This window comes from Pipistrellus kuhlii, unplaced genomic scaffold (genome assembly GCF_014108245.1).
Source record: "Pipistrellus kuhlii isolate mPipKuh1 unplaced genomic scaffold, mPipKuh1.p scaffold_m20_p_2, whole genome shotgun sequence".
In the NCBI taxonomy this organism is placed as follows: domain Eukaryota; kingdom Metazoa; phylum Chordata; class Mammalia; order Chiroptera; family Vespertilionidae; genus Pipistrellus; species Pipistrellus kuhlii.
Genome location: NW_023425515.1, coordinates 69,199,477 through 69,321,793, shown reverse-complemented (window position 1 = coordinate 69,321,793; position 122,317 = coordinate 69,199,477). Strand labels below are relative to the sequence as shown.

The window sequence follows — 122,317 nt, the reverse complement described above, 5'->3', positions numbered from 1 at the left end:
ATGTTTCTCTCATCCATGTTTCTAACTCTATCCCTCTCCCTTCCTCTCTGTAATAAAAATCAATTAAAAGTATTAAAAGAAAAACAACCATCAACAAATGGGCCTAATGTTCTCACATGGATCCTTATAACGGACAGAGAGAGATAGGAAAGTCAGAGAAGGAGATACAATGACAGAGGCAAGAGTCAGAATTTCTGGCTTTAGAGATGAAAAATGGCCAAGAAATGCAGACAACTCTAGAAGCTGGATAAACAAGGAATGGATTCTTCCTTAGTCCTCCAAAAGGAAGGCAGCCATGTTGACAACATGGTAATGAACCTAAGGGGAAGGTCAAATATTTTGGGCATGCCATTTGTGCAGCTTTGCTAGAATACTGCAATTTAGACACATGCCCAGTAAGGTCTGGGTGAAATAGGGACAATATTTGTCTTTCATTCACACCTGTGAACAGGTAATTGGCCATAGTAGGCATGACCATTACAAGTGTAGGGGGATTTGAGATCTACTTAATCTCAAAAAAAAAAAAAAAAAAAAAAAGGAGCTATCTCTATTGCCTCTTGCTCTCTTGGGATTCTTGTTGCAGAGGGGCACACTCTCTTGGCTCCCCTGCATTCACCCACATGGTTCATGGCCATTTTGACCCCACACCCAATGGACTAATAGACTACAATTAGCCTGATGCTACACTGGACCCAGCTACACCATGACATGGAGATTCTGGAGGTTGGCTTTGTTTCTAACTCTGCTGAATCCCCAGCTGTACCTCCTCCAGGACTGGATTAAGGAAAATGGGACTTTGGAATTTTAGAAATATAATTCCATGCAAATAAAGCTTTCAACAACATCTCATCCTCTCATGGGGGTCCCTGTAAATGCTTATTCCAATATTAATCCAAGAATTCTACCCCCACTAACAACAGAGAAATTGCACTCATGAATTTTTCTGATAACACTGCCCTTATAAGACCTAGTTTAGATTTCTGACACCCAGAACTATAAGACAATATATTTGTATTGTTTTAAGTCACTAATTTTGTAGTAATTTGTCACAATAGCAATAAGGAAACTAATGCACTTCTACACACTCATAATGATAACATCATATTACTTTGTCTCAAAGATGCTATTTATTGTAAGTTACAAAACTAATTTTATAAAAGATTTGGCAGTGAGTACAAAACACAAACATTTGTTTTATGAGTTAACAATAGCTTATCTTAATCAATGCAATTACATATTTTAATCTTTTTTTAATATGACAAGCAAACTTGGAACTCAAGTTTTCCTTGAAGTCAGAATCTAATGATACTTCTGATATTCTTTAGGTTATTGAGAGTTGTTTGATTTTAATATACTGTTTTAAATAACCATGTACAATTTCCTTAGAGATAGACATCATTTTGAGGTGTTTTGTTTGCATTTGCTTCTTGTGGATTTATAGTTACACACACACACACACACACACACACACACACACACCGAGTGGCCAGATTATTATGATCTCTGAATGCATAATAATCTGGCCACTCATTATATATTTTAGAGGCCTGGTGCATGAATTCGTGGATAGGTGGAGTCCAGCCAGCCTGGCCAGGGGGAGGGGACATGGGTGGTTGGCTGGCCTGCCTGCTTGTCGAACTCCTGATTGAGAGGACAATTTGCATATTAGCCCTTTATTATATATGATATACACTGAATAGCCAGATTATTATGCATTCAGAAATCATAATAATCTGGCCACTCAATGTATATATTTAATTGAATGAAATGTTGTTGGAAGTTCAATGGTTTCTCTTAAAATCTAGTAAAGTGTTTGTCAGGCAGATGTTAGTGCCCAGTGATAGTCCTTCACAATGCATGAATCGCCATGCTATGCTTCACTACCTTTAAAAGTCTTATGATTTATTCTGAAACACTGGTAATGTCTTCTGTCTCTAATTGCATTATCTGGATGTGACAGTCTTCTGAATACTCAAACTGCTTCATTGCCCTCATAGTGTAATCTTTTTTGAAGACATTTAAGTTACAATTAGAGATCTATAGTTTGGTGAAAATTGAGTTGCATGTGTTGCTTCCAATGCAAAAAACTGAAATGAGTTAATGAAAAAACTCTTTTAGGCCAAATAGTTTTCTCTGCTCAGGTCAAAAACAACTGGGCTGCATTTTACTCTAATGCTGTTCAGTTGAAAAGGTTATTTATATTGATTATATGACCTCTGGATATTTGGAAACATCAAACTAAAAATCTTGCCCTTTTTGGATCCAAGAAACATGGCAATGATATGAATAGTACCTAATATAGCACAGTCCAGATGAGGAAACTGAGGCTGGGAGAAGATACATCACTTCCCTAAGGTGTCAGAGTTAGCAGAGGCAGCTTTCAGAAGATGCTGGCTTTCTCTCTAAAGCTTGGTGTTAACTACTCTAGACCCTACCCCTTTTGCTGGTCCCACAATCTATACTAAACTTCTATGAAATTCATGAACAAGCTGTTCCCTTACCACACAGCCTCTGTGTGGTAAGCACATGGTCTCGACTTATCCATCTGGCAACCTTTCTCAGCAGTTTCTCAGGGAATGTGCTCTAGACCCACATGACTAGAATCTTGGCCCCACCACTGACTAACTAGGCTTCAGTGACCTCATTTCCAAATGACAGATTACTTAATTCATACCTTGTAGGTTTTCAGTGAGAGTTAAGTAAAATAATGCAGGTAAAATGTTTAGCAACAATGACAGGCAGATAGAAATTATACTTAATGGGAAGGAGAAGAGGAAGACAATAAGAATAAACTGTTTCTTACTTTCTTTCCAACACTTCTACCACTTCACAGTATATTTTTTCATACTCTTTATTTAAGTTACACTCAGAAAACTTTTTTGGCCATTGACCTTGTACATGCCCATTGCTAGTTTTACTATCATCAGGGAGAATTAATGATGTTACAAGAAATGTAGTGAGAACCCCTATCTAGAGTCAAAGAAAAAACAGATCCAGATGCTAGTTAAAAATGGTAAAAACAGAGTTTACTTTGTATTATCACAGTGGGAGGAAAAGAGACCTCAGTGCGGAACTGAGCTTAATTCACAATACAACAAGAACAAGTGGGGATTTATAGCCAACAGCAGAGTGAGGGCGTCACTGGGTGGAAAATTACTAAGAGGAGATAGCAAGGGCAGGATTAAAGAATAGCTAAACCAAGAAGCTAAACCAATTTAATAAAATGTTTTCTGGTGAAAGATGATCAGACATCAAAGTGGAAAATGAGAAACTTGATCAGATATAACAGGTGATCAAATATCAAGGATGCAGAGGTGACAAAGCATAATTTTTGATAAAAGTGGATTCAGCAGGGATGGGCATGAAAGGCCAAGGTCAAGGCCTAGTTGAGAAGTTTAGTCAAGGAGAGAGTCTTTGGCAGTGGGAATCAATGGCAGACTGAACAAGAAGGTCCTCTTCATTACCTCTTTCCTCTTACTGCTTTAGTTACTATAATAGTTATGGCAGACTCTCACTGGTTACACTTTAGTAAGATCCCTTATTTGTAAGTGAATGTTGCTTGTAGAAAGAGGGCTGACAGGAGACTCTTCAATCAATTGTATCAATCAGTCTTGTGCTGATACTCAAAAATAATCTAGGTACCTTCCTCAGTCATAATTTATAAATGAGTGAAGTCTGATAAGGTATTTTAAGGGTTGAAGTCTCAAATTTTCAAAAGCAGGGACATTTAGACTTCTTATATAGGTTCCTTCTACTCTGTCCCACATGGTGCATCACTAGGTCTGGTGAAGCCTAAATGCAGGACGTTTATGCCAGTGACTTCTCCTTATTGCTTGGTGAATCTAGAGGATGGCATTACACTCTCTGTCTGGATACTACCTCACTCAAATTCCCTTATTTGAATACACACTGGAACTCAATGAAATTACAGCAATATTTTACTAAAGCATCTTAAATGACTTGGTGTTTTGTTTCCAAAGGATAGACTGTACTCTTTGCTAATCACCATGGCTTTTAAGTTCTCCCATTTTGGGTTACAATACTTTCTCTTAGGTACTTGTAAAAACCTTTACTTTCTCTAAATACGTGGTAATCTAAATGATAGTCTCTCTTTAGAAGCATTTTCTGCAGCTTAGCTAATGCTGACAGATCATTTCCACCTTGGAGATAAATGTATATGTGAATGTACACATGCACTGCATAGACACATAGACATAGACATTCAGGAGGGCAAGGAGGAAAATTCTGATGCCATTTAAATAAAAACCTTTCATTTTAGAAAATTTTTAGAAATTAGAGACAACTCCCAAAGAAAGAAAAACATTTTAGAACTTGGGAGAAACCACAATTCTCATCTTTCTCTTATTATTGGTATATTATTTATCTAGTAGGTTGCATCAAACATCAATGTTTAGAAAAGGTCATATGAAGAGCCAGATTCATGTAGTGTATTTGAATAATGCAGGCAGCAGGGTAGAGAATCAGTGTACTTAGGCTAGGTAGCCTGATTTTTTTTCAGCCTCATCTCATTTCTGCCCCTGATTTGTTGTTTGAGCTGAAGGGAGCCATTATTTTCTTTGTTTGTAAATGGTGATAAAGAGTTCTCTTTTTTCGCTTTCTAATACAGATGTTGTGAAGAATGCAACAATCTCATAACTGGCCCCTCCCCCTTATATACAACCTCCTAGAACTTTCTATCTACTACTGCTTTGTAAAACACTGGTGGGCATCCTTGCCCACTTCTCATAAATCCCTAGATATCCCCCTAATTTCTGATATCCAAGATTTTACCCATTTTAATCCTAAGAAATTGATGACCATTCAATGTACTAGAAATTGTACTGTGCACTTTTAATATCAACTCTATCTTCACACCAATATATAGTTATGAATGCTCACAACCTGTTACGTAAAAGAAAATAATTATCTTTAAAGCACAAGTTTGAAGGCAGGTCTGCTGGATTTTTGGCTTTTTGATCCTTCCATAGGCATATGCGTATTCATGCTGTTGCTACTTAGCTTTTACCTTTATGCGTACACAGGCACACAGGTAGACTCTCTCTCTCTTTTACATAAAACTTCACACTTATATCTCACCTACTTTCAAAGGTGAGAGTAAAATACAGGTGTAAAAGGACACCATTACATTAGAAATAAAGGAGTATTGTGTAAATGAAATGAAATCAGCATTTTATCTCTAGAACGTTTCCCCAAGCAATCTACTCCACAGATTTGCACTGCCGGCTCACCAGGTCTCCTGCACAAACTGCTGCAGTGACCACCTATCTGTATCCCCACTCCACTGTCAGCCCTGTCCATACAGAGGGTAGAGTGACTATTTTATTTGTGTGTTTTATTATTATTATTATTATTATTATTATTATTATTATTTGTGTGTGTGTGTGTGTGTGTGTGTGTATGTGTGTGTTTTAGAGTGAATATTTTAAAACATAAACCATGGCAACTGCTTAAAATATTCTACTGGTTACCACTATAATTAGGATACAGTGCCACTCTCCACCATCACCTTCAGGGCTATACATCTTCAGACCTCTATCTTCATCTCTTCCCTTCCTCATCCATCCCACTTCAGTCCTTGGTGTCCTTTTTAACAGTGTATCCCATACAAGGTGTCTTGCTTTTGCTGTCACCTAATCTGGCACATTCTAACCTTTCAGGTGAATATCTCCTCCCCTGGTTCAGGTGTCAGCTCTTAGTTTGTTGGCTCCAGGCCAGTATTATATGGCATACACTGTCCTTCCTTATTACCTTCAGGGTACTCTCATTGGGATACAACTTAACTCACTCATCTTGTCTTCTGCCAATTGGCATTAAGGTTCTGCCCAGTGTTTTGCAGTTACAGAAAAAATAAATAAACTGCAATATGAATGATCATCTGTACATATATACATGCTTAAAGGAGGTTATTTATAGGAGTGATTGCCTGAATTGAAACAATCACATAAAAGAATACAAGATCGTTATTTTTGACAGATTTTTGCCAAGCCAGAGAGTTTAATTTTATTCTTTCTAGCTTTATTGTGGAAAAGTTAACAAATAAAAATTATATACATTTAAGGTATGCAACTTGATGGTTCCAAATATGTATGCATTGTGAAATAATTACCTCAATTAGGCTAATTAACAAAACCATCATCCTATCACGTCACATAATCTCACATTATTATTATAATACTAGAGGCCTGATGCACAAAATTCATGCCTGAAGGGGTCCTTTAGCCTGTCCTGCACCCTCTCCAATCTGGGACCCCTCAGGGGATGTCCCACGGTGGAATCATTCCTAAACCGGCAGTCAGACATCCCTCTCACAATCCAGGACCACTGTCTCCTAACCACTCACCTGCCTACTGGTCTGATCACCCCTAACCACCTCTGCCTCAGCCTGCCACCATGGCTTTGTCCTAAGGGATGTCTGGAGGACATCTGGTCCAATTAGCATATTACCCTTTTATTAGTATAGATTTGGGGTGTGTGTGAATGCTTAAGATCTATTATCTTAGCAAATTTAAAGTATGCAATATGTATTGTATCAACTATAGTCACCATGCAGTACCATAGATCCCAGAACTTATTTATCTTGTGAGTGAAAATTTATACCTTTGATTAACATCCCCGCATTTGTCCCATTCTTCAGCTATTGGTAACCATTGTTTTATTCAGGGAGCTTGATATTAAGGCATAATTCATGAAGGACATTTTAGAGGTGAAGCTAAGGTGTCATGAAATGAACTTTATGAAGCTCTAACTTGAGCCACGCTAGAGCTCAGAAAGCCTTCAGGAATGGATGGCTTTAATGATTTTCCTTGATTTGAACTTTCCTCAGCACATTTTTAGTTAGATTTTTTTTTTTTTTTCCTGAACACAACCTCCTGCATTCCCTTGTGAACTAACTGGTGAGCCACAGGCTCAGTGGTGCTGGGGCTAACACAAGAGTTTAGTGATTTCCTGCTTTGCCCACTGAGAAGTCTGAGCTGTACTTTTGCCTAGATGGAGGGTCCCAAGCTTCTCTGTGGAGATGAGCCTTTACTGAGTGCCCACCCTCTGCCTTCTCCATGCTTAGAAGGGCTAGCACCAAGGTTGCCTCTTCCACAATTTCCCCCTTGCTACAGCAAAAATGGTTATCTTTCTTTTTTCTTCACTCCTATGCTTACTGGCTGCACTATTTAATTGGTCTGAAAATATGTTGTACTTCATCACTTATTATTTATCTCTTTCATGAGTCTTCCTTCCCTCACTTGAGTTGTGTGGTGCTTGGAGGCAGAGATGTTGCCACACCACCATTCTCTTTTCCAAACCTAATTCAGGGACTCTCACATTTTAAAGAGAAAAGTTAAGAATGCTCATGTTACATTTCTGACTGTTCACTACAGCTGAGGGAAGATAGACCTCTTAAACCAGTGTGTCTTTGGCCTAGGATATTCCAGCAGGAGGCTACTGACCCTGAGCAGAGCTGATGCCAGATGTGGAATACTTTTCTTTCATATGGATTGTATATCAATGAGCCTATGACCTTGACTTCATTAGCTGTTTTCTAACCAACTGAACTCATGACTAAATGTTTTTAGGGCAAGATTTCCATTACAATTCACTGTTAATCTGACTTTAAGAAGAAAACAAACCATAGCCTAGAAGGAAAAACAGCATCAAAAAGTTGCCAGTGAGAGAAAATTGGGGTTATATGGTCAGTTTGCATGCCTTGTTAGCTACAGTATGCTTCCTCTGTAGTGAGCTATACTGAGATATATATATATATATATATATATATATATATATATATATATATATAGTCTCCAAACTGCTTAAATCAAATTCCTAGATGCAGGTATTATTGGAATTTTTATGTCCTGGCATAGCAACATTTCAGAGGTTTGTACATTTTTATGCTTTTGCTGCTCTGAAACTATTTTAACAGTTGCATATGAAGAACATACAATGCAAGGAAGCTTTTCTTGTGATCTTTTCTGAATGTTTTGCATATTATGGGCACTCAGTCACTTGATTGACAGGTTGTCTTCACAATATACTTTAAAAGGCTGGGTACTTTCTCCAGTTCCTAGAAAGACAGCATTGACTGGTGCTCTTTGAAATGAGAGATCAGGCACTACTTAGGCACCAGGAGTCATGACAGGACCCAAGCCAGCTAATTTTGCCTGAGTTTTAATTTGTTAAGGTTGGCCTTTGACACTGCTGATTATTGGATTGCCACTGTTTGTTATGAAAAGAAAACTACTGTGTAGAATGCCTAGTACAGGCTTGAGGTCACCCTTGTTTATGAATGTTTACAATTATCTAAGCTCTCTGTTGCAGTACATGGGAGATAAAAAGTGAAGGAGAGATGGAAATAATTATTCGGGAAATTTAGGCTCCACAACTCTTTTTGTCTCATTTTAGGTTTCAAAGGTAAGAATTTTTAAACCAATTTTAACAAAAATCAAACTTAAAGTTATCCCACAATAAATGCACTGTAGAAAAACACAAGTTTTTTCCTAGAGTTTTGACTACTTGTCTTAGCAGCTCTTCAACCTATGGTCCTTTTCAGAATTAAAGAGCATCATATGTAAATTTTTAAAGCGTCAGTACATTTGGCATTTCTTGGCCTACAATATCTCCATAAATGCTTTCCAATGACAATTTTAAATATTTTAAAATGCTCTTTTTTTCTCTCTTAAGTATTTTACTGGTTTTCTTTATTTCTGCCTCTGAAGTTAATTATAAAATACTTTCATTTATTTAAATATGTCTCTTCCACCATTCATTCATTTAATGAGCACCAACCCTTTCTTGTTTAATATGAAAACATGCCTGCTTATAAAGCAGTTTTATCTTTGCTTGGGATGGTACCAAAGCTTGAATATCAAGTGAACATTTATAGAAAGACTGTAGTATCAACATATTGGTACTTTAAGTGGGATACTGTGTAATGGTACAAAACCCGAGGATTCCTAATATGGAGACATTGGAAATAGTAGAATACATAAAAGCTAAGTCAGTAGTGAAAGGATGTATCGATAGATAAATATAGATATGTTCTGTCTATAGGGTGTAAAGAAATTATATACAATACTGCAGACAAAGAAAACCCTAACTGTGCAGAGTTGTTCACATGATGCCCTGGATTATCTGTTGATTATGAGAAAGCTTCTTTAATGCCCCATATTTATTCAAGCAAAGACCCAAACAAAAAATCCCAAGCTTTTTCCTTCAGGTTGGGTTGTGTGAAAGTGATATCTTTGGCCTGTCTTGTGAAATGTCAAGCATATGAGTGGATTTTAAACACAATTTTCATAGCAATAAAAGTTGTGGCTGGGGGTTTGTGATAAAAGTGAAACAATTAGTATTTTTTTAGCCTTCAGCTGTGGAAAATTTCAAACATATACAAAATAAATAGAATAGTATCATGAACTCCCATGTGCCATTGCCCAACTTAAAATATTTTCAATATTCAGCCATTCTTGTTTTATCTTTACTTCCACCTACTATCCACCCTTACTGATTATTATTATTATTATTATTATTACTTACATTTCTGCTTTTGAGATATAAATTAAAGACATTGGAATGCAATAATCTTTATCTGTAAAATTTTTATAAATAAGTACACTTAGCTCCATCTCTACTATGATTAGCTGGGGGATTTACATTTATTATTATGATGCTATAAATTCTGTATTATCCATATGGGAGAGAGGGAAATTCTCCTTTCCTCTACTCCCTGATGCTCAGACCTGGTAATTGAGTCTTATATAAAAGTTTAAATGACATTAAATAGAGGAGCTTTTGCTTCCAAACTTTTTCATATTCTCTTAATTATTGACTCTAAAATATCTTCTTCCACACCTCTTCCAGGTACAAGGAAGAGGAGGTAGTTATTGTGAATAGAGAATGGGGAAGTAGAGGAAGAATCCCAAAATTCCATGTTAATTTGTGAAGTTTTTCCTTTGTTGCAAAATGTTTGGAATTAAAGTCAAATGATCTATCTGAGGTTTTTATTTAAGCGAGGCTATATTTGCTGTCTCTTTGATCTCTAATAACTTGTTTTTGAGCTACTATAACTTAGTAGTTTGATCATACCCTTAGATTTCTAAAATCTCTTAATGAGTCAGGAATTGATATAATTCTAGTTCATCCTAGTATTTCTTAGTTGTGATTGTTGAAGTTGTATCATTGTGACTGAATGGAGGGTGGGACATAGAACCTTTTAGGCATATTAGGATCTGTGAGCAGCAGACAGTGTGGCTTGAAAAGGTTCTACTCTTCCTGTGTTTTCTCCTCCTGACTGTTCAAAACAGAGGCTCCTGCTGATGAATAAGCCCTTAATTCTATATAGCAGAAATCTTCACAATATTTGCTCTCTTGGCATTGAAAATTACAAACACAGGGATATTTTTTAAAATGAAGTAAAAATTCTTCACTTGTTTTTAAGATATTGTTATTTATTCATATTCAGTGGCTATTTGCAAGACTGATTGTTATAACTCTGCAGAAAACTGCCTGTATTCCTGTGTTACTCTTGAATAACCATAGTCCAGAGCTTCAATAAGGGTGCTTCTTATATACAAGGTTAATTCCTCCAATAATGATATCTATACCCTCACACACATTTCAGAGCTGATGATTTATTGCATGGGGCACACATTCATTGAATATACAGTGTAAATAACCTTTTCAAGAGTGCAGTGAGAGGGTATACATTACAGTTCTGTTGGGTCAGAAGGGTAAACACAACAAGAAAATGAGGGATTTACCACTAAGAAGTCTAAGTGATTTATTTTCCTGTATCTTTTTTATTGTGAGCCTTTGAAGCACAGATAGCCTGGGTACGCTGCCCTCATTGAGGCATTTGTTTAAAAATTCTAAATTCTACAGTGTTGGAACTGTCCCAGAGAACAGTGCCAGGGACTATGTGTTAACCAAAGTGAGAACTGTGACAATGCTTCAGGTAAGGGTGCATTGATAGTAAATCTGCTTTTGCTTTTGAGCTCCAGGTGTTTTTGTTAGGATTCATTATAACTTATGATGAAGAATTTAATTTCTCTCTGCCAGTGTTAATAAAACTCTCTTGATCTAGATCTAAGAGTTGACATGGTTCTAAGTAGAAACAAGAACCAAGATGAAGCACAATGTACTTTAGCTGCCTCCTACATGGTCTGTATTTCCAGTTCAACTCTAAATGCTTTGATAGAAGAAAGTTGCTCCTTCAGTCAAGTGGTCTTTTGAGACATGAAATTACATTTTATATAACAGAGAATCCCATATCAAAGCTATAATATCCTCAGGATCCTTTACCCAAGGGCCATTTCACTTAGTAGTATATATTTTTCCTAGTACTTGTAACAGAAAACTATTTTAAGTACATTAGGAAGACATCAGTGTCTTTCAAATTAGTAACAACTTCTCTAATATTTATTTATCTGACAATACTAATGATTATAGATTCTTATTTTCTGTATTATAAATGTCATAATCTGGAATGGACTCATCATAAAAGCATTTGGTATTATAATGATCCCAAAATAAGAGTTATAGTGAATGCATCTCATAATCCGTATGTTTCTCTAAATAAATAGAAAAAGCTTTTTCTTTACCTTTTGAACAAGGGGTCCATATTTTCATTTTGCACTAAGCCCTGTCAATTATGTGTCCAGCCCTTGTCTTAGGCCTTTATAAACTTTTTTTTTTTTTAGCAAGAATTAGGAAGTAGCAAGAGCATCACTCTTTCAATATTGTTTTATATACAGTATAACATATAAAATATGCAATGTAGTATAATTATATGTATAATGTAAAGTTATTTATGTTATTATAATCTCAAATCTTATTTCTTGTGGTTTTTTTTTTCTTCCTCTGTTGGTATTAGCAACTGGAAAACTAATTCATGTCTACCAACCTACAAGAATCTCATGTATTAGCTCATTTTGAATTGATAAATGGTTGAAAATACTGATATTGAGGGGTCAGTACCTTTTCTTCATCTGTTTGGGAAATCAGATGATTTTAAGAAAACCCAAACAGGATTTAGCTGATCTTTAATAATAATGTTAATGAATTGGTATGCACTGCTCTTCGCTGCGATGACATCATTGCTGAGAAGCTTAGAGGCCAATCTGGGTGTCCTGTTTTATGAGGTATTCCAGAGACACAGCTACACAATATTTTATGCTCAACTCTTATTTACCCAGACTTCACCCTTCTGAAGGCATTGGTTGTTGCAATCTTACAATGTCCTATAATACAGTTTTTCTGTCAGTAATATTTGGTGGATAGCATCCCAATCAGATTTTAGTCTATACCTCATTATCCACAGTTGTAAAACATTTGTAAATAATCTTCTAGGACGGATACCTTTTTAAATGCTTGGTTAAATATGTAGATATGTAGGTTCTGATTAGCTTCACTTTCTAAAGTACATTTGCTTGCTTCCTTCTCAAATTCTAGGTCATTTTGACTAGTTTTTTTTTTTATGATAGAACTAAAAATTTTCCCACATTTAGTATTTCTTAAAGAATAAATTATTTTTATTGTAAGAAATTGTTAACAGTGTTTAAAGTTGAAAGAGAATGGCTAAATCTAGCCATTTCCTAAGCACCACCATAATTCAGATCCTATTTTTCCCTTTTAGTGAATCATTAATTAATAATTAATTAATAAATACATGGTGTCAATATATTTATTTTATTTCTACAATAGGATGGTCAGCTTGAACAAATTATGCAAGTATTATGAGAAGTAAGTTCTCACTATTGACTCCACAAAGATGAAAATTATTATTTGAAGGTATTTTTCAATATTCAAGTAAATGGTACTTAACAAATCCATTCTGCATGTTCTGCAAAGACTATTTTGGGAATAACTCATCTTAGATATCATTAAGGTGTAGTTCTCTACAAATTTAAATTATTGTCTATAATAGAAATTGACAATTACTAGTGTATGCTCTTTTAAAGTTTTCCAGCTAATGTGTAATGCAGAATTCTGAGGATTTAATTGTGAAAAGGGGGACTTATGTAATACTTTCAACAATAAAGATTAAAGAAAAATTTTGGGAAGAACTAAAACTGCTCTTGAGAGGAGTCTTGTTTCTGCCAATTTAGTTTCTTGACAGCTGGGAATGAATACAGATAAATTATTCAATATTTACATAAAAATATAAATACAGTGGAACCTCATTTCTCAAACTTAATTTGTTTCAGAAGGCCACTCTTGAAGCCATTTGTTAAAAAAAAGAATCATCTTTTCAACTAGAAATAATGTAAAATGAATTAATCCATTCCAGGACCCCAAATTATTCTCTATTTTAACCTTTCTTATATACAGTACATGTTTAATGCTCTGTTTAATCTATAAATAAACACTTATTTTCCTAAATTTATTAAACCACTTCCTAATAGCCTTAAAGGGGTAACTTTTAGCACTTGGTCCAGTAGAGCCTTTCAGGTCAGTATGCAGCATCTTTGCTTGTTCATAAATCACTGCCTCTGAAATGGTTGTCATGGGCTAAGTGCTTTTTTCTTTTATTCAAATCAACAACGGTTATTGTACCCCTTCAATTGCCTGTGATCATTGTTTCTTTCACACCCTTAGCAACATTAGCACTCTTGATGGCCTCTTTATGTTTTAAAAGTGTGTTAATCATTGATTTTCTCAGCAACAAAAACATTCTCTTTTTTGTTTGTTGCCTGAGAGATGCTTTTTGTTATGCTGAGGTATCAGCTTGAAAGTGTTGCAAATAAGAAAATCAAGTCTGATCCACAATAGAGAATTTTTTTTCTGTGAACAATGTGGTCCGGAACTGAATTGTTTGACATGGGAGATGCTCAAGAACTGAGGTTTGACTGTATCATTAACTATACAACTAGTAGCAAAATCAAGGACATCAATTCATTAAAAAGACAAAATGTCTTCATTTCAGGCACTTATAAAACCTTAATTTTTAAAACACGTTATATACACTATTGTTTCAGAGGCCATATGAGATAAACAACATTTTTTCTAAAATTTATAAACTCCCCTCTGCTTTAAGCTAAATCAGTATAAAGCTATACAATCTCATTCTCAAAAAAAAAAAAATGTCTCTTAGGGATTTATTTATTTATTCATTCACCTGCTACTATAAGTTCTTTTTGGTACTAGTTATAAACATAGCAAAGACTCTGAACCCCTGGACCACCATAGTGTAATGTGCAATACCCAGTACCAGATGATGCCAAAATGATATTAAAAAATAAAGGAGATGTTAGGTTTTTAATACTATCTTTATTCATGTTATTCATGCGGTTTCTGGGGCAGAGCACAACTATTATTTTTTGTTTATAACCAATAATATGCTGGCTCCCTTGTGCTACAATGTCCTCCTTCTGGGGCCATGCAAGGAGAATAAGAGGTCACTTTACACATACTGTGTCTGTATGAAGGTGAGTAATCTCTCCCCCCAAAAATTCTAAACAATATCACTCTACACATACTGTGTCTGTATTGAAGGTGAGTAATCTCTCCCCCCAAAAATTCTAAACAATAAATTTGGGCATTTATACATGAGCAAGAGGCAGCTGTCTTCCCTCACCTTCTGAGTTTTTTTTTTTTTTTAAATATATTTTATTGATTTTTCTACAGAGAGGAAGGGAGAGAGATAGAGAGCTAGAAATGTCGATGAGAGAGAAACACCGACAAGCTGCCTCTTGCACACCTGGGGATGTGCCCGCAACCAAGGTACATGCCCTTGACCGGAATCGAACCCGGGACCTTTCAGTCCACAGACTGATGCTCTACCACTGAGCCAAACCGGTTTTGGCTGAGAGAGTTTTTTTGAAAAGTAATGGGAAGGATCTGGAGTTCTCACTGTTTGGAATGTCTCCATGGTCCTTGGTCTTATGCCTCCTTGAAATGTAAACATGTACATCTTGTGTTCACCTTATATATTCAGTCAGATATCATTTCCTAAGAATTGTGGTTCAGCCCAGGTTTCAAGGTTTAGTAAACAATTTCTCAGAAAGCTTTAATTATGCATAAACAGAAATATTTTCTCTTTAGTCTCACAGAAGAGTTATGAGGTAGACACTTGATTAGGTCCTTTAGATTGAGGCAAGAAGCTGTCAGCCATGTGAAAATCTGTGGAAATGGAACATCTGGCATAAAGATCATACATTGAAAATTAACTTGGAATGTTTTAATAACTGAGAGAAATCTAATGTGACTGGAGTGTAATGGAGAGAAGGAAAGGAACTATATTCAGAGAAGTAGAGAGTAACCAGATCATGCTACGCTTTACAGAACATCAAAATGATTTGGATTTTATTCTAAGTGCAATGGGAAGGTATGGAAATATTTTAAAAAGTAATTTGTTTCAGTTACAGTTGACATAAAATAGTATATAAATTTCAACTGTACCACATAATGATTATATGTGATCACTTACCAAGGGATCTACCAATAAATCTACCCATCTGACACCATAAATAGCTATTACAATATTATTGACTATATTCCCTATGCTGTACTTTATTTTCCCATAAGTGTTCTTATAACTGGAGTTTGCACATCTTAATCACAACCTTTCTTTCATCTATTCTCCCAAACCCCCTCCCACTGGCAATCATCAAAATGTTTTCTGTATCTATAAGTTTATTTTTGTTTTATTTGTTTGTTTATTTATTTTTTTGTTTTGTTTTGTATTCCACATATATGAGAAATCACATGGAATTGTCTCTCTTTGTCTGACCCATTTCACTTCGTACAAAACCCTGTAGGTTTATCCATGTTGTTGCAGATGGCAAGAGTTCATTCATTTTTATGGCTGAGAAATAGTCCATTGTATATATGTACCACCTCCTCTCTATCCAGTTGTCCATCTAAGGACACTTAGGTTGCTTTCATACCTTAGTCATTGTAAATAATGCTGCAGTAAAAACAACACCCATACATATGTTGCCTACAAGAGACCCACTTCAGATTGAAAGACACAGAATAAAAAAAAAAAGGTATAGGAAGAGATATTTCAGGCAAATGAAAGGGTTTTGAACCCGGGAAAAGGCAGGGATAGCCATGAGGAAGCTATCTCAGTAGTCTAGGTAGAAAAAAAAAAAGAGAGAAATGTTTGACTCTAGTGTTTGTATCGAGGTAGATAGAAGTGGGCTTTGTTCTTATTCAATAATTTCTTTATTATTCCCTCATTCAACAAATGTTTTGGGACCCTACTATGTGCTATGTAGACATGGACAAATTTCTGAGGACACGGTTGATTGAAAGGTTGATATGATATCTATCTTCCTGAAATTTATGATGTAGTGAGGGACAGAAAATATTATGTTTGGGATTATAGGAAATGCCATGGGAACAAGAAGGAGCACCTAAACCAGAGTGGAGCTGAGACACATAAAGGAAGTCTGAGTTACAGTTGCACTCCTCTGTATGTCATAGAAACTCTAAGTGCTTCATTTCACAGTATCTTTCATGAGTCTACAGGCAGACAGTAGTCCAGAATTGTGATGGTGACATGATGACATCGAGGTCCCAGACTCCTCTTCCTTTTCAGCAATATCTTCCTGAGGAAAGGGAAAGGGAAAAAGCATAAGATATATTTAGCAGTTTTGCCCATTTTTTTTCAGGAAAACAATAATGTTACTCTGAAAAGCCCAACCCATAACTCCTCCTTAGATCTCTTTGCTCAGAACTGAGTCATAGGACCATCTTTAGATTCATGGAAGTATGGAAAGCTGAGTATTTTTAAACAGAGGCATTACCCACTAATTTTTTAATTTGTGTTCAATTAGAAAGAGTGGAGTGAATCAATATTAGGAAGACAATTATAAATGATTGGTACAGTGATGATTTCTGAAGAAAATGAGAGCAAAAACTTGAAAGAAAAAAAAAAGAAAAATTCTCAGACTATTGAGAGATTAATAGGCAATACAAAGTTCCTATCACTTAACCTTTTTTCTCAAAAATATTTAAAGAGCAGTGATAAGAAACAATACAATAAGAATGTATGTGCTCTTTATTTTCTGTAAAGTTGCTATTGAAGATAATATTTAACTTTAGTCAATTCTTTTTTATACTATTAAGTTGAATTCCCCTTTTATTGCCCTTTACATTTTCATAATAGCTTTGTTATATCTATTCCTGATACTTATAATATTCCTTAAATCAGTTTAGAAGTAGCTAAAAACCTCCTGCTTCAGCCATGACTTTTAAGAAATAAACAAATATAATAATACTATAAACTTGATAGAAAAAAAATACCACATTTGAACATTATGATTTTCTTAACCAAATATTTAGTACAATGGACCTTGAGTTGGTCCTCAATAAACAGAATACATGACTATTAAAAACAGAGCCACATGTATATATAATTGGCCAAAGTATTACCCTTGTGATATAGGAATCATGCAAATTAAGACAAATTTAAAAACATACTATTGATAGTACTCAAATATAAAAGATATTCATCTTATCCATTAATTTCATATTATGTGAAATATTTGTTTTCTGATCCATCTTAATCTTTCTAGATTGCATTTCTTTAAACTTGAAGAGAAGGAAAATGACTTAAGAAAAATATCAATAAATAACTCTTGCCTATGGATTTCCACATCTTGCTGAAATAGTGATTATAAACTGATCCTCCCTGAGTTATTTGTTCCAGCAATGCTCTCCCTCCCCTTCCCCCCTTTTTTTGAGTTAAGAGCTCAACGGTAGATTTAAATCTAATGTATTTTTACACATGGTTTTGCATGATCACATGATTTAAATGTGGATATTTAACAACCACATGCCTCAGAGAGCACAGAAGATGCTGGACAATGCTTAGAACAAGAAATCACTATGAAGATGGTAACAGACAAGGCTTACACAAGCCTAACAGCATTGGTGGGACTTGGCAAAATTATTATTGGGGATTCATTATATCTGTATAAAACTTATTTTTTAAGTGACTGATTACATATTATAAAAGCAGTAGTTTTAGTGTTTTCTCTCCTGTTTAATTTCACATTTGATAACTTGAATTCCCCATTCAAGTGTGAGTTATGTTTCATTTTTATCTTGATTATATTTATCTAATTGAACATGAATATGTAGAAACATTCCCACAATCTGGACTTTGGAATTTATGGACTGGACATTCATTGGTGCATTCCCACCCTGAAGACCTTTTTCTTTTTCTACTCAGATAATAAGTAAATATTGAGAATCCATATTGGGCAAATACATGTATTTCATTACTTTTGCTTTCATGTTACTATACTGATTATTACTTAAAGTACCATAATTTTTATGTCACATTCTTTCTTTAAACTTGTAATTTAGAACATCCACAGAACTGTTTTCAAAAAGATGCTCAAAAGTGTGTATGTGCCTTTAACATAACAGATTGCTAGCTACTGCAATATTTCATACACACACACACTCACATACACACACAGACACACACACCAATACATCACTCACTCAATTTATAAAGCCTCTTAGGCTCATGATGGTACAAATGAAGTGAACATTCAGCAACCTAACACTGGACTTCAGAAATGGTGAAATTGGGGAGCCACTTTGAGTTTAATCCTCTCTCTATTAAGAATTCTTTTGAAGAAACCTAAGAATTGCTGTTTGGCACCAAACATGCATAGTAAACCTGTTGAGTGGAAATTGGCTCAAGTATCTGAGTCTTGAATGGATTTCTTGTTCCTAAAAGGCTTTCTACAAATACCTGTGTCCAGAAAGAGGGTAGGGGGATCAGATGGGTGGTTAAATAATAATACCCATGGATTTCTGTGACATTTCAAAATCTAACGTTCACCTTCCAAAATAGTAGTTGGGCAAAATGGAAAGAATCATTTGATCTAATAATTGTTTATATTAAAATTAATACATGTTTCAGGAAATAATTTTTAAAGGGCATCATATTATATGAGAGAACTGTGTCTGTTTCAACAATACCCTTCCAGCATTCTTAATATATCCATCTATGTTCATTGTGAGGAAGAAATACATTGGGTTCAAATAACACAAGGTGATTGCAAAAGTTTATCTTACACAGTCAAAGTAATTAACTGTGGGATGAAAAGATGGGAGCTGGAAGAAAATTGGATTCTACTTCTCCAGAGCTGAGAGATGTAGAAGCCTTTGCCCAGCAGAATGAGCAGATGGTCTAAATCCCCTTGGAGTACAAGGGCTCAATGCAGTACTTGGAATTATTTGAAATTATTCATTTAAAAGGTTTGGTCTCTTCTGAGAATGTAATAAGCCAAGAAAGAATAAACTGTGTCATTCAATTTTACCATTATAAGTTGTCTAATACAATTCAAAAGAATTATTAAGGGAGCTTTTTATGCTTAGGAAAAACAGTAACAACATTCAATACTCAACATTTGTTGTGGCTGGGGTATACCATATTTTTTAGAATGCCAAGTAACTTACATTGATTTGATTTAAAACCTAGCCTGGATGAAGCAAGTATGAGTCTATCCTCTGTATTTGAAATAAACCTAGGCAGACAATAAAGTTGTGGGAAACCAAAGAATCATTCAGCCAAGAATAATGAGTTGGCTCTACCAAAAAAAGTTTATTGTGAATAAATACAAATTCCTTCATTTCCAGTACAGATGAGTAAAAACTAAAAATAAAAAAGTGTGTTAAGTTATACGACAGGGGAGAAGGTATTTAGTAGCCATATGTATAAAATAAACTTGCTATATTAGTTCTGGGTCCTCCAAAGAAACAGAAGGAGCCTTTTCTCTCTCTTTCATTGTTATATTTAATGCTAACTATATGAAAAATGTTAGAAGGTAGACACATTTATTTTTATCCTCACCTGAGGGTATTTTGTGTGTGTGTGTGTGTTTGTGTTTAAATTGATCTTTAAAGAGATAGGAAGGGAGAGAGAACACTGATGAAAACATTATTTGTTTGCCTCCCATATGTGCCTTGGCCAGGACTGAACCCTCATTCTAGGTCTGTGCCCTGACTAGAAATTGATTCAGTAATCTTTTAGTGTATGGGACAATGCTGCAACCAACTGAGATCCTTGGCCAGGGTGAAGAAACATTTTTAAACTAGAGGCCTGGTGCATGAAATTTGTTCATGGAGAGGGGTGTTCCTCAGCTAGGCCTGGAATCTGTCCAATCTGGGAGCCCTTGGGGGATGTCCAACTGCCAGATTAGGGGCATTAACTCCAGCCATTAAGAAAACCACACAGAATGTTCTTGAAATATAAACAGTGTGGTTTTATGAGTTGTTTTTAATAATAATGTCTATTCCTTAAAATAATATCTACTTACATACAATATAGCTGGTACTATGTGAATTCAGAATGTTAATTTCACAAAATCATAGAAGGTTGTAGTGGAAATAACCTTGAATTGTCTAGTCCAAACTTTTATAAATATTGGATTTCCCTTTTCAAAGATTTTGAATGCTTTTTGTCCTAAGAAGCTTAACTAACTTTTGAGGAAACCCATTTTCTGGAAAAGGATTGGGGGACTCTGGTGGTAGGTGAACGGAGCAGCTGGGCGGGTCTGGCTGTGCCATGTGCCTGCCGCCCCCCAGCTGGGCTATAAGAACTGGGGACTTTGGCAGGGCTAAGAGGCCTGGGCATCACCATCTTGTGGCTATGGATGCTGCCATCTTTGTGATGGCATGGTAGTCAATTTGCTTATTCCCTCTCTATTAAATAGGATGATGATACAGAAAAAGTTATTAATATTATTCCATTCTTGAAGAAAAGTAAAGAGAATGAATACTTTTTCAATTGATACATTTCTATAGTTCAGAGCCATATGTTTAAAAATGTAGGAATCATTAATTTTGTTCTTTATCTCCTACCCTCTATTTTCTTAGAACGCCACCAAATACCTTTTTAATGTGCCAAAAAATTAACTAGGATGGTATGATCAATCTACTTTGAAGTGATTACAATAAAATTAATATCAAGAGTACATTTGGACTTAGCATTTTTTTCCTTCAATGTATTATACTTCTTGTTACAATAAAAATATATGCATAAACCTGTGATGTTGGGCCTCATAAACATTTAGTATAATCTATATATATAGTAGGGGCCCAGTGCATAAAACTCATACACAGGTGGGGTTCCTAGGCTTGGCTGGCAATCAGGGCCAATCAGGTTCTCTGCCTCCCCGCCTCCTCCTTCCCTCACTGCCCTTGTCTGCCACCACCCATCCCCAGTTCCCTATCCCAGCCTAGGGCCCAGTCCTGGTCAGGCAATCAGGACTTGCTGGCCAGGGGGAGGGACCAACCGTCACCACGGTGGGCAGGAAGTGTGTCAATAGGGGCCTGCTGGCCAGGGGTAGGGACAGGGGGAAGGACCTGGGAGGTTGGCCATTGGCCCTGAGGAAGGAGCTAGCCCTTGGTCCCCTGGGAAAGAGGCTATGTTCACAGCCAACCACTCCCAGTTCCCTGTCCCAGCCTGTGGTCTGGCCCAAATTGGGTGATTGGGCCTTCTGGCTGGGGGGAGAAACTGGGAGGCTGGCCAGCAGGCCCCATAAGTGATCAAGGTCTGCATGCTGGGGCAGCTCCTGCATTGAGCATCTTCCCCCTGGTGGTCACTGCATGTCATAGCAACCAGTCATTCTGGTCATTTCAGTTGTTCCATTGTAACAACTGTTCTATATAGAAAAAAGCCCAAGTGACCAAACGACTGAATGACCGGATGATCGAATGACCTGGCCGCTATGATGCACACTGACCACAAAGGGGCAGATGCCCAATGCAGGAGCTGCTCCTTGGTGGTCAGTACACTCCCACAGCCAACTTCCCATGGCCAGCCTCCTGTGGTCCCTCCCCCAGCCGGCCAGGTGATCAATACGCTCCCATAGCCAACCTCCTACAGCCAGCCAACCTCCCACAGTTCCTCCACCTGGCCAATCAGCCCCAATGAGCCCCCATCTCTGGCCAGGCCGAGGGACCCCACCTGTGCACAAATTTGTACACTGGATCTATAGTGAATGTATAAATGGGCATAAGAAATTCATTCTGTGACTCACAAAAATTCCACTACTGGCTAATTAGGGAGTACCACCCCAAAAGAACAAGATTTTAGCAGAAAACTAGCTTATTTTTCTTTAGTTATAAAATGCTTTTGACTTTTCAGACTTCTAGACAAGGTGGCAAACTGGTTTTTCAAAAGTTTAATTCAGTCCAATATGTGCCAATGATTTAACAACATGAAACAATATATGAAGTTAGAGTGGTTGCAAATAAAAAGCATAATCTCTTTTCTTAAAATACTGGAATTTCTGGCAATGTTGGGTAATGCACTTCTGTATGACAACAACCTCCTGCAAGAATGTAGTCATTGATGCCTTCAGGCAAGCTCTGTGTTCTCTAATTGGCCATGAGTCCAGCTATTCACTTGATGTGCCCACATGTCCATTCACCAGGTGGCTCCCATTACTTACATTGCCTTCCAGACCTTGTGATTCTTGAAGTTTGTTTTCTGTTCAAGAAAAAGGTGAGGCTCAATTTAAATAAGGAGTTCCAGGCAAATTTCTACCTTTCTAGAAAGTATAGTGAAACTATTGTGATAGCCTGAGTTTCTGTCTTCGACATTTCTTAGAATCCTTGGTTTTAAAAGGAATAGTCCTGGCACTAACCGGTTTGGCTCAGTAGATAGAGCATTGGCCTGCATACTGAAAGGTCCCAGGTTCAATTCCAGGCAAGTGCCATGTACCTTGGTTGCGGGCACATCCCCAGTGGGAGGTGTGCAGGAGGCAGCTGATCTATGTTTCTCTCTCATTGATGTTTCTAGCTCTCTATCCTTCTCCCTTCCTCTCTGTAAAAAAAATCAATAAAAAAAGGAATAGGCCTGTCTTACTATGACAACAGAGATATGATTAGAACAATTTTCCTTACCATTATCCAGTTTGTGGCTTTCAACAAAGATTTGCTGTAAATACAAACCACAATCTCAGTGCCTTTATTGGTAAATAGAGTTGTATTGGTGAACTGATACAGTAATTCCACTTTTATAACTATCAATACTCCAACTTACAATTACATTAAATTTAATGCTTTTGGCTAGGCATTTTTAGAAATGAGTGTGCTTATGTAATCTAAGAAATAAGGAAATGCCTTATAAATCTAGGGGTGATTTAAAAGCTTTCTTAAAGTTATTCAATATCAGATATCTAGTAAAGTTGGTTCCTGTAAATTAATAGCTACCAACTGTAAATTAATAGCTACCAACCAATTATGTACTATAAAAACTGTAATAACCATGAAGAGCATTTTGCATATATCAATAAACCTTGTATATAAGGAAAAGTTTCTAAAAATACCTGAAAAAACAAACAAAGGCTTAAGCATCACGTGATATATGAGCAGCAATATATCAGTATTTCCACTGGTGGTTGTAAGATAATAAATTCAGCATTCCTTTAATAACATTTTCCCCCTATGTGGTACAATAATACCTCAGTACAATAAAACTTTATCTTTATATCTGCTTGCTAACTTATTAACTAACAAGTTATGCTTATCAAGCTAATTTATCCTGTTTTGATGCTCTTGAGATTAGAAATATTTTGTTAAGTTACTTGCACTGGTGGGAAAGTGATTGAATTTATGTGTCAAGCTTGTTTGGGCCCTCTTTTGAGTGTGGCTGGATCTGTTTTTACAATTTATGTACAATGCTTTGTGGCCTGAAATTTCATTACAACATAAACTCAATCCATTTGTGTGTAAGAGTAGACGAGCTACAGCTGATCCTGTAAGAACCTGAAAAACCCACAGTTCTATAGTCTAGCTCTGCAGTCATAAAGCTGTATCTAAAATATGGCCACAGGCAATCTATACCAATAAAAGAGTAATATGCTAGTTAGATCGGGAGGCTTTCCAGATGTCCTTCTGGGCAAAACCATGGTGGCAAGGCCAAGGCAGAGGTGATTAGGGGCAATGAGGCCAGAATGGAGGGCAGTTGGGGACAATCAAGCCAGCAATGGGGGCAGTTGGGGGTGAGCAGGCTGCCGGAGGGGCAGTTGGGGGCAATCAGGCTGGCAAGGGGGGTAGTAGGGAATGAGAAGGCTGGTGAGGGGATAGTTGGGGGCTGGCAGGCCAGCAGGCAGAGTGGTTAGGGGCAATCAGGCAGGCAAGCAGGTGAGTGGTTAGAAGCCAGTGGTTCTGGATTGCAAGAGGGATGTCAACTGCCGGTTTAGGCCTGATCCCATATCGGGTCTAAACCAGCAGTCGGACATCCCCCGAGGGGTCCCAGATTGGAGAGGGTGCAGGCTGGGCTGAGGGGCACTCCCCCCAACACCGTGCACAAATTTTGTGCACTGAGCCACTAGTTAAGAATAAAAACATAAAGCAAGTTGGTGAGGGAAGATTTATGAGGACAAAACTATTTTCTGGCTGCTGGATTAATTGAATGATCAAAATTAAAATCAATGTCTACATATTTTCTGATTTTCTTTATATAATTGGGTTCAGGTCCATTTTAAAACAAAAAGGAACTCTGTGACTGAGGCTACACATGTGGATGATACAAACTTCATCAATCCTGAAGGTATAGAGATACAAAATTTTTATATTTTATAACATAATTTTTAGTGTGAAGCTAAATTTGTTTAAATAGAAAACTATGCTAAAACTGGTCTTGCCTACCTTTTCCTTTAACTTTGAGAAAAACATATTTTACCACTTTCAAATTGTATTGAAGCATTATATACATCTTCTGTAATCCTTTATTATCTTTCTCCATTAATGTATTTATTCAAATATTATTGAGGCCTCATATGCCAGGCAGTCTTGTGAGGACAAGGAAAGTATTAGGGACAAGGAGTTACATTTAGGTATGTGTTCAGAGGGAGAAGACCTATAAATAAGTGCATTATGGAATATGTGAGGAAATTGTACTACAAATATGCTGGGATAGAATCACTCTGGTAGTAATTTAATATCAGATACCTTGTGTATGGCAAGGTAGGTGAAGAGGGAAAAGACAGCTCTGAGCTCCATCGCCAAGAGGTAACATCGTGAGGCAGTGGTGAAAATCTGTCTTTATTCCTCACCCATGGTACCAGCTGCTGGTGAATGTCAATTTCATCATTCTAGGTGTAATTAAAAATAAAATCTCACTGTCTTGTCCCATATTGAAAATATACTTATGTTGAATGCTAGAAAAGATGTAACTTTCCTATAAGTAGGATCCTAAAATACTGACTCATTCACTATGCTTTTAATGGCTGCATCTGACCAAGAGGGCTTTTTACTTTCATTTTCTAGCTGGGGCAATTCAGTCATTGTGGTTTAGTTACATGATTTCTAAAGGAAGTTACGAATGAGCCTGCTAGTTTGAGTCAGGGTGCCTTCCTAGTCTAAATTTGTGTTTTTGTTTGTTTGTTTGTTTGCTTGTTTGTTTTATTTTATTTTAGGAACTGAAGGACATTGGTTACTTTCCTCCTATTATGAAACATTATGTCCTTTTCTGGACAGGATAACTGCTTAGATTTCCACTTCTGGTTGTATCAGGTACTAATGAATATTTTATATGGCTAAAATTATTTCCTGATATAAGCACATGCTCATGTAGCCCTAACCAAACACTCAGCCACGTCACATAGCCTGTAAGACAAAAAAAATCCTCTATTAAAGAACTCAGAGTTTTCAGAAAGCTGGTAAAATTTTCCCTTGAAAGTTTGTGGAATGTATGACATAGCTGTTCACCACATTTTAAAAATGAAATAGTAACAACAAATGTCAGTTACTTTATCTCATCTATTTGATCTTTTCCTTGCTGAAAGCCTCTAATGGAATTACTGTCTTTTTAGCTAACCAGCTTGTAGAATATGTGGGTAGAGGTATTCAATATTTATGAAATGTCTATTTTCTCAGAGGATAGAAGCGACTGATTTTTCCCACCCTCATAAATGAAAGAACATATTAATTGCTACTTGAACCCGTTACATTTTCATTTTAATTAAAACATAGTATAGGGCAAAACGGTCATGCTTTCAAAGTAAAAGCTGAGCATTTCTTGAAAACATCTTGCTCAAAAGTTTTGGAGTCAAACAGCCTCTGGAAGAGGGAGGAAAACTGCAGTTCCTGTCAACACAATTAGGAAGTGGCTTCCTAGAATTGTTTTTATGTTTTTAATAAGAGTGCTTAACCATAAAAATGCAAGGACAGTTTCATTAATGGTATTCGAAAAATTGGTAGGTTTCCATGTATCTCATATTTACTCATGAGTTAGAATGGCATCATAACTATGCCTGTTTATGGAGCTGACATGCCTCTGAAAAACATGAACCTGGGTTTGAGGTAGAAAGCACTGGAAATCTCTCTCAACACTAAACAGGAGCTCAAAGGCAATGTGAAGGCCTCTGGCTACTATTTTTTCAGTAGTTGCATCAGCTTTAAGTTCACCTACCCTTTAGGGAAAGAGTGTGGTTAAGGGGGATTGATTAGAAATCTTAAAAAGCTGAAAACTCTTGTATTTTAATCTCCATTCCCAGTAGCCATAGGCAACTTGCCTCTACCACAGAGGCAATTCAGAATGTAAATGTTGTTAGAGCATCCTAAACTGATTGAGCAAAAAACAATTTTATCAAGGTATATTCCCACGCCTTTTTAGGGCAGCTATTCTTATTAAACAGCAAGGGGAGTAATATAAGCCTACACAATGGGTGCCAGTCTTCCCCCACACTCATCCCTAAGAATTCTAGTGCATCAAATAAAGCCTTAAAAACTTTAATAAGTTTCTCAAAAAGCTTTCCCTGTGGCACAGGAATCCCAGCTTCCCACTTTTCTTCCCCATGAAAAGTTATAATAGCTATTGGAGTGGAATCCTTAGATGACATCCAAACTGGGCCCAAGGCTCCAAAGGCTGGTGGGTTGAGAGTTGTTCGGAGGCCTCTAAACAAAAGCCGAGTTTATGAGATAGGTTCAGTGCCTCGCTCATTCTTCACAATCGTGTCCTGTTGAGTTCTTTGCATTGACAGCCTCTTAGTCATTTTTTTCCCCCTCAATCAAAAACAGTTTCACGATGATATTCCATATCCCATTTTCATCGGTACTTGAAATGTAGTATTGAAAGGACCAGGCATCTTTCACAAAGCACAACGGGACATTGATAACTGTGCAGATTAACTCTTGGTTCAATCTCAGGCCTTATTTCTTACTTTATGATTTTTTTTTTTTTTTTTTAGACCAGCAGGCTTTCCCTCATCAGGCTGATGATGGCTCCCTTCACACATACCCCTCAAGACTTCTGTACAATATAAAGTAGAAGATCAAAAACAGATAGGAAAAAAAGAGTAAGGGAATGAAATGAAAACTGAAAGAAATGTAGTGGGAAGGAAACAAAGGTCCGTGAAAGATGAGCTCAAGTTTCATGTTGGTGATGATTAGTCTTGCAAACTCTTCTGAGACCTGTGGATTTTGCCTAAAATCCATTTTTTTCTTTCTTTTTTAAAAGACTTCTAATAATGAGCAATTATTCTCTCATCTGAAGGGTTGAAACTCTTCTGAAAACGTTTGCTAAGGCCAGGCACTTGGACACTCAGTCACATGCGGCAGAACCAGGCACATGGAGGACAGCTGACTCCACAGAACCAGGGACTTGGGTAAGTGCCCAGCACTGAAGCCACCTAAAGTGACTGCAAACGCTGTCTTTTTAGGCAGCACAGAAAAAACTCATTTTGACTTAATAATGTTTTTATAATACAAGGCAACTTCTGGTGGTGTGGTTCCAGGGATGGGTAAGGGTTGGGCCGGGAAGTACCTTAAATATAGCAAAAGGAAGAGAAAATCATCTTCCCATAGTTGGATATAGAAAGGTAGAAGTAAATTTTTACCATGTCAAATAGTTTGATTAGATTTGGAGAAAGGACTGACTCTTTTGGTAGCTTCTTCAATTTTTAGGTCAGAACTTGAGGTCAAAGTTGTGTAGGATTCATCACACCATTGCATTTCTGTCTTAAGTCCTATCTACAGTCCACCTCCAGTCAGCTACAGCTGACAGGTGCTCCATTAATGGAAGCAAACAGTTTATATTTGACATTTCTTATCAGGATTTCATCATACCAGAAAAGCTCGCTGAATGTGTAGAAAAACATCTCTAATTACCAAAATAATAGGATCATGAAATAATGGTTTGATTTTCTTTTAAATGAAAATTATTTTAATGATGAACCTAAAATTGTCAGAAGTGACATGGCGCTCACCTAACCTGGGAGAAGTCATCCATGACTCAAAGGAAACGTTGTGATTTCCATTTCTCAGGGGGTCTCTAAGGCTCCTTCCATTCCAAGATTGCCCTTGATAAAATCAGTTTTGGTTTTTTTTATATTAAGAAAGAAACTTCACTTCTTGAGTGAAGTAAATTTTTCATGTATTTAAGATAATATTTTTGGTTCTTAGGAGCATGACATTATTCATTTTGCTACTCTGAATTGGCCTTTTATAATTCATTTTAGGGACAAAGAAAAAAATCTAAGATGTCAGTTTAAGTAAAATTGGTAGCAACACAAAAGAGGCTTGAGTATAGTTAAAATCTAATAATTCTTTTAATACACAATAGAAAATACCTATTATTTTATTTTGTAGTCACTAGCTTTACAATTTGAGACACATATCAGAACTATTATTTGAGCCATTGCTTCTTGTTACACATTTTTAAAGTCCTTAAGTGATTTTTTAGTTTTCTTCGCTATTATAATACTTGGATAAATATAAAAATCTATACTTTCAGTTTAGAGATTTTTAGAAACAGCTTCAAAATAAAATATAGTAATCATTATTGTTAACAGCCACATAATATAGAATAGATATCACGGCAATTCTACACTCCTTTTTAGACATTTAAAGCTCCCCTCCACCTGTTTCAAGAAGGACTATATTAATGATGCAAAGGTAATAAACAATTGAATTTTAAGCCACAGAATCTTATTTTAAAGGTAACTTTTGAAGCATGAGCAGATGCTCACACTATAATCTATTTAGTAATGGCATCATAGAGTGCATTACTGAAGATTTATGTTTTTGTAGCTTTTTCAATAGCTTGGAAGGCATTAAGTTCATTGATAATGAGAATGATAATCTTTTACATCATTTAAATACCTATTAGCAATGTTTGCTTGCAAGGAATTCAATTTTTTGGATAATTTACAAAAAATTCCCTTTTTTTGTATTTAAATTAGGTCAAGACTATGAGTTAAGCTTGATATGGTTTTCTGTGTTTTGTCTTTGTTACAAAATGGTGTAGTTTGGGAGCTGGGCTTAACAGCTTTACCAAGACATGAAAAAGTAAACATTGTTTTACATATTCAGAGTCATTGCTGATTATTATTAGATGTCTATGTCGATCTCCAGTAGAAAATTATAGGAATTCCAAACTTGGAAGACTTCGATGATGAGGTGAAAAAAGGTACACCTCAAAAAAAGTAAACGATTGATTTGACCAGCTTCTTAATACTTTTCCAAATATTGAATGAACATCATGGAAAATATTTTATTGCTGCTGGCCTATGGCCTTTACCGAAGCTTACAGAAAAAAAAATATTAATGATAAAATAAAAAAGATGATATTGGCTAAAATAAATCCTCTTAGACATATATTATGTTCTCTCCCCAAAATGTAGTGTTGCATATGGATATAGTCATACACTAATTGTTTAAAGCAGGATTGGAAAACATCTCTAGAAAATGCCAGATAGTAAACATTTTAGTCTTTGTGGGTCTCTGCCATGATTATTGAAATCTGTCATTGCAGCTCAAAAGCAGCCATGGAAAAGACACCCACAAGTGAGCTTAGCTGTATTTTCATAAGATTACATTTGTAGACATTGATATTTGAATTTTATGTGATGTTTGCCTTTCATGAAGTATTTTTTTTTATTTTTTAACTATTTTAAAAAATGTGAAACCTGCTTTTACTAATACTCTATGCAAAAATAGGCGATGGATAGAATTCAGCCTGTTGGCTATGGTTTTCTGACCTTTATTTTAAAGCATTAATTTTCTAGAATTCACAGGAAGATATACCAGCACGTCCAGAAATATAAAAACAACAAACACAAAATTACATACACGGATTTTTTTCATTTTTTTATAGCGACAAAATATTTTAAAAATATAGAGCTAAACAGTGAAAAAAGTTTCTAGTCTTCAAGAACAGCAAAATTAAAGTCAGGTTAATATGACCATTTTGTTATTTCTGTTGCTATATCTGTGAAAAATTCAAATAATATATCTGAAAAATATTTTTACTTTGTTTAAAAGATTGTTAAAGCCAAGTAAAAATGTCTGCATCTTTTTTGTTTGTATAATTAAAAAATGAGATTAACTTGAAATTTCCAATGTCATTATAGTTATCATATTTTCAATTACTATGTATGGATGCAAAAGTTGGACAGTGAAGAAGGCTAATAGGAAAAAAAAACACATTCATTTAAAATACAGCGTTAGAGAAGGCTCTATGACGCCATGGACCGCTGGAAAGACAAACAAGTGGGCCCTTGGGCAAATGAAGCCTGAAATACTGCTGAAGGCAAAAGTGACAAAACTAAAGCTGTCCTAGTTGAGGCACATCATAAGAAGGCAGGGTTCTTTGGAAAAGGCAAAATAGAAGGCAACAGGGAAAGAGGGAGACCAAATTTGAGATGGGTTGACTTCATAAAGGAAGCTATAGATGTGAGTCTACAGGAGTTGTGCAGGACTGTTGAGGACAAGACTTTGTGAACATCAGACATTCGTTGGGCCATCAGATGTTGGAGCTGACTGAATGGTACTTAACAAAATGTAAACTTGCATCATTAAAGTAAGAAAGAATGAAGACCACTTATTGTCAGGTATTATAATTTAAAGCGCTATATTTGCTCATATATGCTTATTTAATAAATAGCCAGAATTCATATAACTACATTGTCCCTCAGTTGAACACACCTATCTCATCATTAAACTACTGAATAAATCTTCTGTAAATTACATGAATTGTACTTTCAAACTAAACAATTTTTCTTTTGAGGAAATACATTGTGGCATTGGAATTCATGATACTTTTTCTTTCTCTTTCAAATGTAATTTATTCTAACCTGGATTTAAGAAGTCAAAATAATTGCATAATTAAAAAATACTAATTTTTTAGAGATTTTAAATCATTATCTGTAGAATATATACATTTTAAAATGTGTGTATATTAGTGAATTATGCATATTTTTGCTCATATATTTGTATTCTGGCACAGCAATTCTATTTAGAAAGTTATTTTGAATAAGCACTTAAAATTAAAGTAATATACAGTATTTCTAGCTTCCAAAATTTCTTGCTTTATCAATTCTTTCTTAGAAATGTTTGACATCAGTGTTAAGAGGAGTGAAAATGAGACTTAGCAAAGGATTGAATTACTTAAGCTTGGTGCTTTTTAGTTTTTTTAGGAACTTTGAAGATGGAAAATATTATTTATAAGGCATAAAAAGTACTCACTAAACATTCTTTCTAAATAGTAGGCAATTAATTAAAGCTAATTAGATATCATAATTGTACTGACTGAGCATTTAACAAGATTAGTAAACCGACTAAATTTAAGCAATTTTTAATCCAAGTTTTACAAATGTACCTATAACTTCAAATAAAGTTCTAGACCCCAGATTCATTTTATTTTGTATTTAAAAATATAAAAATCAGTGTAAGCTATTTCTAGCAATGGATGGGTTAATTTGAAGATTTTAATTATTTAGATGGACTTGGAAATTTTAATTTTATTATTAATGTAATCTTTAAAAAGTGAAGCATTATCCTGACCAGAACTAGATGCTGACACAATTGATATTCTGCATTGTGATAGTATGGTACCACCACCCCTTGTATCATGATAACTATTCAGTTAACAAATATATCTTGAGAATCTACAGTGGACTCTTCACTCTGCTAGATTCTAAATACCAAAGGTGAATGCCTATTCTTGACCTCATGAATATTGAGGTTTAAAGGTTTATCAGGGGAGAATGAAGATGTACATCTTAGTCAACTGAGGTGATTTTCACCCCAGGAGACATTTGACAATTTTGGAAGAGATATTTTTGAATGTCATAACTTGAGGGAGAATGCTCCTGGCCTGCAGGAGGTAGAAATCAAGAGTGCCTATTAAACATCCTATGGTGATGTTAAAACATCATATAATAAAGAATTATCCAGTCTAACATGTCAGTAGTGCTTGATCTAAGTGTGACACACTTTTAGAGCTACTATTTTAGAATGTTGCACAGACTCTGATGAGAACACAGAAGAGTAATTGGTCAATTTGACAATTCAACAAAGCAAGCATGGTTGTCTCAATAGAGGAATAATTCAAAAGAAAAGCTATGTCTGAGTTGATTCTTGAAAGGCTGAATGGGAGATGTTCCTGTGGAGGGAAGGAATTGGAATCAGAAGCTTTCCAGACTAAGGCAGCAAAATGAACAAAGGTGTGAATGTGGAAAATATTTTCTTATCTTTGGGAACTATAAGAAGTCTAGGCTGGGTAGACTGGGTATGGGAGTAAGACTTGAGGTTTGGGTGAGTAATTAGGAAATTTATCCTGAGAGCTTTTCTTACTCTGTCATAGAGGTAGATTTTCTCCTGAAGATGGGGGACAGATTGAGGTATCTTAAAACACACACACACACACACACACACACACACACACACACACACTCACACACAAAACAAACAAACAAAAACACCCAGATTTACTCATGAAAATATGCTATGGATACAAATTATTAATCTCACATTTTAACTTGGCTTTGCAATTATTTCTATTTTAAATTTTTCATCAGAAAACTTTCATTTTATTTCCATTAAGAGTTAAACTACATTTTCATTTTTTGGAGCCTATATCAACTTTCAAATGATGGCTTTCTGACAGTGTTACAGACCAAAAAAGAACTAGTGTATGATTTCTTACTTGTAAATTTCTTACAAATTTACAAGTTAGCCAAGCCTTATTCAGGTAGCAGAGAAATAATTAGAAATTTGAGCATGGAGTTTTGAACAGTAATACTTATACTTCCAGAAGGTCTTATTTTATTTTCCTAGCACTGTGATCGGTTGGTTAATGTGACTAGTAAGAATGGTGCAATCCAGAAAAGCCTAGGAGTCTGATCTTCCTGTAGCCTATTCTCTGTTCTTTAGCTGTAGACCATACCGCCATCCCAGATGGCTACCTTGAAAATGTAGGCATTTTCTTGTTAATGTGCCACAGGATATTGTATTGGGCTACTGTAATTGTATCAACACTGACTCATTCTTGTAAAAAGTATTAAAATTACTAGCTCTAACACTTATTTAACAAATAGTTATATGTTTTATTAAAGGGGGTAAATTTTTTTTTCATCTATCAGGAAACAGAAAAGAAATGGAGGTTTAGTCTTAATTCTCTATGAGTTGTTTATAACATTGCACCAATGAACAGAAGAGAAATCACTATTGTTAAAATTGTCTTCTCCCTATGCCCCTGAATATTTCCCTTTGCATTTCTCTTCTCTGCCATCAATGCTCTCTTTGTGAAAAAAAAAAAATTTCCTTCTTAATTTTTTTAATTCACAAACTTCCTTAAGCAAGTATCTATACCTTCTACTTCCTTAATATATTTTTTTAACAAACATCATCCTAAGACAGAAATAACCAATTAGACCCTGTTATCTAACTTTGAGTCATTCCTCAGAACATTAGGACTATATTTTCTTTCAACATTATTCTTATGGGTAGTTCAGTCTGGGAATGCTATTTTTTTTACTTGCTTTCTCTGTGAGGATAATGAAAAAATGTTTGTGGGTAGGGACATTGAGCCCATGGGTACCATGTTGCTACCATGCTCTAAACCAAGTGGATTTCACATTTTTTACTATAACTGACAGTCTGATATTTTACATTATGATCTAGAATACCTATACCATAAATACATACATACACTTTTGCATTTTACAAAAATATCCTATTCCATCAAACTTAAAATATCATCCTATTCTATTTTATGAGAAGTGCTATTCTTGACCTAATAAACCAATATCCTAGAACAATAATTATTTCTAAAAGTTATTCTAATCTAAATTCATGATTTTGAGGGTCTAGGTAGCATCCTTCTAAGGGTCTCAGTAAAACTCTCAAGAATGTGTAGATAGTTTGAAAACATAGCTGTTCTTTATTCCATTGCTTGATTTATGTTCAGTAAAGAGAGTTAATTTATTTAGATTTTCAAATATTGTATATAGGAGAAAATGAGATTATTTCCTGTTTTTTATATACTTAGTCCCTACTCATCAAGTCCCATTTTTTTTTTTTTTTCATGGAGTCATTCAGTGAATGACCAAACTAAATATCCACTGAAATTCACTTAGCAGTTAATTATGTATTGCTGAGTAAAACCTTTTGTGTAAATCTTTGATTCAGAGACATTTTTATTTTGGTCATGAAAAGTCTTGGTTTTTATGCTGTTCTTTTTTATTAAATTTTTAATGATTACATTATTTTAGATGTCCCCCTTTCTTCACCTCTCACTTGGCCCAACTCCATCCACCCTTGCTCCCCTTCCCTTGGCCTTCACCACACTATTGTCCATGTCCATGGAGTATACATTTATGTTCTTTAGCTAATCCCTTCACCTTCTTTAACAGTCACCCACAAAATAAAATAAACTCTCCAAAAGATGGGGGAATCCCAAATGCCTGCAAAATTGATGTTCAGATTTTCCAAAGGCCCTGATTTACTAGTTATAACACAATGTTGTCTGCAGTCTCATCCATGATAAATCATCCTTCTGGTAACCTCCTTCCATGCTCACCTCCTTCCCTCTCACTTACCTTTGAATGAGATCCACTGTAAGGACAGCTTATGTTACCTGCTTGGCCCACTGCCACATCTAGAGCTTGTTTGGTGCTTTGGATCCTGGAGACCATTTGTTTTATGAGATGGAGCTTAAAAGTTGTATGTAGAGTTACATTTTTATATTCCTAAATCTGGCTATTACAGGTTTATGATTTTGTTGAAATTATGTTCATCTTACCCAGGACATAAGAGCTCATAAGGTATCTTCTAAGAAGTGGTAGCTATCTTTTCTTTCATAAATCTCATTCTCCAATCTCCTAAACCATTGCCTTTGATCTTATAAATAAATTAGGCTGATTTCTGCCTTTTCCCTACCTAGGTAAAAGATGAAATGTCCCTTAAAAATTTCTACAGCTAGATCTACTTTGTTATAGTTATTAAGTCACTTAGATCACATATGTCATTATATTATAGATAACAAGAGGACCTTAGAGAAGCAACATGAGTTATTTAAGTACTATAGTTAGAATAAGTTACCTATATAGGTCACTTGATTTTGAGTTTTTTTTTTTGATAAATTTAAAATATACAAGAGATTAAAATAATATGATATTTAATATTTTGCCATATTTCCTACACAAATAAACACACACACATACACACACACACACTTTTTTTTGATGAGTTATTTTAAAACAGAAATATTGATGCTACTTGAAAGTCAGAATTAATATTTAATATCTACCTTCTAATTACTAATTTTCAAAGTAAGAATTTGATGTGATCATCATTTGAATTCATAAAATAGAAACTATTATTATGGTGTTAATTAAAATGTTTAAGTAGCCGAAACCGGTTTGGCTCAGTGGCTAGAGCATCGGCCTGCCCTTGATTCTGGTCAAGGGCATCTACCTTGGTTGTGGGCATATCCCCAGTGGGGGGTTTGCAAGAGGCAGCTGATCGATGACTCTCTCATTGATGTTTCTAGCTCTCTATCTTTCTCTCTTCCTCTCTGTACAAAATCAATAAAATATATTTTAAAAAATGTTTAAGTAGAAGTATTTAAAGTTTGGATTCTCCCTGATTTGAAAATCAATTTTTAAGTCACTTTTGGATATATACTACTTGACCCAACTGGCTAAAACTTTGGGAAACTGATTTCATCATTCCCCAAGTAGCAAATTTTATGGATGCAATTTTGTTGTTAAGCAACAGCTAAATTAGCAATATTAGAAATTATTATCTCAGTACCTACTTTTAGTTATCTTTTTAAAAATTATCTATAATGAGTTTGCACTAACTGGGAACATATTTAGCCACTTGAATTCAATTTCCACATCTAAAAGCAGAGGCAGCTTCGTTGGCTTCAGTGTATTTTTCAGAGTGATGAAGGTTAATATTGCATCCCCCCAAAAAAGCTCAACAAATAAAAAAAATACCATGAACATTAATGAGAATAGGGTTGAGAATGTATTTGAGGGAGAGTGAAGTGCTGTTTTACATTACCAGCAGTATATTTTATTTTGTGATTATTGCTTCCTAAAGAACTTTGAAGCCTTTGAGAAACAAATAGAAATATAGACACAAAGCAGGAGCAGGTGGGAGGTAAAAAGTATAAAACCAACAGCAACTTACTTATGTTTCTTTCATGTAATTTTAATTTTGCCACGTTTGTCTGTGGAAGAACAAGGCCATTCGAAAGTGGAAGGGTTACAGCCTTCCTTTAACACTATGAAGATTAGTCTGTGGGACTGCTTACTGATTTTACTAGTATTGCTTATTAAATGACAAGAAATAGATATGAAGGTGATCCAGATTTGCCACCTCAGCGATTGTCAAGGATAGGGAGAGAAAATGGTAGAAGATCTCTCAAGCCTCCTGATGTAGTAAAGCCAGAATTCTGAGATGGAGGTGATTTTAGAAAGAAGGCCTCGGGGAATTTATCACTATTTTCTCCTGCAGTTATTAAAACGTCATGGCTTCATTGGCTCTTTATAGCTGGAAGTGATCTTAGTCATCTTCTAGTCAAGCACTTCATTTCACACATGAGGTAACTGAGAGTGAGGCACATTATGTGACTTCCCAAGACCACGCAGATAATTCATAATGGAATGAAAACCAGAGCCCAAGCCTATGGTTTTATTTATTCAAGGATATACTACTTCAATAGTTTACATTGCATAAATGTCATGTTAGATGATTAATAGGCAACATGAAAACAAAAATATCTCAGTGAGCTTCTAGGAAGGTTTTGGGAGGCCTTGCCTAAGGTTTATGATGATAAAGCAATGTGTTTTTTTCCCAAAGAAATCTTTATTACCCTAAGATCATAAAGATACTCCTATAAACTAACTTCTAGAAGCTAAAATTATTAATGTTGTTAATTGATTAAAAACTTTTTAAGAGTGGAAATTTGTATTCAGAAATGCATAGTCTATGCATTTAGTGAAGTCACACCAATCTGACATTTATCATAAAAAATTCAACTATGTAATCTTGGGAGGGAAAGAGAAATGCAATTAATTAAATAATATATGTAGTCTTCCTGTTATTCCAGTCAATGAATTTATTTATGACTCTGTAGATGTGAGACAGACCACATCAAACTGACATCCTTTAGTTGATATTGGTTCCCCTATAACTCTCTGAGTGTAAGCATCTCAACACACGGTGGATGATTTTAGTGTTTACAGATGCGGATTCTATGTCTAACATGGCTTTTGAAGCATGGCAACCATGTATTCTGTGATTAATGTGAGGTTTCCTTGATGCTCTATATTGAATAATTTAAAAATACATTCTAAGTTTTTAAGGATTAATATTCAATTAAAGCAGTAAATAACTAAACCAAGCCATTCTTAAAGATTTTAAGTTTAAATTCAGACTTTTTGTCTATAAGTTTTGTAAATTTTACCAATTATTTTATGGGTATTTAAATTATATCTGGTACTATTATATATGCAAAAGTAGTTAATGTACTGAAAGGAAATCAAATATACTACATTTTAATTAACCGATGTTTAATATGTTTGAATGGGTTTAATTATTTGTAATAACAAGCCATATCAAATATTTAATGCTTACGGATTTAAAAATAGCTTTTAAATTTGTTTAACCTATATTTTTGTGAATATTTCAATATTATATGTAATCTTGGTAGCACGTCCATTTCTCAGCTGCTGAGAATGTAATCCTGATAATACAGATCTCATCTCTAAAGACAGCAATCAGTTCAACTGTGAGAAGAAAAACTAGCTGTGAAGAGCTCATGGATCAGTGTGTCTCTGTCCTGGGTTTTGTACATAAAATTTATTTGTATCATGGGTACATCTGAATGAAGTTTTTGCTATTTCTCATTAAGTGAACTCAAATTACACAAGAGTCTGTTTTTTGCCCCTAGCAGAAAACATCTAATCTTGCCATTTCAAGATAATTTTGATTTAGAATTTAGTCACTGATGGTTTGAAATTTAATTTCTTTGGAGTTAACTATTTAGTTACAGTCAAAATTTACTTTACTCCCCTTCTTCTAACCTCCTTATGTGTGATGTGTAGGAAGGGAAGGGAAGGAGATAGGGTAGTATAGGTTTAAGAGCATAGATTTTATAGCCAGATTACCTGGGTTCAGAAGTTATCTCTTCCTTTTTGTAGGGAGTGACATAGAGTAAGCTACTTAACCTCTCTGTGCTTCATTCCTCTCACCTGTAAAATAGGGACATTTATAGTACTTATCAGATAAGGTTGCAGTAATAATTAAAAGGTCATAAATAATAAACTATAACATGTATGTAAATAAAATAAATAGTACTAATTATTGTTTATATTAACTACTTAAAAAAGTGATTTTCCTGGCTTTGGTGAAGGTATTTGGTTCATTTACTATCTTGTGATCCTATTGTGGCTTAATGGATAACTCTTATCTGTTTGATCTTTAGATATCGCTATTGCCATTGCTGTGTCCACCATGGCAGGCATAACTTATGATTTCTTTTCTCAAAATAATGAAGGCACAATGGTTTATCCTATCTTCTACCAGTGACTATACCTTATACACATAATTTCCCACTGCTGCTGTATGACTCAGACTTCTGACACATTCCACAACTATCCATAGCTTTGGACCATCCATCTTGCAGTTCCCCACCACCTAACAGCTTTCCAGCAAAATATAACACATCTTGATTTTTAATTAATTGGAATATTGAATGGAGGTTATATATGAAGCTATTTTAAGCCATCTCTTTTTCTAGATCTGTCCTATCACTGTCGCTCTCAATTTTGACTTCCTAATGTGGGTGCATGTACTCTGGCATGTTTTCTTGCTTAGAGATTCCATGTACCTGCCTGGATATTTTTATCTAAAAGGAGGATCAGAAAGAAAACCCCACGTCAGAATCTAAACACTCTTGCTTTCCCACTTCTCTCCAAGCTCCTTCCCATGGAACAGAGCATTTCATTACGACAAATGCTACCTCACATCTCCTCTGTGGGTTTTAGTGTAAACCAAGGGCTCAGGTCTCCAAGCTCTTCACCTAAGAGCCCAGATGTTAGAGACTCACACATCTTCTTTGTCTTTAGCATGCAAAAGCCATGAATTTTTATAGCTATTTTCTCTAATTTGAGTTTAAAAGAAGGACATTTAGAAGTCAGAATTAGGCAATATTTTCCTTTTCATATAGGTTCTGTTCTCATCTTCCTCAAAGAGTGGGCCATCATAAATGATCAGGAGGAAACTTATCCAAAAGATTATTATGCTATTATTCATGAATCTCACATAAAGATGGGAAAATTAAGAAACTTTGGGGGTGATTTTGACTATATGAGGTATCTATAGACTCTAACTGCTCAATAAGATGTTATCCTTCTGACTATGTTAGAAACCTTCTCCTATAAGTATATATTATATTCATGTAAGACCCTCTATGATAAGCAACAGAGGCTTGCCCTGGCAACTTATGAGATGGATGTGCTGCCTCCTGCACTATGAGGGCAACTTAAAATGAGGTTGTTATACTGCCTCTTACTATGTGTTTCACCTTTTATAATATTTCAGTTTCTGTACGGAAAAATTAGACCCCCTTGCATTTGGCCCTAATTCACTCATATCTTGTTTTTTTCTCCAGCCTGCTTCCTTCAAATTTTCTCCAACTCAATATACTTGAGTACTGCTGTTTACCTGCTTAACCAAGACAAACTTGAGAGATACCCTTGACTCATTTATCTTACTTACCTTTGCACTTAGAATTAAACACCATGTCCTGTTATTTTTGGTTAAAAAGAACATTCTAAATTTGTTTACCTCACTCAGGATATTACAATCCTAGTCCTCAACTTAAAGGCCTTTAATTGCTTCCCATTCCATGTAGGAAAAAAATGGTGCACCATAGTCTCCTGTTCTGTACCTTCAGATTTTTTTTTCTCCTGGCCCTTTCCTCTTTGCTTGCATCATGGACCTTCTTTCAAATTCCACTCCCTCCAACACACACATCCCTCAAATTAATTGTTTTTCCATGTGGGGACCCATGGCTGTGCAGTGAGCTCTATCTGGAGTGCTCATTTCCAGACTGCTTCTAACTCAAATTAATCCTTTAATTCTTGCTAAGTGTGACACTTTTAAGGGAGTCTTTCTTGACATCTCCCAGCTAAATTAGGTTGTAAGGTTTACTTTCTTGAAGCACTGTTTACTTTTCTTTCATAGCATTTACCAAATATATTTTGTGAGAATACTTTTACGTATGTAATTACTAGTTAAATGACTATTTCCTCTCTACATTGTAAGCTCTGTAAGAGTAAGGATCACGTTTGTTTTGTTAGCCACTGGATTCCCAGTGCCCTGAGTCTGACACCTAGAAAGTGCTCAGTAAAAATTTCGGAATGAATAAATAATTGAATACGTTAATAGAAAAATATAAAATAGTGAAGTATTGATAGATAGATGCTCTTTTATTCTTAAGCAAGAGTAAAAAAATATGAACTTATCTTTCTCTTATCATTACAAATGCTTTTGATGTTTTGGAAGTGGGTTAATCTTCAGCCAGAATATATCAGCATGGTATCCCTTCTTATTGCCTATTCTTAAGCTGTGGTAGCTCATAAATATTTGTATATCATCTCAATTGAGAAAGAAATATCTTCATTCTGAAATAATCATAGTAATAGTTAATTGTGAAATTAATTAAAAGGAAAAGAACATTTAAGATAGTTACATTTTTAATTTGTTATCACATTTCATGAAATGAGAAAGTCAACATATTAACATCTTCAGAGCTGCTTCAGAAGGATGAAATATATCTTGAAAATGAACCTGGTGAATTATTATAAAAAAAACTTTTAGAATGACTTAGTTCAATTTCTCAGTACCCCCCAAACAAGGTGCTAGAATAAATGTTCTAAACTAAACACAGATCATTTAAACGCTACTCAAGAAAACCCTGAACAGTCAAGTGAGAAAGGCAGGCAAAGGGAAATAAATGAACATTCACTTTGTGTCAGAAAAAATTGGAGGTTTTTTTCCTTAGGAACAGCCTTTAGCATTTATACTTTCTTTTGGTATACATCAGCAACTTTAGAGTTATAAAATTTCTGAATGTCTTCTTGATGGCTAAACTTATTTCCTTCTGTTTGAGGCATTATTCTGAAAAGTACAAGTGTCTAGCAAGACAAGGACATGCTCTGTTAGAGGACATACATAATAATGGGTATTTTTGATGAAAGTTTTATGTTTTCATTTTCTTTTGAATATATATGTTGCCTCTAATTTATTTTGAATACATATGTTGCCTCTAATGTTCAACAAGGAAATAAAGAACATAGAGCATCATTTACTCCATTAAAAAGCATGTTTCTTTATTAAATAGTAATGGTTTATAGCACTTTACAACTGGTGATTTTGGAGGGTGAGCTAATAGTATTTTTTTCTGGAAGCAAGACTGTGTAATACCATGAGATTTCACTAAGCAAGAGATTGCTGGCCTATTTAATTGCAATGCCTTTTTGTTCCAGATCTTATCTGGGCTCTGTTGGTTGCTTTGAAGGCTAGAGTAAGGCTTTATTCTTTTAATGTAAACTTTGATCTATGTTAAAATACATACATTTCTTCTCCTCCCCTTTCCTGAGAACATTAAACATTTTAGTCATTTAAAGTCTAGTGACCTTTTTCTGATCTTTCCTGAGGATCAGGCTTGGGCAGGTGATACAGAAGCACCAGAAATAAAGTTATGCCCCCTGTAGGGCAAGCAAGGCTGTGCTGAGAGGCTAGTTGGTCAATAAATGCAGGGGAAGGCTGGGAATGACAGGACTGGGGCCATCACCAATGCCATACAGCCCATTCTATAATTTTGTGACTCTGTATGACAAGATAAGCAGATTTAGTTTAGTGCGAAAATGCACAAATCTTAGATTGATGTTTAGACATTTGAAGAATTGCGGTTTGGTTTGAGTATTTTATTTTTCTTCTCAACTAGAGCAGCTTGATGCAGACTGGCCTATATAAAGGCAATAAAATTAAAGAAGTATGAAACTTTGATAAATTGTTGAGCCCACTTGTTTTTGCAAAAGTCATTTCTCAAGAGTAGATTAAGGCACTTTTGAATGTGTTCTCTTTTTTTCTCAGGTCGCAGGAGTGTTATTTAATGAATTACTTTTCTTGGGCACTAAAAGCTACCTTTATTCATTTGAAAAGGTTAACATAGCTGTTCAAAATGTCCAAGGTATTCCCAGAGAATAATTTATGCATTAAAAGTGTATTTTAATTGGGAAATGTCTAAATAGAAAAAAAGTAAAGTACAAATTAAAGACAAGTTGATACTATAGTTCATAACTGATTTTTTTTTCCTCCTTGAGCTTCATGTATATGGATTGATTTATAACCCTGGCCATCCCATTTAAAATTTCAATACTACTTCTTCTTTACCTCAGAACTTCCTATCATTCTTTTTACTTTATTTACCTCCATAACACTTAACATAATATAGTCTGTACTTTACTTATATAGCTTGTTTTCTTTTGACTGTCTTCTAGAATGTAATTTCTATGCAAATAAATGTCTTCTAATGACTGTTCTTCATTTTCCCTGGACAGTCCCAGGCACATGTAAGCATTCAATAATAATAAATAAATACAGAAATAAATTGCTACTGATCAGATTTAGTAAGGAACTGACAAATTACATCTAATTCCTCTTATAAGAATCACTTTTTGGCTGAGACCGGTTTGGCTCAATGGATAGAGCATCGGCTTGGGGGCTGAGGGACCCGGGTTCGATTCCAGTCAAGGGCATGTACCTTGGCTGCAGGCATATCACCAGTGGGGGGTGTGCAGGAGGCAGCTGATCGATGACTCTCTCTCATCGATGTTTCTAGCTCTCTATCTCTCTCCCTTCCTCTCTGTACAAAATCAATAAAATATTAAAAAAAAAAAAAAAGAATCACTTTTTGGAAGGCAGTACCACCTCATAGTTGAGGCTGCTTTCTGGAGTCATTGTGCATTGAATCTTGATTTTAACACTGGTTGTCTGTTTAACCCTAGACAAATAAGTTAACATCTCTGTGCTTTAGTTATCTCATTCCCAGGATAAGGGTATAATTCACTTATCTCATGTATGAAGTGCTTAACAAAAAAGATAGATGTACATTCTCATAAACTGTCACCCTTTAACATTCACTGAACCTATCATTAAATCAATTTGTGCAAAGAATATTCTTGATGCACTCATTGCCTAAGTGAAATAGTGTCATGACAATTATGTAGAAGTTAAAAATATTTTGCCTAAATCTTCTAAATCTTTTAGTTCAAAGCATATTTTAAGCACACATTATTTATATAATTTACTTTCTGAAAATTAGCAGGACATTAATTTTGTTTATCTGACAAGTTCCAACCAAGTCAAACAGTAGAGTTATAATTCCAAGAGTCATGCTTGGCTTTGAAGTCTACTATGCCATTTCCTGGGTATGTGGTCCTTGGTAAACCAAATAAAAACTTTAGGCTCTGATTCCACATTTTTAACATGGGTGAAATTTAAATTTATGTTAACAGCTGAATATCAAGCAGAGTGCAGTGCCTGGCACATAGCAGATCTCAATAATAAGAAGGTTAAAAAATTAAATATATAAAATCTAGAGAACCATGTTTCTGACAGAACTGTATAATTTGATATAAAATTAAGTGAGAATTGAAAGTGAAATTATATTTCTCCAAATCCAAGTTTAATCTTAAGAAAATATATTAGAAATTCATATTTTAGAAGAAGCTATTTTAAAAAATTTTAATATGAGAAATGTTGAGATACTTGACAGAAAATTATTTAGAATCTCCTTTGTTTTGCTAAGGATAAAACACAGAGCCCATTAGTATCAGTTTAAAGATGAACATGACTCTTTTTAAAATCAACACCTCTGAATTCCTTAATTCAGCTCTTATTTTGAAATAAGAGATTTAAATAAATGGATTCAAATCCCCCTTCAGTCAATCTCTAGAGTTGTCATTTAAAAATCAAAGTGAGGATCAGAACACAGCATGGTCAGTCTGGATATACAGAAGGTATTAAAATATTAGTTTCACCACACATGGATGTGCAAGGTGTACTCTGCACAAGGGCATTCAATTTAAATTTATGGAAGTTCTAAGAAACGTACAAAAACTTCAGGCAGACATATCTTGAAGGTCATTATTATCCAATCATCTATTATCTAATTCTCTATTGTTGATATTTTATAATTTGGGTGCATTAGGCAGCCTTGTACACCTTGTTAGCACCATGATAGGGGCGCTGGTTCCTGCACTTAATTACGGTGGAGTAGAGGGAAGATGCTTCTATCTGGTTCTCTAATCAGAGTTTGCTGGAGCCACAGTGGAACAGCAGACACCTCAGGCCACCCCACAGCAGACCACGGGAATTAGACTCTGCCTGTGACAGGAAGCTCAGCTACGTTTTCTGGAGTACAGTTGTCTAGAACTGCTCCTGCCCAGGAGCTAGGGAGTCCGAGCAACCAGGACATTATGCTTTGAGGAGTATAAAGAATTTCAACCTGCTACTTTCCTTTCTTTAAATTCCAAGTGACCCTATTTCAGAAATGAACTTTAGGAACTGTGGCAAGGTAGTATCTCCAAGTTAGTTGCTGTGAATTGATGCTCAGATTTTCTATGTTCAGGGGAAATGATGGAGATTTGATTGGGAACAGGAAGTTTGCAAGTTAATAGTTCATCGTTTGTTTTAACCTGTAGATGGAATATAAAAAGCCTCTCAAAGTCTTAAATATGCCACAAGTACTGCTAATGTTATAAGGGACCAAATGTATTAATAGATGCTGCCTATACAAGAGATGTGAATATCCTTTCAAAAATGCCCTGCTCAATGTTTCTTCATACTAAAACACAGACCAGTGCAGATAATGCTATAAATAGAATAATGTGATTCAACTTATCAGAACTGACCCTAGTCTATGGACTCCTCTGTGTCGAGCTGTCTAGCTCCAGCACACGTGGCTTAGCCAAAGGAGAACAGGCTCTGTCCCCACCTCTTTCCATTGGATGCCCCCGTGCTGGGTGCACCTTGCACATCCATGTGTGGTGGCCCTGAAGCTAATATTTCAATACCTTCTGTGTGTCCAGACTGACATGCTGTGTTCTGATCCTCACCTTGATTTTTAAATGGCAACTCTAGAGATTGACTGAAGGGGGATTTTAATCCATTTATTTGAATCTGCTTATTTCAAGATCAATGTATTTTCTGTTGAAGCAAGCTGCCTTCTGTTACCTTCCTTTCTTTAAAAATATTCATTAAGGGTTTTAATCTCCATGACAGTGCAGGAGGTTTTATTCATGATATGAAGGGGAGAGGCATATCTCTTTTGGACAACCTCAGATCAGATCTAAAGTGGTAAAGCAAAGACTTACTATTATGTCAGTAGACTCTTTCAAATAGCTTGAATTTCTCATCCGTTTTTTATAAACACACATGTGTCCAGTTTAGTCTATAGTAATAATTCTCACTCTTTTCATAATAAGAGTTTCCTTTCCCTTATCAAAAACATAATGTTTCCCCCTTATGCTCATATTATAAATACACCTGTTAAACATATTACATTCACTACATAAGAATTTGTTTATTCATTTTCAGTTGAACAGATAATATTAAAGAGTACATAATTCAAAAATTGAAAGAAAGCAACTGATGATAAATGGCAACAAAAAAAAAAAAAAAGAAAGAAAAAAACAACTGAATTTATTTAACAGATATTAGATAATCTGTGCAGTAAACTCTGTTATCAGAAAGACCTGAAGTTGAATTCCAGTTTTTCTATTTGTTTTCCATGTCCTTTAAACTTCCCAAGATGTATTTTTCTTTCACTGTACCTGTACCATCCAACTATGATAAGGAATATGAATGAGACACTGTAGGTAAATGGTCTGGTACACAGTGCCCTCTATGTGTACAGAGTGTACTCAGTAAATGTTATTTTTCTCTTATGAAAGAATATAAAAGCTAGAAAGCATTCAGAATAATAAAATAACTCATTGTTGAAACCGCTTGACTCTGTGAGTTCCTAGGAATGGGAGACATCTCCAGAGTGAAAACAACAGTGTGGGCATAGAGTTTCAAGGGCACCTATCATGAGAAGGGAGGGGCAGGGCTGAGATAGGTGTGTGTGAGGTGGAAGATACCACTCAGAAACAAGCTGCTCTTTTTTACTAGTGGTCTTCCAAAGTCTCCAAACAAGCAGGGATGACTTCATCTATTTCCAGGGTCTCCAGGAACTAGACAATGAAGGTGTAGGTGTGGCCAAGAGAGCCCACATCTGGGCCAGCAATTGTGTGAGCCTTTTGTTTAGGGACTGTCCTGGGGGAGCAGAAGTAATCAGGCCTGTGGTTATTCTCCCAAAAGCCATTAGGTTTGTGCCTGACTATTATGTTATAATGCTAAAGAAAGGAAGCTCTTGTTGAGTTACTATTTGTTCAGACTATTTTTGAGCATAAACTCATGCCTTCCTTTCCCACATCCTCACCAAAGTGAGGTCACTCACCATGAACTTGTTATATTAAAATGATTATTCAAAAACAAGATGTATTTTCTTCCTTTTGTTAAAGACTTGAGTAATTTTCCAAGGGAAGATCTTTAAGGACATCTAAAACATCATATTCTCCCCCAAACCTCAAGCTTTTAAAGTGCACTAAATAATTTGAACCAACCAATTACAATTTTATTTTATTTTTGCTTTTTATGCATAAACCAAAACCACCAACCTAAAAGATTATTATTATTTTTTTTATTTTTTTTAGTGAAAAGACTATACTCTATAAATAAGATGGGCACTCCTAGAACATGTTTTAACTTTATCAGGCTAATAAAAAGAAACTTTATCAGGCCAAGTGAGGAGAAAACAATAATTAAATACCAGACTAACTGGTGCGTAAGTATTAAAGTCAATTTATGTTTGTTTATTCAATCCACATTGACAACTTAAAAATATCATCTTCCATTACTTTTTGGTAAGAATCCAATGTTTTTGTGTGTCTAGTAATCCTTATTACCCACCAGTGAACAGCCAGCCATTGGAGGAACCATGGTGTAGTTTCACACACAGTGCCTTTCTATTTTCCCTTTTGCTGTGTTTCCTGACAAAATGATGTACAAACCAATGATTTGGAGTAGTCTGGAATTTTTTTGTTAAGGGGAAATTTTTCCTGACATTATTTGGTCATTGAGAGTATTACAATTCTCTGAGGATCAAGTAGTAAGTATTAAATTCCTCTGCCTTTATGTATATGGGTATTTTCAAGTGCAGAGTTTTCTCCAAATTGGTCAGTTTGCCTGATGATGGTGTTCTAATCTGCCAAATACTTAGTTTGAGTTCTTCCTATTTATGTTAAAGATTTTTCCTTTTACAAATTTGATAACTTACACCTGACTAGTTGCTCTTCTATGAAAAAAAGCCTGGCTTTGTCACCTTTTGCAAAATGAAGCCAACGAATGAAAATAATTTTGACTTATTGTAACCAAAATCTCTGCCTTGTTGCTAATAATTATTTCTGAGAGTCTTTGGGCCTTTCATGACCTTTGCTTGCAGGAATATAGATTGCTTGCCTAGCCAACAGTGAGTTAGATCAGCCTCAGTATTTCCAGCAAGTAAGAGTGAAGGTTGGTGATAACATCATAGGTAAATCTTTTCTAGGTTTTGCAATGGAACAGATATGGTTGCTGTTGCTTCTAACAATAAGAGTACTTCCGGGGTCTGCTCAGTTCAATGGCTACAACTGTGATGCCAACCTCCACAGTAGATTTCCTGGTAAGTCTAAGCCTAATCTTTTCTCTAATTATGTCTGAACGAGTGATTATGTTTGGAAAGTAAATCATTTAAATACATATGAAAAATGATGTGGGGATCCCTCTATATTAAGTAGATATTAACAAATGGCAAATGACAAAAGACATTTTTCTGGAGTTGTAAATTATATCCACATTAACATACAAAGTGTTCATCGTAGTTAATATCATTATAATGGCTGCTCACAGATGTAAAAAAATATTGGCTAGTGGGTGATAAAATTGGGAAAGGCTAATTTTATTCCAAATTTGCCTAATTTATGCCTTTTTTTCCTCATAAGTTAATTCAGATTCTCAAAACTGCTCATATATGCTAATAGACTTATTAGAAATAACACTTAAGAAATGATTGTGAAATATTATGCAATACTCAAAAAATACTATTTCAATAAAATGTTGGTCACCACTAAAATACACGGCCAGCTTCAGAGTGCATTTTACAGCAACCCATCAATTTGGCGACAGATAGGAGATTTTGACCATATTGATAAACATGTGTCTCAGCTTCCTCAAATCTGCACTCAATGGGATGTAAATCTAACAATTCATTTAAGTATTTGTCATTTCATATGAGATAAAGTTATAGAACCACAGTTCAACATTTTCAAAATAAAAGTTAGATAATCTGAAACTACTTTTTCAGTCTGCCATCCAAATTGAAAAACTTCTACCACGTTTCACATTCTCCATACCTGTCATTACTCCTGTGTCCAGAGCAGGATAGGGCAACCACACACTTGCATAGAGCAATCAGTAGCTTGTTACATAGTTGATGTGAGATTTCTAGTTTATCTGCAGAGAGGCAATCTGGCTTCCTCCAGAGTAAAGACCAAAGAGTGTGGGAATGTCTTCATGAGCTCAGACCTAGGAAGCAGATGTTTGGCAGGTTAACTAAAATATGGAGGTCAGGAAAGACAATGTCTAAAGGAGGTTTGTTAATGGTTTTGAATACCAGAAATGATGTTTTGCATTGGTTTGTTTGTGTTTTATTTTATTTTTTATTATGGAAAATTTCAAATGTATACAAAAGCAGAGATTAATAAAAAGAGCATTTATGTTGATTATCAGCTCCACCAATTATCAACATTTACAAATTTTGTTTTATCTTCCTTATCAATCCCATCTCTGGAATATTTAAAATAAATTTTAAAAAAAGAAGAATTTTTAAAAATCGTTATACTTCATGTGCACATCTAATAAACTTAATGAGACCTTAATATTATCTAATACTCAGGCATTTTGCTTTTAAAATATCCACATTTTTTAATATGTGTCTTAAATCTAAAATAATTTATAACCATTCCTCCCTGTCCTTCACTTTTCTAAAATTCTATCTCTTTAAGTAATTTGGTCATTTGTTTTGTAGGACTCTGACACTCTAGATCTGGTTGACTGCCATTCTGACATGTCATTTAATATGCTCCTCCTTTCCTGTATATCCTATAAACTAATTAGAGCTAGAGATTTGAGTAAAGTCAGGTTCATTTTTTTTACAATAATACTTGATATGTTATTTATTTAATAAAAGTATTTGTTTTTATTTTATAGGCAGAGAAGAGTTATTTAGTCTTTTTAAAAACATATCTTCTGAAGCGTTTTTAAATGTCACATTTTGTTGTAAAAAGCAGACATTAGGAAAAGTAGAGACACACTTCAGAAGGGACTCGAAGCCAAGAGAAATATCACAAAGGTAGTGACAGTGGAAGCATAGATACTGTGTGGTGGACTCCCAGCAGCACTTAGGACTGATTCCATTTGGGACATGAGAGAAGACTAGAGGATGTTTTGAACATGGATAACTGAATGTTGATACTGTTACATGACAGCAAAAGCATAGGGCACTTGCATATTTTAGAAAGAAATTTTGGGTTTGGAAAACATGAACTTGTGGAGCTTTAAGAACTGAGAGTAGCAGCGTCTATCCAGTAGTAGGAAATATGATGCTAGGTCTAAGGAGAGAGGTTGACGCTGGAAACAACTATGTGAGAGCTGAATCGCTGTGCAGCAAGTGAGCAAGAAATGGGGAAACAGGAAAATGAAAGTTATGAAAATAGACTACTAGCTAGATAACTTTGGTGATGAAGGAAAGGAAGAAGTAACCTAACTCAACTATTTAAATGAGAAGAAAGAATTTTAGGATTAGAGGACTAGAAACAACTGAATACACATGAGTAATGGGAAAGTACTCCAGAGATTTGAAATAATTGAGATAATAAGGAAATAAAATGCGGGATAAGACTTAAGGAACAGGTGAAAGGGTTAACCTTGAAAAGTGGTAGTTGATTCTTTGATTTAGAAGCAAAGGAGAAATAAGACACAGCCAGAGGAGTTGAGAGATGCTAATTGTCTCTATCTCTGCAGTGAGGTGGGAGGCAGGGGCTCTGAGAATGAGGGGCCAGGGCCTGGGCCAGGCCTGAGAGGGATGGTCAATGTTTTCTTACTTTGTGATGAATGAAAAAGAAAGCTCAAATGTAAAAAGATTGCTTAGCAGAGAGGATCTAGCTGCTGTTGTAGTTATATATTTGTAAAGGTAAATAAAATATATAAATGAGCCAGTTAGTGATTAGGCAGTAAAAGGAAGAATTTTTCATATAGTAAATTTTAAAAATTATGTTAAAATGGTCTGTGGGCACCATTTTAACATAATTTAAAAATTATGTTAAAATGGTGCCCACAGACCATTTGCATCAAAATCACCAGGCCCACTACTTCACTCAAAATATGTAGTGGCAGAACCTCTGAGTATGGTGCTTGGAATCTGTATTTTAAACCCTGCAGATGAGTCAAATGCACATTTATGGTTAAGAACAAGTGACAGAGTATATTCTATTATTCTCTCAAGTCCAATCTTCCATCTAAAAACTCAGTCATGTGTTGTGGAAACAATTAAAAACAAAAATCTCTCAATCCGGAAATCCTCTCCACAAAGACGGTAGAGATAAAAACACTTTTATCATTGAATAAACATTAAGCTGGAATGTGGTGCTCATCATAGGCAATCCACCAAGAGGTTGCAAAGACAGAAATAAATCTCATTCTTTTATTAGTGTATAGCCAAGCAGATGCAACCCATTAAGGATATGTTTTCAAGATTATCAACAATAAGACCTGAAGTAGGAGGACTTGATACTACCATTTGTCACATAGAGTTTATCCTAAAATTACTTGATAATTCTGTTAGCGTAATGGCTTTATCCAGAGGAAAAATAAAATCCGAATATCTAATTGAAAGGAGGTACTTTTGCCATCGTGAAGCAAGGATCCCACTGAAGTTAGCCTCTCACCCTCCCACTGGGTGCTTTCTTTTTTGATATTTACATTTTCAAGAGATACTTCAAAAAGACATTTCTAGATCATTGAACTGACAAAGACCTGTCTAATTTTCCCACAGGATTTACATACATGTCAAGGAGAGGAGAAAGTACTTACAATTATGTTTTCTGATGTAAATTATCTAAAAGAGGGAGAAGTCCTTTCCTTTTTTTTTTTTTTTCCTTTTTTTTCAACAAGGATAACTAAGCCTTGTATTTTTAATTTCTGTTTGTCTTTGTAAATCTTAGCATTTTTAGTATTGTCTGACTTAGACAACAACCTATACACACATACACACAACATTTGAAATCCAGATAAATCAGGAATTCAGGAGAGGCTTTAAGTTTATATGGGTGCCAGAGGCCCAGTGCACAAAATTTATGCATGGGTAAGGGTCCTAGGCCTGGCCAGTAATCAGGATAAATCCGTGGGGTGACCTGAGAGGTGATCAGGAGGTCCCAGCTGGCACCCACCCTGGTTGTCCTGGTGCTGCCCACTTGCCAGTTCCAACTCCAGCCCTTGCCAGTCACCTCCCTTGGCTGACTGGGGCCTGGGTGCTACGGGTAGCTCCTGTGTTGAGCATCTGACCCCTGGTAATCAGTAAATATCATAGTAACTGGTTGTTCCACTGGTTGTTCTGCTGTTTGGTCAATATGCATATTAGACTTTTATTATATAAGATTACTTTCAAGTAAGTCTATTTTTGTAGGTCATTTGCAAAAGATCAGAGTGAGCTAATAAAGCCTAGAGGTTAATTGCTAACTCTCCTCTTGACTCACTTTACCATATCAAGATCACTCTTGATGTCATTAGGAGCTTCAGAAGCAGTTCAGCTACTGAGCAGTGAGTGGGCTAGAATGAGAATGAGTCTGGTATAGGAGAGGGGCTATCTAAATGCAAAGTAATGTTAATAATGAGAGCAATCATCTCACCCTATCTGACCTTTGTGTTTCATGACATTAGAACTATTTTCTTTAATTTCCATGGCATTTATCCTTGAGCCAAGGGAAATACCATGGTCTAATTCATTTCCAATTTAAAGGGATAATATTTAATTTTAAGATGGTTAACTATTGGCTTTCCAGATTAATAGCAGGAAATAAAGATATGCCCAACTAACATTATAGTGCTCTTTCCAGTAAAAAACACAAACCACAGTTGACTTTAAGGGTATCAAGGAATTATTTGACTGGAGTGAAATACATAGATAATTGCATTTGACCTCTGTTACTGATGGGTACCTTCTGGAACTAGACCCTTTTGCGGACAAGTTGATAAGGGTTAACCTAAACTTGCAGATTTCTAAAGAAGTCTTTAATAATAAAGGTACAACCAAGGAGAGATTAGGTTTATGGTACCATAACCTTTGTGGCCTGACACTGTTTTATGGTGACTAACCAGTTATGGGAAACTGAATGTACACCAGTGTCACATAACTTATCATTAATAAGGAAGAAAATAATAGCTTCCACATATTGAATGCTAGGAAAATTACATAATTCTCTCTTATATTTCTTAAAACAAGCATGCAACACAATTTTTTGAAAATTTTTATGAGGTTTTTTTTAGGCAAACTATTATAATAACATATGTCAGGGAGCAAGATCTCAACGCTTTAGAAAATAATAGTATTGCATTTTCTTTCATGCATTTGAAATTGAGGGAATGTCAGGAAAGTATTATAAAACCATTTTTTCACTATATATATACATATATATATATATATATATATATATATATATAGTTTTATTTCAAGAGCAGAAGGGAAAGGGAGAGAAAGATAAAAACATCAATGATGAGAAATAATCATTTATTGGCTACTTTTTGAATGCCACCTATTGGAGATCAAGCTCACCACCTGGGAATGTGCCCTGACGTGGAATTGAACTGTGATCTCCTGGTTCATAGGTCGATGCTTAACTACTGAGTCATGATGGCTAGGTGCAAACAACTTTTTAAATTGAAGAATAGAATGCTGCCAAGTTAGCAATTGATGAATAAAATAAATTTATAAAATAAAAAATAGACTTTTTAATCAAACAATGATGCCTAAAAGTGAATTTTAAATAGTTGAAACAATGATGTATATAAACAAAAATAATCCAATGAAAGATGGGCTCCAAACCTGAAAAGGTATGTAAAAATTGTTGAACATCACTATCATCAGCGAAATGCAAATCAAAACTACAATGAGACATCATTTTATAGTTGTTTGTATGGGTATCATTAAAAAGACAAGAGATTATAAATGCTGATAAGGATGTAAAGAAAATTGGTATAGCTGCTATGGAAAACAGTATAAAGGGTGTTTTTATTTAATTTAAAATAGAACAACCATATTATGTAGTAATTCTACTTCTGGGTGTATATTTGAAAGAAACAAAATCACTATGTAAAAGAGATATTTGCACCCTCATGTTTATTGAAGTATTATTTAAAATAACCAAGACATGAAAAAACCCAAGTGTGCATCAACAGATGAATGGATAAATTAGTTTTGATATCTATCTATTTCTATATCACCTATATATATCTATATTTATATCTATATTTATATTTATATCTATATTTATATCTATATTTATATCTATATCTATATCTATATCTATATCTATATCTATATCTATATCTATATCTATATCTATATCTATATCTAATTTATCTATATATCTATCTATATTATATCTATATCTATAGCTATAGCTATAGCTATATCTATATCTATATCATCTATTTATCTATATCTATCTATTCATATATACGATGGAATACGATCCTATCTAATGAAAGAGAAACATGATAATAGGCCGTACCTCCACTATACTCAAAAGCCACGCACCTAGCCAATCAGGAGTGAGTATGCAAATTAACCCAACCAAGTTGGTGGTGGCAACAGAGCTGGAGCAAGCAGGAGACTTAGGTTTCCCCTGGTGATGCCCTGCCCTGGCCTGCCCTGGTCTTTGCTCAGGGCTACAAAGTTTTAATTATAGAAGATACATAAATACCAGATACCTGCTTCCAGCCTATGCTTGGGTCACTGGGGGGTGTGGCCAGCCTGTAAACCAACACAGGCCCTTTGCCCAGGCTGCTCCATGCCCCAAGGGAACCACCACCCTGATCCCAGATACCCTTTAGGGAAAACCAATCAGCCACCACCTGTGCACCAGGCCTCTATCCTATCTAATGAAAAGGTAATATGCAAATTGACTGTCACTCTAATATACAAGATGGCTGCCCCCATATAGTCAAAGATGGCTGCCCCCATGTGGATACAAGCTGGCTGCCACAAGATGGCCAGCAGGGGAGAGCAGTTGGGAAGAACCAGGCCTACAAAGAAGGGAAGTTGTTAGAAATCAGGCCAGCAAGGGAGGGCAATTATACCCACACTTGCTTCCCCAAATCCTTCAGGGACCAGGCCTGCAAGGAAGGGCAGTTGGGGGCGATCAAGCCTGTAGAGAAAGGCAATTGGGAGGAACCAAGGCCTGCAGGGGAAAGCAGTTGGGGGAGACAAGGCATGCAGGGGAAGGGAGTTGGGCGGTGACTAGGCCAGCAGGGGAGGGCAGTTAGGGGTTATAAGGTCAACAGGGGAGGGCAGTTGGGGAGGACAAGGCCTTCGGGGGAGGGCAGTTGGGAGCAATTGGGCTGGCAGGGGAGCACTTAGGCATCAATTAGGCTGGCAGGGGAGTGGTTGGGAGTGATCAAGCTGGCAGGCAGAAGCAGTTAGGAGCAATCAGGAAGGCAGGGAGGTGAGCAGTTGGGAGCCAGCAGTCCTGGATTGTGAGAGGGATGTCCAGTAGGATCAGGCCTAAACGGGCACTTAGAGATCCCTCTACGGGTCCCAGATTGGCAAGGATGCAGGCTGGGCTGAGGAACACATCCCCGATGCACCAATTTCGTGCACAGGACCTCTAGTTCATTTTTAAAAAAAAGAAGAAAATCCTGACAATTGTTACAACATAGATGAACCCTAAGGGCATTGTGCTAAGTGAAATAAGTCAGACAGAGAAAGACAAATAGACAAATACTATATGATCTCACTTATGTGTGGAATCTTAAAAAATCACATAAAAAGAGATTACAATGAGAAGCAGTAATGAGAGGTGGGAGTGGATGGTGAGAGAATTGGATGAAGGGTTATTAAAAAGTACAAACTCCCAGTTACACAATAAATAAGTTCTGGGATGTAATGTACAATATAGTAATGACAGCTTAGTAAAATCTAAAAGTTCCCATCACAAGGAAACAAACATTTAAATGAATAATAGTGTTCCACAGGAAATAAAAGAGGGAATCACCTATTTAATCAATATATAATAATTCATGCAAATGAACCGTCCGGTTTTGTGTTAGGCTTTGCTTAACCTTTGCGATGTTCTATATCCCAAACCAGCAAAATGAACTGCCTGGTTTTGTGTTAGGCTTTGCTTAACCTTTGCGATGTTCTATATCCCAAAATAAAGTAGGAGTAAATCTATACTAATAAAAGCCTAGGTGGTCCTCATGCATGACTTCATCATAAGATGGCCACCAAAAAATGGCCACTACAAGATGTCTGCCACAAGATGGCCACATGTACCTGGGCGTTCCATGCTCTGCGTGGCATGGAGGAGGCTGGTCCTGGTAGAGGAGGCAGGTCACAGCAGAGAAAGGCAGTTGGAGGCCATCAGGCCAGCAGGAAGGGCAGTTGGGGTCCATTGAGACAGTAGGGGAGGGCAGGTAGGGAGTCAATCAGGCTGGCAGGCAAAAGCAGTTAGGGGAACTCAGGCAGGCATGCAAGCGAGTGGTTAGGAGCTAGCAGTCCCAAATTGTGAGAGGGATGTCTGGCTGCCAGTTTAGGCCTGGTCCCTGTGGGCCTAAACCAGCAGTCGGACAGCCCCCAAGGAGTCCCAGATCGGAGAGGGTACAGGCCAGGTTGAGGGACCTTCTCATGCATGAATTTCATGTACCGGGCCTCTAGAAATGTAATAATTACCCTAGAGAATATGTTCTGGACCTCTGTGTAGATAATAAGAAAGACCAGTTCTCTTGCCTTCTTCCTCTGTAGTGGTGTTTTGCTCTCTTAAGTTGTGAAGAGTTTGCCTACTTCCACTATGCACCTGTGACTGAAATTATTGCACCCAATGAGGCAGAAGAACTGATCCAGGCAGCAGTTGCTGATCACATCGTGATTAATCTACAGTGATAAAGTGCAGTGGAGAGAAGAGTAATTAGTCAGCAAGTTCAGTGGTTGAATAATTCAGCACCTACCTTTTTTTTTTTTTTACTTTAATAACAAAGTTCTTTATTGAATGAATTTTTCACTTCCTCTGCTTGTAGAAGCAAAACCCATATGCTTTTTTTTTTCTTCCTGAAAAAGATGCCAAGCTCCTCTGATTTGGGGAAGCAAGTGTGGGTATACATGTGCAAAGTTTGCCACACTGTTTCTACAGTACTGAAACAACAGCTTGCATTTGCTAAAGAGAAACAGATGTGAAAAACTGAGATGGCAAGAAACCTGTTCAATATAGAGAGGAAACCTGAATTCCTAATCCACTTTAAATCCTTCATCAGCTGCTGGCATTTCATGTAAATGAAATATCAATACCCCTTCAGGACTTCTTGCTCTTCTAACAACAAAACCTCAAATTGTTTAAAAACTTAAGAGGAATAGTAACTTTTAAAAAATGAGTTAAAGCAGCATATATACCATGTGTCCCCTAGCAGTTCGGTTTATGTAATGCCAAATATTGCTGTTCTTCTCTTACAGGGATAGAAACAGAAATGGCATATCAATTACTCTTCAATCTGCTTAAATGGTATACATTAGTTTTGAAATATCTACCAGGAAGTAAATTGTTTCCAGGTGATGTTTCTATAGCAATACAACATGATTCACTCCAGCATACAGAAAAGGCTTCTCCTATTAGATTGGAGAGATTTTGGCTCATACTGTCAATATTAAACCAGTGCTTCTATGAGCCAAGGATACAGGTGCAATGATATTTATGTGAATACCTGCGTCTGAACTGCTCACAATAGACTCACCTATCCTCCCCCCATGTCTCTGACCATAGTTTCAGAGAGTTCCCAGGGCATAACTGCCCTTTGAGATGAACTATCTCCTTCCTTCAGTTATTAAATTGCTATGGTTTGTTGAATGGAGTAGAGGTGGAGGTAAGAGAAGACAAATCCTATTCCCAAGTTTGTTTGATACATTGCTACCTAAGCACCAGAATGGATTCATTTGGGCTAAGTTTCACAAAATTTTTTCATGAATCTTTATTTACTGAGAGTGAAATCAGCTAGTTCCTCAGGAAGAAAGTCAGATGAAACACATCCATCTGCTTCATGACTCATTCTCTCTGTCTCTTTCCTGTCCCTTATCCTATAAATTTCTCCCTTATGAGCATGTGAATCATACAAATAGATAATACATATTTGGTAGGAGTATTTGATCTCGCCAGACAGATTCTACCTAAGGGTTAGCTTCTGCCCAGTCAAATATATAGTTGTGATTAAGGAACTCAAGTGGTTAATAAAAGATTTGAGACTTTGGCCTCACGAGGGAGACTCTGAGGAATGCACAAATGAGGCCCCACTCAGATCTACTGAATCAGAATCTGCATTTTAATAAGACTCTGGTAATACATATGCATAGTAACACATAAAAAAGTGAAAGTTGGACATGGTATTCATAATGATTTGTTAACTCTGTATTACGATATAGCAATGGTGCTTATGCCAACCTCAGAGGCTGTCATGCACTTGCTTGCTACTAATGATAATATGGATTAACAAATCTATCACTATTAAGGGGAAGTGATTTTAAAAAAACCCAACTCATTAATAATGAGGGAAGATAATTAGTCTCTAAGACTAATGCATTTAAAAAAGGTTAAGTAATTAAACAAATAATGAAAATCCATTATATTCATATTATTTAATGGGTTGAATTTTCTTAATTAAAAGTCAGAATATATCTGACATTAAGGATTTGAATTTTCACCTAAAACTCTGAAAACAAGAATCATCTTAGGCAGTTGGCAGAATACGATAGGAAATACGAGCTTCAGATGGACAGTCTAGGCAAATTCCTATTAATTGTGCACATTTTTTTTTGTCTGTGAATCTTAGGACTTAATATTAAAAAGTTAGAAACTATGCATGCTGTTTGTGAAATAATTAAATCAAGTATATTTTAATAAACATTTGCTGAGTATTTTGTATGCACTCTGGGAAAACTCAGAGCTTTCAATGAGTTCATAATTTAGCAAGAAAGTAAATATTCATTCCTAGATATAATGTAAGCAATATAGTAGACTCACAGCTAAAGTGATGTGGAAAATCATTATATTCCATCAGGGAAATGAGAAAAAGTCTCATTAAAGGACAATGTAGAAATAATTATTTTGTTCTCAGCCTATTTCTCTTATCTGAATGCTCTCTTGGGCAGTTCACCTATTGTTATTGCTTATTATTGACAACTTGAGTATTTGGTGATTCTTAATTTTACATTTTTTACTCTGTTCTATTCTCCAAATATTAGACTCATATTTCCTACTACCTGCTGTATATTTCTGCCTGAATGTCCCATATGTACCCAAACCTCTCAAAAATGAACTTATCTTTTTCCTTCCTGTATTCCTCACTTCAGAAAATAATGCACTCAGTCATGAAAGCTAGATACCTGAGCATCAGTTCAACATTTTTTTCTCTTAATGTCATCTTTTATTCAACTTTTCATAAAATTTAGCCAGTTATAACTATTTTATTTTCCCCCAACAATTCTTTCCAAATGCCTGTATCCTACCAAACATGGTTGTATATAACATGGTACACAGACCTCTGTTGTATCATTATCAGGCTGCATTATAATTGTCTGGTTTTCTTCTATCTGCTTTACTCAACCATAATCTCCTTGTAGTAAAGGAATCTTGGTAATGTCTTTATCTTCAGAGTCCAGCACAGAGACTGATACATAATATGTAAACAGTACATACTTTTCTTGAATTTGTTGTTGACATGAAGTAGCATGTAGTTTAGATCTTGAAATTAGGAGAACTTATTTAAAGGAGTGGCACTAATTTTGTGTTTTCAACTCCTGTTCTTGTGCAACCTACCCTTTTTTATATTATGCACTGACTTCCAAGATGGCTTTTTATACAGAATTTTACATTTTTATATAATTAGTGAAGGAACATTTTGAGCCACTGTGCTAACTACAAGCCGACAGCTCAATTTGGGGGTGTTATCAGGTTTGTTTGTATTGCAGAATACATGTGTGTAAATTATTTGAATAATTGCATTGATCTGCACTCTTATTAGTCCAGGTAATAATAAAAATGTTAAAATAAATATTTTTACTTTAGTGAAAGGAAATATTCTCAAACGTAAAAGTATTGATATGAGTTGAAAGTCATTCTGTCTATCACCAGCCAGGAATACTTAGCCTCATTCAGATGCTGTTAGTTTTAAGCCAGTTGAATATGCAATTGTGGATAACAAGAATAAAGTTAGATATACTTATTAGATATGTGAATGATATGCTGCAAATATATTGTCAGTAATTATTAATTATGTCTAAAAGGAAAAGTATAATTAGGTGTTCTAAGAATGGAACTTTATTGTGAATAAAGAAGTAAAGCGATATTTTAAAAAAAATCTTTATTGTTGAGAGTATTATAGGTGTCCCCTCTTTTTTTCTCCAAGAATTAGATCCATCTCCTCTTGACTCCCATTTACATGGCAACCATATTCTATGAACCCCTAATCAGAACACCTTTTTATATATAGATAAATGGTTGACAGTGTGAAATATATTTAAAATATAATAATTTTTTAAAAATCTGAAACAAATTCATTGCCTGATTCATAGGTGAAAGAGGTGCAGAACATTTCTCTAACCTGAATTCAATAAAATACTGTATTTTTAAAATTTCTATGAAAAGGTTGGCTTGGATAAAGTATCAAGGGAAAAATGCCATTTGGCAACATAATGGCACATAAATTGTGTAAGGAGGCTTGCCATCTTAGACATACTTGGTATCTTTAAACACAAAGCACTAAAAATTCAACATCTAAAAGCATTTATTCAATGATTTTTGTTGTTGTTTAATAATGGGTTGTTTAATAATCAAGTATTGTCCCAAGGGGTGTCACAATACAGGCCAGGGATTGAACAATAAAAAAGCTCAAAACATTTAATTATTGAGAGCATCTGATATTTAGTATCTCAAAAAAAATTTACCTGCCTTTGTCAGAAATTGACCATTGGCGGCTTGAAGTAACTCCCCCGCCCCCGCCCCCAGAGCCTCACAAATGGACATATGGTGCTGAATGGATATCTTTAGTATCTACAATCAGAAAAAAAAAAAAAATGTGTTCCTTGGAAGAGGCAGTGAAAAGTCTTTAGAAAACTGGGTTAGGATGGATTTGAACAGTTCTCTTTTCTTCCACTGCAAAAAGCCTTTAGTTTGTTGTCATATCTCCAAGTGGGATCAGCCTGTAGCAATTTCAGTTCCATTGCAGGGGCTACACCTCTTCAGTGATAAAGCAGAAAAGCTCTACATCTGGACAAAGTAATCACCACCATTTGTAAAGCTATTGTAAACATCAATGAATTCCTCTGAAGTAAAGGTGATAAAACTCAAGTCTTCAGTTGGTTTAAGCTAAGAAGAATGATATTTCTCTTTTGTAACATTTAATGATATGTATTCACTTCGACACATTTATGACATGCCAAATAATGCAATGATGCTTGCTCTCTATTTCCCTGGACATACAGAGCTCCTAGTGAACCCTCTAATAACTGAGAATTTGATGTGACATTCAGGTAGACATTGCATTATTTTACAGAGATGGTTTTCTATAGAAAGGTTTCCGGTGATCTTGCCTGCATGTTTACCACTTGCTCTCATTCCCTGCCATTTCTTCCTTTGCACTTTAAATCCTAATGAAAACTGAACTCTCCAGCTCCAACTAGAGCCTATTGCACACGTGTGTCATTATTTACACTGCCCACTCCATTTTACACATTTTTCACTCTGTGCAGCTAACTCCTGTTGATACATCAAAATTCAGCTCAATGCCATCTTCTCTAAGAGGCCACTTCTAACCCGTGGGTCTGGGTGAGGCTCACTTCCCATGCCACTCCACCTCTCTGCCCAGTCCTTCTGATACTGTGGGCCACATCTATCTCGCCTTATGGACTGTGATCCACTTGACAACAAGGGCCACTGCTTTGTAAATCCTCGGTGCAGTCTGTGGCTCCAGCACTGTATGTAATTGATTAATTAATTCATTGAACACTCACTGGAGCACATTGATGAATATCATAGCTTCCTGCTTTCCAGGACTTTCACTTTAATGAAAAGAGGAATATACAATACATATATGATTTTAAGGCAATAGAACAGCTTACAACAGAGTGGAATAAATTAGATTGGAAATCATGGATGTCTTTGGGAAAAGGACAATGAAATCTGAGACCTGAAGGAAAAATAGGAGTTTCTTAGACAAAGGCTGGGGGGTGGGAGGAGAATCCCAAGCAGATGAAAGAGCATATACTGAAGAACTTGTGTAGAAAACCTTTATTAGGGCTTTAACAAGGCTTGATGTAGGTTATCAAAGAATACTTCACATACAATACTATACAGTTCTCAGGGAACATCTTGAAATTTTAACATGAACATATGCTCATGCAATCATTACCCAGAATGCAATCACTACCCAGATTAAGATAGAGAACATTTTCGTTACTCCTTAATTTTTTTCTTGTTTCTTCTATTCTAGGCTGCTCCACTCCAGAATGTAACCACTCTTCTGACTTCTATCACTCTTAGTAATGCTTTTAAAGAACTGAGAGAAGTTCAGTGAAACGCATGTAGGGAGCAAGGGGGATAGTAAAGAGCGGGAATGCAGAGGCAGGTGGGCGGCAGAGCATAAGATCACAGAGAGGCTTGACGACCAGGTTCAAGATGTGGCCTTTTGACCCAAGTGAGTAAGCTATGGAAGATGTGAGCAAAGAGGTGAGATGATTGGATTCATGTATTAATGGCTGTGTTAATGAGAGGGATTAAGAATGGAAATAAAGGGATTAGCTAGGGAGTTAATGTAGTATTCCAGAATGGTAGCAAGGGCCAAGGAATATTATGAGGATGGAGAAATATCAATAGATTGAAGATATATTTTGAAGTAAGTAGGCACTCACTAAACCTTTATTAAATTTAATTCTACTCTTTTAGTAAAGAGCATCACTTAAAAACCATGTTGACATTTAAACAGTTAATGTTGCTGAAGGCTCATAGAGATGCTGTCTCAACTGGAAGTTGTAATTATTATTTTCTATGTTAATAAAGTATACTTCATAATGAATTAACTTTCTTTTTCTATCTACAAGGGAAATATTGCTTGGAATTTTCCATAATAACTACCTGAATGTTGCCTTTTGGTCATGAAAAAAAAAATTTTATTTGTTTTGTAAAGAGTTTAAAATTATTATTAAGCATAGGTATTTCCATATTGACTTATTCAGATACTCAAAATACAATTCACTTTGCCAGCAAAAAATAAAATAAAAATGAATAGAGGTTAAATACTCCAAATGAATATGCCATTGAATACCTCTACCCCTATATTAGAATTGAAGTATTTAAGGAAAATAATTCTATGCCAAAAACCCCTGAATAACATTTACTTTTTCTTAGGTGAACATCCTATCATTTAACAAAAATATTTTTAATTTGCTGCCAAGACCGGTTTGGCTCAATGGATAGAGCATGAGCTTGGGGACTAAAGGGTCCCGGGTTCGATTCCGGTCAAGGGCATGTACCTTGGTTGTGGGCATATCCCCAGTAGGGGTGTGCAAGAGGCAGCTGATCGATGACTCTCTCTCATTGATGTTTCTAACTCTCTATCTCTCTCCCTTCCTCTCTGTACAAAATCAATAAAATATATTTTAAAAATATATTTTAATTTGCTTGTATTTTTTTTTTTGAACAATCACATTTCTCTACATAGTCTACTCTGATTTTGTTTGTGATCGCAGTATGGAAACCTGATGAATGCTTTGCATTCTTTATCAAAGTGGTAAAACAGAGTGTAAAAACCCGGCAAGGTTACTGCATTAGTTTCCTAGAGCTGCCATAATGAAATGTGACAAGCGGGGTCATTAAAACATTGGAAATGTATTTTTTCACAATTCTGGAAGTCAGAAGTCCAAAATCAAGGTGTCAGCATAGCTATGCTTCTTCTGAGGCTCTGAATATAGTCCTTCCTTTCCTCTTCCTAGCTTCTGGCGATGGTTTGCTGGCAATATCTTTGGCACTCCTTGGCTTATAGAAGCCAATTCTCTCTCTTCACGTGATGTTCCCTCTGGGTTTCTGTGCCTTCACGTGGCATTCCTTAGGACACCAGTCATATTGGATTAGAGACCTCACTACTCCAGTTTGACCTCAACTAACCTACTTGTATTTGAATAACCCCCTTTCCAAATAAGGTCACAATCTGAGGTACTGGGGCTTAGGGCATCATTGTACCTTTTTTTTTTTTTTTTTTTTTTTTTTTCCTGGATGGAGGGCTCAATTCAACTTTTAACAGTTACCAAAACCAATAAAAGTAAATGCCTTTGCCTCTGGCAAGTTACCTCGCAGGACACCTCTTCACTTTCTACACATATTTCTTCATTACATGTAGAAAAATAACAAAAAAGAGATATTAAAAGCTTGTGTGTGTGTGTGTGTGTGTGTGTGTATGTGTGTGTGTGTGTGTGTGTGTGTATACCTCTACAAACCTAGAATGGATCCCATCACTTGCTAACCCCACAGTCATGGAAACTGTGCAAATTGTGTTTAACATTTCTATACCTAGTTCCTTTTATTGAGGCATAGTGATTGGCAAACTTTTCTTTGACTAGTCTATGCATATTTTTGCCATACCAGAATACTATTTTTCATTTTCTTTCTCTATTGGAATTTAATATAGGTAACAAAATGGTATTCTAATGAATGGCTTTTGTTTCTACATCCTGGGTAAGATAGGTTACTAAATATCAAAGTGCTCAACAATTTTGGCTTAGGATGGATTTTAACTGTTTTTTCCTTATGATGGGAACATTCATCATGTGGTGAGCCTTACTACTCTAGACAGGAGATCTGAATAATTCAGTTACTTTAGTTCTGAATTTCCTCAGAAATCTGATTTCCCCCCCACTAAATTCTCTAATCATTTGATAACACCCAGCCAACATTTAACACATATCCCTATGAGGTAAACAGAGATAAACTAATCCCTATACCTAAAGATCACTTCCTGAATAACTAAATCAAATATTGTTTTTCCTGGCTCCTTTTCTTCTATACCTTTCACTTTGGATTATGGTGTATTCAAATACAGGAATGAGTTGAACAGATTGAGAGGGCAAATAAATATGTCAGGGGATATTAGAGTCATTCTTGTATCCTCTACTGTGCTTTTATGACTTATATTTGTTTTTTTATGTATTTTTATTTCAGCTGAAAGAGACATCAGTGTCTACTGTGGGGTGCAGGCCATTACAATGAAGATTAATTTTTGCACAGTACTTTTCTCCGGTTATTCTGAAACAGATCTTGCCCTGAATGGAAGGCATGGGGATTCCCACTGCAGGGGGTTCATCAATAACAACACCTTTCCTGCTGTGGTTATTTTCATCATCAATCTCAGCACCTTGGAGGGCTGTGGCAATAACTTAGTGGTAAGATTCGTGTAAAATAGTGTGCTGGGTTTGAGGTCATAACTGAAAAAAAAAAAAATCCAATTCCATGAAATAACCAGAAGTTCAATCTATCTTTCAAGAGAAAATTCCAATAAAACTGAACAAATCACTTTCCTTTGCCTGCTTGAAGTGTCTGCTCCCAAACATACAATTTTATTTTTTCAAAAATAGTTTTCTTTATTGTAGCTGGGCAGTTGAGGGACCTGAGAGGGGCTGTGCTACTCTGAGCAACATTATTTTGTGTGAATGACATTGATGAATATTTCTCTCCAGTCTGTCATTAGCTACATTCCTCATGCTTTTTATGGAAGTATCTTATCATACAGAAATTATTTGTTCCAGTGCATTTGGCAATGAATCCCTTGGCCTATTGCTTCTTAGTGACCTCATTCAGAAAGAAAGATAAGGGTAGAAGGGAATTTTTAGAATTGTCTAGGTTTTTTTGTTGTTTTGTTTTGTTTAACATTGAATAATTCACACCAATGTTTTGTAAAAGAGGGCTGTCAGCATATCCAGTGTGAAATTCTCCATTGTGTGAGGCTGTCCTTTGAATTTCCTAATGCTTATCATTCCCAATCTTACCCATGAAATCCCAGTAGCACTCTTTCTAGTCACTGAGAATATCAAAACATCACTTCAAATATCTCCACCCAGAATAAGAACTACTAGTATGAGTCTATGCTGTCCCTTTACTTATTCATGCATTGAACACCAAAAATAGAATTGAATAAACCATTGGCTCTCCTGGGAATTAAAATTAATTGAAGTAAAAATGTTATGATCTGGGGAGTTACACTGAGATTCATTTTGTACTGTTATTTTTTTTTTCATTTTGCTTACTTAAATACAATATTATTGATAAATCCTAGCAAAGACAAAAATGAACTATGATGAGCAAGGTCACTTAGCCTAGTGAAGAAAGAGAAATTGGCTTTTCCTCTTCATACATTATTGTTTGGGATTATGGGGGAGGCTTGCTTATTCTAAGGGCAGAGTTTCTTAGACTTGGTGAGAGAGAACGATAGGAAAAAGAGACTTTTTTATCTCCTCCCAGGGGTTGGTTAAAATATTGTGACCATGACCATCCCAACCCCACAGCTTGAGTATTGTTGACTCTTTATTAAAAACATTTATTCATCTCTCTGAGTTGTGTGCAGAGAGGTTATGAAGTGGCCTAAGGGGCCACACCCCAAGGCTTTCCTTCACTAAGCTTTCTTTTCTGGATTAGTCTTGCCCTGGTTCCTAGAAAACAATTCAGGTGAAATTCCAGGCAAAGCACGTGTCTGTGTATTTCACAGACAGAACTGGTATGCTTAGCGAGGGGTCAGATAAGTGGTGAGAGAAGAGGAAAATCTTCTTGTTTTCTGATTTTGTCTTTGATGTCACCAGCATTGGAGTCTATTCCAAGGATAATCCTTCATGGAAAAAATTAAGTAGACTAGTAATTACTTGAATTTGAATCAAAGTGTTCATAATGATCTGGCTCTGTTCATGAATTATGAGCACATTAGCTTTGGCCATGTGCTCCTAGGTTCATATATATCTAAAGTTTATTCTGTCATCCAAAATTAACTACTACAGGTTTCCATAATATCTGCCACAAATATTTATTGAGTGTCATATAGGTATTTGACATAGTGAAAGAGGCTGCATTCCTCTATGATATTATGAAGGTCAAGAGCATTACCTTATTATGATTATTCTTAATATGGTATGGTAGTTCTTAAATTTTAGTGGGATTGGAAAGTACAGTGAAAGCAAATCAGTCCCAGGAAAATACACACATGGACTATACTTTTGGGAGTTCATGATCCCCCTGAAACCCATGTATGAACTATTGTCCTTGGAAGGAGATATTATAGAATCTGTATGTACCACAGAGGAAGACTGGCTGAGAAGATCGACTCTCAGAACATTTGTGACCTTAAATCATTTATTTAGAATTTATCTTGGGATCCCAAGATGCTGGCCTCACTGGGCTATACTGAAGATATGAAGGTGAACAAGGGTGTGTGACTCTGGCTGAGCAGACTGCCAAGTCAGGAGGCTGCTCATGCACTGTGGCCACTCCTATGATGGAGATAGACATTGCATGTTCAGGGGCAGGAGGGTGTCAGAAGTTTCCTAAGGAAGATGAGATGCAAGGCAGGAGTAGCATATGTCATGGTGAAGTGGGGAAAGAGGAGGCGGAGGGGTCCGCACAAAGCCCTGAGCAATAAGGCCCAATGGGTCTGGGGCAGTATTATTAACCAAGAGTGGGAACCTGGAGATATGAAGGTAAAGTGGAAAACAAGATCAGATTAATAGGAATCTTAAACCATGCCACAGAATTTGGAATTGTCATGAAAATTTTCAACATCTTCAGTTGCTTATTGTAGCACTATGAACATATAATCTCTTTTTTATTTATGAACTGCCTTTGGTAAATATAGTTTCATTTATTTCATACACATATAATTACTTCAAGATAGCATTATGTTTGTTTAATTTCCAATCATGATATGTTATAGTTGAAAGAGACCCTAGTAATGATCTGGTCTAATGTTTTATTTTGCATATAAAATGCTGTGATTTATAGCTATTTACCATCCCAACAGGTATCCACAGTCCCTGGAGCCAGTGCTTATGGAAACACAACTTCAGTACAAATAGGAAATATTTCAGGATACATTGATACTCCAGATCCACCAACAATCATCAGCTATCTACCTGGGCTTCTTTACAAATTTAGTTGTAGTTATCCATTGGAATACCTGGTTAATAATACACAGCTTGCTTCGTAAGTTGCATTTTATTCTTGGTGTCTCATATTGCCTTTATGTTTGAGTCATTTCTTATCCTTAAAGGAATTATAAAGATTTATAAGAATTTACTTAGAAGAATTTGTTGAGAGTAGCAAAACTAATGTAATGGCAACCCTATTAGGCCTTATCTATCTACCATCTATCTAAATTGTTATGGTACATATCAAGTATCAAAAGCTCAAGAGATAAAATATATGTTATATTTTATATACTTATTATATATATTTCCCTCCAAATTACACCTCAAACTAATCAGGTGTCTGCCTCGGGTTCTCTTTGCATCCTTCAAAATAGCCCAAGAACTTTAGGTGCTTGTGCAGTCCAGAAGGACCTGTCATATTTCCAGTGTGTAGAATATTCAGTGACTACCTTGTTGGGTTTGTATGCCTTCAGTCATTGCCATGTACTCATGCTTGTATTCTGCTGTCTCAGAATCTGAGGTGTCAACTGCCCAGATGCTGATGATTGGCAAAGAAAGGTGGCATGGCCCAGAGCCAAAGAGCTCCAGCCATAGACTGATTTCATAGCCTTTGTTTATAGTTATGTATCATTCATTTTTCCAAAAACACATATTTCAAGACAGGGTTATATCCACATACTATATAATAAAGCCTAATGTGCTAAGTGACTGGCCATCTGGTCATCTGTTCAACCAATCAAAGTGTAATATGCTAATGATATGCCAAGACCACTCAACTGCTTGCTATGAAGTGCACTGACCACCAGGGGCAGATGCTCCAACCAGTAGGTTAGCTTGCTGCTGGGGTCTGGCTGATCAGGACTAGGCGAGATGAGCAGTACACACCCTGGAGCCCTCCCATGGTCTCTCCCCAGCTGGCCAACCTCCTGTATCCCTCCCCAGCCCCGATCGTGCACCAGTGGGGTTCTTTGCCAAAACCAGTGCACCAGTGCGGGATCAGGCCAAAACTAGGTCTCCAACATCCCCTGAGGGGTCCCAGATTGCGAATTTGTGGACCAGGCTTCTAGTTACAAAATAAGCATTAAAATTTGTCAAGTATCTTTGACAAAATGGGGTGTTCTATAGAAAATCTTCCTTCTCCAATTCAGGGTTTTCTATCACAAAAATATAGTTGTTTAATCTTAGTTATAAGGAAATGTGAAGAACACATTTTGCATCAGATAAAAAACATTCATAGCCGATTTTAATGGCATAATGATGTTAAATATTTTGGTCAAAAACAAGTTTTTAATATGGAAAACAGGACAAGAAAGTCCTTGAGTCTAACAGAAACAGGTGTAGAAAAAAGCAGGTCTTACTCTGCCCACACTCTATCTCCACACTAACATACCTGAGCTCCACTGTGCATGGACATTCATTCAATTATTTAATAAGTATTTTTTATACATCAATATGTACCATGACATGTTCAAGTAATGAACAAAGTAAAAAAATAAAAAATCCTTGATCTCATGAAACTTCTAATTGAATTGATGAAAATATATTTGCATCAGATTCAAATTCTGCAAAAAGTATCATATAGGTAATGCAAAATGGGGGTAAAGATGCTTTTATAAATAAAAAAATATAAGGGACAGTTTATCTTTACTTTTGGCTATTCCTGCTGTTTTATTACCTATCTCTAGTAATTTAAACCATATACCCACTCCAACCAGGCCTTACTTAAAAATATGACAGGCCTACTTAACAATTTTATTGCCTTAAATTTAACCTTAAGGTATAGCTGGAACTTTTAGTTTGAAATTCCATCAATGTGTTTTCCCCTCCTAAATCTATTTTAGGTCCTCAGCTGCTATTTCTGTAAGAGAGAACAATGGTACATTTGTCAGCACTTTGAACCTGCTCCTTTATAACGTAAGTTGATGGGTGAAGGATGCTATTTTCTCTGCCACTGTTCTGGGGAACCATTTATTCAAATGCATTTTATATAAAAATCTACTTAAAGCCACATTAACTTTGTTATCCTTTGGTACATTTATCCATCTTTCCTACCATTTTCATATATCTTGGTAATAAAGGTGTTATAAAAATTCATTATTTCCTAAAAGTTGATAAATGACTTAAATTTATTTCATAAATGTGATTCTGCACAGTTATTCTAAGTGTCTCTCTATTTTTAAGTATTTATGTTTATTTATGTGTATGTGTATGTGTGTGTGTGTAGCCACAGTCAGGGCCAAGATTTGAAGAACAATAAATTTGTATTAAAAAGTTAAGAAAAGTCCAAATGACACTTTGCTTGAAGGCATACTTGGTTATGAATGTGTTAATATCTTTAACATGGCTTTTGATTGATGTCAATTCTGTCACATTTAAAATAATTTGGGTTGACTACATAATATTACCTAAATGTTCATCATGTAAATATCAACAGTGGCAGGAAAATATGAAAAGTACATGGATTTCTATTTATAACTCAAACATTAATCCTTTAAATGATATTTTCATGTTGATTAAAAAAATTTATTCATACATTTTAAATGCCTGATTTAAATATCAATTTTTCAATCTATCAACCAACATTTCTATAAATTATGAATCTGATTTTTACATTATTATTCATGTCATCATGGCACTGAGTTATAATTTACACAACTGATTTAAAAGTCAGTGCTTTATACTTTGAATATAATGAGCTATAAATATTGTAGTAGGACATTTTCCAAAGGCATTTTAAAAATCATGTTTATAAGTTTGTAGTCTGACACCACAGAGTTCTAAACAACAAATTAAAATCTATTGGAATGAAGATTGCTTTTGTTGGTATGATTTTCTGTCATTTCTAAACTTTCTTGTGTAAGGGGCTGCTAAGTTACTTGGTTATATAATTTCAGTAAATATGTGCCAATATCCATTCCCAATATGACCAAATGTTTATTATTATTGTGAACAATATTTTAATTTGAAAAGTTTCTATTTTGTTGATTTGTATGTATAAGCTCCTTGTGTCAAACGACTGGTGTGGATTCACTATTATTTGTTATAATTGAGTGAAACAAGAATGATAATTTCTTGTCTTAAAAAAAGTGAAAAATGTATCCACATGGCATTTTATAACCATACTAGGGGCCCAGTGCATGAATTCATGAACCTTAAAGGAAACTGTGGGCTGCAAGGCTGCAGTGGGCATAGGGGTGGGTCTCAGCCCATCCTCTGCGCCCCTGTCCAACCCCTCCTGTCTTGGCCTCTGGCAGCCTCAATCCCTCTGCTGCTCCTCGCAAGTGCTGATTGCACCAGTCCCCTTGCACTCACTGACATTGTGGAGCGATTGGGGCTGGCACCATCAGTGGGTGCTAGTGGCAGCTGCCAGCCCCGATAGCCCCTCAGGAGCAGGAGGAGTTGGAGAAGCCCTCAGGGGCAATTGGGGTAATCAGCCACTGCTTTCACCTACTGATGGTGCCAAAAGATCAGGGCTGGTGCTGGGCACCAGCAGCAGGTGCAAGCAGTGGCTCCAGTGCTGGCAGCAGGTGCTAGCACCATGCAGGACCACGGCATGCAGGAGCAAAGAATTTTCAGTGACTACCAGAGGCTTACCCTAATAACAGTGACCAGCATCCCGCCTTGGTCTGGAGTCCCCTGCTCACCTGCTCCACCATCCTGCTGTGGCTGACATCAGCCATGTTCCACACATGCCCCCTGGTGGTCAGCACATATCATAGTGACCAATTGTTCAGTTGTCCCATCGTTCAGTGTATTTGCACATTACCCTTTTATTATATAGCATATCCTGTGAATTAAACTATTTCTCATTGGAAAAGCAGAAAATAAAAATTTAGACATGATAATTTGAGGAAAACTACTGTTAAAGCCTTCCCTTTATTATTAAAAATAATGTAATAGTACCATTGCTAACTAGATATGATTTTTTAGAGAGTTTCTACAATCTTAATGCTAAACAAAAGCCTATAGTTTAGTGATAATCTTAAAATTTTAATTCCATGGTAAAAGGTAATGAATTGTTGGATATCAGATTACAGTGAAATAATAGGTAGTGCCAGAATACTTCTCATTTTTAATAACTTTGCAATAAAAATATTACTAATGATTGAATTAAAATTAAATTTAAAATTTATTTAATTACCAGTTATTTAATAGAGTTCAACCATTTCCCCCCCAAAAAAAACAACTCGTATTTTTTATTTTATTTTATTAACAGACTATTTTAAGAGCAGCTTTAGGTTTATAGATAAACTGACCCTGAAAGTACAAAGAATCCCCACAGATCTCCTCTGTCTGCAGCCAACTTCTATTATTTTGGGTAATGCTTATTACAGTTGATAAAGCAATATTGACATAATATTAACTGCAGTCCATAGTTCACATTTATGTTCACTCTTAATGTTCTATATTCTGTGGGTTTTGACAAATATCTTTGACATGTGTCTACCTTTACACAAGAGTTTCTGGCCCTAAATTACTTTAAAAAAATTAAAAAACTAACAAACAAATAGAAAAAACACACACATGGGACTATAATAATATTTGGCCAAGTTATAAGACATCAAAAAGCTAGTAATTTGTAATAGAAAAATGTTTTATTATACTTTCACTAATTAATCCCAAATCATATTTATTACTTGTTGGAAACACTAACATTTTGCTACCCAAATGTAATTTTATTATAGCACTTCAAATTAAACATTATTTTAAAACCATTAGGAGTCCTATCTTCCTATTTCACATGCAGGCTCTTATTTCTAACCTTTAAAAATGATGAAAAATTACATTATGTACTTACTACTCTTATTCTCTGGTTAGTCATTTCGAGAGGAAATTTATGCTACCCAATTGGGATTCAGTGCAATTGTTTATTTCTATGTGTTCTGGGATTCAGTAAATATTACTTAGAAAAAATTATTTATAAAAAGTAATGACTATATCGACTATCGTATTTTCATATATGTGAATTTGAGTTGATCTGTGACCTTATTTCTGTGCAATATAAGTATATCGTTTTTTCTCCTGCAAAAATAGGATCTTGTGAATTTAAATTGTACCTAATTATTAGGTGTCTTATAAGCAAATACAAAAATAGTAAATCTGAAATAATGAATGTTTTTAAAAATTGAATAAAAAACTAAAATAAATGTAATTTATTTTAGAGACAATATTGTACTCACAAGAGTAAAGGCAACTATCCAAAATAGAGAACTATCTTTTAGAAGCAATTTTAGGAGGAAAAAAAAAAAGTGACGACTCATGATTAAACTACATTATTTGCAAATGACATTGCAGTATAATATTTGTAAAGAAGTAAGTTTCTTCTGGGCAATATTGATGCAAATATAAGAGAAAAGTGCTGAATAGTTAGGAAAAAAATATTTGAAAGCTGGAAAAGGGAGGGTTTAGGATTTGGCCAGTAAGTGACAAGGACGGTGAAAGAATTCCCAACTGAAAGAACAGATGTAGAGAGAAAGTTTATTTTACTTTCCAGGATAGAAAAGGGCCAGGTCTTGCTAGTCAGTACAGCTCAGGGAAGAGAGGGTGGCCTACTCTTTTAGGCAGTGGCTGTTACTAAGCAAGGAAGGAAGGGGGATTCTGTGTAAGTTGAGCAGATACCAGGGGTTGTCTTGAAAAGTTACCATTTGTTTGCTTTCTAGGAGATAGTATCAGATGTCCTAGGAGGGTATCATATCAGTATTTCTCCCAAATCTGTAAAACAAGCTTAGATAAAAAGTTATAAATAATTTAAAAGAGGCTTGTTTAAAGGAAAGGAGAATAGGGGAACTTTCTACTAAGTAGAGATCGAGACTACTTGGTATGAATTATCCTTGTGCTGTGGAAACAGCAGGGGGAGGGGGTGCAAGAATGTAGCCTTGAGAATAACTTATCTTGCTGAAACCTGTTTGGCTCAATGGATAGAGCGTCGTCTTGGGGACTGAAGGGACCTGGATTCGATTCCAGTCAAGGGCATGTACCTTGGTTGCAGGCATATCCCCAGTAGGGGGTGTGCAAGAGGCAGCTGATCAATGACTCTCTCTCACTGATGTTTCTAACTCTATCTCTCTCCCTTCCTCTCTGTACAAAATCAATAAAATATATTTTTTTTAAAAAAGAGAGAGAATAACTTAACTTGTAGCACAGTATGAATTGAGGAGCTAACAATCATGGGTTTAGTTACCAGGTGTTTTTCATAAATTGTGGAAGGCCACAACAAAGAAAAGGAAAAGTCTTTTTTTGTCCCTACAGGGAGTCAGAAATATCATTAAATAAAAATACTACCTATCTGAAATGGCTAGAGGAGCTATTATCATTTAGCACAGAAATAAAGAAAATAAGTACAGCGCATAATCTTTCATTTATCCAGCTTATTTGGGAATGAAATAATATTCCACATGATTATAACTTTTTAAAAAGTTAAACATATAAACTATTACTGTTTTAATTTTAAAAATTCAAAATCTGTTGCTTTTTTTTCCAGCCTTTTAAAACATGTGCTCTGTATTTTTTCTTGCTTGCTTGATAACTTTGAAATTGCATAATGAATATTTACAAATTATTTTTGCTACAAAATAACAATAACTTCAGAGTTACTGAATTTGAGAGAAATAATTTACCTCCAGACAAAATGATTTGACAGTTTACAACTATAGGTCAGGCATTTTGGTAACTTGGAGAACATGTTGGTCTCTCTCTCTTTTTTTGGGGGGAGGGGGTTCTATTAAATTTAGTAATTTGAAATTGTCAGAATAGTGATTTTAGGTAAATATTTTCCAGTGTATAGAGACATTCAATCCCCATGGCAAAGGGCTTAAACTAAAGCAGATATAATTTAAATAAACTTTTTAAATAAATGAAATATTAGTTTAAGTAAACTGAATATTAATAATTGAATATGAAACAAACAAAATATTAACCATTAACTATTAACAATTAAGTATAATTTAAATTCACTTATCTCATATATTGTAAACTAGGGAAAAAAGATTTATGCATGGAAAAGAGTTTGTTACTTGGATATGGTTTAGGACAGTTTTGACAAGAACTAGGAGATTAACTAGGTCCTTTTTGGAGTTGGTTTGGTAGGTATACATTGATTTGTCCCCTTTTGGATGGCATTACTGTTTTAAATGGTAAATATACTGTTGTTAGAAAGGCAATAATGTATTGTTTATTTTTTTCATCATTAGGATTCAACCTACAGTCAACAGTTAATTATCCCGAGTATAGGATTGCCTTTAAAAACCAAAGTATTTGCAGCTGTGCAAGCCACTAATCTGGATGGCAGGTACTGTCACACTCTTATCTTTTGCTGGTTAAAACATTTTTGCTGTTTTATGAATCAGCAAAACTTCATGAATCACAAAGTTAACTCATTCCTTTCAATTTCAAAAGTACTGTCATTGCCACAATGTTTGATCATGCTACTAAACAGAAATAACAAATTACAAAGATTAAGGGGTAACACTCATTTTATGTCATTAATTGGAAAAACAACAAGTCTTCCTATAAAGAAGGAGAGGTAGTGACTGGAAGAGGGAATGGGAAATCTGAGATGCCAGAATATTCTGTTTTTGGTGTGTATTTTTTTTTCCTCCTGAAAGATGATTAATCAGATGCTATCATTTTGTGAAAACTTATGATTTGTGTGCTTTTCTATTTGTACTATGTTACTATTCAATTAAAAGGGTTTATTGAAAAATTAAAGAACTCTCCTCACAAGAATCTTGACCAAATTTGTATAAAATAATCCTCAGAAACATCTATGTAAAGAAAAACCACCAAAAAAATCATTCCATTTCCATATGATACTTAGGAAATTTAGAATGATCAAAATTCAAAGAGAATTCAAACACTAAAGATCCAATCCTCTCCTATAAAAATTTAATATGTAAATGTCTTATTTTGGGTTTCTCACATATTATTACTTAAACTTTGTATCCTGAAGATATTATTATACTTTAGAAATTTGGTTCTACATTAGTTTCTCTCTGTCTTCTTTTTTTTTTAAAACATATTTTATTGATTTTTTACAGAGAGGAAGGGAGAGAGATAGAGAGCTAGAAACGTTGATGAGAGAGAAACATTGACCAGCTGCCTCCTGCACACCCCCCACCGGGGATGTGACCGCAACCAATGTACATGCCCCTAACCAGAATCGAACCTGGGACCTTTCAGTCCGCAGACCGGTGCTCTACCACTGAGCCAAACCGGTTTCGGCTGTGTGTCTTCTTTTATTGGCATTCAATTTCCATGGACTAGTAATTTTTATAAAACCAGAGTAGAAATGAAGTAATGTATAAATGTAGGCATAGTCTGGCTTTGTGGAGGAAGGCCATATCTTTGCCTCATGGCTTTCTACTATCCATCACCACTGATTCTGGCATAATGTAGAGCGTGTAATTTACACACCGAACTCCTTTGCTGTATGTGGCATTGTAATATTCTTGTCCTCTGTTAGAGACAGTAACTTTTGGAAACAAACTACCATTCTTCACAGTGAACTTAGGAGCATCTATGCAGCTCACTTTTGGGTTTTGTTTCCTCAGGCTTTGACCGTTCAGTTGCCTTGTACACACAGCCATTTGGTGTAGGATGGCAACTTATTACAGATTTTAAAACACCTTTGAGTTTAGGAGAATGTCTTAATCAATAAGAATCTTCTGCAAATAACTAACAAAAAACTATATTTCATGGGGTAAGACAGTTGTCAATATTTACTTGCCTTACCCAAAGGAGCTGTGACTCTAGATTTTGTTTGCCTCTTCCTGCAGATGGAATGTCTTAATGGATTATTGCTACACAACCCCATCAGGGAATCCAAATGATGATATTCGGTACGATCTCTTCCTTAGGTAGGTGTCTAAAGTCCTGCATTGATAGCAAAAACTAAATTGTAGATAATTGAATTGGAAAATACAAGCCATTGATATAAATTATAGGATACTTTTATAGTTTTTAAATGTAAAGTTTTACATTTTGATCTTTTATTCCTTATAAAGCTGAAAGTATAAAAGTTGAGACCAGTTTTTAGCAGGAAATGCTGATGAGGCTATTGTTGAATGAGAGTTGCAAGTAAGTTAGGTTCATCAAAGATGCTTTATTCATGTGTAGGATATATGAGAATATTTCACTGTCTTAGCAAAAGCATGGCTAGGCTACTATTGTCAATAAGAGAAAGCCAATGGGAGGGTACTATATATTCACAGCTACACTTGACTCTTCGCAAGTCAAAAGGAGAGTAAAGTTAAAGTAATGGTCTAGATAATTTAGACCCCAAAATGCTTTTCTCCATTTATCAATATTTAATATAAAAGTATAAAATAGCCTCTTATTCATTTTTTTTGATTAGAGCCAGTAACTTCAACTTCATTCCCCAATAGACAGTGATAGAGTGAATGTAATCTAAATTTGGGAAAGGGGACATTGATCATAAAAACATTCAATCATTTCAGTTCCCTTTCAGCATTTTTATCTGATAGCAGAACAGACTTGAGAGTCAAGCAATGGCTTCTAATCATCCTTACAAAATGCACTTGGCTCAGATCAGTGCTGCTTATTGACACACGATGGGAGTAATATGATGAGAAACCAAAAGAATCTATTTTAATGGCTAATCAAGGTGAAGATGATGTTCAGAGGTTATGGTCAAACTGATAATTATATTGTATTGCTGGAAGTGTTAATTTAGGCAATATTTTTGAGAAAGGTTATCAAAATCCTTAAAAGATTTCATGTTCTTTGACTTTATGTTTACAAATTGGGAAGCATATTCTAAAATATTGATAATTTTCTAGTCTATCAGTGCTATTTAAAATGGTAAACATGGGAACAAACTGGATGTTCAGCAATGAGGAAATGGCTAGGTGAATTACAGAGATCCAGTAAATTGAGAGCTCACCCAGGCACTGCAATCATGTAATTATTTGTAAAATAGAAAAAAAAAATGATTGGTTGTATTTTACTTTCTCCCTTTCCATCTTCTTGGTGTTTCTGTATTTGAAATATATAGTTCTTAAAATTTAAATGTATTAAGTATAAAGTGAAAGAATCATATCTGATTATATGTACAGATAACTTCATTATGTTAAATATGATAGAAAGGACTGTAAGGAAATACATAAAATGTTTCATGGAGATTACTAATGCATGATGAAATTGTGGATAATTTTGTTCTGACATTTTCCTTTTTCCAAAACGTCTATAATAATCACAAATTGCCAATGTAGAATACAATTATCAGACTTCTATCTGGTATGACCCTGGCTTCAGCTTAGTTCTCAAACTTTTCAATTTTCATGTTGGAAACTATAGAAGAGTGTGGTGAGTAACTAAGAGAAATTTCCAAAATGCCATTTTCAGTAAAACTAGGAGGAAAGAAAGCCCATAGAAAACCCAAAATATGATAGTGCTAATAAAAGCAGTTAAGATTAAGAGAAAATGGTGGAATATTCTTATGAATAAACTTGAGAAACAAAGGGAAGAGAAAACTTAGCTGCACATTTACATTATTTAAAAAAAAATTGCCTGTTAGAGCCCATGAATTGGGGAAACCCTTGAGGAAGGTCATTAATATTCTACATTACCCTATGAGTCCCCAAGGTAAAAATGAAACAAACAAATAAACAAACAAGTCTGGGGATATCCAACTCTTTCATATATGAATTAGAGGCCCAGTGCATGAAATTCATGGATGAGGGCAGTCCCCTTTCCTTGATCCTGAGGATCAGGCCTAAACTGGCAGTAGGAAATCCCTCTCACAATCTGGGACCACTGGCTCCTAACTGCTCACCTGCTTGCCTGCCTGGTCACCCCTTACTGCCTCCCCTGCTGGCCTGGTTGCCCCCAACTTCCCCTCCACTATCCTGGTCACTCCTCATTTCCTCCCCTCCCTCCAGCCAGCCTGGTCACCCCACACAGCCACTGCTCAGTCATTTAGTTGGTTCTCACTAACCCCCTGCTGGCCTGGTTGCCCCATACAGCTTGCTTGTTTAGTCATTTGGTCATCCCTCACTAATACCCCTACCAACCTGGTTGCCCCAAGCAGTCTGTTCAATCATCCATTTGGTTATTTCAGTTGCGATGATTTTATATATATATATATGTATATATATCTCGATAGATTAAGGCATTTCTGACAATGTACCTATATACTACAAAAGAAATGCAAAACTGTCAGAAAAAAATTGTTAAGGATGAATTAAACTCATTAGGAAAAATATTTTCAAGTGCTGGTGGGTAGCTCAATTGGTTGGAATGCCATCCCATACACCAAAAGGTTGTGGGTTCTATCCCCAGTCCAATTGTATAGTGGAGGCAATCAACCAATGTTTCTCACATTGATATATCTCTCTTTCTCTTTCTCTCAACATATCCTTGGTGATGATTAAAATATAATAATAATAAATGTTGCCATGAAACACATAGATTTGTAATCAAATATTCTAACAATAATTTTGTTTTAAAATTTAAGAAGTAATTATATTTATGAAGATACAATCAAAAGAACTCAGGTTAGGAAGAACAGTAAAATTTAAGGTCATGAAAATGTGAAAAGGGAATTGGGAGAATTTTAGATGAAATTAAAAAAAAAATCTATTCCAAATGGAGGACATAATTAGAAGGTGTGCAAAGGAAAATAACACAGCAGACAGTATAGTGTGGGACATGGAAAATAAAAATAAGAAATTCAATTAAAAAGAAACAAATGTGAAGGAGACAATAAAAAGGTTAGAGTAGAAACAATAGAAATAATAAATGGCAAAAGGAACTAAATTCATGTAAATATGCATAATTGGAATCCCCCAAAGAAACCAACATAATAGAATAAAACAAATATTTAAAAATATAGCTCAAGAATATTCTCCTAAATTAAAGAAATCTGTACCAACATAATGAAAGGACATTGAATAATATTGAAGCTTTCACAAAATGGAAACTGGAGGGACATAGTCAGAAATATAATAAAAGTGAAGATTAATTACTAACTCTCAGGAAACTTAGTTCTGGTGGCTGATAATTAAATAAGGATATAGAAGTTTAAGTGACATAATAAATAAACTATTTATTGATAGCTAGCAATTTAAAACAATATCAGGAAATAGAAAATCACTACCACTTGGAAGTTTAAAACTTTTAAATAACATTTGGATCAGAAATGGAATTATGAATCAACATTTTAGAAAATATAAGGAATAATTAAGTTATTTAAAAAAAACATAAAATAGAGTACAAGGTACTCAAATCAAGAAAAAAGTGATAAAGTACAACTTCATAAAAACAATAATAAAAAACATGGAAATGAAGGTATAGCCCTACTAGATATTATCTACATTAATAAAAGAGAAATATGCAAATTGACCATCCCTCCGCTATGCCCACCAGCCAATCAGGAGTGAGTATGCAAATTAACCCAACAAAGATGGCAGCAGCCATGGAGCTAGAGTGAGCAGGAGGCTTGGGTTGCCCATGGTGATGGAGGAAGTCAAGCTTCCCATCTGCCCTGGCCTCCACTCAAGGAGGGGCTGGGAAAACAGCCATCAGCCCCTCACCCAGGCTGGCCAGGCACCTCAGCAGGGACTCCCCACCCTGAAGGGGGTATAGCCAGCCTGCAAACCACCACAGGCCCCTTGCCTAGGCTGCCCCATTCCCCAAGGGAACCCCCACCTTGATCTGGGGTACCCTTCAAGACAAACCAACCAGCCCCCATCCTTGCACCAGGCCTCTATCTAACTAGTAAAAAGATAATATGCTAATTAGACTGGGAGACCGAGGTAGAGGCAGTTAGAGGCCAAGAGGGGAGGGCAGTTGTGGGTGATCAGGCCGGTGAGGAGGACATTAGGGGCGATCAGGCTGGTGAGGGAGGAAGGTTGGGGGTGAGCAGACCAGCAAGGAGGGGTAGTTGTGGGTGATCAGGCTGTCAGGGGGACATTTGGGGGCGAGCAGGCTAGCAGGCAGAGTGGTTAAGGGCAATCAGGTGGGCAGGCGGGTGAATGGTTAGGAGCCAGCAGACCCAGATTGCGAGAAGGATGTCTGACTGCCAGTTTAGGCCCAATCTCTGTAAACCGACAATAGGACATCCTTTGAGGGATCCCAGATTGGAGAGGGTGCAGGCCAGGCTGAGGGACACCACCCCCCCCACCCCATGTGCAGAAATTCCATGCACCAGGCCACTAGTAGTTAATAAAAACTCTAAAAATATTAAATAAATGTGATACTATGTAAGACTAGACACATAAGCTGAGAAATAGTTCCAAAATGTAGGAATTTGCTATATGGTAGGCTGTGATATCACAAAGCAGTGGGTTAAACAGAGGTTTTTAAAATAGTGCTGGATAATGGATAACCATGAGAAAATGTAGTACTGGATCTATTGTATACTTCACTCAATACACCATAATAAACTTTACACAGATTATCAACTTAAGTATAAAAACTACACCTTTAAAAGTGGTTGAAAAATATATTAACATAAGAAATATTTTAAAACTTTGGAATATGGAAATTCTGTCTTCAACCCAAATATGAGACACTATAAAAGAAAATATTGAAAATATAACATAAAAATAAAAGTGTGTATGTGTGCTCACATGCAGACACACACACACACACACACACACACACACACACACACACACACACATACTCAAACTGTGAGGAATGTCCAAAGCCAAACAACAAATTAAAACGATATGCAACTTATAAAAGATGAAAGAATGCCCTCTTCCGAACATATAAAGAACTTGTAGGAATCAGAATGGAAAGGCCAAAAATAGAAATGTGGGCAAAGGACATAAGCAGTTTTCAGATTAAGAAACACAATGTGGCTCTAACGCATACAAAAAATGTAAATAATAATCATATGGTAGTAGTTTATTTTTCCTATCAAATAGGGGACAATCCAAGCATTTTTTCCCCATAGGCATTGTTCCTGTAGCTCTGGAGGAAAATGGGGATTTTTTTTTTTTCATATATTACTGAGGAAGTACAAAAATGTAACAATATTTATAGAGGGCAATGTAGCAAACTCTATCAATTAATCTCACAGATATATTGCATAAATACCCTGCACATGTTCAAAATGCTGCATTATAAAGGCAACCTATTATTTATTCTGTTTGTAAAAAGCAAAATACTTAAGGATACACAATTAGGTAACTAAATAAACTCTGTCAAGTGGAATACTATACAGCTGTGGATAAAGAACGAGGAGGCTCACTAAGTATTGATATGGAACGATCTTTTATGGTACATTGCTAAGTTAAAAAAAAAAAAAAGCAAGGTCCAAACATATAGATTGTGCTACAGCTTGTGCAAGAAGGAAGGAACAATAAGAATATGTTGCTTGTGCTTTTTTTTTGTACATTCCTTGGAGAACACAAGGCAAGTGGGATCACCTCAGGCAGATTTCTATGTGGATGTGACTGTGTGATTAGTATGGACAGGGTCAAAGATGGGAGGATATATATATATATATATATATATATATAATATTTTTTATTGTTACCATGTGAAATTGCCTCTAAAAATTGACAGTAATATCATAATCAGGAACTGATCTATTTATGTTCTATGATCAAAGTCATTCTTATCACATCTGTTGAGCTAGCTTATTCTCTTATTAAATGTCTCTAGCATGGCATGATTTTGTTAGCTCTTAATGTAGTAGGGTACTTTTTAAGACTGCAGAGATTTATTTACAAGTCCCAATGGGCTGGTAATTTCCAATAACATCCTGTTTTCACATTCCCTACAATGCAGCTGCGACAAAGACCCGCAGACCACGGTCATTGAAAACGGCAGAAGTCAGCAGGGCCGGTTCTCCTTTGAAGTGTTCCGATTTGTGAAGCACAAGAATCAGAAAATGTCCACCGTCTTCCTGCACTGCGTGACCAAGCTCTGCAGAGCTGATGACTGCCCCTTCCTTATGCCTGTATGTTTCTTAGCAACTTTAGTCTAAATTGTCAAATTGATTTAAGCTTACTAATTTCTATAGTGAGAGTGGATGTGCACCAGGTCAAACTGTTTGCAGTAGGATTTATTCATTCATCCAGTAGAGATCTATTGAATGCCGACTTTGTGCCTAGCATTGTACTGGGAATACAGAGATGCATGCATGAATTCTGAACTCAGTAAGCTCGTCCTTTAGTAGCAGAAATAGTCATGAAATGAAACAAGAAAAAAATGTTATGGCACAAGGCAGATATAGATATGGGCTGTAGTAAGAGGCAGCACCCATCATTGTGAGGGAGACGAAGAAGATATTAGGATGGTTGGTGGAAGAGATGAACCTTGAGCTGTGCCAGAAGATGGATGGACCCAAAAGGAAAAAATAAACCAAGACTGCAAAAGACACTTCATGCCAAAGAAAGGTCAAAGTCACAAACACTGAAACAGAGTAGCCAGGGAACCTCCAGTCCCACAGTAAGGCTGTGGAGCAGAGTGGAAGGTGAAGGAAAACCAGGGGAGGGGGCAGGACTGGCACTAGAAAGGGAGATTGCCCAGATGGCCTAGGAATCCCTTGGATTAAAAATTAAAAGCTGTAAAAGGTGAGACTCTGAATAGCTGAAAGCCATCACATAAACTATAGACCCATTTACTATTGAATAAAAAAAATTTCCATTGTTGACAGACCTTCTAGGGTCATGTCAATATTAATCTGAGGAAAATATAGGCACATTTTATAAACATGAAATGACTTTATTATGTTTATATTTATGTTCAAATTCATGATTTTCTTTATTGTTATAGACTAGCTTAGTTCTAACTAGCTATATCAGATGGGGTTAAATGGAGAGTCCACATTACCTTGGCTCTGTGCTGACCAACATTTCAGGAAAGATTTATTAAAGGCTTGAGAGAAATAAAAGAGGGAAAGTTTGATAAACACAGCTCTTTTTTTTTCAGGAGAGCCACTGGGCTGTGTAAATTAATGAGGCAATGCACCACTATAACGGGAGGAAATAAGAAATGTGGCCCAAGCCAGGATAAGAAACACTGTAGCAGTTATATGTAAAGTAAATAAATGCACAGAAGTAAATGAATAAAATTAAACATGTGGTATCTCTTCCAAAAGAATCTACTTTCCCAATGGCCATAAAGAAACCATTTTGTGCCAGTGTGGAGTTTCATTTGTTTTCATTAACTCCTCAGAGTTGCAGCCACAGAGAGAGGAGAGACGCAGGGAGGAGGACCACGTGGAGCCCCCAGAGCACTTCTGGAAATGCCATCCTCTCTGCGGGGCCCATCATTACCCGGAGTGGTAAGAGCGCCCCTCCTTTTGTGTGTAGTAATAGTCCAAAATGGCTTGTTAGTTGGCTTCTAAGGAGAACACAAAGTGGTTCCTAAAGAGCGCTAATTAACTGTAAGACAAGATAAACTGCTAAACAACTTTAATTTCACAGTAGTTTCCTGTTTACTCAGCTTATACAAAGGGCAATATTGGCTTGATCACATTTCCTTTTACCTAGAGGAGAGAGAAAAGAGAGAGAGAGAGAGAGAGAGAGAGAGAGAGAGAGAGAGAGAGAGAGAGAGAGAGAGAGAGAGAGAGAGAGAGAGAGAGAGAGAAAGTATACTATCCTGGACAGTTTCACTTGCCCTTCCCAATTCACTCCACTTTTCCCACCCTGCCCTCTGCCCCTGATAGACCTGTGTGAACTTGGTCTATAGGCAGCCTTGCCATCCAGTTTTTGGTTGGGCTTGGCCAATAGGTGGCGCTGTCAGAGAATGGGAATGAAGTCCACCCAGCTCCTGCCAGACAACTCTCTCCACAGAGCTGGTCTCAGAGCTGGTCCTTCTCCTTCACCCATTGCTGGATTAGCTTTACTTTCTCTTGTGAATTCCCTATATTTTTATTAATTGTCCTATTAAATTCTCCTTAAATTGCCCAGTTTGCATACCCTTTTTTTTCCCCTCCAAGGATCTTGAATATTACATAACCCCATCTAATGTACTCTTCCATACTCATGAATCTATGTACACAAGTGTTCATACACATATATCCTCATATATGCAAAATACAATATTTGTGTATGTGTATGCTTTCTCTCTCTCTCAAGTGATATTGCTTTATATCGGCATGAAACCAAAGACATCCAGGATAAAACAGACATGCAGTGTAAACAAAACAAATTAAATTTTAACTTAAAAGAACAAACACCAAAAAACTAGATAGTTCCATCTTTTGCCCTGACAAGATTTGTGATTTGGGATTGAATTTTATCTCAGTTCTGTGGGTAGCTGTTTCTCCATTGTTTTAAATAAAGGTTTTGAAAAATACCCTTAAAAATTATTTCTAAATCTATAAGTTCTCAATTTGTCTTAAAAAGCAGAATTCTGACTTGGGTTATATTTTAATATTTTTATCTATTTTATATTAGCCATAAGTCTAATGTTGTATTTCAATTAGATTATCTTTACCTTTTCTTCCATCCCACAGTGAAAAATGTTTTACCTGAAATAGGTGATTAAGCAAAAAGTGGTTTGGGCCTGAAAAATCCAGACAATTGTTTTATTCACTCCCCTATGTTTGTATCAACATAGCATAAAACAACAACAACAACAAAAAACCAACAACAACAAAAAAACACCTAATAGACCTTTTAAATAATACAGACATTTATTAAATATAAAATTTCAAACTTAGTCCACACTCCTGAGGGTTTGGTATGTGTTTTGAATGGTTTGAAAGTAACTAGTTAGTGGCTTATAAAAGGCCCAAATCTTATCTCAACTTAGCTGTCTGAAATAGCTTCTAGAATCACACTGCATGGAAACTCAGCTCTTGTTGCCAATGATTAGGAATGCTTTGGGGTTGGTACAATAAAAATGTTTTTATTTCTATAGAGTGTGGTTAGTGTCAGTTTGCTCTGAGGAAAGAACCTTGAAAGGTGAATAGATGGCTTTTCTTCTTGTTAACCTCCTTGTCTTTGTTTTTACTGGAACCAAATTCAATTAATTTATTCTGTAATTTAAATATTACACATTTCAAATAATTAGCTAGAGTAAAATAATTTTTAAAAACACCAAAATTTCTACAGATTGGCAAGTAGAAGTTTCTAAATAGCTAACCAGCGATTCAGGTTTGTAGGTTTCACCTACATCATATCTAGTCATCCAAAATATCTATGTTAAAAACTTAACGAACTAATTAATGTCTTTAATCACAACACCACTAATGTCATGCGAGATTTCTTCCTTTCTATATTCAACTTGTTTTTACCTCATGGGTGATATTTATTCCCAGCACACTGATGTTGTCTCTTAGTCACCTCGGGCTCTCCACTGGCAAAGCTCCCAAAGGATTATGTTCAAACATTACAATCCCCTTCCTCCTCTCTGACTCTCTGTGAATTTATTTTTTAAATAATTTAGATTAGGACATTTCTCAATTTTGGGTGCTCATGGTGGTCTCCTAAAAATGTATTTAGTTACTAAATAATATTTTAAATTCCATGTAAACACAGAATTTAGGAAATCAAGCTGTATCCATCCACAGGCAAATCCAATATAAACTTAATGTCCTGCTTAATGACCAAGGCAACCTTCTTTCCTTAGTTTCACTCTATTTTTACCGTATGTCAGCTAGAATTCATTTCTCCAGATCCTGTGGCCGATTTTATAGAGAGAAGTCCAATTTCAGGCTTGATTTGCTCTGGTCAAACCTCTCTGATACTTGGAAATTTTGCTCTTTTTTACTCATTGAATCACTCCTTTCCCCTAGACATTTGGCTTAGTCAAGTTTAATAAGATGTTAAACCTTAGAACTTTTGTTTTGTTTTGTGTTTTAATGAGATCAAATCCATTCTGGTTATATCATTTTGTTAGTTGATTTAGGAAAATATTTACATCCTCAAAATTCGAATATCTATAAAAGTCCTGAAGTGTTATTCTTTTAAGCTCCCAAATATTTAAACTATTTGATAGGAAAATGCTTATCATGGGGTACAATTCTGGAAATTTAAAGGTATTATCACTGAAAAACAATAGTAATATATAGTCTGTTTACATACATTCCAAGGGAGAAGTCCAAGACAAACTCTTGTTCAACTAGTATCATTGAGTATTTTTGGTAACTAATAATTCACCCAAGTGAATTTATTTAGCCCCTATAAGGGATAGGCACTCTGGTTGAAATTTAGAATACAATATAAAACAGGCCACAGTCTGCTCTCAGTAATCTCAGAATTCAAAGGTAGAGATAGACTATGAACAAACATAACAGGGTGGAAAATAAAAAGTTTGAAGGCTCTGAACTTGATATATGTGGTTCCTTTTACTATATAGGTAATAGAAAAAAAATTTTTTTAATAGCTTGTGCCTGGTTGGTATAGCTCAGTGGACTGAGCATCATTCCATGGACCAAGAGGTCCCAGATTCAATTCCCAGTCAGGGCACATGCCTAGGTTGCAGGCTAGATTCCCAGTGGAGGGTGTGTAGCAGGCAGCTGATTGATGTGCCTCTTTCATGGATGTTTCTGTCTCTCTCCTTTTCTCTTCCTCTCTGAAATCAATAAAATATATATTAAAAAATAGCTTGTGTTAAGAAAGAAAACTCTTCATTTTGCATATATCTTTTTACTAATGTTCTCCCCCCTCCCCCCGATTTATTTCAACTACTTATATGAAAGAAAAGCAGACAATAAGTTATCTGCTACTTCTGGCTTTGGAACAGCTGTGACCACTTTTCTCCTATTGGTCCTCAGCTAACATTGTGTTTTTGAAGAACCCATCAAGTTTAGTATTTTAATCTGATCTAATTCCAAAGGTCTATTTCGGCAGATATGTCTATTAAGAACAAGAAGACATGAAAAACAAACAAACAAACAAACAAAAAACAGGAGTGTGGCCCTAGCCTGTTTGGCTCAGTGGATAGAGCATCGGCCCAGAGACTAAAGGGTGGTCCGCATGTGGGGGAGGCAACTAATTGATGTGTCTCTCTTACATCATGTTTTTCTCTGTGTGGAAGAAAGGAGGAGAGACACATTCTTTCTTCCACTCTCTCTAACAATCAATTAAAAATATCCTTGAGTGAGGATTAACAAAAATATAGAAACATAATTTAAAAAAATACACAGGAGTGTGTGGTGACAAACATTTTCTGGAAAATGTCTACTTCCCCTTTCTGGGCTCAATGGGGCTTTGATTTCTTTTCTGTTTTTTTGTTTTGTTTTGTTTTGTTTTGTTTTTAAATTACAATGATACTAATATTGCTGGGCATCAGAAACAGCAGCCAGATTAAATTATTTTCTCTACACTTATCCAATATCAAATATAATTTCATACAATGTTCTAGTATCACATGCTTTGATTTCAGCCATCTGCCAAACGTAGGATGCTTCCGGTTTCAGAGTCCTTGAACCTGGAGCTGGTATAGCCCATGTGGCCTTGTGTCCCCACAGAGATTTTGTTCATAGCCAAGCCTTTGTGGGTGACACCTGGGATATTGTTCTTACATAAATGTTGGAGATAATGTGGGAGAGGAGGGCATATTCTGACTTTTCTTATTAACCTAAGGGTGCAGAAAATAGTTGGGATACTTTTGCCTAATTTGGGTCATATAGGAGAAAGGAGCTTTCTGTTTTTTTTAACAGAAACATGTTTTAGAGCCAATGAGTTTGATTTCTAAACAAAGAATAACTGTTAGAAAAAATGTTAGAGTTTTATATATTCTTCTTCATGTTCCAGGGAGGCAGTTTGTCTTCAGAAAAGAGTCATGTGGACCTTTTGGATGAATTAATCACAGTTCCTTCATCCCATCTCTTTCCACGAAAAGAAAGTGTCTATAAAATGGTGTTGCTTGGAGGTTAGGATTTTCCTAAGGGTGCCTTATAAGGAAAATTGGAGCTGTTTTTCTTTTTGTCCTGTAGCAATGCACCGCGCCATTCTAAAGATTCCTGAGAATGTGTGCTCTATTAATTTTGGGCATTGCTCTTCAGGGATCAAACAGAGGAACCATCATTTCTGCCAAGACTCACATGTCTAAAAAGAAATGGCATCAGATGTTTTATAAATATCTCACCGAGTTCTCCCATCAATGATTTCAAATACTGATCTTAGAGTTTTGTAGTTTGAGATATTCATCTCTGACTAAAAATATTTTTTCATACTTGGATAGTTTATATTATTTTAGAAACAGGAGGCTGAAACTGAGCTTTTGCTTAAACACATGTTTACTTTATCAAAGAGGCTGTGACAGATGGAAGTTTCTTCATCTGTAAAGTGGGGGTAGCAGTCATATCTAATCCATATGGCTATTATGAGGATTAAATGTGATAACATACAAAACAGCACTTTATAAACTGTATGGCACTACTTGCACATTAATTGTCATAATATTTATACTCCAAAATCTGTCAACTGCACTCATTTTATGGTTCAAATAACAAACAGTCACAGATGCACACACAACCACATATTTAAATACAAATGCAAAGTTCACTCATTGTACAAGCTTACGGGTTAATTGCTATATGATTACTAAACAGGTAACAAAAATTGTGAAGCCAAGTGAATGTGTTCATTGCATGTATTATTATGTTTGCCAGAAAAAAGTGAAACATCAACAGCTTCCCAGATGCAAATTAACCTACAACTCAAGCTTAGACTTCATGTTTCCCTTTCAGTTAATTATTAAGTGTGAATTTATCTTCTTGGAATGTAAAATGATGCTTTTGCTGATTTCGATGGGCAAATTGGCAACACTTAAAATAGAGCAGCACTAAATAATGAATATTTCTCTATAACAGAATAACAAATGGCAGGCTATAGGGCTATAAAAAATGTAATAACTGTTAACAATTACTGCCCCCACTAACATGACTAAAGAGATAATGATGAAACAAAGCTGGCAGAAAAGAATACAGAACAGTATATTTTGCAATTATATTTGTGGCAGAGTATGGGCTTGGGGAACAGATAGATGATGAAATTTTTCACATGTGGGATGGAAAATTGGAAAGCAGAATGGTTTAGGAGAATTTTTATTACCGATTGCCTTCCCCATGGAGCTTGTGGGTGAAGGTGAAGAGACATGTTGGTAAAAAGTAATTATAGAATTGTAATAAACATAGATAAATATTTGGAGACCCAATATTGCTATTCTTTTTTTTTCCCCCCCTTCCAGATGAGACTCCAACCAACAACTCACAGCTTGGTAAGATAATTAACATATACTGAAACTGAAATTATTTTTTAAATTTTAAAGTTTTTTTTGGTGATCAGTTGCAAATTCATAATCAACTAAATATATTACAAGTTTATTTCTTTTTAAGTAACAGTTCACTGAGGATTTCTGAATTTATTGTAACCTGTTGGTCAGGTTTTGTTGAATTTATAGATGACTATTATTTTTTGATACTCTGAGGCTACCAAGCTTCGAAACAATATAAACCCTTGGTTATTTCATTTTAAAATAGTCACATAGATTGTTGCTTGATCTAGTGTCATGCTGTTATTCTATAAGATACCGATGGCAGATGCTTGCATATATGCAGGGATAAGGTAATGTGAATCTAACATTGGGCCTTTCCACTGTGTTTGTCTTATTACTTACAGGTTCTCCAAATCAACCACCATTCCAGCTGAATGCCGTCACCAGCGCACTGATATCAGGAATGGTCATTCTGGGCGTCATGAGCTTTTCGCTACTCCTGTGCTCACTGGCCCTTCTGCACAAGAAGGCACCCAACAGTTTGGTGTTGAATGGCATAAGGAACCCAGTCTTTGACTGACTGCAACAGGTTCTGGCTCTGGAGAGAAGGCTCACTGTGTGACTGCAGTCTGTGCTCCATCTGAATTGAATGTGAGCCAGCACTTGATATTTGTAGGTTTGGTAGATTTCACAGTGTAGCTCTTCAGCGTGATGCTAGTGAAAGAATTTTGATAATATTGCTGTTGTCTCTTATGGATGTGGTCAGCCATATTTGTATGGCACCAATGATTATACTGACAATAAGCAAATAACATTCAGGATTTATATCTTACAAGTCATATTTTATTTTATTTCAATTTTCTTTTGATTATTGGTTATAGAGATAAAAGATAGAAATAGAAAAAAATGAATTTTTTACATTTTGCCCAATAAGCATTAAAACTCAATGTGCTGGCATTTAGATTTGCAGTCCTGAAACGAAAGTTGTTTTTGTTTTATTCCAGATGATTTCACTTGGGAATATACTTTCATTGAATTGGCCAATTTAGACATCTGAGATTTAACTACTCATTCTATGACCTCCTGTTTTTTGGGATGATTTCTCAAATCAACTTTAATTTTCTAGAAAAACCTTTGGGAAATGTATCTTTTTTTTAAAAAAAGTATTGAATTTATTGGGGTGACATTAATAAAATTAAATAGGTTTCAGGTGTACATTATCTGTATATTGTGTTGTGTGTTCACCACCCCTAATCTAGTCTCCTTCCATCACCGTTTATCCCCCTTTACCCTTTTCTACTTCCTCCACCTCTCTTTCCCACTGGAAATCACTATATTCTTTTCTGGGTCTATGAGTGTTTTGTTTTTTCTTAATCCCTTTACCTTTTTGTTTCTTTTCTTTTTTTTTTTTTACCTAGTTGTGGGGTATCCATTTCTGATCAAACAGTAAAAGTACTTTTCAACCTCTGAAAGATACTAAGTGCCCATAGACCATTATTCCTTTGGCTGTGATCAGTTTCCCCAAGTCAGCATGTGTTGGCTCTTCTCCAGCAGCTGTGCTTCCAGCAGTGAGACAACTGCAAAGATTACTTTTAACTCAAGAACCATTATTTGAGAAAGCAAGCTGTAGTTGTGGGAAGAGGACCTAGTCCCCAAATATAAGCAGAATGTTCCTATGTGGGATTTTAACGATCTAGGTCCTTTTATTTCTCTCCTAGATCAAAGTGAAAATAGGTTAAATATATTTTGCATATCTTTGTTGGAATCTCCAAAAAATATGTTTCTTTCCCACAAATTTCTAATGCTGACAAAACTGTGGAGGAGGCTTTATTTTAAAAATGTCTTTTTAAAAGTGTCATAATTGCTATAGAATTAACAGTATTTTCTCCTAATAATAAGCTGCAAGAAGCATTGGACACTTTACAGTTTTGCTAAAGTTTTAAAATTATATTTTATTGATTTTTACAGTGAGGAATGGAAAGGAATAGAGAGTTAGAAAAATCCATCAGCTGCCTCCTGCATATCCCTTACTGGGGATGTGCCCACAACCAAGGTACATGCCCTTGACCAGAATCAAACTGGGACCCTTCAGTCCTCAGGCCGACACTTTATCCACTGAGCCAAATCGGTTAGAGCCAGTTTTGCTAAACTTTTAAAAAGCCAAGTTTTAAGCAGTCTCTGTTCTTATAAGAAGAAAACACACAACCCCCCCCCCAAAAAAAAAAAAAACAAACCCAAAACCAAAACAAAACAACCTTCCCTTTTTTCAAGCTATCCATACAATTGAACAAATAAAATAATTCAGTAACGAACATCAAAACCTAGAAATGCTGTGTTAACTATAAAAATTTTTGAAGAAACTAATTTCTATTCAACATCTGTGACCCATTTTTCAGTACTTAAATTACTATACTACATGCGAGTCACTACGAAATTTAGATTTGACTCAAATAAAGGATCTGTATTTTTTGGTTGTTTTTTTATTAGCATTTTTTAATGTTGACACTATGGCAGGTTTCTTCCCTTTTCACCCTCTTTGCCTACTTCCACCCACCTCCATGTCTCCTACGTTGACCTTCACTAAATTATTGTCTGTGTCCCTGGGATACATATATGTTCTTTGGCTAATCCCTTCACCTTTGTTATCTAGCCACCACCTCCTCTTAGTCATGAGACAGTCTGTAAGTACTGACACTCTTAAATTAATAATTAAATAAATCATCAAATAAAAAAAGTGCTTTTCTTTCAATTTACCTGAATAGTTCAGAAGTGTTTATATTACAATATTTAGCTATATAAAGGTCTCAACTTTCTATTTCAAGTTATAGGCATAATCAGATTGACATGAGATCTGAAAAATCTCTGGATAATTTTTTCAATATTAAGTCTACTACTTAAAAAGCAAATCTTCTCTGTAATTCTTCACAACACCTTTGATGTGACTTTCTGAATTATATCTGTGTTAGCAAATTTATTTTCTAATATAAAGGGAAAAATTGTGCAAAAAGAAAAATATGGACAATGGTACTTATGTGACCCTAAGTGGATGTAGATCATAGAGAAATATTCTGGAAAACCTCTATTTCAGATACTTTAAGTGAATTGCCATTGGCCTGAGGATTAAATCCTACGAATAGGACATAATATCATTGCCACTAGTTTGTCAGTTTGATTTTTGTGTTTTAGTATGGCTACTGTTTCAGCTATTGACCTTTTAACTTATGTACACCATATTGTAAAACTGAATAACGGGCATAACATTTTTCAAGCAACTTAAATCTCATATTATTTTTTGCCACCCTTTCTGCATAAAGTGGAACTGTTTTATATATCTTTGTTCTTATAAACCTGCTGTTACATGTAGTATGTAGCTATACTAACTATTCTGGTTACTATAGTGTGGAAACCTTACAGAATATGTGCAAATGTTCCTTCAGTTTTAATACCTCAGACTGTTGTTTGCACTTCAGGGGTAAGGTGTGATGACATGTAAAAAATGATTGTTTAATAAAATAATTGTAAATGCATTTTGTTAAAATAGTGACATTAAAAAAGGATAATTCTTCTTTCTATTCCTTTTTAAAATTATTTGCTATTTTTTATTTATTATCTAAAGTTTTACACATGTCTCTTTTTCCCCCAATTGACTCCCCTCTCCCCCAGACATTTCTACTCCAGGCAAGCCCCCACCACCGCAGTGTCTGTGTCCATTGGTTATGCTAATATATATGCATACAAGTTCTTTGGTTGCTCTCTAACCTACCACCATCCCCTACCATTTGTCTCTGGATCTATTCTTGTTCATCAAATTTTGTTGATCAGTGTATTCCACATATGAGTGAGATCATGTGATATTTATCTTTCTCTTACTAATTTATTTCACTTAGTATAATGCTTTCTAGTACCATCCATGCTGTTGAAAATGATGAAGTTCCTTATTTTATATGGCAGCATAGTATTCCATTGAGTAAATGTACCATAGTGTTTTAATCCACTCATCTGCTGATGGGCACTTAGGTTGTTTCCAAATTATAGCTTTGGTAAATTGTGCTGCTATGAACACAGGGATGCATATATACTTTCTGATTGGTATTTCTGGTTTCTTAGAATATAGTCTTAGAAGTGGAATTACTGGGTCAAATTGGAGTTCCATTCTCAACTTTCTGAGGAAACTCCATACTGTCTTCCACAGTGGCTGCACCATTTGCATCCTCACAAGCAGTGCAGGAGGTAGCTTTAGTTCTTCAATGAATGGTTTGTAGAACTCTCTTTTAAAGCCCATCCAGACTAGGGCTTTTGTTTGCTGGAAGATTACTTATTGCTATTTCAATTTCTTCAGTAGTTATCAGCCTATTCAGGTTTTTTTATTCTTCTTGGATGAGTTTTGGGAGCTTTTATTTTTCTAAAAATATGTCCATTTCATCTAAGTTGTGCATTTTGTTGGAATAGAGTTGTACATAGTATTTTTTTCATAGTCATTTTTATTTCTGTGGGATCGGTTATTACTTTCATTTCTGATTTTGTTTATTTGGGTCCACTCTCTTTGCTTCTTGGTGAGCCTGGCTAGAGATTCATCAATCTTGTTTATCCTTTCTAAGAACCAGCTCTTGGTTTTGTTGATCTTTTGTATATTTTTCTCTATGTCATTTATATCTGCTCTGATTTTTATTATTTTATTCCTTCTGCTTACACTGGGCTTTTCTTGTTGCTCTATTTCTAACTCTTTGAGTTGTGGGGAGTTTTAGGGTTAGATTATTTATTACATTATTTTTTGTTTTTGGGGGTAGGCCTGTAGAGCTATGAACTTTTTTCTCAAGACTGCTTTCATTGTGTCCCATAGATTTTGGATTGTTGTATTTTCATTGTTGTTTGTTGCCATGATGCTTTTTATTTCTTCTGTGATCTCTTTGGTAACCCAATCATTGTTTAATAGCATGCTACTTAGCATCCAGGTGTTTGATTTTTTTTTTTTTATTGTAGTTGGTTTATAGTTTTATGCCATTGTAATCTGAGAAGATGCTTGATATGATTTATATCTTCTTGAATTTGAAGATATTTTGCCTGTGTTCCAATATGTGGTCTGTCTTTGAATATAACCCATGTGCACTTGAGAAGAATGTATATTCTGTGGCTTTGGGGTGAAATGTTCTGAAGGTGTCAATTAATTCCATCTGATCTAGTAAGTCATTTAGGATTGATTTTTTTTTTGCTGATTTTTTTCTTTAGAGGATATGATGCTACTGTGGTATTAAAGTCCCCTACTATGACTGTATTGCTGTCAATATCTTTCTTGATATCCTCCAGAAGTTCTTTTATGTATTTGAGTGCTCCTGTATTAGGTGCATATATGTTCCTGTATTGGGTGCATTATGAAGAGTTATATCTTCTTGTTGAATTGCTCCCTTTAGTATTATGAAGTGGCCTTCCTTATCTCTTGTTATATATAGCCTTCACTTTACAGCCTAATTTGTCAGATATAAGTATTGCTATCCCGCTTTTTTTCATTTCCATTCACCTGAAAAAAAAATTTTTCATCCCTTCACCATCAGTCTGCTTGAGTCCTTTGTTCTGAGGTGGGTTTCCTCAGAACAGCAGGTATATGGGTAATGTTTTCTTATCCATTCATCTACCGTATGTCTCTTGATTGGGGCATTTAATCAATTTACATTTAAAGTTATTATCAGGACAGTATTGAAGTTCTCTGAGATCCACCGCTCCTCTGTGTCATAAGCCTGTTATTAGGCAGGCAGAATTTCTTTGTTTCTTAGTCTGCCTTTAGTTGTATTTACACAAGAGTCAAATTCAACCCCTGGTGGCAATGTTTCTGTACTGACATCTGGGGCTAAAAGTACTCTCTATCCAGTATTTAGTGTTTTGTTTTTTTTCCCCTGCCGCACTTAATACTGGGGGAATTAAGTCCATTTTGGGGGGAATGGACTGCCCTAGAGCTGGTTTTCTGTTCTTCTCTCCCTACCTGATCCCCAGGTTCCACAAAAATAACTTTCTCCTGCAGTCTCTATGAGTGGTTTTAATTGTAAGATCCTATGTACTGGGCTTAGTAATCAAAAGCAAGAATTTAAAGAGAAAACAAAAGCCAGAGTAATTTTTTCCCTGGCACTGCACGGGTCTCTGCACAGGTCTTTCCCCCCTGGCACTGTGCAGCCAGTATGCTGGTAGAACTTCAGGCTGCCCATTTATTCCCAGCTCAACTGTGGGATGATTTCTAGAGTTCCCTTCTGCCAGCAGCTCTGTGCAGCCCCTTTTACATTTGAGGGCTACGTTGACCCCAACTGCCATGGATTTTGTGGGGCTCAGTCTTCCTCTGAAACTCTAGATCCTGCTGCACACATTTCTTCCTCGAGCCAACCTCACCTTTCTCTAGGCAATATCTCACCTTTCCATCCGTGGATTGGTGCTTACATTGCCAATTCCAAGTGGGTGTTGCTCAAATTAGCTGCTCCTTCTAGCTGCTCTGTAAGAAGGTGCAGGGCTCATCTGTGTCCACCTATTCATGCTGCTTTGTCTCCTTTTGGACAGACTATTTAAGTGCCCGAGGTTGGGGTGGCTGGAGACCCAGGGTATTCATGGGTTCACAGTTGAGGCAGCTGGTTCCTGGGTTTTGTAGTTGTAGGGTCCCGGGAGGTACCCAAACTTTCCCTGGTAAGAATGGGTTTCCCATCAAGCTGGTCTCCCCTTCAAGATGGTGCAGTCTCTGCAGCAGAGCTGGTAATTCTGGGAGAGATTTTAGCAGCAGTAGAGGTTGCCTGGCCTCTTGGAATATAGCTGTCCCTTGGAATATAGCTGTCCCTCACACACAAATACAGACACTCCCCACACATCCATGCACTGTCCTTTCATTCTGTCACTCACTATCTTGCAGCCTGCAGTCTTGGCAGCCATCTTGGATCCTTCTTTCTATTTTTTCACAAACATTGAGGAAGGTTAAATTTAAAATAAAATGCCTAATGCAACAGGGAAGGGCAGTGATCTCTGAATGTAGCTGCACGAAGCTCACCTCTCCATATTGAGTTTCCTTCCTTATCACGGCCCTGTGTTGGGAGACATATCTATGAGATTAGCAGAAGGTAGAGAAAAATAGTACACTTTACCTTGAGTCTGAGCTCTCACTAAAACAGACTTCAATTTGTCAAATTTTGAGGGGGAAAGTCAAAACTGAATAGACAAGGAGCTCAGCTTCTGCCCAGAGTTGCATAGTCACTCATGACAGTTTCATCATCCCTTGAGCGGTCATCCCTTTTTTTGGATGGATGGGGCACAGAGTTAAAGAGAAATCCTTTTCCTAACTCAGGGGGAATTCAGTCTTACAGAAGTGAGTACTACTTTGGGTCCTCAAGAATTGGCAATTAGCTTTGGGGACACCATAGACATGATACTTCATGACGGGGCCTTGCCAGCTGTGGAAAATGTAAAGCAGCAAACTGCTAAAAGTGAGTCATGAGCAGGAGAAGACCATGGGAGACATCTGTTTGTGAAAACATATGAGGCATAGTTTGAGGGGTTCCAGAGAACTTAGCAGGAGAGAAATTGAACAAGATGGAAAGCCTTCTATCATTACAGAGGGGCTATTAGGCCAATACACATTTGCTTTCATTCCATATTTATAAGAAAATAAGGCAAGCTGTTCACAGATTGCTTGCTTTTGGGAATGACATTTCTCAATTATGTACTAGTTGGAGACATTTAATATGAAATCATCTAAATTTGTAATTTAGAAAACAATATACTTGGGTAGTAAACAAAACAAATAGCAGCGTTAGCTGATGCATTAGTCAGGCTTGTCCAGAGAAGAAGAATGAATAGGACACATATGGAGAGACTGATGTTAAGAAATTGCTTACATGATGACAGAGGCTGACAAGTCTCTCTTCTGCAGTCAGCAGACCCAGGAGAGTTGCTGGTGTATTTCTTATTAGAACACCAACAGGCTCAATACCCAAAAAGAGCCACCCTATTTATTTGTGTCCAACACAGGAATAAACCAGTGTCCCAGCCCGAGAGGCAGCCAGAAAGGAGGAATTCCTTCTTGTTCATGGGAGGGTCAGCCTTTTTGTTCTATTCAGGCTTTCAAATGACTCAATGGGGTCTGCCCACATTAAGGAGGGCAATTTGCTTTATTCATTTATTCAAATATTAGTCTCATCCAAAAAAACTCGATAGACATACCCAGTATAGTCCTTGGCCAAATGTCTGGGCAAACTATGGCCCAGTCAAATTGACACAAAATGAGACATCACAGGGAGTAAACTTGTAAATATACCACCAATTGTCACACATACTGCTGAAAACCAAGTGGTAATCAACCTAGTAATAGTAAGGTAATGAACAAATTAAAATGTTACAAAGTTTGGCAGTCTACAAGTAAAAGAATTTTGAAATGTTTAATGTTTGGAAGTAGGAGTTTATGAGCATAGGGTTTTCTTTTATATTAGCTGGCAATAAGGATCAAATAGAGAATAGACAGGGGCATCAGTCCATGTGCAGCGATGAGCTCCAAAGTCACATCCAATGACCATACATCATCAGGAGAAACACGGCAGGCAGCCTGACATCCAAGTGCTGATGGCCCCACATCCTGCAGGTGGGTCATTGGAGCAGAGAGAGTCATGACATCAGTGGTGACAACAGGCCAGAAGCAGTTAAGAGCATAAAACAGCTAAGTGGAAATAATAGGAGGCAAATGCAGAGAAGGGGTGTGATGGACACTGGGAGAAGAGTCACTTTCTTAGTGAAAATGGATTCACTGGAAGGAGACAGAAGTAGAGTCTTTGGTAGCTGTTGCCCATATTTCTCATGATGGTTCATGAGAAATGAACATCCAGAGGTTCAGAAAAGAAAAGAAAAAAAGAGTGCAAACTGAATAAACATCAATTATATTTCCATGTTTGTGAGAGTATTTTGCCTGGTGGTCTATTGGTAAACACAGGAGTCTCTGCAATTTGAACAACACAGGAGAACTAAAACAGCCTCTATTAATGCCACTTTTTACTTAGATACCAAGGACAGAATGGATTTGGGGGTTTCCTACTCGGGTTCTAGACATAATCTTTGGAAATCCCTGTTCAGTAAACTTCATTTATAAAATGCTTTGTAATTTGGGCAAAGTGAAGTTGAGAGCTCAGCTTGCTATCTGCATAGTTCAAAGCTCCCATTCCCTTTTGCCTCCTTATCTGGGATATTATGTTTTACCAGAATTGGCAGTATGATTTCCTCAGTTTTTTCTTTCATTTTATGTGTTGAAAAGAGAAGTGCCATCACTGTATGGAGGGCTAGTCAAAGGCAATGTAACTTAAATGCTGAGGTGCGTTTTCATCTGGAGCTGAGTGGTATGAGCATTGCCCAGAGCGAAAACGGTTCCTGAATAACCCTCTAACACTTGAAGCTCCTGAGAGAGTTGTCCTTTGACAATTTCACACAACTCTTCCTCAAAGTTATACAGATCCTGAAGCTATTTCTCCTCTTGTATGTAGTTTGTAACTTTCTTTTTTACAGTCGTGAACAATCGACTAAAATGAAAAATTACCCTAGAGGAAATACAATACTTTTTAGAAATTGTTTTCTATTTGGGAACTGGACTGATTTGTTTTTTAAAAGCTACTTTTTTTTTTTTTTTTTTGCAATAACATTTCTCTTTTTCCCCCTTATTTATTTATTTATTTATTTACTTATTCGTTATTGATTAAGGTATTACATATGTGTCCTTATTGACCCATTGCTCCCCCCCCACACTCATGCCTTCACACCCCTGCTGTCTGTGTCCATTGGTTAGGCTTATATGCATGCTTACAAAAGCTATTTTTTGCTAACATGTATTTTATTGTTGCTACAATGAGGTGGCAGAAAATGATGCGGAGTGCCTGCTGAGAGAAAAAAAAAAACAAAACTGGGAATTTTTCTTAAATCTTATGAAAACAAATCATATATATATTGCATAATCCTCACTCAAAATACAAATGGAACAAAGGTGATTCACTATCTCTCATTAAAAGATGTATTACAACTTTAATACTTTCTTTCCAGTTTGTCAATAGATACCTAATGAGAATTTCTCTTATTTCACAGTCCACCATCCCTGGATTGTAGCCTTGCTCCAAAAATAGAAGGAAAGGACATCAACAGTCTAGAGAACTTTCCTAGAAGCTGCTCATATTCCACTAGCAAACACTTAGGCACATAGTCATGCTCACAGCAAGGGTGTCTGGGAAATATTTTTACTGTGGGTATCCATGTGGCCTATGATCATCAGAGGATTTCACTTATACTCCTGTTCCATTAGTAACACCATCATTTACTCACAGCCTTAAAATGTTAGATACATTCATGTACAAGGATGTTTATCATTGCATTATTTTCTAGTAAACAAATATTAGATGCCGCTTAAATGTTCACAAATGCAGAATTCTTCTATGTATTATGCTATTTTTCTGTGATATTAATAATATGTAGAGTAGACACTGAAAATCAGTTATAAAAAAACTACTAAATGAGAAAATGCTTATGCTATAATAAGAAAAGAAACAGGAGACAGAACTGAATATATAATATGAAGTCACATAGAAAAAAAAGACAGGAGGAAATTGATAAAAATAATAGCTTTGGTCAGTAAGAAAAAAATAATTAGTTTTGATATTAGTCTTTTTATACTACCGCCCAGGGTGTTCTCCTTTCTAAGAAAATATGCAGATAATTTAAATCAGAAAGCAATTTTAGTTGGCTGGTAATGTAGAAGTTGAGGAAGGGCTTTATCTGTGTTATTGAGGTAATTGCAGCAATTCTCAACATTATGTAATTTTATCTACTGAAAAAAATTCCTTTGTACCTAATCTAATAAGCATATACACAAAGAAAATAAAAATCCAAACTTCCCTGAGAGATAGTGAAAATGCAACTGCTTTGTTTATTCCTAAACAATTCTAACATTTTACTCAACATGCAAATGGCCTGCAATGCACTTCAGATTACACAAAGGCAAATACTAAGCAGAGTTTTGGAAACTCTGGCTTCTATTGGCAGCAATGAATGAGCTGTCTGACTCATTGTTTTTCATTTGTGCGTTTGTTTTTCTCACAGTGCTACCACTTGTCATGGCCGCATTGCCAGGCTCACACTGAAAATGAATTTATGCTCTGGGAAAGGATTAAAAAGCATCATCATCTTCATTATGCCAGCAATAAAAATTATGTTTGCTCATGCTCTCTGGAGTTGATGGCTGGGATGTTTGAAAACAATATTCAGTCATTTTCCTTTCCACTGGGGGAAAAATCCTTGCTAGTGTCATTTTTTTTTTTATTTTACAAATAATCTGTTTTTCTTTTGCCCTTTAGAGCTCAGGAAAGCTGCATGTAATGAATGCTGTTTGTACATAAAGGCAATTTCCATAATGACACTGCCGATTGGTTCTTCAGAGAAATTGCATATAAAAAAGATACAGAAACTCTCCAGATTACCCCTTTAGTCCAACACTACCTTATTTTGAAGTAAATAAGTAACTCTTTTCTATGCATTTTTATCTCACCCCATCTCCCAGTAGGAACAGTGATAATTGCTTTGTCAACTTCATGTTCTTGCCATTACCCATTAAGTACCAGTATCCCTGAGAATGGGTAGTCAGGACTCCACTGTAAACAAAACTCTAAGTTCCAAATTCCTGCAGTTTTCCTCCAAAAATGGATCTTTCCTCAAAATGTCAACCAGCAAAAGTAACTGTATACATACCTGGAATGCTTGAAATAATGCCTTGAAAGGTGTGTGGTTTTTCCTAAATTGTCAAGTATATAATTCAAAAGGAATCATATTTTGTGCAGCTTAAAATCAACATCTTTCTTTCTTCATATAGGAAAAAGGAAAAAACAAAGCCAAAGATAGCGCATCAATGTGTATCTTTTGCTCTTCAGTTAAAATATTTCCCCAGTATCTAAACTCTGCTAACTCTAAATGGAAGTTAAGAAGCAAAGAATGATGTGCTGCTTTAAATGTAGATGGAAGATAAGATGTTGAGACTAAATTAAAAAAAAATACATCAAGATATATTCCTTCCACTCTCACATTTAAATAATGCTCACATCAAATAATTGTTCCAAAGGAACTGTCAAAATGAAGTAGTCTGTCATAGCTTGCCCCGCTGAGCTCTGACAACTATAAAAGTATAAGGCTTACAGTGGAGCTATGAGAATTATTTTTAAAAAATCATTTGCAAAACAGGAGCAAAACCTTTTATTTCTGTTTGATCATTGGAAGAAAAGTGAAAAAGTCCTACATTATTGATTAGGTGAACCTTTCTGGATTACATTGATTATGCAGAGCTCCCCCAAGGAATCTAAACCATGTAGGACAAAACTGAGGAACTATGCATAAATCACAAAGGTATGGGCACGATTGCTTTTAACTCTTATCTTTCATCTATGTCTGTGCTTCCTATACTCAGGGGAAATCTGGAACTCACTATGAGAAGCATAAACTCTGCAAATCGGTACTTAGAGTCTTACTTAAAATCAAAGAATTGAGTATTTTTATTATAAAGCAGATTGCTTATTCTTGAGAACTGGAATCATACCTTAGCCAACATTGGTCTGGAATAAAGAGAAAAGAAATTGGAAACTTGCAATAACTCTAGAAATATAGTCCTCAGAGTGTTATCGATGAATGCCCTCTGTGTCCCCTCCTGATACCGGTGAAAGTGGAGTTTTTTTTGGATGCAATGGGGAAAAGAATTTTCTGAGGCCCCCATGGGACTATGAAGTGTCCTGGAAAGCTTTACTGATGATGTAACATTAAGGAGTTTCCATTCCAAGGTTCCATTTCCTTCCTTTTGTCTTGCCAGGGAAGGAGTCCTGCCTTGTCTTCAGCAGAGCTAGAATTAAAGCCACTACCCAGAGTTTCTGCTCCATATCAAAGAACAGTCCAGTCCACCATCTGGTTAGCTTAGCTGCAATCCATTGTGTGTGGGATCCTCATGGCCATGGGCAGCCACATGGCAGGCTAGGGCATGAGCGAGTGCGAGTCACAGAGGAAGACAGTGCAAGGGAGTGCAAGAACAACCGAGAGAGAGATTTCTTTGGGAATTATGTATTTCCAAATTTTTGTGAACTTGCCTAGGGATCCTCGGCAATAATCTTTGTCCCCAGGTTAGACTGACAGACAAGCACCTTCCATACATCACCCTTACTTCACTGTCCATGTTCCCATCTTCCTCTTTGTTGGACCCCTTCCCCAGTGATCTGTAGGAGTGTCCCAGTGGTTCCCTGGGGACTGTGAAGTTGCAGCTTCCTGATGAAGCTGCCCAGATGACCATGCTTATACTGTCTGGCCTGCTCTTTGCTCTCTTCCTATTTTACTGTTAACTAATCAATTATTACTGTAATAAAAGTATAGGTCCCCTGACCAGCACCATCAGCCTTACGTGGGAATTTGTTAGAAAGGAAATTTCTCAGAAGCCAATCCAGACCTACTCAATCAAACTGTGGGTGAGGAAGCATATTTTCTATTTAGCAAGCTCTGTGATTGATTCTGCTGCATATTAAAGCTTGAGAACTACTGCCCTGGAATAAGATTTAAGACAATTGCAGAAAGCAGAAAAGAGGCCCCCATACACATGTGTCAGCATCTCTATATCCCCAAATAAAAAGGAAGAGCCATACTACCTAGTGTCTAGAACTGGACATACACCTCCATTATGAAATCAATCTGTACACCTTTTTTACCTGATTTATTACCATTTTTCTTATTGATCATCAGAGCTGATTCAGCCAACCTGCAAGTTTTAGGTGTATACTTTCCCCATCAAGTCTCTGTATTTATTCTTTGGTTGTAGTAATTTATATGCTTGGTTAAAAGGAGTGAACTTTTCAGATGAAGACTGTTCTTTGGTGAAGACATACACATACCAAAATTCCTCTGCTCTTCTATATTACACTAGAGGCCTGGTGCAAGAAATTCATACAAGGAGATTCAGGGGGAGGGGGGAGGGGCGGTGGTTACTCAGTCCAGCCTGCACCTTATCCAATCTGGGACCTCTCGAGGGATATTAAACTGCCAGTTTAAGCCCAATCCCAATGGCAGTTGGACATCCCTCTCACAATCCAGGATTGGTTGCTCCCAACTGCTCACCTGCCTGCCTTTCTGATTGCCCCTAACTACTTCTTCTTGCCAGCCTGGTCACCCCCTAATCATTTCCATGACAGCCTGATTGATGTCTACCTGCTCCCCTGTCAGCCTGTTTGCCCCCAACTTCCCTCCTCTGCCAGCCTGGTCACCCTTAACTGCCCTCCCTTGCAGGCCTGATTGCCCCCAACTGTCCTCCCCTGCTGGTTATCTTATGGTGGCCATCTTGTTTCCATGAGGGGGCAGGATCTTTGACCACATGGAGACAGCTATCTTGATCTTGTGTTAGAGTGATAGTCAATCTGCATATTACTCTTTTATTACTTAGGATAGAAGCCTGGTGCATGGGTGGGGGCCAGCTGGTTTGCCCTGAGTGATATCCTGGATCAGGGTGGGGGTTCTCTTGGAGTGTGGGGTGGCCTGGGTTAGGGGCCTGTGATGGTTTGCAGGCCAGCCATGACCCCCAGCAACCCAAGCAAAGCCCCTGGTATCTGGGATATATTTATCTTCAACAATTGAAACTTTGTAGCCTGAAGTGGAGGCCTAGGCCCGGCCAGGGCAGGTGGAAACTTGACTTTTTCCATCACCATGGACAACCCTAGCTTGCTCTCTCCAGCTTCGTGGCTGCAGCCATTTTTCTTGGGATTTATCTTCAATAATTGAAACTTTATATCCTTGAGTGGAGGTTTAAGCTGGCTACAGCAGGCAGGTACCTTGGCTTCCTCCATTGCAGGGAAAACCGAAGCCTCCCTCCTGCTGTCTGTGCTTGCAGCCATCTTGGTTGAGGTTAATTTGCATACTCGCTCTGATTGGCTGGTGGGGGTGGCTTGTGGGCATGGTTTGTGGGTATAGTGGAGTAATGGCTAATTTGCATATTATTCTTTTATTAAGTAGGATTGCTTAGGAGGAGACTGAGCTTACCCAGGGAAATTCCATATTGTCTATATTGTATAGATTATATCTCTGGCAATCCTATATAATAAAAGCATAATATGCTGTGTCTGACCATTCATGCAACCCTTTATTCGACTGTTCCACCAGTCACCATGACATGCACTGGCCACCATGGGGCAGATGCTCCAACAGGTAGGTTAGCTTGCTGTTGGGGTCTGGCCAATCTGGACTGGGCGAGAGGGCTGAACATGCCCTGGAACCCTCCCGTGGTCTCTCCCCTGCCGCCCAGCAAGCCCCCATCAGCCCAATTGGGACTGGGCTAGATGGCTCTGATCAGCCCTGATTGCTAGCCAGGTTGAGGGACCCCACTCATGCACAAATTCATGCACCAGGCCTCTAATATTGTATAATGGAAAACAATATATGGTTTGGAATCTAGACTCAATTTGAATCACAGTTCTGTCACTTGTTAGCTGTATAGCCTGGGGGAAAGCAGTTTAACTTATTTGACCTTCCTTTTCTTATCTATGTAGTGAAGATTCTCATAACAACTTTTCAGACTAATTTGAAGACTAGAGATAATCTATTGTATATAAATATTTGGAAGTCAGTAAGTATTAGGTCTTCCACCTTGCCATTTTCCCCTTACTATTGCACCTGCTCTTTGCCATTATTATGACTTCTGGCTTCTGAATTTGTTTCTATATAGGATGGTAGGAGATTAAGAGCATGGGTTATGGTGTGAGCCCATATGGGTTTGAATCCCAGTGCTGAAAAACATTGTGTTGTTTCTTCATGTTTACAATGTGAAAAGTAATATGGCCTACTTTCACAAGTTGTTCTAAAGAATAAATGAATATAGGGTACTCATCCAATGACTGACATATAGAAAGCATGCAATGAATGTTAGCTACTTTTATTCTTCAATATCCCTGTTGTGACTTTCCTTTCTTCCTCGTGTCTTAAACATAGTACTTTGGTAGAGAAAATTATTTCTTCATTCATTCATTTAGCAAATACTTTTGAGAATCTACTATGTGAAAGAAATTGAGCACAGATCCTGCCTGAGGTTTTATAGCATGGATTTACATTTACCACTTGCTACTTCTCCACATTAGTTTCCTAATCTCTAAAACAAGGAAAATAATCCCCTCTGTATCTATGTTAGAATGTTTTAAATAAAATGAAATAATAAATGAAATTGCAAAAACAGAAATGAAAATCTTCAAGGCCATATTCAGATAATCACACTGTGAATACATCTCCAGATAGCAGAGCCTCAAGATAGCTACTGCTCCTCCTTCCCAGACATACCCCCCACTCCCATATCTGTACTGTTTTTTTGGCAGCCTTAGTGCTTTTAGGAGAATGAGATGAGGGAGAAAAACAAGTAATTTAACAAGAAATGAATAAACAGAAAAATTAATAAGCTTTTTCTTTTCTGCAAAAGCTTAAAATAAAGCTCTAGGCAGTGCTTTAAATATATTGTGTATTATCAAGCTTATTTGTTGAAAATAATATTTATCTGCCAACAAGACTAAACTGTAGAAACAAGAACTTGATTTTTAAGAACTGAATGACATTTGAGCACCCATGTCTTGGGGGTCACTGAATAACATTTGAGTGTCTGTGTGTTGGAGTCACTGAATAACATTTGAGTGTCTGTGTGTTAGAGTCACTGAATGGTATTTGAGTGTCTGTGTGTTGGGGGAAGTGCTGGTCCCTGCCTGCTGCAGACTGTAGAAGTGCAAGTTATTGAGGATCCAGTTTGGATCCACAAAAGATGAACCCAGCAGTGTCAGGGGGTCCTTCTCAATCTGAGGGTAATGATTGATAAAGTCTTAAGTTTTTTTTGCTACTTCTGAGACCCATTGTCATTGGGTCTCTGGGAATTCTCTGAACATCTGTGGTGCATCAGGCACCTGTTATTTGTCACCGTTCATGACTGGAAGTCAGTTTTCATTCCTGATGTGTTCTCCCATTATCTAACAGCCTGCATAGTCCCCTTATCTGCCTCTATTCCTATCAATTGCTACCCAGGCCCTGTTCTGCTGCTGGGAGAGTCCTCTTTCGGGACCCTCTCCCACTTTCCTCTCCTTGATTTTTATACCAGAGCAGAACCTGTCTAGGTCTGCCTGAGGGTTCATTTTCAATTGTAAATGGTTGGGTTGGCCACTCCCATGGAATCTGGTGCATATGGTTTATATCCATGCTTATTCTCAGTTTACCTCTCTTAAGCTATATTCTGCTGAGCAGTCTTGAGATCTTGCAGCTTAGATTGGTAGGTAAAGATGTAATCTCTCCAAGAGAAAAATAGTAATTTCAAACTTCCCTAGGCAGAAATTTGAGACTATTCAGGCCATTTAAATCACAAAATTTCTAAAAAAGCAAACAAAAATATTGTTAATTAAATGTTTAATTATTATTATAGCTAGCATATTATTTTTAAATAATCTTAATTTATAGTATAGCACAATCTTATTTTTGTGTAGCATGTGGACTTTATAGCATAAAATGTCCTCTAGTATAATCAATGTATATACAGGATGTTTACACTCTTTTTATTGGACTTGGAGCATAATGTTACTATCAAATATATATGTAAAAATTTATGGTTGCTTTTATGGGCCAAATTTAGGGCTACATTTTTTAAAAATATGTTTTTATTGATATTTTAGAGAGAGAGGGATGGAGAGGGATAGAGAGATAGAAACATCAATGAGAGAACATTAATCAGCTGCCTCCTATACATGTTCTACTGGGGATCAAGCCCATTTGACCAATGAGGCATGTGCCAAGACTGGAAATAGAACTGGTGACCTTTTGGTTCATGGGTCAATGGTTAACAACAACAACAGCCAGGCCAGGTTTACTTTAATGCCAAGACTCTTGTCAAAAACAGCTTATAATGTCTATGGGAAATATTGTTTCTTTAGGGAAATACATAAATATAAATACATTACTTTTCATGTACATCTGCTTGTTTACTATTTGAAAAAAAGAGACGCAGTATTTTTAAATTTCTATTAGAACTTTTTTTTTCTATGAGTATTTCCATTTGGGGATAATGATTTCCCTTGAGGTTATGTGTTTTTGTTATGTGGTGGTCGAGTCTTTTATCATAAATCAAGCACAAGGAGCTAAAGTTCTTAAAAAGTGCAAGTATATGTGTGAGGATAGGGAAGGTTGTATGTATAAATGTATTACAACCAAAAAATCTTTAATTAGAAAATAATTTCAATTTAAAATAATACTATTGGAATAGAAAATAAAAATTGATTTTACCCATATTTTTTTTAGTAGTAATTTATTCTTTCAGTGTATTATAATTCATGACCTTGTTCAGAAATTTAGATTTTATTTGACCAATGAGGCCTGAAAATCCTCTTCCTGGTCATCTGGATCAAGATGCACTCTGACAGATGCAGAGGTGGTACTTCAACAACACAGGACATCTGGAGATTGGCAATTAAAGTAAGTGGTGCCAGGGCTGAAGGTAACATCCAGAGTAGTGGAAGTCACTGATCACTAGGAAGAATGTTGAACAAAAAGTTGGGAGACCTTCATTCACTTTGGTGAGTCATAATTTCTCTAGACTTTTATTAGATTACTTATTGTTGAGCTTTATTAATTTCCCATAAGAAAAGCAAACAATATTTATTCTAAGTCATGTGTCTCTAACTACTGTAATATATTAACATTTTAATAAAAATAGTACAATTACATATGAAATCATGCTTTGTAACTTTGCCTTTTCCAGAATTGGAGAGAGAATAACTCTTAAGCCTAATCATGCACCCTTAGGTTAAGACAGCAATAAATGTTTTTTGATCACTTATAACTCCTGTCTTAAGACTTTGTGTAATAAACTATACATGCTATGATAATAAGAGCTCATAAACAGCAAATACCTAATCATCTCTTGTTTGTTGCTAAAATCTTTTAATTTTATGCCAGTTGTTCTTTGTCATTACGTATTGTAAGATGTAAATCCTCACAATCATATTTCAATACAAATAAAAAGCCATATAAATTTAGAAACTATTTCATTTCATCCATGCAATGTTCATTTCAATTTAGGGTAAGCAAATATTTTACATGCAGACAGTGAATCTCTTATAATCCCATTTTAAGGTTGTCAGGTATTCTGATTTCAATCCTATTTGACCAATTTAAATTTCAATTTAAATGGTTAGATTCTACCATTAGATTTTAATTACCTTCAATTCTATCAGAGTGGGTTCCAATCCTTCATAGAAAATTCATTTCCTGCTTAACCAGAGACAATACTCTTTAAGTAGGCTCCCCTCCCCACATCCCTGCCCCTTATTGCTTGTACTTTTTCTGGAAAAAGTTTTAACTTTTTTTAATTTTTTGTTTATTTTAGCTCTTACTCTACAACAAATTTATGAATAAAATGAGTAACACACCAATATAAGGGAAAGATGAGATGAGAAACATAATAATATTTACTTTGTGAAGAAAGATGCTCATTATTTCTTTAATATTTGTGACTTAATCATTTTAACTAGGCACCCTAAATACTCATGATAGCATGAATCTGCACCTGTAAGCCTTTCTTTGCATAAGTAGTCTCAAATACAATCTTTTTACAGAGAATATAATTAATGAAGTACATAGAGATAAAGAGTTCCTTCCTAGGAGGCCTGTGATTTCAAGGACAGCACCTGTGAAAATCATAAAGAATCCACCTGAAGTATATACATTTACACGTATAAAAACACAGAGGCCTGATGCACGAAAATTCATGCAAGAATGGGCCTTCCTTTCCCTAGCTACCAACAGCGCCTTTGCTCTGGCTGGAGCTGCCTTTCTGCCTTCCCACACTGCTCAGAGGCCCAGAGTGGCTGGGGTGGTGCAAACTGACTGCATCGTTGCCATGGCGATGTTGCAAGGGTCCCACCCTGCCCCCAGCCACTCCACACCTGTGCAAGCAAGTTAACCCACCATCTTTGTTGGGTTAATTTGTATACTCACTCCTGATTGGCTGGTGGGCATCACAAATGTATGGTCAATTAGCATGTTGCTCTTTTATTAGGTAAATATTGTACAAGATTTAACATTAGAAAGCCTCATTCTTATTTTTTATTTAAACTATTAATAGGCATTTCTGGATAAGTCATTAATTGGTTTGATACTACAAAAGGCCCACTTGGTACACTGAAGCAATGACTTCATTTAGGTTCCAGAAGAAACCCACACTAGTTTATATAGGTGTACAGAAAGTCAGCCTGTTGGAAATGACTTTGTGACTGCATATGGAAACTTTGGGAATGCAAATATTGTCACAAGGTAGCGAAAAGAAAATGAATTTTTCAGTTGAGGCTTGAAGATTTTTAATGGAAGCAGTGTCTAAGAGTGAAGGTGACTCTATCATGATGCTATGTTACCTTGGCAGAAAAGCTTCCCATCATTTGTACACCCTTTTAATCAAATTCTAGTGAGGCAAGAGATTGCCAAATTTCTTTAAATGGGATCTGTTACCATTATAATCAAATCTGACAGGCTCCTGGCTCATACTTCAAAAGAAAGTATTGTTTATCCTTGAATCAAATAATGATTAACCTAAAAAAGGCGAATTAAAATTTTTATAAGATTTGCATATCTTACATAAAACATTCAGATATAAAAGGAATTTGCTTCTATGCCTGTCAGTGTCCAGTATTAAGGAAGGTATTATATGCTAATGTTGGTTGACAGCTTCAGATTCAAACAAGTCTTGGCTCTGTCACTTGCAAATTATATGACTTTGGACAAATTTCTTAATACCTCCATAGTTTTAGTTTTCTCATCTATAAGGTGGCTCCTTATAGTTTTGGAGAAGATTAAATAAGATCAGCTAATATAAATCCTCAGCACAGGGCCTGGCACTCAGCCTGTCTTCAATATATCAGTGGTGGTGATGATGGTGAGTAGCTCCCGACTCAAACTGAAGTCTTTGGCAGTTTTTGCATTGTCCATATTCAAGCAGTTGTCAGATCCTTCCGTATTTAAGATATCTCTAACATATTTTACATGTGTGGTTTATTGTATGTCTACCTTTCTGCATTTATATCAGGCAGAATTCAAATGTGAAAATGTGTGAAATAACTTTGTAAATTCTAGCACACTATAGAAATTATTAGTTATTTTTTAACATTTTATTGAAATTTACCAAAACTATAATAATTAGCCGGCATCGCCATTAGTCCCTGCACATTGCAGTCCATTTGCACAGTGCTACCAGAGGTACCTGCCATAGCACGTCTTTTGGATTAGTCCTTTCCACAAATATTTTCCAGGGCCTCTCAGCATGATGCCCAACAACACTCTACCTAAGTGGGTCATTGCCTCTCTTTTTAACCTTAAGTTTCAATATTTACCCTCACATCCCACCAACACCTGCTGTCCAACACTTCAGAAAGATGCTCTCTTCAAATTTGTTCTAAGTTTGCCTTATATAAGTAATTAACTTTTTAATTGAGTAGGTATTGATTAATTTTTTCATAGAATTTCCCTCTATACCAAATGATCTATTTTTCTTTCCATTCTTCAAATTCTATCTCTCAAGGTCCTACTTAAATTTTTTTTTTTTATATTTAGCCTTCTTGAATCTTTCATGTGAGAATCAACCTCTCCCTCATCTGTTCCCCATGTTTTAGATTACATCACCCTTCTACCTTAGTTTGACATTTACAACATAATCTGAGAAGTCTGGAAGGCTAGTACTGGAGCAACATTTTCCTACTACCCTCCATGATGCCCAGTGGAACATCTTCCACAAGGAAGGTACTAAATCAAGAAAAGAAATATTAAGTCATTTTCTCTATGGATGTATTTGCAAATACTGCTCTGTGGTAAATAAATTGAAGAACAAAAGAGCTGGATAGAAAAATATATATATTCCCAAGCATAGAAAGGACAGAGCTTGGCTTTGATCTTCCCTTCTTTTTTTGTGTATTCCTGTTAGGCTGCACATTTTTTGATATTAATATTAACCAGAATTCACTAAAATAAATAAAAATGTTAAGTGAAGGTCATGGATAAAAAGGTGGAGAAACAGAATTTCTCCCCAAACCAAAAGTGCCACTGTAGACCCCATTTTTATTCTATTTTACTAAGACCTGTGACAAATCCCTGCTGTCATAGAGCAACAACAAAAAAGTACAATATTTATTTATTTATTTATTTATTTATTTATTTATTTATTTGTCATTTGATAACAATTTGTCTTAGCTTGACCTGGTCAGTTTGCTATTCAGAGTAAGGTAAAAATTCATCACAGAAGAAAAAAAAAAAAAGTCGTTTTATCAATAGTCATCCCCTTACTTTTGGTATCCCATCTCTATCCTAGCATTTTATGGTTCTCGTTAGCCCTAATTTGCCTTTCTGGGTAAGATGTTAAAGATTAAAAGGCAGAGCTAGAAACTACTTTATTAGCCTTCAATACCACCAAGTGTAGGATTACCAATGTTTACATGTCTATTATTCAGGTAATATAGTGAGGATGGCTTCAGGCTTCTCAAATCTTCTTTCATCCTTCATGTAAATTACAGGACCCTCTTCTGAACTATGGGAAAGGGATCACAAAGAGGGTCATTTAGGCAAACAGTACTGATGGCCATGGACATGATATTGTTATAAGGTTTTGCCATACTTTTGGTGGAGTAATTAAATGGTCAAATTGTATTGACCCTTTATGGATTTTAAAATCCCACAAGAGCCATTCATCTTTCTAAATAAATGAACAAAATTGGTCAATAGCTACAGTTGCATCTGGCCTAAAAAATGGAAAACAAGTCATCTCTTACTCTGAGGAATACACCATCTTACTCCCTCCTGTTTTTAATTCCAATTTAAACATAAGAATAAATGGACTGAAGGGAAAAGAAAAAAATATTCATCTTCAAATTAGCAATTATACTGAGAAAAACAAACAGATTTGTTGTTGGCTGATTGCCTGACTGACAAACTAAATCAGAGTGGAGAAAGCATTGCCTTTTTTTTTGTTTTTTTGTTCCATGTGTCAAATACTGTTCTGAGCTCTGTGGTTCCCGAAATGGCCCTTCAATGATCGCTTTCATTTTCCTGACATCCCATGAGTCTTACTTTGCATCAGATCTGTGTGAGGAAAGTATTGAATGCTTTGTTTCTGAGATCAACTCCTCTCCTTTCATTTAAAGGTGCATTAAACATGGTTTACAAGGATATTCAAATCACACAGGTTTTCCTTTGAAGGGATTTCCACTTGATAGAACAGAGCAACCATATCATAGTCGCATGCATTGCTGTTTGTACAGAATCCACTGTTTCAGAAGGATATTGCCTTCAAAAGTGCTGCTAGCTATAAAATGAATGAAATATTAATGCTGATCTGCAAGGTACACACCAGCTGTAACCATGCTTCTCTGGAAACTATGCCCACCAACAGGAGCCATGTGAGAAATTGGCCCTGAGCTCTTTCAGCCTCATAAACAGGACTCTAATTAGCATGCTGATAAATAGTTCAACAACCAGCAGACAGAGGAAGCATTCTGTGCTCTAATTTATACAATTCTTCTGACATTCTTTGGTATAAAATGGTAAACCACACTGTTGATACCAGAGATTCATGAAAGTAATAACAATAATTCCATTTACAAGATAATCTTATTACACCTTAATCTTGAATATCACTGCAAATAACAAAAGGGATGGGATGGATAAATGCAATTTGTAGATACTTATCTCAGGTAAACTTTTAATTTTAGATTCCTTGACCTCTCATACCTTTACTAAAACTCTACTGAAACCTAAATGTAGATTAGTGTGAACTTTACAATCACTTCCTTCTGCCTATTGTTACTGAGATACACTAGGCTTTTGCATTTGGGACCAAATAAAACAGGCCAATTTTATTGAAGCTCACCTATGTCAAGCTCTTTCAGATTGTAAAAGACCAGAAAAGTATGTAGGTTATTTTCTTACATAATATGATTTTTTTGGTCGGGATTCACACAGAGGAGTCTGTGAGCACTGAACAAAGTCTCAGCAGGTACATAATTGGCCTCGTGGAGAACTGAAACTCAGTAAGAATTCAAGCTGCTCTAGTTGTCTAAGAATTCTAATAATGAGATATTCTCCCAACTCAGTTTTACACTCTCTCTTTAATACTTTCCCTTCTTCTTCTTCTTCTTCTTCTTCTTCTTCTTCTTCTTCTTCTTCTTCTTCTTCTTCTTCTTCTTCTTTTAAGCAATTATTTTTATGGAGGTAACTTTAGTTAGTAACATTATACAAATTTTAGGTATAAAACATTATAATTCAATAACTGCATATTCTATTGGGTACTCAACATCAAAAGTCTAGTTTCCATCTGTCACTATGTATTTGGCTCCCTTTGCTCTCCCTCAATACCCATTTCCCTCTGGTAACCACTATTCTGTTGTGTGCATCTATGAATTTGCCATCTCTGTTTCTGCTACTGATTGAGATCAGGCTACCATCTGGCTTTCATTTATTCATGGTTACTCCTATTTCCTGGCTCTTGTTTAATGTAAAATCTCCATGTGTGTTTTCTTCTGTGCCACTGTATCTGTGGAGCCTTTCTATTCTCTATATTCAAGGTTCTTAGGAAAAAGGATCTAATCAAACAGATAATCATGCTTCTACATAGATCACCTACAATTAATAACTGTTTAACTCTATGACACATCACAGTATGTGTAATTCATCCTAGGGTTGAGTGCCTTTGGTTCAGGGGTTCTTCAACTATAACAAAGGGTGAGTTTATCTAAAGCATCTATAATAATACTAGTAAAAGCATAATATTGAATATGATAAATAGATTGAACAACCAAACAACCTTCTAACCACAGCTGTGAGGGCCAAGTCCCTTGCAGAAATTTCATGCATTGGGCCTCTAGTGGTGAGATAAGTGTTGTAGTCTTTGGAGTTGAGAATGTTTGGTTATGAGAAGCCACTTATTTTATTTATAAGCATTGAATTCTGATTAGATAATTCGAGGAAATTATTGAAAAGTAATATAAAAGAAATGTAATGACTAAGAGGAAAATGAGGAGAAAATGGCTTGGGATAAGTACTTCAAACTGTTTATGTTCCATTGGAAACTTATAATAAGAAATGTAACTTTCTAAGAAGAACTCTTTTTCATCTCTAGAAGAAACACACGTGTTAAAGAAACTATCCACCAAAAATATAGCATACATTTGAGAACTGTGCTTATATGAGATTGACAATAAACTTCTGTTTATTTGAATGTCTTGCTATTCTAGGGGTAATCAGGTATAAGGATCCCAGAATTCCATAATTTGATTTTGTAAGGGACTATACAATCATCTTACCCAAATCTCTTATTTTTCAGTTGAAAAATAAGGCTAAGTGAATGGTCCAAGATCTCACAGCTCATTGGTGTCTAGGTGCTGTACCACTTTATGAGGAACAAATTTAATGGTGTAGGGAAACATTTCCCGCTAGACTTTGTGTTCCACTGGAATGCTGTGAGCAGCACTTCTGCATGCCTCTGGGGGAATTCTACCCATGTCCAGGGATTACTACACACTTAAAACCCCAGATCCACAGACCAGAGAATGGCCACACATTTCATTGGAGTTACTCACCAATAGTTGCAACAGCTATTTTCTACCAGATCTGAATACTCAAATTCATTTTTCCCTCCATGTTGTCTATGTAATACTAAAAACATTTCAATGGCATTTGGCATTTTTAGAGGATGTGTTCTTGTGTTTGCCACAGCATCAGTACAATTCATGATCATTTTTTGTTTCTGGTTTACTTCGTGGGCCACATGTGAAGCTTTGCAAAAATATATACAAGACTCTAGGCCAGGAATTAGCATCACTGGGTGAGGATCTCACACCTTCTAATTACCTTTATTACAGACATTGCTATTTATGTAGCCCCAGATACAATCTTGTAATTTTACCTTCCCATAGGCCGTCACAGTAAGCCAACTATTTAGAGAATAAGAAATTAAATCTGTCTGAGAAATCCTGGAGAGTAAATTATGTCCATGGGGCAGTTTTCAGGTGCCCACTTAAGGGATGAATGTCTTACTCAGATCCACATTTCCTCATTCTTATGGTAGCTCAGCTTTCTATTCAACTCCAGGTCTTTGAGAAAACAAAGCCAGCCTTTCTGCCTCATTTGGGGGAGAGGGGCACAATACTAGAATAAGGATAAAATCATTTTCCATATTACTTCCTAACACATAAGGTGGGCAGAGGAGAGTAGGACTTTAAGAGGATAAAAGCAATAGTTGAATTTTATAACCAAGGAAAGAATATATATATATATATATATATATATATATATATATATATATATATATATATATAAATCTGTTGGAAAATAAAGCAAAAAAACAAAACAAAACAAAACAAAACAAAAAAAAACCCCTCACCCATCAAATGACTACTCCAGCCAGCAGTGGAGCTTAAAGTGATCATAGAGATATAGTTGGTAACAGTAAATTACTGACTTTAAATACACTGCTGTTAGAGTCTCAGAACAATCCTCAAGTCTCAGCTTTGCTCCACTTATGCTCATATTTTCAGTAAGTTATGGCCAACAATCACCTAATATGTTTTGACTATCAAACTTTTATGCAATTGGTAATGATCCTTTCAAAATGGTTTCTGTGGCCAATGAAGCTTTCAGCCATAAACTATAGACAGACTCAGGAAAAAAACAGGAAATGACCAAGAAATTTTGTGTTTGCATTTGTATCACTTGCATACAGACCCATAATTCCTAATTGTGCATCCTCTCATCCTTTTAAATGCTTCTCTTAAATGCTCCAGTAATGCATCTGGTTCTGAATAATTTCCAAGGATTTAAAAATACAATTCTTCTCCTTGTCATATCTAAGAATATGATTATGTCAATTGTAACCAGTTAGGAACAAAGACATGGGATTAGAAAGTCACAAACCTAAGATATTTCCCCTGACCCCTACTCTTAATGTTATCTAAGATGACTAATATTCAGCAGGTGTAGCCCTGTTCATCAGTGGATAATCCAGTAAAGCAGTTCTTAGCAGGGAAGTCAGAGGTGAAAATGGCCAGCAGAACCTAATTACTGGAATCTGGAAGGTACGGTAGGAAGGAGCAAGAATTCAGCATCAATCAATTGGATTATCAAGTAAGAACCCATTGATTACAAACCAGGGCTCATGAATAGGAATCCAGCCACCTCGGAAGATGGGGTTTAGCTGAAAGAATTGTTCAAAGTGAATGGGGGCAGAAGAGCAAGGGTTGCAATAGTAATGCCAGCAATAATGACAGCTGGCATATTTAAAGCTCTTACTATGAACAAAGTGCTTTATAAGACACTCTTCAATAAACCAGCTCATGCACTTATTATAGTAATTCTGTAACTATTGTTATTCCTATACTTAAACAAACAAACAAACAAGAAAATTGAGGTCCAGTAAAGGGACTTGACCTAGTTACCACTGCTTATTTGTATTTTTCTCTACTGTTTCAGATAGTCCTCTATTTGCCCCTTGGATCCTTCTCTATCTTGCTTCCCACCTAAGGGGCTGACAGGAAGAGATTAGAGGAAATTTAGGGAGAGAGGGAGAATGTGGAGATCAAAGTATTTATTTCCCCAGGTTACTACAGGATCATCTAAAAAACAAAAACAAAAAAACAGCTGTATCTCTTGTCTCACTGAATATCTGGAGCACTTGATTGGGATGCAGTCTATAGGGAACATGAGATATCGGGCTGTCATACTCTTGGAAGAGTTGAGAAAGAGAGCTGAAACAAGGGTACAGAAACCCAGAATACGGGACAAGAACTTAGATGCAGATTTGCTGGATCTGCCTGCAGGTGGAATCAACTGTCTCACCTGCCAGACCAGCAGAGCACCATGGGCGCAGGCCAGGCTCATTAGCAATTACACTTTTCTTGACAATGTGCAAGTTTGACTTGCTACTCATTAAATGCTACTCAAAATCATTTTTTATCTCATTAAGTGTTCTTTTATCTAATTGTTCTTATGACATCATGATACAGGGGAGTTTCCCATGGGAACTTTGAAATGAGGTGAGCCCAATTGCTCTCCCTGCTCTAAGAGTAAAACTTTAATGTCAATAGCTCAAAACTACCAGAGAAATATATTAACACAGATCTTTAAAAAATGAATGGCTCTGTCAAAGGGGAGCACTAACTATATTCAGCACAAATAAAAAGAAGGGTGAGTGAGGTAGTGGGGACAAGACCCAGTCTGGTAAGAAAGATATTTGGCTAATGAATTTGACTATTCTTACCTTTTTTGGAGGTACAAGGAAGGTGATTTTATGTGAATATAGAATTTTGTTGTTTTGTTCTCATTCAAGAACCCTTTGACTACAATTGGACTTTCCATATATTTTTGTCTTCAGGGAGACAATGTGCCAGCTAGAATTGGGAAACTGAATCGAGTCAATTTTATGCTAAAATTAATCAGTTATCACTTGAGTTTTATGAGATAAGTTAATGTGAGATAAGTTAATGTGAATCGGCATCCAAAAGAGAAAGGACTCTATGTTTGCTGACAAATAAGCCTTCACCTCTTCCAGGTGAAGAGCCAGATTATGTACCCTGGGAAAATTGTTAAAATAAATCTTATCTAACCTAATTTTGAGAAGAAAACACAATAGTCTACCATAGAGGGCCCCTTCTGCTACAGTAATATGGGTTTGGTTGTTTATTTATTTACTTAAAGGTATTAAGTATGCCTAAAGTGTCAGGCACTTTGCTTTGTACTGGTAACATAATGATGATCAAGACACCATCCTGGCCCTAAACTACTGAAGTCTGGTGAGGTCACAATCAAGCATCTCCTTACCTCTTCTGTCCCAACTGCTACCTGGCTGAGATGGCAAACATTGAGGGCAATTTAGATGCATGAGGTGTTCTGAGATCCTATTTAGATAAGTGGCTAAGACAAGAAGAACATCTCTAGGTTAAAAACAACAACAAAAATTAAGATTGATTGACAAGCTTGTTATGACTGGAGTATATTCAGTTTTGTAAGATCCGTGATTTACCTCTGCCAGCTACTTTAGACTTGGATTTTCAGAATTTGCCAGGTTTCCTTAATGACCCTCACCTGAGACTGGAACTTAGTTCCCACCTTGCTCTTTGCCATACCTAACCATTACCCCTGCCTTCTCCTATACTCAGGCCAGAGTAGATCCTCATATATTCTTTTTTCCTAGAGGGGAGGCCAGGTAATATTTTAAACATACTGTCAACTATTATCTTATAACTGCTGTTATATAAAGTTTTTTTTTTAATTCTCCTTAGTTAATAATTCCTAATTAATTTATCCATTTGTTCAATCTATAGTCTTTGAACAAGTGCTATATACAAGTCCAACCAGTCCTTTCTCTTTATTTCTTCATTCTACAAAAAGAGGTATATCACATATTAGAATTGTATGTAAGACATTCATACAGATTTCTTGTGGGAACATCAGGGCATTGGGGACTTTGTGGTGAGGGTGGTATTGAGACAAATCTCAAAAGATAAATTATGCTATTACTGGAAGAGATAGCAAGGACTTGGGAAAAGGTAATTGTAATAATGGGGACAAAGAAAGAATGCTGTATTTGAAGTCCAATTGACCTCTGATCCAAGCTCCAGCAATTATCATATATTTGAACTTGGAAAAGTCAATTTTCCAAGGTCAAATATATGATATTTCTTTCAAGTTTCCATTTTTCTCAGGAGAAAATGGGATAAAAATACCCACCTTCACCCAGTTGTGGAGATTATGTGTAATAATATATTATGTTAAAGTTTTCTATAACCTTGAGTGCTATGTACTAGGGGGATTTTGTTTACACACAGCTAGTGAAAGAAACAGAGGAGTTATGAGATGTATTCTAGAAATTGCAGGTGTTTTTGCCATGAATTTTACTTAAGTATTTATGCCCTTTCTCATTTGAGTGACCTTGGAAAAGTGACTTTCTCTCTCTCTCTCTCTCTCTCTCTCTCTCTCTCTCTCTCTCTCTCTCTCTTTCAACTACTCAGCTGGAAAATAGAAATGCAATTTTCTATCTCCCAGAGACTTTGTGATTACTAAAATTAGATTAGTAAAAAATCCAATGAGCATTTGGAAGTGAAGAGCTATAGTAAATAAGTTCAATGAGTACATGTTTCAGCAAAGAAATAACATTACAAAGAGGTGTCCTCTAATGTGCTGCTGCTCTACTTTCACTGGGGAAACGGGAAATATTCGATAAAGCTCTTGAAATGGTGGCAGACTAAGTAAACGCATTGAAATCTGATCTGTCTAATGTGACTGTCTCCTTTTAAAAATTGTCAGCTTGGTTTTTGAAAATTGCTGTATTCCAGTACTTGATTTTGGTTAATTGCCATCAGAGTCATTTGGAGGTTTGGGTATAAATTTCATATTAATAAATAACATTAGCCTAATTTGGGAATGGCTTTCATTTCAAAACTGAATTCCTAATGTACATGTCTAAAAGAAGCCTTCATAAAACCCAATAGCATGTATAGGAGTTATGTCTTCATAATGTAAATAGAGCCTAAATTTTCAATAAAAATAGAAACACAAGGTTTTAGGGTGGACTGTGGAATTTCTAATGTTTTATCCCTTTGTTTTCCAAATACTGCCTTTGTACTCTCCTTAATTTGTTCCTCTGACAGTTGATGGTGGGAGCAGTGTTCTGTGACATCTACAGAAGGATTTTCTTCAATATTGCTGCTTTGAGCAGCATCTTAGCATATAAAAAATTCCATGAGCAATGCTAATTCGAATGGTTTCTGAGCCAACATCAACATTGCTGACACCATGACATTATGTATACCAAACATAATCATTCTAGTAATATTATGCCTCAGTAAATCTGTGAACATTAACATACAGTTGAATCAATTTAGGACTGCCTCTTGCTGCAGTACACAGAAACATGCAGAATGGTTTACATGTAAACACATATAATGTATGTATAATTTCTTTATAATTTTTAACGTTCATAAACTCTGTTAATCTGATGACTCTCTTTTTCATTATTCCTATATTAAAGTTTCTGTAGAAGTTATTTCAAAACCAGAGGTGTCCATTTTGAAAGAGGTTGTTTGCCTTCTTTGTGACATTGAGACGTATAGACTTAGAAAATATTAGCAACCTAATTTCAAATGTATAAAACATATTAACTAGCCAATAATTATTTCCATTCCAGGATAATTCTTTTCATGAAAAATAAAATACTTGTAGGGATCAAATTTCCTTTGGAGACATATATAGAATAAGATTTATGCATGAGTGTTCAGAAAAAGAAAACCATTTATACCAGCAATCTTCAATCAGCAAATAGCATACAATATACCCACCTGAAATTCCTGCATATCTAAAATAATCCCTCTTTCTTGCTTTGCTCAAGATGTCACTGGAAGAAAAGACACACATGTACTAGGATAGAACTAGATAATTATATATATTAAAAAAAAAAAACACAAAGTGACTAAGTCACAACTGTGGTGCTGGCAAAGAATTTGCTGGTAATATTCTGGTTCTTGGATCAAAAGAGCAACTAAATAAAAAACAATTCAGAACATGTTTCTCTGAATTAGTAAACATTTCTTTTTAAAAGATCTATTAGGTTAGCATCCACTAACTGTATTTTTGGGACAAAGATATATATATATTTAAAGGATATTTCTACTGTTTTGATAACTGTCAGCAGATAGTAGTATGTCTATGTTACTTTGATGATAAATATTGGAAGAAAAAACACTTTCAGTTAGTAATCTAAAATTAGATAATATTATGTTTAGATTAGTAAGAAGACTGGGGATGGAGAAGGCTTTCACAGCAAGCCTCAGGCAGTCACAAACCACACATGATTCCAGATATACTAGACAAGTGACCTGGTGCACGAAATTTGTGCACATTAAAAGGGGATTAATTAGAGGAAATAATTTATTATTGCTATTTGCCCTATAATAGAAGTGTCAGAGATGAAAAAATTAGTAAAATGTATACAAAAACCTTCCTCCTCTCAGAGTCTGGGGCTCACCATGGGACCCAGAGTCAAGTCTCCGCCCACCCACATGTGCCTCAAAATTCTATGAGGCCCCCACAATTGGGCTAGATCTAGACCTAGCCACTCCTACCCTTATCAAGACCTTCAGAATGGGGGGCATGACCTGCGGTCCTCCATCAAGCCCCTCCAGGTTGGGGGCACAGTCTCAGGTCCCCTAGCCCAGCACCAGGATGGGAAGTGCACCTTGAAGTCTTCTGTCAAGCCCTGTCAGG

General features: G+C 36.0%; 1 protein-coding gene across 1 annotated transcript; it reads left to right on the top strand.

The window, feature by feature from the left end:
* The first annotated feature begins 27,438 nt into the window (after positions 1 to 27,438).
* ZPLD1 (zona pellucida like domain containing 1) lies at positions 27,439 to 90,841 on the top strand. The gene is made up of 11 exons (XM_036446986.2): positions 27,439 to 27,593; positions 47,945 to 48,058; positions 64,899 to 65,119; positions 67,738 to 67,919; positions 69,706 to 69,778; positions 75,055 to 75,152; positions 76,639 to 76,719; positions 82,625 to 82,796; positions 84,017 to 84,125; positions 89,987 to 90,016; positions 90,418 to 90,841. The coding sequence occupies exons 2-11, from the start codon at positions 47,953 to 47,955 to the stop codon at positions 90,591 to 90,593; spliced, it is 1,248 nt and encodes a 415-aa protein (XP_036302879.1). The 5' UTR covers positions 27,439 to 27,593; positions 47,945 to 47,952; the 3' UTR covers positions 90,594 to 90,841.
* Positions 90,842 to 122,317: the final 31,476 nt, after the last annotated feature.

What these genes read in the sequence shown, in the direction of transcription:
- ZPLD1 (XM_036446986.2), top strand. Translation starts at nt 47,953, where the DNA reads ATGGAACAGATATGGTTGCTGTTGCTTCTAACAATAAGAGTACTTCCG. An exon ending in ACTGCCCCTTCCTTATGCCT is followed by an intron (nt 82,797 to 84,016) that starts GTATGTTTCTTA and finishes TTAACTCCTCAG; the next exon opens with AGTTGCAGCCACAGAGAGAG. An exon ending in GCCCATCATTACCCGGAGTG is followed by an intron (nt 84,126 to 89,986) that starts GTAAGAGCGCCC and finishes CCCCCCTTCCAG; the next exon opens with ATGAGACTCCAACCAACAAC.